This window comes from Leuresthes tenuis, unplaced genomic scaffold (genome assembly GCF_036924035.1).
Source record: "Leuresthes tenuis unplaced genomic scaffold, fLeuTen1.0.hap1 SCAF_19, whole genome shotgun sequence".
In the NCBI taxonomy this organism is placed as follows: domain Eukaryota; kingdom Metazoa; phylum Chordata; class Actinopteri; order Atheriniformes; family Atherinopsidae; genus Leuresthes; species Leuresthes tenuis.
The window spans coordinates 7,501-132,500 of record NW_027325373.1 but is presented as its reverse complement, the minus strand read 5'-3'; the positions used below and the strand labels follow the sequence as shown (position 1 = coordinate 132,500).

Sequence of the window (125,000 nt, the reverse complement as noted above, 5' to 3'; positions counted from 1 at the left end):
GGCAACAGCAGGTGTGCGCATGCCTGGCATATCACCATCAGTCTCTGAGCGTCCGGCAGCAATACACCACAGTGGGCCTTTAAGTTTGGTGCCATCTGGTGGCCCAAACTGTGGTCGGGACTCAGAGGAAGCTGGAGGGCGGGAGCCTAGCCCAGGTGAAAGCTTTGGAGTGCACGACGCCACAGAAATCCTATTTTCTGTCTGTCAAACTGTGTTTTCTTTGCTGTTTTTCATAGATGCAGCTAAAGAAATGGGAACAAATGATGTGTCTTTGTGACAGGCTGCTGGTAACAAAGAGCCTAAAGATCCAGTTTAAAATGGCTTCTTTGCTAAGTTGTCTGTTCTGTGTCGACACAACACTGGTTCATCCCTTGAGTTAGGAGCCTTTTTCCTGCCTGAATGGGTCAAAGGTCAGAGTTCAGTGGCTGAACAAAGAAAAAACACTGAAAATGCTCAGGAACAAGGACTGAAGATGAGGGAAAAAGCAGAAAATGTCCAAAGAAAAACTGTGAAAGAGCTTCAGAAAGCTGCAGAACTATTGATCAGGACACTTTAAAGGCTTCAGAAAGCTGCAGAACTGTTGATCAGGACACTTTAAAGGTTTCAGAAAGCTGCAGAACTATTGATCAGGACACTTTAAAGGTTACAGAAAGCTGCAGAACTGTTGATCAGGACACTTTAAAGGTTTCAGAAAGCTGCAGAACTATTGATCAGGACACTTTAAAGGTTTCAGAAAGCTGCAGAACTATTGATCAGGACACTTTAAAGGTTACAGAAAGCTGCAGAACTGTTGATAAGGACACTTTAAAGGTTTCAGAAAGCTGCAGAACTATTGATCAGGACACTTTAAAGGTTTCAGAAAGCTGCAGAACTATTGATCAGGACACTTTAAAGGTTTCAGAAAGCTGCAGAACTGTTGATCAGGACACTTTAAAGGTTTCAGAAAGCTGCAGAACTGTTGATCAGGATACTTTAAAGGTTTCAGAAAGCTGCAGAACTGTTGATCAGGACACTTTAAAGGTTACAGAAAGCTGCAGAACTATTGATCAGGACACTTTAAAGGTTACAGAAAGCTGCAGAACTGTTGATCAGGACACTTTAAAGGTTTCAGAAAGCTGCAGAACTATTGATCAGGACACTTTAAAGGTTTCAGAAAGCTGCAGAACTATTGATCAGGACACTTTAAAGGTTACAGAAAGCTGCAGAACTGTTGATCAGGACACTTTAAAGGTTTCAGAAAGCTGCAGAACTGTTGATCAGGACACTTTAAAGGTTTCAGAAAGCTGCAGAACTGTTGATCAGGACACTTTAAAGGTTACAGAAAGCTGCAGAACTGTTGATCAGGACACTTTAAAGGTGTCAGAAAGCTGCAGAACTATTGATCAGGACACTTTAAAGGTTACAGAAAGCTGCAGAACTGTTGATCAGGACACTTTAAAGGTTTCAGAAAGCTGCAGAACTGTTGATCAGGACACTTTAAAGGTCTCAGAAAGCTGCAGAACTGTTGATCAGGACACTTTAAAGGTTTCAGAAAGCTGCAGAACTGTTGATCAGGACACTTTAAAGGTTCCAGAAAGCTGCAGAACTGTTGATCAGGACACTTTAAAGGTTACAGAAAGCTGCAGAACTATTGATCAGGACACTTTAAAGGTTTCAGAAAGCTGCAGAACTGTTGATCAGGACACTTTAAAGGTTTCAGAAAGCTGCAGAACTATTGATCAGGACACTTTAAAGGTTTCAGAAAGCTGCAGAACTGTTGATCAGGACACTTTAAAGGTTACAGAAAGCTGCAGAACTATTGATCAGGACACTTTAAAGGTTTCAGAAAGCTGCAGAACTATTGATCAGGACACTTTAAAGGTTCCAGAAAGCTGCAGAACTGTTGATCAGGACACTTTAAAGGTTTCAGAAAGCTGCAGAACTGTTGATCAGGACACTTTAAAGGTTTCAGAAAGCTGCAGAACTATTGATCAGGACACTTTAAAGGTTTCAGAAAGCTGCAGAACTATTGATCAGGACACTTTAAAGGTTCCAGAAAGCTGCAGAACTGTTGATCAGGACACTTTAAAGGTTACAGAAAGCTGCAGAACTGTTGATCAGGACACTTTAAAGGTTACAGAAAGCTGCAGAACTGTTGATCAGGACACTTTAAAGGTTTCAGAAAGCTGCAGAACTGTTGATCAGGACACTTTAAAGGTCTCAGAAAGCTGCAGAACTGTTGATCAGGACACTTTAAAGGTTTCAGAAAGCTGCAGAACTGTTGATCAGGACACTTTAAAGGTTCCAGAAAGCTGCAGAACTGTTGATCAGGACACTTTAAAGGTTACAGAAAGCTGCAGAACTATTGATCAGGACACTTTAAAGGTTCCAGAAAGCTGCAGAACTGTTGATCAGGACACTTTAAAGGTTACAGAAAGCTGCAGAACTGTTGATCAGGACACTTTAAAGGTTACAGAAAGCTGCAGAACTGTTGATCAGGACACTTTAAAGGTTTCAGAAAGCTGCAGAACTGTTGATCAGGACACTTTAAAGGTTTCAGAAAGCTGCAGAACTGTTGATCAGGACACTTTAAAGGTTTCAGAAAGCTGCAGAACTGTTGATCAGGACACTTTAAAGGTTCCAGAAAGCTGCAGAACTGTTGATCAGGACACTTTAAAGGTTTCAGAAAGCTGCAGAACTATTGATCAGGACACTTTAAAGGTCTCAGAAAGCTGCAGAACTGTTGATCAGGACACTTTAAAGGTTTCAGAAAGCTGCAGAACTGTTGATCAGGACACTTTAAAGGTTCCAGAAAGCTGCAGAACTGTTGATCAGGACACTTTAAAGGTTACAGAAAGCTGCAGAACTATTGATCAGGACACTTTAAAGGTTTCAGAAAGCTGCAGAACTGTTGATCAGGACACTTTAAAGGTTTCAGAAAGCTGCAGAACTATTGATCAGGACACTTTAAAGGTTTCAGAAAGCTGCAGAACTGTTGATCAGGACACTTTAAAGGTTTCAGAAAGCTGCAGAACTGTTGATCAGGACACTTTAAAGGTTTCAGAAAGCTGCAGAACTGTTGATCAGGACACTTTAAAGGTTTCAGAAAGCTGCAGAACTGTTGATCAGGACACTTTAAAGGTTACAGAAAGCTGCAGAACTGTTGATCAGGACACTTTAAAGGTTTCAGAAAGCTGCAGAACTATTGATCAGGACACTTTAAAGGTTCCAGAAAGCTGCAGAACTGTTGATCAGGACACTTTAAAGGTTTCAGAAAGCTGCAGAACTGTTGATCAGGACACTTTAAAGGTTACAGAAAGCTGCAGAACTGTTGATCAGGACACTTTAAAGGTTATAGAAAGCTGCAGAACTATTGATCAGGACACTTTAAAGGTTTCAGAAAGCTGCAGAACTGTTGATCAGGACACTTTAAAGGTTCCAGAAAGCTGCAGAACTGTTGATCAGGACACTTTAAAGGTTTCAGAAAGCTGCAGAACTGTTGATCAGGACACTTTAAAGGTTACAGAAAGCTGCAGAACTGTTGATCAGGACACTTTAAAGGTTATAGAAAGCTGCAGAACTGTTGATCAGGATACTTTAAAGGTTTCAGAAAGCTGCAGAACTGTTGATCAGGACACTTTAAAGGTTACAGAAAGCTGCAGAACTATTGATCAGGACACTTTAAAGGTTACAGAAAGCTGCAGAACTGTTGATCAGGACACTTTAAAGGTTACAGAAAGCTGCAGAACTGTTGATCAGGACACTTTAAAGGTTACAGAAAGCTGCAGAACTATTGATCAGGACACTTTAAAGGTTTCAGAAAGCTGCAGAACTGTTGATCAGGACACTTTAAAGGTTTCAGAAAGCTGCAGAACTGTTGATCAGGACACTTTAAAGGTTTCAGAAAGCTGCAGAACTGTTGATCAGGACACTTTAAAGGTTTCAGAAAGCTGCAGAACTGTTGATCAGGACACTTTAAAGGTTACAGAAAGCTGCAGAACTGTTGATCAGGACACTTTAAAGGTTTCAGAAAGCTGCAGAACTATTGATCAGGACACTTTAAAGGTTCCAGAAAGCTGCAGAACTGTTGATCAGGACACTTTAAAGGTTTCAGAAAGCTGCAGAACTGTTGATCAGGACACTTTAAAGGTTACAGAAAGCTGCAGAACTGTTGATCAGGACACTTTAAAGGTTACAGAAAGCTGCAGAACTGTTGATCAGGACACTTTAAAGGTTTCAGAAAGCTGCAGAACTGTTGATCAGGACACTTTAAAGGTCTCAGAAAGCTGCAGAACTGTTGATCAGGACACTTTAAAGGTTTCAGAAAGCTGCAGAACTGTTGATCAGGACACTTTAAAGGTTTCAGAAAGCTGCAGAACTATTGATCAGGACACTTTAAAGGTTTCAGAAAGCTGCAGAACTGTTGATCAGGACACTTTAAAGGTGTCAGAAAGCTGCAGAACTATTGATCAGGACACTTTAAAGGTTACAGAAAGCTGCAGAACTGTTGATCAGGACACTTTAAAGGTTTCAGAAAGCTGCAGAACTGTTGATCAGGACACTTTAAAGGTTTCAGAAAGCTGCAGAACTGTTGATCAGGACACTTTAAAGGTTTCAGAAAGCTGCAGAACTGTTGATCAGGACACTTTAAAGGTCTCAGAAAGCTGCAGAACTGTTGATCAGGACACTTTAAAGGTTTCAGAAAGCTGCAGAACTGTTGATCAGGACACTTTAAAGGTTCCAGAAAGCTGCAGAACTGTTGATCAGGACACTTTAAAGGTTACAGAAAGCTGCAGAACTATTGATCAGGACACTTTAAAGGTTTCAGAAAGCTGCAGAACTGTTGATCAGGACACTTTAAAGGTTTCAGAAAGCTGCAGAACTGTTGATCAGGACACTTTAAAGGTTTCAGAAAGCTGCAGAACTATTGATCAGGACACTTTAAAGGTTTCAGAAAGCTGCAGAACTGTTGATCAGGACACTTTAAAGGTTTCAGAAAGCTGCAGAACTGTTGATCAGGACACTTTAAAGGTTTCAGAAAGCTGCAGAACTGTTGATCAGGACACTTTAAAGGTTACAGAAAGCTGCAGAACTGTTGATCAGGACACTTTAAAGGTTTCAGAAAGCTGCAGAACTATTGATCAGGACACTTTAAAGGTTCCAGAAAGCTGCAGAACTGTTGATCAGGACACTTTAAAGGTTTCAGAAAGCTGCAGAACTATTGATCAGGACACTTTAAAGGTTTCAGAAAGCTGCAGAACTATTGATCAGGACACTTTAAAGGTTACAGAAAGCTGCAGAACTGTTGATCAGGACACTTTAAAGGTTTCAGAAAGCTGCAGAACTATTGATCAGGACACTTTAAAGGTTACAGAAAGCTGCAGAACTGTTGATCAGGACACTTTAAAGGTTTCAGAAAGCTGCAGAACTGTTGATCAGGACACTTTAAAGGTCACAGGAAAGTCAGAAAGATGTCAGGACTCTGGAACTGAGCTTCCTGATTGATAGACCTGATCCAAAGTTCAACTTTGAAAACTTTCTAAATAATCGAGAAACTAAAAGATGAAAGAGGTTGAAATGGCAACAATTTACAGGATCATTTTAGAAATTACGCCTGTTTGGTAAAGAGCCACCAATGTGTCATCTGGTTTAATTTAAGCAGTGGGGGAAGTCTGAAAGCCACCTGCCTTTATTTGCATGTTTCCAGGGCAACGGTGTAATAATTCCATGATGTTTCCTTCTTTAGGTTGAAAAAGAAAGTGTTCAGTCTGGAGGAGATCTACACCAACAAGAATTATAAATACCCCACCACCAACAGGTGAGCCCGAAACCTTCAGGAACACCTGGGCCTCGTGTCTGTGACGGTGTTCTTTTTGCAGCTTCATTCTGGCCTGGAACACAGATGATTGTCTTCATGAACACTTTCTATTGAGGTGTTCAGAGACAGGACTTTGTCTCATGCTTTGCATTTGTTTTGCAGGAGTCTGGAGACTATCTTTGAGGAGCCACGGGAGAAGGACGGCGCACTGCTCCTGATTGGTCAGCAGAAGAGACGGAGGCTCCTCCTCTTTCCTGACTTCACTCAGCCCAGGAAGAGGAAGAAGCCACAAGGTATGCTGGGAGATGTAGTTCTTGTCTGTCTGTTTATTGTAAAAACATGTTTTGTTTTTGATTGTACGAACAAAACAAAAAAATCAGAGGCTGTTACGCTTTGTCTCTCGATCTGGGCAGGACTTCCTGTCACCATGGTGCCCAGGAAAAGAGCAGCCGCTCGCCGACATATCCACGGTAATGGCCTTGAGGACGATGGTGACCTGGACGTGATGCTGGTGGAGCGACTGAGTGCACTTGAAGACTTCTTGACACAACAGGGCCTGGATGTGTGACATCACTTCCTGTCAGCTGACTAAAGGCCAAACGAACAGAGCTGCTAGCCCGCCTGTTAAAGCGGTATTACCATGAAAACACTGTCAGGCAGGTGGAACTTTTTTACAGAGTCGGGTGTTGAAATGTGAATCTGAATATTTAATATTTTACTTCTATGAACTGAGTGAATGATGTCACCTGGCAGTAGACCACACCCTCTACAGGATGCCCCGCCCACAGCAGCACACCTCTTTTGTTTTGGTTCTGCTCACTTGTACTCTGTAGTACATTCAGTAGTGCTCATTAGTACCGTGTGGAGTACCTGATGGGTTTTTAAACTGTAATTTATATTTCTGATGGAAATGTGTCTATTTTTGGAACAAATAAAGTTTGTTTCTGCTCAAAGACTTTATTTCTGGTCCTTGTGAAGGTGTCGCCTCATGCACGCTCAGACGGGGTGTGAATCAAAGTGGAGTTTCTGTTGGTTTCCTTAGCTTGGAAATTGTTTTTGAATTGGCTCTGTATCAATGAATTGGACTCATTTTGAATTTAATTAATTGCATTTGATTGGATTATAATTACAATGAATTGGACTAATTGGCTTGAATTGTATTATTGAAGTGCCTTGAGATGACATTTGTTGTGATTTGGTGATTATATAAATAAACTGAATTGAATTTTTGCTTTATTCTCAAACTATAGCCAGAAGCAAGCAAGGAAAGTAAATGCACCTCATGGATAAAAAGAATAGCGCACAGATGTTGAACATAAATTTGGATCCTCTTGGTCTTTTAATGTGGCCGCGCGGAATCCACCTGTTTGATCTCCTCACCAGGAGGCTCTCTGGATGAAGGTCCCTCCTGCTGGGGGCAGTAAAGTGGCTCAATGGCTGCCATAAACTTCGAAGAAGAAGAAGAAGAAGCGGAACAAGAAGAAGAAGAAGAGAAATCGGTTACGTTTAAACAAACGTCATTTCCCCAAACACAAAATGGCGGCTTCCTTTCGGAGGTTGACCGGCGGATCGACGAGCACCAGCGTCAGGTATTTACTCACCTGTAGCTTTTCGTGTGTGAAATCGTACCACGTCAGTTTGTGGTCGTGTGACACTGACCTGGGCTGCGCCACAATACGCGCAACTTTCACGTCAAGCGTACGTTTTACTGCGTTTAACGTCTGAATCGTGCGTTCAGTGTGAGGTAAGATAGTTTGTGTCAGTGTGACTACAGATTCGGCTCAGGTTTACCTGCAGCAGGTGATTATTTAAATCAGCTTCTGTTGTTTTTTCTGATAATGCTGCATTCAGTGACCACAAGGAACTTTGAGCCTCTGACAAACAGCAGCGGTGATCAGAAGCTGATCGGGTCTAATATGGAGAACTGACGCTGCCATAATCAGAAATTAATACATAAATATATCAGTAGGTAAATAAACAAGTTTATGTGATGATGAATGTTGTTCATCAGGTTTCCCCTCTGTTGCTCCCCCTACAGGTGTGGGATGTAACAGCACTGTAATAATAACAAGTCTGCACGTGAACGCAGCACGTGGACAGCTACACACGCGACATAGGCCACAAAGATTAATGTTGTGGTGCGGGGTTGGAAACCAAAGTCAGAAACTGTGGTTTATAGCTTGGTTCTGTTAGTGTCTGAGTCCGTTTATAGCTTGGTTCTGTTAGTGTCTGAGCCCGTTTATAGCTTGGTTCTGTTAGTGTCTGAGCCCGTTTATAGCTCGGTTCCGTTAGTGTCTGAGCCCGTTTATAGCTCGGTTCTGTTAGTGTCTGAGCCCGTTTATAGCTTGGTTCCGTTAGTGTCTGAGCCCGTTTATAGCTTGGTTCCGTTAGTGTCTGAGCCCGTTTATAGCTTGGTTCTGTTAGTGTCTGAGCCCGTTTATAGCTTGGTTCCGTTAGTGTCTGAGTCCGTTTATAGCTTGGTTCTGTTAGTGTCTGAGCCCGTTTATAGCTTGGTTCCGTTAGTGTCTGAGCCCGTTTATAGCTTGGTTCCGTAAGTGTCTGAGCCCGTTTATAGCTTGGTTCCGTTAGTGTCTGAGCCCGTTTATAGCTTGGTTCTGTTAGAGCCCGTTTATAGCTTGGTTCTGTTAGTGTCTGAGCCCGTTTATAGCTTGGTTCTGTTAGAGCCCGTTTATAGCTTGGTTCCGTAAGTGTCTGAGCCCGTTTATAGCTTGGTTCTGTTAGTGTCTGAGCCCGTTTATAGCTCGGTTCCGTTAGTGTCTGAGACCGTTTATAGCTTGGTTCTGTTAGAGCCCGTTTATAGCTTGGTTCCGTTAGTGTCTGAGCCCGTTTATAGCTCGGTTCTGTTAGTGTCTGAGCCCGTTTATAGCTTGGTTCTGTTAGTGTCTGAGCCCGTTTATAGCTTGGTTCTGTTAGAGCCCGTTTATAGCTTGGTTCTGTTAGTGTCTGAGCCCGTTTATAGCTCGGTTCTGTTAGTGTCTGAGCCCGTTTATAGCTTGGTTCTGTTAGTGTCTGAGCCCGTTTATAGCTTGGTTCCGTTAGTGTCTGAGCCCGTTTATAGCTTGGTTCCGTTAGTGTCTGAGCCCGTTTATAGCTTGGTTCTGTTAGAGCCCGTTTATAGCTTGGTTCCGTTAGTGTCTGAGCCCGTTTATAGCTTGGTTCTGTTTGTGTCTGAGCCCGTTTATAGCTTGGTTCCGTTAGTGTCTGAGCCCGTTTATAGCTTGGTTCTGTTAGAGCCCGTTTATAGCTTGGTTCCGTTAGTGTCTGAGCCCGTTTATAGCTCGGTTCTGTTTGTGTCTGAGCCCGTTTATAGCTTGGTTCTGTTAGTGTCTGAGCCCGTTTATAGCTTGGTTCTGTAAGTGTCTGAGCCCGTTTATAGCTCGGTTCTGTTAGAGCCCGTTTATAGCTCGGTTCTGTTAGTGTCTGAGCCCGTTTATAGCTCGGTTCTGTTAGTGTCTGAGCCCGTTTATAGCTTGGTTCTGTTAGTGTCTGAGCCCGTTTATAGCTTGGTTCTGTTAGAGCCCGTTTATAGCTCGGTTCTGTTAGTGTCTGAGCCCGTTTATAGCTTGGTTCTGTTAGAGCCCGTTTATAGCTCGGTCCTGTTAGTGTCTGAGCCCGTTTATAGCTTGGTTCTGTTAGTGTCTGAGCCCGTTTATAGCTTGGTTCTGTTAGAGCCCGTTTATAGCTTGGTTCCGTTAGTGTCTGAGCCCGTTTATAGCTTGGTTCTGTTAGTGTCTGAGCCCGTTTATAGCTTGGTTCTGTTAGTGTCTGAGCCCGTTTATAGCTTGGTTCTGTTAGTGTCTGAGCCCGTTTATAGCTTGGTTCTGTTAGTGTCTGAGCCCGTTTATAGCTTGGTTCTGTTAGTGTCTGAGCCCGTTTATAGCTTGGTTCTGTTAGAGCCCGTTTATAGCTCGGTTCCGTTAGTGTCTGAGCCCGTTTATAGCTTGGTTCTGTTAGAGCCCGTTTATAGCTCGGTTCTGTTAGTGTCTGAGCCCGTTTATAGCTTGGTTCTGTTAGAGCCCGTTTATAGCTTGGTTCCGTTAGTGTCTGAGCCCGTTTATAGCTTGGTTCTGTTAGAGCCCGTTTATAGCTCGGTTCTGTTAGTGTCTGAGCCCGTTTATAGCTTGGTTCTGTTAGAGCCCGTTTATAGCTCGGTTCTGTTAGTGTCTGAGCCCGTTTATAGCTTGGTTCTGTTAGAGCCCGTTTATAGCTTGGTTCTGTTAGAGCCCGTTTATAGCTTGGTTCTGTTAGAGCCCGTTTATAGCTTGGTTCCGTTAGTGTCTGAGCCCGTTTATAGCTTGGTTCTGTTAGAGCCCGTTTATAGCTTGGTTCTGTTAGAGCCCGTTTATAGCTCGGTTCTGTTAGTGTCTGAGCCCGTTTATAGCTCGGTTCTGTTAGTGTCTGAGCCCGTTTATAGCTTGGTTCTGTTAGAGCCCGTTTATAGCTCGGTTCTGTTAGTGTCTGAGCCCGTTTATAGCTTGGTTCTGTTAGAGCCCGTTTATAGCTTGGTTCTGTTAGAGCCCGTTTATAGCTTGGTTCTGTTAGAGCCCGTTTATAGCTTGGTTCCGTTAGTGTCTGAGCCCGTTTATAGCTTGGTTCTGTTAGAGCCCGTTTATAGCTTGGTTCCGTAAGTGTCTGAGCCCGTTTATAGCTTGGTTCTGTTAGTGTCTGAGCCCGTTTATAGCTCGGTTCCGTTAGTGTCTGAGACCGTTTATAGCTTGGTTCTGTTAGAGCCCGTTTATAGCTTGGTTCCGTTAGTGTCTGAGCCCGTTTATAGCTCGGTTCTGTTAGTGTCTGAGCCCGTTTATAGCTTGGTTCTGTTAGTGTCTGAGCCCGTTTATAGCTTGGTTCTGTTAGAGCCCGTTTATAGCTTGGTTCTGTTAGTGTCTGAGCCCGTTTATAGCTCGGTTCTGTTAGTGTCTGAGCCCGTTTATAGCTTGGTTCCGTTAGTGTCTGAGCCCGTTTATAGCTTGGTTCCGTTAGTGTCTGAGCCCGTTTATAGCTTGGTTCTGTTAGAGCCCGTTTATAGCTTGGTTCTGTTAGTGTCTGAGCCCGTTTATAGCTTGGTTCCGTTAGTGTCTGAGCCCGTTTATAGCTTGGTTCCGTTAGTGTCTGAGCCCGTTTATAGCTTGGTTCTGTTAGAGCCCGTTTATAGCTTGGTTCCGTTAGTGTCTGAGCCCGTTTATAGCTTGGTTCTGTTTGTGTCTGAGCCCGTTTATAGCTTGGTTCCGTTAGTGTCTGAGCCCGTTTATAGCTTGGTTCTGTTAGAGCCCGTTTATAGCTTGGTTCCGTTAGTGTCTGAGCCCGTTTATAGCTCGGTTCTGTTTGTGTCTGAGCCCGTTTATAGCTTGGTTCTGTAAGTGTCTGAGCCCGTTTATAGCTCGGTTCTGTTAGAGCCCGTTTATAGCTCGGTTCTGTTAGTGTCTGAGCCCGTTTATAGCTCGGTTCTGTTAGTGTCTGAGCCCGTTTATAGCTTGGTTCTGTTAGTGTCTGAGCCCGTTTATAGCTTGGTTCTGTTAGAGCCCGTTTATAGCTCGGTTCTGTTAGTGTCTGAGCCCGTTTATAGCTTGGTTCTGTTAGAGCCCGTTTATAGCTCGGTCCTGTTAGTGTCTGAGCCCGTTTATAGCTTGGTTCTGTTAGTGTCTGAGCCCGTTTATAGCTTGGTTCTGTTAGAGCCCGTTTATAGCTTGGTTCCGTTAGTGTCTGAGCCCGTTTATAGCTTGGTTCTGTTAGTGTCTGAGCCCGTTTATAGCTTGGTTCTGTTAGTGTCTGAGCCCGTTTATAGCTTGGTTCTGTTAGTGTCTGAGCCCGTTTATAGCTTGGTTCTGTTAGTGTCTGAGCCCGTTTATAGCTTGGTTCTGTTAGTGTCTGAGCCCGTTTATAGCTTGGTTCTGTTAGAGCCCGTTTATAGCTCGGTTCCGTTAGTGTCTGAGCCCGTTTATAGCTTGGTTCTGTTAGAGCCCGTTTATAGCTCGGTTCTGTTAGTGTCTGAGCCCGTTTATAGCTTGGTTCTGTTAGAGCCCGTTTATAGCTTGGTTCCGTTAGTGTCTGAGCCCGTTTATAGCTTGGTTCTGTTAGAGCCCGTTTATAGCTCGGTTCTGTTAGTGTCTGAGCCCGTTTATAGCTTGGTTCTGTTAGAGCCCGTTTATAGCTCGGTTCTGTTAGTGTCTGAGCCCGTTTATAGCTTGGTTCTGTTAGAGCCCGTTTATAGCTTGGTTCTGTTAGTGTCTGAGCCCGTTTATAGCTTGGTTCTGTTAGAGCCCGTTTATAGCTTGGTTCTGTTAGAGCCCGTTTATAGCTTGGTTCTGTTAGAGCCCGTTTATAGCTTGGTTCCGTTAGTGTCTGAGCCCGTTTATAGCTTGGTTCTGTTAGAGCCCGTTTATAGCTTGGTTCTGTTAGAGCCCGTTTATAGCTCGGTTCTGTTAGTGTCTGAGCCCGTTTATAGCTCGGTTCTGTTAGTGTCTGAGCCCGTTTATAGCTTGGTTCTGTTAGAGCCCGTTTATAGCTCGGTTCTGTTAGTGTCTGAGCCCGTTTATAGCTTGGTTCTGTTAGAGCCCGTTTATAGCTTGGTTCTGTTAGAGCCCGTTTATAGCTTGGTTCTGTTAGAGCCCGTTTATAGCTTGGTTCCGTTAGTGTCTGAGCCCGTTTATAGCTCGGTTCTGTTAGAGCCCGTTTATAGCTTGGTTCTGTTAGAGCCCGTTTATAGCTCGGTTCTGTTAGTGTCTGAGCCCGTTTATAGCTCGGTTCTGTTAGTGTCTGAGCCCGTTTATAGCTTGGTTCTGTTAGAGCCCGTTTATAGCTCGGTTCTGTTAGTGTCTGAGCCCGTTTATAGCTTGGTTCTGTTAGAGCCCGTTTATAGCTTGGTTCTGTTAGAGCCCGTTTATAGCTTGGTTCTGTTAGAGCCCGTTTATAGCTTGGTTCCGTTAGTGTCTGAGCCCGTTTATAGCTTGGTTCTGTTAGAGCCCGTTTATAGCTTGGTTCTGTTAGAGCCCGTTTATAGCTTGGTTCTGTTAGAGCCCGTTTATAGCTCGGTTCTGTTAGAGCCCGTTTATAGCTTGGTTCTGTTAGAGCCCGTTTATAGCTTGGTTCTGTTAGAGCCCGTTTATAGCTTGGTTCTGTTAGAGCCCGTTTATAGCTTGGTTCTGTTAGAGCCCGTTTATAGCTCGGTTCTGTTAGAGCCCGTTTATAGCTCGGTTCTGTTTGTGTTTCAGAATCTTGACGTTCAGATGGACCCAGAACCGCAGCCTGACCACCGGTGAGTCCCTTCACTCCCTCCCCAGCATCTTGATGATGTAATCACAGCTCTGGACCAATCAGCTGCTTCTGTCTCCTCAGGCCGTGGCCTCTTGCCCCGCCCCCGGCCCCTCCCCCTCCTTATTGTGACGGGAGGTGGTTATGTTGGTTACCAGCACTACCAGAGGAAAAGCCTACAGGACAATGGCGCTCCGCCCCCTTTGGCCACGCCCACACAGGTAGGCGAGGAAACTGCTGCTTGGGGGTGGGGTCAGACATCGTGGTTTAGTTTCTTTTCTAATTGAAGAGCTGAGGGCGGAGCTTATTGCTGCGGGATTTGAGGAGACACCGCCCTAAAAGAGACGAGGACTCCCAAACGTTTACTCCATGGCGCCATGTGACCGTTCAGAACCTGACGCCGTTTCCTCAGCTCCTTCCCACAGATGTTGATCCAGCTGCTGCTTCTCACCTATGAATCAAGCTTTCATGTGAACGTTCCTGATTGGCTGATTTCATTGTACAGCCCGCCTTTGTGTCTTTGAGTGACAGCTCTCTGAGCCTACAGGAGCTTCCTGTTATCAAACTGAGATAAAACTCACCTGACAGAGGAAATATCATCAGACTCTGGCTACATTATTTTGGATCAGCTGGAGGTTTTTTAGAGGATGTTCCTCATCCTGAGCTTCACTCAGTGACGTCTCAGCCGGTTTGAACAGGTCAGGGGAGGTCGAGGTTCGTTTAGTTGTGCTACTTTTAATCTAACTGCCCCAAACTGCAGAAAACTCATCCAGGAACATGTTTCTGACGTTGTGAATCTTTGAATAAACAGTTTGATAGTAATTAAGCTGTTGTACATCATATCTTTTATAGTCCAGAATCTGGGATTATGTGTTCTATCAGTCATCATATCATAGAGCATCTGTTTCTGCCAACCATTTTTCATCTTAAACTGAGAGTCTGATAACCAAGCGCCATTATGTCAGTGAAGCCCTCAGCCAATCACAGCCCTGTGCTGTCATACAGGTCATCTCAGCAAGTGCAGAGGACCATCATGCATCGCTTTAGGTCAGTCATCTGAGGTCTTAAGTAGGTGAAAGCAGTGGAAACGGATCTGAGGTCAGTGATTGGCTCGCTTCATTGTGAGGTGATGTCACTCTGACTTCTCACTACCCGCCCCTCTCCTCACTTCTCTCCTCCCTACTGATTGGTCCATACAGATGACATGATTTGATTGGTTAATCAGTAACCAGTCGGGCTCTGATTGGACAGAACTTCTGACGGAAAATTTCACAAACTCCTTTGATCTTTATTTTTCCACTTTGTTTCCTTTTCTGACTGTTTTCTGATTTAGTTTCAATAAATGTATTGATATCGCTTGTTAGAAGGAGTGACGGCTGTAAGGAGGCAGTAATTAATTATCAGAGGTGATCTGTTGTGAACAGCAGACCGTTATCTGATCTATTTATAGACGCAGCGGTCACGCCCCCGTCTCTCTTCTTCTTCTCTGCTCGGCTGAGCCCACTCCGCAGTTCTTTCTCTGAGTCTCCGTCTCCTCTTCGTCCTCATGTGTCGTCGGCCGCCTCGAGCTGCCAGCTCTCGTTCATGGTGAGGTTCTTGTGTCAGCGCGAGCGTCGGGAGCGCGACCTGCTGCGGCAGGTGAGGCGGCGGCGGCGCACACCTGACGGAGAGAATGAGAGAGATGGAGGAGGAGGAAGAACGATAGGGTCCAGGACGAGAAGACGCGCGCGATTCAGGTGGGAGAGGAACGGTCCAGGAGTTCGGTTATAGCGCAGATTAAAACTCAGATGGACGGCAGATTGAACTTTTTAATTCTTAAAACTGTATTTAAACTTGATTTAAAGCGCCTTAGATCAGCATCTGCAGTAGTAAGTAACTGACAGATGTTTAGATATAGAAATGTTTTTAAATGTCGTTTTAAAGTTAAAACTCTTAAATTTATGTTTAAAGTTGAAACACAAAAACAATTTCAATTTGAAGCTGTCAGGCGACAGTCGACAGTTTATTATGGGGGGTGTCCAGGTTAAAGGAGATTAGTCTGTGTGTGTGAATGGTCACCATGGTGACAACTACCTTAGCAGGTCAGTTATTTTAGCTGTAGCCTAGCTCAGCCCTTGTTAGCCTCTTTCCAGCTGATCCCGTGCTAACCTGCTAACCCAGTTAGCTAGCTGCTAACTGAAAGCATCGAGCCCCTCTAGAAACGGACTCTGATTGGCTGATGTCAGCATACAGGTGAACTCTGTTTCTCCAGGTAAATCTGAGCTGAACATCAGCTGATCCTCCAGTTACCAGCCAGACCCAGCAGCTGATAGAGAGATGTTAACAAAGGTGGGACTGGGGGGGTACAGAAGGCAGGACTGTTGCCATACCAGCTTGTCAGATCTTTTCCACCAGGTGTTTTTTAAATGCAGGGAGGACTCTTAGCTTTATGATGTGACTCAGAAGGTCCCATCCTTCCTGTGCTCTGAGTTTTGTCCCTTTTACTGCACCATAGTTTTAAAACTATAAGCATCAAAGACAAACACCACGTCAGACCCTAAAACTGTTAGCATATTAGCTCTGCTGTAGTGGTTAGTATCTTAGTGACTCCTCCTCCTCCACCTCTTTCCAAGCCCCGCCCACTGCGCCCTGGTTTCAGTTCTTGATGTTTTCTGTCCTAATCTTTATCTTTTATTATGTCTTTTGGTCACTTCTCTGCCACACGTTCTTTTCGTTGAATTTATATTCAGGCTCCAGGGGCCTCGTTTGGCTCTCCGTCACCGTCTGAGCGCGCTCGGTAACGGCATCTGTCGCCCTGCCGCTTGGCGCCGCCGGCCAATCGCCTTCCTTGGTTTCCTCCTGTCCGTCAATGCTCTGAGGCCGCTGACCAGTCGGGTAAGAATGCTCAGGCGAAGGGCTTCGATTGGACGTTGGGAGGGCGCTGACCATATTTGTTCACCCGTCTCTGTCGGCTTCGACTTCTTTCCTGCTGTTTTCTGAAAGCTTCCGTATTATTCTCCACGATCAATCATTGTCTCAGATCAGTTGATCAGTCTTAGAGTTTGTAATAACAGTCAGACACTGAAACAGAAATATCCGCCCCTTATTGGTCTGAGGTATTGCTCTTTGCTCCTGAAGGTGGCATTATACCGCTCCTTCCCGACTCGTCTCCTCTCTCGGGCCTGGGGGCGTCTGAATGGGCTGGATCTCCCCACCTGGCTCAGAAAACCAATCTACTCTCTGTACATCTGGACGTTTGGGGTCAACATGCAGGTCTGTACTCGGAACCAGCCAGTCTTCAGTCTATTGTTTTACAATGAATTGGATTCTAATTGGCTTGGTCTGTTAATTATTTGTTATAATTGGGCGCAATATAAATACAATTTGATTGAACTGGTCTGTTCCTCTGTCTCTCAATCAGGAGGCAGCAGTGGAAGATTTACATCACTACAGAAACCTGGGAGAATTTTTCCGAAGACGCCTCAAACCTGCTGTCCGACCACTCTGTGCCTCGTCCTGCCTGGTAGCCTCTTACCCGCACATCTGAGCCTGAGAGGGACATAGAGCTGGGTCTGGAACTAAGGGACAGGTGTAGAACTGGGTCAGGAAGATAGGCCTGGACCGATAATCAATTAATCGCACGATAAATGAAAATGAACTCAATCATTTTGCCGGCCTCGATATGGTGCCATGTGCATGCGTTTGTTTTCCTCGCCGCTCGCCTCCAAGCAGGCTGGGTGATAAGAGGGTTCGCTGCTGGGTCTCAGCACCTCGGCGCGTTTGTTCCACAGTGGAAAGAACGGAGGGAACCCTCTTCCAGTCTCTGCCTCTGTGGGGGGGGCTGGGCGGCAGCTTTGGCTACACACAGAGTGCAGCAAGTGAGCCGCAAGAACATCCCGGTGTGGGAATATTTCAGCTTCAACCCGAGCCCATCAACAAGGACGAGCCAGTGTGCCGAATTTGTTCAAAAGTGGTGGCAATAAAAAAGGGAACAGCAAACTGCATCCCCCCCTAAAGAATAACCACCAGACCCAGTTTTCCCAGCTGGGGACAAAAACTGCACCTTAGATGCAGAGCCTTGGTCCCTCAGCCACTGAGGCGTTTGGTCCACAAAGTGAACATAAACGGCACAAAGCAGCAGTTTTATTCAAGAGCAGCTTTTGCTAACAGAGGCTGAGAGTCCATTTCATTTTTTGTTTAATTTATTTAGGATATTTAAGCGTTCTTAAAAATTACAATAGTGTAAAACACTGAAATAAAAGTTTATTTTACTTGAAAGGGTGTTTATGATGATATACAGTATATATTGATAATAATATGGTTTATCAGCAATGATTTGTGGGACAATATATCGTCCAGCAAAATTTGTTATCGTCCCAGTCCTACTGGAATACGGGTGTAGAACCGGGTCTGGACCTGGAATACGGGTGTAGAACTGGGTCTGGACCTGGAATACGGGTGTAGAACTGGGTCTGGACCTGGAATACGGGTGTAGAACTGGGTCTGGACCTGGAATACGGGTGTAGAACTGGGTCTGGACCTGGAATACGGGTGTAGAACCTGGTCTGGACCTGGAAGACGGGTGTGGAACTGGGTCTGGACCTGGAATACGGGTGTAGAACCGGGTCTGGGTCTGGAATACGGGTGTAGAACCGGGTCTGGGTCTGGAATACGGGTGTAGAACTGGGTCTGGACCTGGAATACGGGTGTAGAACTGGGTCTGGACCTGGAATACGGGTGTAGAACTGGGTCTGGACCTGGAATACGGGTGTAGAACCGGGTCTGGGTCTGGAATACGGGTGTAGAACCGGGTCTGGGTCTGGAATACGGGTGTAGAACTGGGTCTGGACCTGGAATACGGGTGTAGAACTGGGTCTGGACCTGGAATACGGGTGTAGAACTGGGTCTGGACCTGGAATACGGGTGTAGAACCGGGTCTGGACCTGGAATACGGGTGTAGAACCGGGTCTGGGTCTGGAATACGGGTGTAGAACCGGGTCTGGGTCTGGAATACGGGTGTAGAACTGGGTCTGGACCTGGAATACGGGTGTAGAACTGGGTCTGGACCTGGAATACGGGTGTAGAACCGGGTCTGGGTCTGGAATACGGGTGTAGAACCGGGTCTGGACCTGGAATACGGGTGTAGAACTGGGTCTGGACCTGGAATACGGGTGTAGAACCGGGTCTGGGTCTGGAATACGGGTGTAGAACCGGGTCTGGGTCTGGAATACGGGTGTAGAACCGGGTCTGGGTCTGGAATACGGGTGTAGAACTGGGTCTGGACCTGGAATACGGGTGTAGAACTGGGTCTGGACCTGGAATACGGGTGTAGAACCGGGTCTGGGTCTGGAATACGGGTGTAGAACCGGGTCTGGGTCTGGAATACGGGTGTAGAACCGGGTCTGGACCTGGAATACGGGTGTAGAACTGGGTCTGGGTCTGGAATACGGGTGTGGAACCGGGTCTGGACCTGGAATACGGGTGTAGAACCGGGTCTGGACCTGGAAGACGGGTGTGGAACCGGGTCTGGACCTGGAATACGGGTGTAGAACTGGTCTGGACCTGGAATACGGGTGTAGAACTGGGTCTGGACCTGGAATACGGGTGTAGAACTGGGTCTGGACCTGGAATACGGGTGTAGAACTGGGTCTGGACCTGGAATACGGGTGTAGAACTGGGTCTGGACCTGGAATACGGGTGTGGAACCGGGTCTGGGTCTGGACTACGGGTGTGGAACCGGGTCTGGGTCTGGACTACGGGTGTGGAACCGGGTCTGGGTCTGGAATACGGGTGTAGAACTGGGTCTGGACCTGGAATACGGGTGTGGAACCGGGTCTGGACCTGGAATACGGGTGTAGAACCGGGTCTGGACCTGGAAGACGGGTGTGGAACCGGGTCTGGACCTGGAATACGGGTGTAGAACTGGTCTGGACCTGGAATACGGGTGTAGAACTGGGTCTGGACCTGGAATACGGGTGTAGAACTGGGTCTGGACCTGGAATACGGGTGTGGAACTGGGTCTGGACCTGGAATACGGGTGTGGAACTGGGTCTGGACCTGGAATACGGGTGTGGAACTGGGTCTGGACCTGGAATACGGGTGTGGAACCGGGTCTGGGTCTGGACTACGGGTGTGGAACCGGGTCTGGGTCTGGAATACGGGTGTAGAACCGGGTCTGGGTCTGGAATACGGGTGTGGAACCGGGTCTGGGTCTGGAATACGGGTGTGGAACCGGGTCTGGGTCTGGAATACGGGTGTAGAACCGGGTCTGGACCTGGAATACGGGTGTGGAACCGGGTCTGGACCTGGAATACGGGTGTAGAACCGGGTCTGGGTCTGGAATACGGGTGTAGAACCGGGTCTGGGTCTGGGTCTGGAAGACGGGTGTGGAACCGGGTCTGGACCTGGAAGACGGGTCTGGAACCGGGTCTGGACCTGGAATACGGGTCTGGAACCGGGTCTGGACCTGGAATACGGGTGTAGAACCGGGTCTGGGTCTGGGTCTGGAACCGGGTCTGGACCTGGAATACGGGTGTAGAACCGGGTCTGGGTCTGGAAGACGGGTCTGGAACCGGGTCTGGACCTGGAAGACGGGTGTGGAACCGGGTCTGGACCTGGAATACGGGTGTGGAACCGGGTCTGGACCTGGAAGACGGGTGTGGAACCGGGTCTGGACCTGGAATACGGGTCTGGAACCGGGTCTGGACCTGGAAGACGGGTGTAGAACCGGGTCTGGACCTGGAATACGGGTGTAGAACCGGGTCTGGGTCTGGGTCTGGAAGACGGGTGTGGAACCGGGTCTGGACCTGGAAGACGGGTCTGGAACCGGGTCTGGACCTGGAATACGGGTGTGGAACCGGGTCTGGACCTGGAAGACGGGTCTGGAACCGGGTCTGGACCTGGAAGACGGGTCTGGAACTAGGAGATGTGTTTCTCATTGTGTTTTTTCGGTCCGCTTGACTTCGATGATCTGTGTTTTTTGCCAGACGTCTCCTGCTGATGGGAAAATCCTCCACTTTGGTCGTGTGAAGAACTCTGAGGTGGAGCAGGTGAAGGGGGTCACCTACAGTCTGGAGAGCTTTCTGGGTCCACAGATGAAGAAGGGAAATGGTAAGACCACGCCCCCTCTACTCCAGCCTATTTTGGGGCTGCAGACAGGACACCGGCACATTTAATTATTCCTGTAATACGAGGGGCGTTTTAAGCTCAGGAGGCGGAGCCGTCATCTCAGTTGAAAGGTTGCTGGTTCGATCCAAGGATCCAAAGTTTACATGAATCCCTCCAATGTATTTTTCTTTGGCTAAATAAAAGTCTGTTACAGTTTCCCATTCATGGCTCAGCTGTTTGTTTACCAGCTGTTTGTTTACCAGCTGTTTGTTTACCAGCTGTTTGTTTACCAGCTGTTTGTTTACCAGCTGTTTGTTTATCAGCTGTTTGTTTACCAGCTGTTTGTTTACCAGCTGTTTGTTTACCAGCTGTTTGTTTATCAGCTGTTTGTTTATCAGCTGTTTGTTTACCAGCTGTTTGTTTACCAGCTGTTTGTTTATCAGCTGTTTGATTCCCAGCTGTTTGTTTATCAGCTGTTTGTTTACCAGCTGTTTGTTTACCAGCTGTTTGTTTACCAGCTGTTTGTTTACCAGCTGTTTGTTTATCAGCTGTTTGTTTATCAGCTGTTTGATTCCCAGCTGTTTGTTTACCAGCTGTTTGTTTACCAGCTGTTTGATTACCAGCTGTTTGTTTACCAGCTGTTTGTTTACCAGCTGTTTGTTTACCAGCTGTTTGTTTACCAGCTGTTTGTTTACCATCTGTTTGTTTACCAGCTGTTTGTTTACCAGCTGTTTGTTTACCAGCTGTTTGTTTATCAGCTGTTTGTTTACCAGCTGTTTGTTTACCAGCTGTTTGTTTATCAGCTGTTTGTTTACCAGCTGTTTGTTTATCAGCTGTTTGTTTACCAGCTGTTTGTTTACCAGCTGTTTGTTTATCAGCTGTTTGTTTACCAGCTGTTTGTTTACCAGCTGTTTGTTTATCAGCTGTTTGTTTACCAGCTGTTTGTTTACCAGCTGTTTGTTTACCAGCTGTTTGATTACCAGCTGTTTGTTTACCAGCTGTTTGTTTACCAGCTGTTTGTTTACCAGCTGTTTGTTTACCAGCTGTTTGTTTACCATCTGTTTGTTTACCAGCTGTTTGTTTACCAGCTGTTTGTTTATCAGCTGTTTGTTTACCAGCTGTTTGTTTACCAGCTGTTTGTCCATCTGAACAGCACATTCGGTCCATCGCTCGCCATCGTCAGAGTTGTGTTGATGCAGTGGAGGTGGATAAAAATGGATTTGTATCCTAAAGTCAGACCTTCACCCAGTCTTTGATACGTTTATCTGATCCGTGTGCCGGTGTAGTGGCTTCTTTAGTTCTGAGTCATACTTTTTAATCGTGCTCGTGCACACGCCTTCTCAGAAGACGAGGGGGTCTAGGACTTCACCTTTTGCACACATGTGAGGAATCTCTGAGGAATCAGAGGCCTGCAGAGTTTTTAAGTTGACAAAAACACCCAAAACAGCTAAACTGTGTCTCTGTCCTCAGACCCGTCCTCCTCGTCCTTCCAGGAGCTCCTGCTGTCGTCTCCTGACAGCGAGCTGTTTCACGTCGTCATCTATCTGGCTCCTGGTGACTACCACTGCTTCCACTCGCCCACCGACTGGAAGGTGGTGCTGCGACGCCACTTCCCAGGTGAGTGTTTGTCCTGCTTCACCTGTCTGTGCTGTTCCTTCAGCCTGATGCTCACCTGTGTCCTTGTCAGGGTCGCTGATGTCGGTGAACCCGGGCGTGGCTCGTTGGGTCAAAGAGCTCTTCTGCCTCAACGAGCGTGTGGCGCTCACCGGCCAATGGCACCACGGCTTTTTCTCATTAACGGCGGTCGGAGCCACAAACGTGGGCTCCATCAGAGTTTACTTTGACCAGGTAGCCCCACTTTGTTCTCAGCTTTCAGAGGCTTTGATCATTCATTTGTGAATTTTCATGTATTTAGCTGATTAGTTTCAGAAGTACAAAAACTTAATTATATGAATTGTTGATTTAAACTATTAAATTTAGAAGTTTGAATCTAAATAACGTTTTCTGAATTTAACCAGAAGAAGCGTAAATAAAACCTGTGTGAGACCTTTGATGTTCATCAGTATAAAAACAAGTTCTTGGTTTGTTTGTGACTCTTTTTTTCTTTAATAGCCGAAAATAAGCGTAAACATCCAGATGATTCAGCAGCTCAGACTGAAACGCACGTAAACGGCAGATCAATAATGTTTCCGTTACATTACAACAAAAGAAAAACAACCAAACGGCATCGTGGCATTGGCCCGGGGCATTTCTGGCGCCAACAATGGCGTCAGATAGGTGGTCAGCAAGCCAGGCTATGTAAACACTTCCTGTTTGATCACATGACTTCCTGCCGTTTCTGTTCATCCTCAGGAGCTGCAGACCAACACGCCGCGCTACAGGAAAGGCACCTTCTATGACCGCAGCTATGTTGCCGCGGGTGACCAGGTGCTGAAGACAGCAGGTGAAGAGGGCGTGGCTTTACAGAAGGGGCAGGCTGTTGGGGAGTTTAACCTGGGGTCTACCATCGTTCTGCTGTTTGAGGCTCCCAGAGACTTCACCTTCAACCTGCAGCCTGGACAGCGAATCAGAATGGGAGAAGGCCTCGGTAGCATGTGATTGGCTGCAGACTTAGTGGTGTGGGAATGACTCGGTTCAGGGAAAGAGTTCAGGGCATTTTGGGTAATTTTCTCTGTGGAGGACATTATAAGGACATGTTGGTCTTTTATGACTTGGACTCAAGCTCCCAGAATGCTTTGTGCCTCATGAAGGAGGAAATGCCAAACCTCTCTCTCTTAGTGTCGCTCGCCCACAAGCCAAAACTTTAACTCACAGAAACCTTCACATTAAATTTAACAGCTGATGTCACATGACCCGCTCCACGCCCGTCACCTGCTCCAGCGTCTCCTAATGCTTCATAACTTTGAGTGATGCACTGACAGCGGGAGGCGTGGCCAAAGCAGTGGATTGGACGGCGAGCAGGAGGGCGTGGCTAACAAAAACTTGACCTTTAATTAATTTAGATTTAATTTTAGCTTCTTTCTGTCCTTTTGTTGTGGGAATGAAAACGTTCTGTAAAATCTTTCTGTAATCATGAATACATTTTTACTCCTAAAACATATCAATCACTAGTGATCAATAACGGGAAGAAGTCACTGAGTTTAGGCAGCGGCTGAATGCTGCTCTTTTCTGTTGGCTGTAAATTATTGTGAAGCACAAACATTGATTTTTCAGGTAAACCTGCTCAGGTGTGCACGGACAGGAGCGTGCGCCTCCCTTTGTGCCTCAGTGTGTTCAGTCACAGAAAGGTTGTCTGTTACATGGTGGATGGACAGAAGGTAGGTACACACCGATGGACGCATCCGAGGAAATGGCGCCTTCGGTCTCACCTGAAGACATTTGGACGTGGTCGGAGAAAGCTGACCTTCTGATTGGCAGACAACCTGAACTCAAGCTGTAAATATGGACGACCCCAACATTACGAGTGCTGAACAGAGGGGAGCTTCGCTAGGGTCAGACTAAATGGGCGAGGTCAGTGTGGGCGGGGCCAATGTAGCATATTCAGATAATTTGGCACTGTTCAAATGAAGTTGAAGCCCACAAATGTCTTGAAGAGTTTTGTCTCTGAGACCCAAAGTGAAGTGAAACACTGACAGAAAAACACCTTTTGAAGAAGAAAAGTTAAATTTTATATGCAAAAAAGTGCTCTGTTGGGGAAATATCCAGCTGTGAGATCTTTAAGATGTGATGGAGCTCGGTCATTAAGAGCTTTATATGTGAGGAGAAGAAGCTTAAATTCTATTCTGAATCTAACAGGGAGCCAATGAAGAGAAGCTAAAACTGGAGAAACATGATCTCTGCTGTTAGATCTCATCAGAACTCTGGCTGCAGGGTTTTGGATCAGCTGGAGGCTTTTCAGAGAATCTGTGGGACAGAACAATAATAAGGAATTACAGTAGTTCAGTCCTGAAGGAACAGATGCATGGAGCAGTTTCTCTGCTCTGAGACAGGATGGTCCTGATCCTGTAGGTTTCATCTGGTTTCATAGATGAGTACAGCTGAGTATCATCAGCATAACAATGGAAATTTATGCCATGCTGTCTGATAATGTTACCTAATGGAAGCATGTATAAAGTAAAAAGAATCGGTCCAAGCACAGAACCCTGAGGAACTCCATGACTTACTCTGGTGTGTGAGGAAGATTCTTCATTTACAAGAACAAACTGGAATCTATCAGATAAATATGACTTAAACCAGCCTAATGCAGTTCCTTTAATCCCAATAACATGTTCAAGTCTCTGTAACAGAATGCTGTGATCGATCGTATCAAAGAAAAAAACAAAAATTTAATCTGCAAGCAGCAACTGTTTTCAGTGCACTGCAGAGTTAAAGCAACTTCCTGTCCTGTCCAGGTGGGCGACGCTACAGGGATATGAGAATATGCCATTTAACATCTTTTCAAGGTGGGACTGTCATGAAAATTCACCATGGATACAAATGGTGAACAAACACAATTTTGGGAAAGTAGCATCTTGAAAGTTTTACATAGTTTCTCACAAAGTTGAAAGTATGAGGATGAAATCGTTCATAACTTGAATTAAAAACACAGAGACCCCCCTGTAATGGTATTCAGATGAGATGTGAGCGATAAATTGACTACACCGCCATGGACATGTTTTCTAAAGAGAGTTCTGTCCACTTGTTATCTGTCCTCTGACCACATTGAGGTAGATGGAACAGATGGGTAATTGATTGTGATCATAGGAGTGACGTTTAGTGCACTTTGGATGTAAAATGTGGCAGATATTTCAACTTCCTGTTTCATGACGAAACCTCGAAGTTTGAGGGGCTGCCACATCTCCACCCACTGATAAAACTTCTGGCTTTTTACAACTTATAATCCTATGTGTCTTTAGACCGTAGGGAGAAATCTTTAGAGCTGTACGATGAAATCTGGAGGAGGAGTTTGTTAAAATGTAAAATGCCAAGTTTGAAACAAAATGGCTGACTTCCTTTTGGGTTTGGGCCATACCCACAGGATGCTTTTTTGTTTGTTCCGGCATGTTCTACATATGGACCCATTTTCATGCCTGTAGCCGGGGGGGTTGCAGTTTAGTGGGCGCCGTGGAGCCGTTTTGCCCCGCTTCTGAATACATTGAAACATATTCACCACTCCTGAGGTTTGGCACATGTTCAAGCCCCAAATAAGCAATTAATGTGGCGTAAAAACTATAAACTCTTGCATTTCAGGAAATAGGCCTTCGGGTCTAACGAGCAGATGTGGCCTTGACTTAAATATTTTCGTCCGACTCAGATTCAAGTTTTGCTTCTCCAGGTTCAAAGGCTTGAGGGCCAAATGAGAAATTGGAGTTTGGGGGGTCTGGTTCAATGTTCTTTACTCTTAGGAAGTTCGATCTGGCAAAGGAGATCATTCCTTCCCATAATTCATTATGGTCACAGTTTTCAAAGTGACATTTGATTATTTTATCCAGTGGAACTGACTGATGTGCACAGACAGGAAGGTGAGCCACAGCATCGTTTTAATCAACCGGATGAAATCAAATTGTATATGTGATCATTCTAAAATAATAAAAATCATTTAGACTCAGTGTAACAACACAATCTGAAAAATCTAAAGGAATATTTTTGAACACCTGTAGTTTGAGAACGTGGCTTCTCCTGAGTTTTATTCATTTCTCCAACCATCCTTCCCAACTGCATGATGTCCTCCAAGAAGATCAAGGAAAGATATTCTGGATAACATGATAACCGGGATCCCCCCCCCCCTAAATTAAACATACAGCTCCCCTAATGTCTCCGACACAGTCCCATATTTCTCTGAAAGCCCTCCTCTGCTCCTCAGTGTAAAATTCTAAATAAAAAGATTCAGACATGAATTTCAGGGCCTCATTTCAGGGCTCTATAACGTTAGGGACAGGTGTGTGGTTACTCAGGTGTGTTTCATTGCTTCATCAGTGCAGGGATAAGGTACCTCAGCTTGTTTCTGTTCAACACAAGGAGAGAAGCTGTGCCAATGAAAGTCAAGAAAGCTGTTATGAGGCTGAAAAACAAGAATAAAACCATCAGAGACGTGGGTCAAACCTTAGGATTACCAACATCCGCTATTTGGAGGGTCCCAAATGTTATGGAGTGTCTTCATCGGTCTGTTATTCTGCTGGAAAAATGCTCTTTCATTTGCCTTAAAGACAAAGTCAAAGATCAATTTTCTTTTTATAGGTAAAGACATATAAGAGCAGTTTAATTCACCTTCAATGACACCATTTTACAAACTGAGCAATTTCAGAGATGTGCACAAAGACGGGTTGTATGTGCTGGACAGGGTCTGACTAACTGTGGAGTTGGACTGTTAACCAGTTTAACTGGTTAACTGTGTTAATCACCAGTTTAACTGGTTAACTGTGTTAATCACCAGTTTAACTGGTTAACTGTGTTAATCACCAGTTTAACTGGTTAACTGTTTAACTGGTTAACTGTGTTAAAACACTGTGGGATTGTTCATTTAAGGTGAATCAAAGTCCACCACTGACCTGGAACTATAAAAAACAGGTCTAATGTATTAGCCTCTGATTAGCATCTAGCTAATAGCTGTTTTTCTTCATGAAAATTAGTTTTCAGCAGAACAAGAAAAAATGTATGGGGGGAGCCAAATTGACCTGAAATTCAGGTTTATCAGATTAAGGCTCAGTGAAGGGACAAGTTGGCACTCTACAGATGGTGTTAAAGAAGTTAAAACTGTGTAATAATTGTTATTCACCTGGTAAAAACTGAGGCTGTGAACTGAGAGAGAAAACCTTCCAGAGATACTTCCTCTGTGGGATTTCACGTTTTTACAACTGAATTCGCTGCACAGATGATGTCTTTAAGGCTGAGGTTATAAAATCTGCCCTCAGACTTTACATCTGAGCATTGTACTTTATTAAAATAAGCTCTGTTTGCTGTGATGATTGTTTTAATCATCAACAACTAAGATCAATATTTGTCTGATGTCTTTAAATATTCATCTTGGTATTCTGTTTTTTATATTCTTCTTTTCTCTGTGTTGTTGTGAAAGTCAGGCTTCAGCATGACAACTTAAATATTTTCTTTTAATACATCGACAACATGAAAGACAAACGGATGCACTCCCAGTGGTCCAATCCTGTTAGTCCTGCCCAGGGCAGCAGAACCAGCAGCACAGCCAATAGGACGAAGGCGGGCAGCAGTTGCTGTAACGATGGAAGCGTGGCTCAGCCAAGCCTCCATGAGACCAGCTGTCATCTGCAGCCTCCTTCCCCAGCCACAGCTTGCCATCCTGGGCTGTGTCTGCAGCCAGCGTTCCCTCCCTGCGACAGGAGCTCCAGGAGGACGAGGAGCAGGAGGAGGTGCCGGTCTGTTGGGCCTTCACTCCCAGAAAGGAGGCCAAATCCAGGTCCAGACCTGCTGCTCCACCTCTGGGCCGGGGAGTATTCTGTCGACACTGAGGACATGGGATCCACACCTGGAGTAGGAGGAGTCAGTTTAACACCGTCACTCTTGTTATGCTAGCTGACACATTTGTGCTTCAACTTCCTGTTGCTCCTTACCCTAAATTCTGTGTCTCTGCTTCAACCACTAACCATATGAGCCACCACATTCACTCGATCACATAATCCAACCTGTGACCGGACCCTTCGACTGTTCCAGTCCCTGAAGCTTAAAGGTAACATATGATAATAAAAAAATCACTTTCTTCTGTTCATCATAGCATTTAAAGCATATTGATTTGTCCTTTCCTTTAGCAGTAGTTAAGGCTAACAGCTTGGTTAATGAAGATGATGTACACCAACTTCCAAGGCATTATTACCAAGCTGTAGCTCAGGAGGAAGAGCAGTCGCCCACCAATCGGAAGGTCGGTGGTTCAACTCTGGCTTCCCATGTCGAAGAGTCCTTGGGCAAGACACTGAACCCCACGTTGGCCCCCAGTGTATCATTGGGGAATGAATGAGTGTGAATGATTAGAAAAGTAGTTAAGTATCCTAAGACGTGCTGTATGAGTGGGTGAATGCGGCGTGAAGCGCTTTGAGTGGTCAGTTAGACTAGAAAAGCGCTATACAAGCACAGTCCATTTACCATTCATTGCTGTTACATTCTGAAAGATGAACATTAATGTTAACATGGTGTATTGCCAACTCCCCAGAACCTAAAACTCTGGGTAAATGGAGACCCGCTATGTTTGTTATGTTCAGGTGCTGCAACTCTAAGGCATATTTTGTCAGGCTTTAAGGTCAGTCTGTCACAAGGCCGGGATACATGGTGACATTACCCAGTGTTAAGAAGCTTAGCTGCAGGTATTGGAGATAAATGAAGGCATGTAAATTTAGGAGGGTCTAAGGTGAAGAGAATGGAAAATCAGTGTGTTCAAGAGGGGGAGGAAGTTGATAAGACAATAAGGAGGCAGGGCAGCTTAGAGGATGCTTGTGATTGGGATGCAGGTAGATTTAGGAGGAAAGCTTGTTGTTCCCCAGGAAATAGCCTCTACAACTCTAAGGCCTGATATGTTCTAAGAGTAGAATGAGAGTCTATTTCATAGAGCTGACTGTTCCTTGGGAGGAATTAGTGGCAGAAGCATATGAAAGGAAAAAGCTTAGGTATGTGGAGTTGGGGGCAGAAGCAGAGCAGGGAGGATGGAAAGTTAAGATCTATCCAATGGAAGCAGGATGGAGAGGATCTGTTGCAAACTGTTGTCTCGTTGTTGGGTGAAAGTGGACAGAATGAGGAGAAAATAGTGAAGGAAACGTCACATGAGGCAGTAAAGTCCAGTCAGTGGATTCGGGTTAGAAGAAGCAATAGTAGCTGGGGGCCCAGCAGGGGGGGCAAACAGACTCTTGGAAGAAGCAAAGAAGAAATCCAGGATGTATTTAAGGGGAGGGTGCTGCCCAGGTGAGCCTTTTGAAACCAGGCGGCCATTTTAGGTGAGTTGGTCTGTATGGCCTTGTATTTGCTGTCATTTTTAGTGACTGTAGGACTGTTTAAGGTGAGTTTATCTGCTGAATCTGTGAGTGCGTCTTGTCCTGCCTCCACCTCTGACCCCCTCTATACTTTCTTTACCCCCCCGAACCAGGGTTTGAATCCCCACCCGCCAGAGGCTGGGGCAGCCTGTGGTTGTGGAAGAAAAGATGGTTGTTGTGGTGTGAGGAGCAGCGATGGCTGGCATTAGAGACACCAGCGACCATAGTCAAATGCCTTCTTTCACCTTCGTAATATCATTAAAATCAGGACCATCCTGTCTCAGGGTGATGCAGAGAAACTGCTCCATGCATCTGTTCCTTCAGGACTGAACTACTGTAATTCCTTATTATTGTTCTGTCCCACAGATTCTCTGAAAAGCCTCCAGCTGATCCAAAACCCTGCAGCCAGAGTTCTGATGAGATCTAACAGCAGAGATCATGTTTCTCCAGTTTTAGCTTCTCTTCATTGGCTCCCTGTTAGATTCAGGATAGAATTTAAGCTTCTTCTCCTCACATATAAAGCTCTTAATGACCGAGCTCCATCACATCTTAAAGATCTCACAGTTGGATATTTCCCCAACAGAGCACTTTGCTCTCAGGCTGCAGGTTTCCTTGTGGTTCCCAGAGTTTCTAAAAGCAGAATGGGAGGCAGAGCCTTCAGTTATCAGGACCCTAAAAGCAGAATGGGAGGCAGAGCCTTCAGTTATCAGGCCCCTAAAAGCAGAATGGGAGGCAGAGCCTTCAGTTATCAGGCCCCTAAAAGCAGAATGGGAGGCAGAGCCTTCAGTTATCAGGCCCCTAAAAGCAGAATGGGAGGCAGAGCCTTCAGTTATCAGGCCCCTAAAAGCAGAATGGGAGGCAGAGCCTTCAGTTATCAGGCCCCTAAAAGCAGAATGGGAGGCAGAGCCTTCAGTTATCAGGCCCCTCTCTGTGGAACCAGGAAGCAGACACCCTCTCCAACTTTAAGATTAGACTTAACTTGACAAAGCTTATAGTTAGGGATGGCTCAGGCGACACTGAAACATCCCATAATTATGCTGCTATAGGGCCAGACTGCTGGGGGAGCTCCCATGAATTTAATTAATTGAATTTGATTGGATTATGAGTTTATTAAGATGAACTGGCTCGAAGTGGATTGTATCTCTGAACTGCCCTGAAAATTACATTTGGTTGGGATTTGCCGCTAAATGAATAAAACTGAATTTAATTTAAAATATTGGCTTGTTCCCGTGCGAAAGACATTAAATCCAAATGGCTTAAACAAATACAGACCCAAGCTTGTATCTATGAACCGGTTTAGGATCATGAAGTGGTTCAGAAGTGAAGCTGGTATGATGTCATCGATTACCTGCTCATTGATGACTGTGTCCAGCCTTTTCAGACACGCTTGGCAGAAGGCGTGGCCACAGTGTAGGCGCCGCGGCAACCGATTCACCAGATCATAGCTGCCAAAACACACGATGCACACCAAGTCTTGCCTCCTTAGGGACATCACTGTCTCCATGGCAACAGTGGAGGGGGGAGGAGGAAGTGGCTGATGGGTCACTTCATCCTTCTCTTCTTCCTCTTCTTCTTTTCTGTTTTCAGACATTTTTCCTCAGACTGGACAAAAAGAAAAGCTTGTGTTTAGAACCCTTTTTTGTCTTAACGTTACTGGTACCAGACTGGATTTGAACTGGACTGGATCCCAACTGGTACCACACTGGATCCCAACTGGTACCGGACTGGATCCCAACTGGTACCGGAGTGGATCCCAACTGTACCAGACTGGATCTGAACTGGTACCAGACTGGATCTGAACTGGTACCAGACTGGATCCCAACTGGTACCAGACTGGATCCCAACTGGTACCAGACTGGATTTGAACTGGTACCAGACTGGATTTGAACTGGACTGGATCCCAACTGGTACCACACTGGATCCCAACTGGTACCGGACTGGATCCCAACTGGTACCGGAGTGGATCTGAACTGGTACCAGACTGGATCTGAACTGGTACCAGACTGGATCCCAACTGGTACCAGACTGGATTTGAACTGGTACCACACTGGATCCCAACTGGTACCAGTCTGGATCTGAACTGGTACCAGACTGGATCTGAACTGGACTGGATCCCAACTGGTACCAGACTGGATCTGAACTGGACTGGATCCCAACTGGTACAAGACTGGATTTGAACTGGTACCAGACTGGATTTGAACTGGTACCAGACTGGATCCCAACTGGTACCAGACTGGATCTGAACTGGACTGGATTTGAACTGGTACCAGACTGGATTTGAACTGGTACCACACTGGATCTGAACTGGTACCACACTGGATCCCAACTGGTACCAGACTGGATCCCAACTGGTACCAGACTGGATTTGAACTGGTACCAGACTGGATCTGAACTGGTACCACACTGGATCCCAACTGGTACCAGACTGGATCTGAACTGGTACCAGACTGGATCTGAACTGGACTGGATCCCAACTGGTACCAGACTGGATCTGAACTGGACTGGATCCCAACTGGTACCAGACTGGATCCCAACTGGTACCAGACTGGATCTGAACTGGTACCAGACTGGATCTGAACCAGACTGGATCCCAACTGGTACCAGACTGGATCCCAACTGGTACCAGACTGGATCTGAACTGGTACCAGACTGGATCCCAACTGGTACCAGACTGGATTTGAACTGGTACCAGACTGGATCTGAACTGGTACCACACTGGATCCCAACTGGTACCAGACTGGATCTGAACTGCACTGGATCCCAACTGGTACCAGACTGGATCCCAACTGGTACCAGACTGGATTTGAACTGGTACCAGACTGGATCCCAACTGGTACCAGACTGGATCTGAACTGGACTGGATCCCAACTGGTCCCAGACTGGATCTGAACTGGTACCAGACTGGATCTGAACTGGTACCAGACTGGATTTGAACTGGTACCAGACTGGATTTGAACTGGTACCACACTGGATCTGAACTGGTACCACACTGGATCCCAACTGGTACCAGACTGGATCCCAACTGGTACCAGACTGGATTTGAACTGGTACCAGACTGGATCTGAACTGGTACCAGACTGGATCTGAACTGGTACCAGACTGGATCCCAACTGGTACCAGACTGGATCTGAACTGGACTGGATCCCAACTGGTACCAGACTGGATTTGAACTGGTACCAGACTGGATTTGAACTGGTACCAGACTGGATCTGAACTGGTACCAGACTGGATCTGAACTGGACTGGATCCCAACTGGTACCAGACTGGATCTGAACTGGTACCAGACTGGATTTGAACTGGTACCAGACTGGATTTGAACTGGTACCACACTGGATCTGAACTGGTACCACACTGGATCCCAACTGGTACCAGACTGGATCCCAACTGGTACCAGACTGGATTTGAACTGGTACCAGACTGGATCTGAACTGGTACCACACTGGATCCCAACTGGTACCAGACTGGATCTGAACTGGACTGGATCCCAACTGGTACCAGACTGGATCCCAACTGGTACCAGACTGGATCGGACATAAAAAACAGAAAGAAACTGAGAGATGAATAATTGTTAGTCTTTGTAAAAGCTGCTGTGCTCTGATTGGGTGGAAACTCACCTGGTATTTACACCTGTTGTGTGTTCTTCTTCTTTTCCTTACATATTCTCTCTTATTCTTCTCTTGTTTTTTTCCTCCTCTCTTCCTCTGTGGTTCATCAGTTTTTACCGACTCACTCTTTGATTTTCCCGTCGCATCTTTTCTTCTTCCTCCTCTTTTTGCCGTTGTCCTCTCCTCTTCCTCTGTTTTTTCTGTCTCCTCTGGTTCTTCTTCTTCTCCTCTCGATGTTCTCTCTGGCCCGGTTTGTATTCCTTCGCTTCTCACCGTCTCTCTTCTGTTGCCTGCCTCGGAGAGAGAGGCTCACTTTCATCAATAATTCAGCCTCGCTCTCTCAACACAGTTTACAACCTGAACAGAGCGTTAACCTGTTGATGCTTAACACCGAAGATGAAGAGGAGTCTACAGCTCTGAAAATAACATTGTGTTTAAAGTTAAAGCACTGATCAATAACTAATCAATAATCACACAGGAGGCTCCTGAACAGAAGTCAGATAATATTCGGAGCAAAATAAGATGAATCTGATCATTAGAAACTCCAGAATAAGCTTCCGGGAGAGAAAAAGTGAATGTTTCTGATCAATAATTGCACCTGTAACCTGATCAGCCGGGAGAAGGAGCTTCTGTTCTCAGGTCTCAACCTATCGGGTTACAGCTCCTTGTGCCACACTGAGGTTGCCTGGCAACATAGACGCATAGTGTATACAATACACACACAGTTACATGTAGATAAACGCTGGATGTGTTTTTTAATTTTAAATTTTTAATCAAGGAAATCAAATATAATTTGACTTTATATGAATTTATTTAACATTTATCTGTTTCCATTGTTTTCCTGCTGAGGAAAATGAGTTGATGAAGACGTCCAAATGTCCATGAAGCTTCTCCAAGCTTCATGTTTTGTCCATTAAACCTGAACAAGCTAACAGCAGGAACCCTGCTTTATACGATCCTCCAGGTATGAAACTAAAAGAGGAAAAAATGAAAATCTTATAAGTTTTTAATATTCTCTCCATTTAGACTGAATCCAATAAATATTTCTTCTTGCACTCTAAGGCAAAAAGATGCATCATCTTTAGTATAAATTTAATATATTAAGTTCTATCTTTAACCAATTAATTGGGATGGCTTTCTTGCTTGCTGTGAATAGTCCACCGTCATCATTTTTGTGTGTTGGTTTTCTATCTTCTGCTTCCTTAGTCTCTGGTCTGTGTTCCTGTTTGCTATTTTCTTTGAGCTTTATTCCTTTTATTCTGTTTTACTTTTAAGTTCTCAGTCAGTGGGGTTACATGCCTGCCATCGTATTAATGGCTAAATTACAGACTAATTCAGTTCATGTAGACACCTTAATCTGACAAAAAACAAAAAACGGATCAGATTAAGACCCTGAGATAATCCAAATGTAGCGAACGTGCCTGCAGTGGATCGGATCGAGCGTTGTGCGCCTGCTCCAGATTTTACATTCGTGCAAAGAAATTCTTTGCTGCGTGGTCAAATGTTCCAGCATGTTGGAGGCACCCCCCCCGACCCGACTATTGTCCTTTTTGGTGAAATATAACCTAACTTTGGAGCGCTTCTGCCTGGACGGCATGTTGGAAACCTCTTAGTTTTGGATACATCCCTCTACTGTGCTCTAAATTTACAAAGCACACTTTGTTCTAGTTTGTAAATTTTGTGAAGACTGTTAATTTATTTTTAAATAAATTAGTTGACTGTAAAGTATTGCAAAAATATTTAGTGACAGTAAAAATGTTACATTTACAGTAAAGTAATGGCAAATCAACTGCAGTCATTTACTGTTTTTATACAGGAAAGTAATTTAAAACAAAAAAAACAGTCCCTTACTGTGTTTTTCATCAAAAGTACAAAACTCTAAATTTTAATGACGGTAAACTTATGACAGTAACATGATGGCAAACCTGCTGCCAGTTCTTTACTGTTATTTTACAGGGAAATTTGTTGCAGAGCAGTAAATTCAGCCCAGAAGGACCGAAAGTGGACATCCCTGCTTTAACTGTTTGGGAGAGATGTGGTTTCTTTAGAATTAGCTTAACAACAACTTGTTTAAAGAGTCTGGAAGCTGAGACAATATGCAAAGAAATATTAATTATTTCCACAATACAAGGGCTAACAGAGTCAAAAACACCAATGAGAAAAGAAGCAGGAAGGGCATCAAGGGGGCTTGAAGTCGGTTCATAAGATTAGGCAGAGCAGGTGTCAGAGGTCAGCAAATTACAAGCACGATGTTCAGAGAATGATGCAGAAACACTGGACCTGATGTCAGAGACTTCTTCAGAAAGGTGTAAAAGCTCATTGCTCTCACACTGGTGGGTGAGGGGAAAACGATTCAGTGTTTTGGGTTTTTTCCACGTCATTCAGTGAAGAAATTTATTCTTTAAGATGTAACCTATGAACCTCGAGCTTGGAAGTCTTCCATAAACATTCAACAATATTCTAATTCATCCAGGGAAGAACAAACCGAATATTGTCTTGTTTCAGGATTGCAACTATGTCTAAAATAGATTTACATTGATTATTAAAGTATAAAACAAATCTATAAACCTCTTTATAAGCCATGTTAAAGAGAATGTTAACATAAACCAACCAACAGGTCTCAGCTGCCAAGAAGACTAATTATTGATCTGATCTGTGTTTTTATCTTATTTATAATAAGAGCATGTGGTTCAGATCCTGATATAAACAGTCTGAGAAAACAAACATGTAATAATCCATTTATTTAGTTCCTTTTTATGTTATAAACAATCTATTGTCACAATGATTTTATTTCACTCTCCTTACTCATTCTGTAAAAACTCCTTCAGACTAAAATAATTACAATATATTTAAATGTGAAAAACAGTTTTCTTCATCTACGTCGTTATGAGTCGTATTTACAGGTCTGAACAAACGACTTTCTGTCATTTCATAACATCATTAAAAGCTACTAAATTATTTCTGTTCACAACAAACGTGAAAGAGCCTGATTAGTTTATTGATATAGTAATCAATATTATGTTATAACAGATTTGTTCTAATTCAAACAACTTTGTAACAATCAATAAATTCTAATAAAAGAATAAGGAGTATTTAATCTTTTAAGGTGATCCAGAATCTGAAATCTATAAAAATCTGTTCAACACTTTACAGAAAACAGTAACAACATTAAAGTTGTCTCCTGGGTTTGAATTCGTTACCATGGCGACAGTCCGTGGTGACCATTTTGTGTGTGAAACATTTGAATTTCAGCAGGAAACCTAAATCGTGTTAAAAACAGAAACACAGACACTGAACAGTATAAAATGGCCCCAATTTCCAGGGTCCTCCCAATTCCAAACTCCCAGGAGCTTCAAAGTCATGGGTGAACAGAGGCGATAAAGTCACCTGCTTCAAAAGTTCAGATAAAAGAAGCGAGCTATTTTAAAGTGAAACCATTACGAATATACAATCAATAGGTTTGTCAATATATTTGATCAGTGATCGGTATCAAATAAATAAATCAGTTGTGGCCCTAAAACTGGATTATTTACTGTTTCACAATGAGAAAGCGCTGATTCGAACCCTGGAACCTGGTCTTAAACCTGAATTAAAGGTTCTTTTATTTGGATGTTCATAAAGCTCAGCTGAACATTATGGAGCTCCACAAACATCTCAGTAAGTGACCTTTGACCTTGATGTTCATCAGTTAAGATTTTAGAAATAAATGCTGAGGCATCTTCCTTTACTAAGACCTTTCCTTGGCTCCTTTCCTTCTCTCCTTCATGTCTTTGTTGTTTACTTTGTTTTTTCAGGAGTAACAAATAATTAAATCCGGGCCAAGCCTCCTGTGGTGGTGATGTCACTTCCTCCTGCAGCGGTAGCAGCAGGCGCGGCACCTCCCTCCTTCCTCCTCCCCCCCTCCGTCTTCCTTTACTGTGTATGGTGGCGGGGGGGCAGAGCTTGACACGGCGTATGGATTCCCATCATCGCTGCGCAGAGCCATTGGATTGGCTATCACTGTGCTGTCATCAGATGGGCGGAGCTTAGCTCGCGGAATGTTCACCTGACCGTATGGGTTTTCCAGCGAGACGTTGATGTTTGATGACATGATGGCCTCACAGGAGGAGGGGCCAAAGAACAGCAGACCAATCAGAGGAGCCCTGTCAAGGCAAGATGGAGAGAGCAGTAAGGAGGAGGAAGTTTTAAAAACAGCTGAACGCCTCAGAGGTCTGACACCAACCTGACAGTCAGCTGTCAGAACGTAACTGGGTCTGATGGTAATGGAGGTTCAGGAAGTGACAAAGCAATGCCTGTGATGAAAAGACTCACGTAACCTGTCTCCTCATCATCTTCATCACTTCTGAACAAGCTGAACTCCTGGAAATCAGCTGACATACCTCAGTATAACATCGCAAAATCAGCAATGCATGCACATCATCAAAGCTCTGAGGGTCAACAGTTGCGATGGATAATGACTGATACAACAGGCAAAAATAGGTAATACGGAGCAACAAGTAACAACAGATTATAAAAGACCCACCAGACTGTTCAAGGAGGTTTTCCCCTTAATCAATACTTCCATATTGGATCTGATCAGTCGGTCTTTGTTGACAGGATATGTTCCTCAGACTTTTAAGGTTGCTGTAATTAAACCTTTACTTAAAAAACCTACTCTTTATTCAGAAGTGTTGGCTAATTATCGACCTATATCCAATCTCCCTTTTTTGTCCAAAGTTCTTGAAAAAGTAGTTGCAGTTCAACTTTGTGATCATTTCCACAGAAATAATCTGTTTGAAGAGTTTCAGTCAGGATTCAGAGTGCATCATAGCACAGAAACAGCACTGGTGAAAGTTACCAATGATCTCCTCTTAGCCTCTGATAGCGGACTTGTTTCTTGTCCTGTTGGATCTCAGAGCTGCATTTGATACGATCGATCACAGCATTCTGTTACAGAGACTTGAACATGTTATTGGGATTAAAGGAACTGCATTAGGCTGGTTTAAGTCATATTTATCTGATAGATTACAGTTTGTTCTTGTAAATGAAGAATCTTCCTCACACACCAGAGTAAGTCATGGAGTTCCTCAGGGTTCTGTGCTTGGACCAATTCTTTTTACTTTGTACATGCTTCCATTAGGTAACATTATCAGACAGCATGGTATAAAGTTCCATTGTTATGCTGATGATACTCAGCTGTACTTATCTATGAAACCAGATGAAACCTACAGGTTGGTCAGGCTACAAGCCTGTCTTAAAGACATAAAGACCTGGATGACTCAGAACTTTCTGCTTCTAAATTCAGACAAACTGAAGTTGTTCTCTTTGGACCTGAGCGCTTCAGGGAGAAATTGTCTAGTTATATACAAATACAGCTGAAAAAATAATTAGAATACTGTGAAAAAGTTCCTTTACTCTTACTCATCTCAGAAAGTAAAACTTATATATTATGTAGATTCATTACATATAGAGTGAAATATTTAGCTATTAGCATGGAGGCGTTCAGCCTGTGGAAACTTCACACCGGACTTAAAGCAACGTGGATTAAGTGCCTCTCCACTTGATTTCCAAATAACATCCAAAATTTACTTTCATCTGAAAAGAGGACTGTGAATGGATTTTGCTTGACAATCCTCTCAGGCTGTGTTTATCGCTGTTGCACCTTTTCCTTCCACTCCACTTTCTAAGCTTGGATACGGCACTGTGTGAACAACCAGCTTCTTTAGAAATGACCTTTTGTGGCTTCCCCTGTCCGTGATTGTCTTCAGGACATGTGTCACATCAGCAGTCTTCCCTATGATTGTGTCGCCTACTGACCCAGACTGAGACCGTTTAAAGGCTCAGGAATTAATTAGTGACACCATGAGTTTCCAATACTGAACTTTTTCACAATATTCTAATTTTCTGAGACACTGAATTTTGGGTTTTCATGATCTGTAAGCCAAGAAATACAAGAAATAAAGGCTTGAAATATTTCACTCTGTGTAATAAATCTGTATAAATAAAAATATAGTTGAATAGAAGTTAGTTATATTTAGTTAGAGTTTGACTTTCTGAAATGAGTGACAGAAAATATTGAACTTTTTCATAATATTCAAATTCTTTTAATCTGTATTTGTACTTACTCTACATGGTACATACACTCCTGATGTTCTGTAGGACATCAGTTTCAGCTCACTCACCTATGCAGGCTCTGCAGGTGTGTTTTCTTCTTCTTGAATCTTTTGTTGCTTACAGGGAGTCCGACTTCTTCTTCTCCTGCTGCTGTTTCTTCTTCTCTTTGGTAAAACTAAAGTTTTTAACTCTGTGAAACACATCGACTCATCTGACACTCTCTGCCTTTCTCTCGGTCTCCCCGCCTCACCCAAACCTGTTCTACCTGCCGACACTCCTTCTCTCTGTTTATTCTCTGTGGAGCTCCACCACAGCGGCAGCAAACCCGACTCCTCCTTCTGACTCTGTCGCCATAAAAATATTTGTATTTTATTTGGCGACTCTGGTTCAACACTTTCATGTATTATTTTGATAAATCTGATCTAAGATGTCAATTAATAGATTAAATAATTATTTAACGTGTTGACTGAGGTCATGTGACTTTGGTAACTTTTCCCTTTTTATTTGCTGTGACTGTGTTTCCTCTCTCTGGGTGAGTCGTCGGGGTGAGGGTCACGTGTTGCACAGTGAATTCATCACATCTCTAACCAGTCGGACAGAAACTGTTTATTTCTTTCATTCCTGTCATTTCAAACTCTAAACCCCGCCCACATCCCAGCCAACATTTGCATGTGGGTAAAAGATGGGCTGAAATTGGGCCGATTGTTTCCATGTGATGTGTGGTTAACTAATAACGAGGACATGTGAAATCCACTCGAGTAAACATTAAAATATACTCATTCGCAGAGAAATTGTGGCTGGAGGTCAGCTGCAGACTGAATAGATGTGTAGTTATAGTTTCATGTCGCCTGGAGGCAGCAAACTCACAACATTCGCATCAGCTCCAGTTGTCTGGTCCAATAGTCAAAAGAACAAAACCTTGTTTCATCTTTTCCTCCTGAAAAACATCTCTGACACTCAGCTGTGATGTGGGTCTGAAGAGGTTTCCCTAAGATGTTTCCTGCATTTTTACACTACTGGACCTCTAACGTAGGAACCAGCTGCCTTCATCGGTCCAGGTGATTTAGGCCGAGGATGCTGTGAATAAATCATTGTGTGACAGAAGGAAACAGCCCGTTTCACCTTTTTTTCTTTTCTTTGCTTTAACCATTTCAGTTGTCCTGAACTCTGTCACATTTCCATGAGCTCTGCTGTCCTCTGAATGTGTTCAGACTGGCTTTAATATCAGCGGCTGAAGTGTTCAAAGAAACTGTAAATTATGATGCCAGCTCCATGAGAAACTGAATGAAAAGGAGAACCTCAGCTCTGTGAGAAACTGAATGAAAAGGAGAACCTCAGCTCTGTGAGAAACTGAATGAAAAGGAGAACCTCAGCTCCATGAGAAACTGAATGAAAAGGAGAACCTCGGCTTCATGAGAAACTGAATGAAAAGGAGAACCTCAGCTCCGTGAGAAACTGAATGAAAAGGAGAACCTCAGCTCTGTGAGAAACTGAATGAAAAGGAGAACCTCAGCTTCATGAGAAACTGAATGAAAAGGAGAACCTCGGCTTCACGAGAAACTGAATGAAAAGGAGAACCTCAGCTTCATGAGAAACTGAATGAAAAGGAGAACCTCAGCTCCACGAGAAACTGAATGAAAAGGAGAACCTCGGCTCCGTGAGAAACTGAATGAAAAGGAGAACCTCGGCTCCACGAGAAACTGAATGAAAAGGAGAACCTCGGCTCCACGAGAAACTGAATGAAAAGGAGAACCTCGGCTCCACGAGAAACTGAATGAAAAGGAGAACCTCGGCTCCACGAGAAACTGAATGAAAAGGAGAACCTCGGCTCCACGAGAAACTGAATGAAAAGGAGAACCTCGGCTCCACGAGAAACTGAATGAAAAGGAGAACCTCAGCTTCATGAGAAACTGAATGAAAAGGAGAACCTCAGCTTCATGAGAAACTGAATGAAAAGGAGAACCTCGGCTCCAGGAGAAACTGAATGAAAAGGAGAACCTCGGCTCCAGGAGAAACTGAATGAAAAGGAGAACCTCGGCTCCAGGAGAAACTGAATGAAAAGGAGAACCTCAGCTCAGTGAGAAACTGTATGAAAAGGAGAACCTCAGCCCCATGAGAAACTGTATGAAAAGGAGAACCTCAGCTTCATGAGAAACTGTATGAAAAGGAGAACCTCAGCTCAGTGAGAAACTGAATGAAAAGGAGAACCTCAGCTCTGTGAGAAACTGAATGAAAAGGAGAACCTCAGCTCTGTGAGAAACTGAATGAAAAGGAGAACCTCAGCTCCAGGAGAAACTGAATGAAAAGGAGAACCTCAGCTCCACGAGAAACTGAATGAAAAGGAGAACCTCAGCTCCATGAGAAACTGAATGAAAAGGAGAACCTCAGCTCCATGAGAAACTGAATGAAAAGGAGAACCTCAGCTCTGTGACAAACTGAATGAAAAGGAGAACCTCAGCCCCATGAGAAACTGAATGAAAAGGAGAACCTCAGCTTCATGAGAAACTGAATGAAAAGGAGAACCTCAGCTCCAGGAGAAACTGAATGAAAAGGAGAACCTCAGCTCTGTGAGAAACTGAATGAAAAGGAGAACCTCAGCTCTGTGACAAACTGAATGAAAAGGAGAACCTCAGCCCCATGAGAAACTGTATGAAAAGGAGAACCTCAGCTTCATGAGAAACTGAATGAAAAGGAGAACCTCGGCTCCAGGAGAAACTGGATGAAAAGGAGAACCTCAGCTCAGTGAGAAACTGTATGAAAAGGAGAACCTCAGCTCCATGAGAAACTGAATGAAAAGGAGAACCTCAGCTCTGTGAGAAACTGAATGAAAAGGAGAACCTCAGCTTCATGAGAAACTGAATGAAAAGGAGAACCTCGGCTCCAGGAGAAACTGAATGAAAAGGAGAACCTCAGCTCCATGAGAAACTGAATGAAAAGGAGAACCTCGGCTCCAGGAGAAACTGAATGAAAAGGAGAACCTCGGCTCCAGGAGAAACTGAATGAAAAGGAGAACCTCGGCTTCATGAGAAACTGAATGAAAAGGAGAACCTCAGCTCCATGAGAAACTGTTTGAAAAGGAGAACCTCAGCTCCATGAGAAACTGAATGAAAAGGAGAACCTCAGCTTCATGAGAAACTGAATGAAAAGGAGAACCTCGGCTCCAGGAGAAACTGAATGAAAAGGAGAACCTCGGCTCCAGGAGAAACTGAATGAAAAGGAGAACCTCAGCTCCATGAGAAACTGAATGAAAAGGAGAACCTCGGCTCCAGGAGAAACTGAATGAAAAGGAGAACCTCAGCTCCAGGAGAAACTGAATGAAAAGGAGAACCTCAGCTCCAGGAGAAACTGAATGAAAAGGAGAACCTCAGCTCCGTGAGAAACTGAATGAAAAGGAGAACCTCAGCTTCATGAGAAACTGAATGAAAAGGAGAACCTCAGCTCCATGAGAAACTGAATGAAAAGGAGAACCTCAGCTCTGTGAGAAACTGAATGAAAAGGAGAACCTCGGCTTCATGAGAAACTGAATGAAAAGGAGAACCTCAGCTCCATGAGAAACTGAATGAAAAGGAGAACCTCGGCTTCATGAGAAACTGAATGAAAAGGAGAACCTCAGCTCCGTGAGAAACTGAATGAAAAGGAGAACCTCAGCTCCGTGAGAAACTGAATGAAAAGGAGAACCTCAGCTCCAGGAGAAACTGAATGAAAAGGAGAACCTCAGCTCTGTGAGAAACTGTATGAAAAGGAGAACCTCAGCCCCATGAGAAACTGAATGAAAAGGAGAACCTCAGCTCCGTGAGAAACTGAATGAAAAGGAGAACCTCAGCTCCACGAGAAACTGAATGAAAAGGAGAACCTCAGCTCCACGAGAAACTGAATGAAAAGGAGAACCTCAGCTTCATGAGAAACTGAATGAAAAGGAGAACCTCAGCTTCATGAGAAACTGAATGAAAAGGAGAACCTCAGCTTCATGAGAAACTGAATGAAAAGGAGAACCTCAGCTTCATGAGAAACTGAATGAAAAGGAGAACCTCGGCTCCAGGAGAAACTGGATGAAAAGGAGAACCTCAGCTTCATGAGAAACTGAATGAAAAGGAGAACCTCAGCTTCATGAGAAACTGAATGAAAAGGAGAACCTCAGCTTCATGAGAAACTGAATGAAAAGGAGAACCTCAGCTCTGTGAGAAACTGAATGAAAAGGAGAACCTCAGCTCTGTGAGAAACTGAATGAAAAGGAGAACCTCAGCTCCAGGAGAAACTGAATGAAAAGGAGAACCTCAGCTCTGTGAGAAACTGGATGAAAAGGAGAACCTCAGCTCTGTGAGAAACTGTATGAAAAGGAGAACCTCAGCTCTGTGACAAACTGAATGAAAAGGAGAACCTCAGCTTCATGAGAAACTGAATGAAAAGGAGAACCTCAGCTTCATGAGAAACTGAATGAAAAGGAGAACCTCAGCTCCACGAGAAACTGAATGAAAAGGAGAACCTCAGCTTCATGAGAAACTGAATGAAAAGGAGAACCTCAGCTCCATGAGAAACTGAATGAAAAGGAGAACCTCAGCTCCATGAGAAACTGAATGAAAAGGAGAACCTCAGCTTCATGAGAAACTGAATGAAAAGGAGAACCTCAGCTCCATGAGAAACTGAATGAAAAGGAGAACCTCGGCTCCAGGAGAAACTGAATGAAAAGGAGAACCTCGGCTTCATGAGAAACTGAATGAAAAGGAGAACCTCAGCTCCAGGAGAAACTGGATGAAAAGGAGAACCTCAGCTCCACGAGAAACTGTATGAAAAGGAGAACCTCAGCTTCATGAGAAACTGAATGAAAAGGAGAACCTCAGCTCTGTGAGAAACTGAATGAAAAGGAGAACCTCAGCTCCATGAGAAACTGAATGAAAAGGAGAACCTCGGCTTCATGAGAAACTGAATGAAAAGGAGAACCTCGGCTCCATGAGAAACTGAATGAAAAGGAGAACCTCAGCTCTGTGAGAAACTGAATGAAAAGGAGAACCTCAGCTTCATGAGAAACTGAATGAAAAGGAGAACCTCGGCTTCACGAGAAACTGAATGAAAAGGAGAACCTCAGCTTCATGAGAAACTGAATGAAAAGGAGAACCTCAGCTCCACGAGAAACTGAATGAAAAGGAGAACCTCGGCTCCGTGAGAAACTGAATGAAAAGGAGAACCTCGGCTCCACGAGAAACTGAATGAAAAGGAGAACCTCGGCTCCACGAGAAACTGAATGAAAAGGAGAACCTCGGCTCCACGAGAAACTGAATGAAAAGGAGAACCTCGGCTCCACGAGAAACTGAATGAAAAGGAGAACCTCGGCTCCACGAGAAACTGAATGAAAAGGAGAACCTCGGCTCCACGAGAAACTGAATGAAAAGGAGAACCTCGGCTCCACGAGAAACTGAATGAAAAGGAGAACCTCAGCTTCATGAGAAACTGAATGAAAAGGAGAACCTCAGCTTCATGAGAAACTGAATGAAAAGGAGAACCTCGGCTCCAGGAGAAACTGAATGAAAAGGAGAACCTCGGCTCCAGGAGAAACTGAATGAAAAGGAGAACCTCGGCTCCAGGAGAAACTGAATGAAAAGGAGAACCTCAGCTCAGTGAGAAACTGTATGAAAAGGAGAACCTCAGCCCCATGAGAAACTGTATGAAAAGGAGAACCTCAGCTTCATGAGAAACTGTATGAAAAGGAGAACCTCAGCTCAGTGAGAAACTGAATGAAAAGGAGAACCTCAGCTCCGTGAGAAACTGAATGAAAAGGAGAACCTCAGCTCTGTGAGAAACTGAATGAAAAGGAGAACCTCAGCTCCAGGAGAAACTGAATGAAAAGGAGAACCTCAGCTCCACGAGAAACTGAATGAAAAGGAGAACCTCAGCTCCATGAGAAACTGAATGAAAAGGAGAACCTCAGCTCCATGAGAAACTGAATGAAAAGGAGAACCTCAGCTCTGTGACAAACTGAATGAAAAGGAGAACCTCAGCCCCATGAGAAACTGAATGAAAAGGAGAACCTCAGCTTCATGAGAAACTGAATGAAAAGGAGAACCTCAGCTCCAGGAGAAACTGAATGAAAAGGAGAACCTCAGCTCTGTGAGAAACTGAATGAAAAGGAGAACCTCAGCTCTGTGACAAACTGAATGAAAAGGAGAACCTCAGCCCCATGAGAAACTGTATGAAAAGGAGAACCTCAGCTTCATGAGAAACTGAATGAAAAGGAGAACCTCGGCTCCAGGAGAAACTGGATGAAAAGGAGAACCTCAGCTCAGTGAGAAACTGTATGAAAAGGAGAACCTCAGCTCCATGAGAAACTGAATGAAAAGGAGAACCTCAGCTCTGTGAGAAACTGAATGAAAAGGAGAACCTCAGCTTCATGAGAAACTGAATGAAAAGGAGAACCTCGGCTCCAGGAGAAACTGAATGAAAAGGAGAACCTCAGCTCCATGAGAAACTGAATGAAAAGGAGAACCTCGGCTCCAGGAGAAACTGAATGAAAAGGAGAACCTCGGCTTCATGAGAAACTGAATGAAAAGGAGAACCTCAGCTCCATGAGAAACTGTTTGAAAAGGAGAACCTCAGCTCCATGAGAAACTGAATGAAAAGGAGAACCTCAGCTTCATGAGAAACTGAATGAAAAGGAGAACCTCGGCTCCAGGAGAAACTGAATGAAAAGGAGAACCTCAGCTCCATGAGAAACTGAATGAAAAGGAGAACCTCGGCTCCAGGAGAAACTGAATGAAAAGGAGAACCTCAGCTCCATGAGAAACTGAATGAAAAGGAGAACCTCAGCTCCAGGAGAAACTGAATGAAAAGGAGAACCTCAGCTCCGTGAGAAACTGAATGAAAAGGAGAACCTCAGCTCTGTGAGAAACTGAATGAAAAGGAGAACCTCGGCTTCATGAGAAACTGAATGAAAAGGAGAACCTCAGCTCCATGAGAAACTGAATGAAAAGGAGAACCTCGGCTTCATGAGAAACTGAATGAAAAGGAGAACCTCAGCTCCGTGAGAAACTGAATGAAAAGGAGAACCTCAGCTCCAGGAGAAACTGAATGAAAAGGAGAACCTCAGCTCCGTGAGAAACTGAATGAAAAGGAGAACCTCAGCCCCATGAGAAACTGAATGAAAAGGAGAACCTCAGCTCCGTGAGAAACTGAATGAAAAGGAGAACCTCAGCTCCACGAGAAACTGAATGAAAAGGAGAACCTCAGCTCCACGAGAAACTGAATGAAAAGGAGAACCTCAGCTTCATGAGAAACTGAATGAAAAGGAGAACCTCAGCTTCATGAGAAACTGAATGAAAAGGAGAACCTCAGCTTCATGAGAAACTGAATGAAAAGGAGAACCTCAGCTTCATGAGAAACTGAATGAAAAGGAGAACCTCGGCTCCAGGAGAAACTGGATGAAAAGGAGAACCTCAGCTTCATGAGAAACTGAATGAAAAGGAGAACCTCAGCTTCATGAGAAACTGAATGAAAAGGAGAACCTCAGCTTCATGAGAAACTGAATGAAAAGGAGAACCTCAGCTCTGTGAGAAACTGAATGAAAAGGAGAACCTCAGCTCTGTGAGAAACTGAATGAAAAGGAGAACCTCAGCTCCAGGAGAAACTGAATGAAAAGGAGAACCTCAGCTCTGTGAGAAACTGGATGAAAAGGAGAACCTCAGCTCTGTGAGAAACTGTATGAAAAGGAGAACCTCAGCTCTGTGACAAACTGAATGAAAAGGAGAACCTCAGCTTCATGAGAAACTGAATGAAAAGGAGAACCTCAGCTTCATGAGAAACTGAATGAAAAGGAGAACCTCAGCTCCACGAGAAACTGAATGAAAAGGAGAACCTCGGCTTCATGAGAAACTGAATGAAAAGGAGAACCTCAGCTCCATGAGAAACTGAATGAAAAGGAGAACCTCAGCTCCATGAGAAACTGAATGAAAAGGAGAACCTCAGCTTCATGAGAAACTGAATGAAAAGGAGAACCTCAGCTCCATGAGAAACTGAATGAAAAGGAGAACCTCGGCTCCAGGAGAAACTGAATGAAAAGGAGAACCTCAGCTCTGTGAGAAACTGAATGAAAAGGAGAACCTCAGCTCCAGGAGAAACTGAATGAAAAGGAGAACCTCAGCTCTGTGAGAAACTGAATGAAAAGGAGAACCTCAGCTCCAGGAGAAACTGGATGAAAAGGAGAACCTCAGCTCTGTGAGAAACTGAATGAAAAGGAGAACCTCAGCTCCAGGAGAAACTGTATGAAAAGGAGAACCTCAGCTTCATGAGAAACTGAATGAAAAGGAGAACCTCAGCTTCATGAGAAACTGAATGAAAAGGAGAACCTCAGCTCCGTGAGAAACTGAATGAAAAGGAGAACCTCAGCTCTGTGAGAAACTGAATGAAAAGGAGAACCTCAGCTCCAGGATAAACTGGATGAAAAGGAGAACCTCAGCTCCAGGAGAAACTGAATGAAAAGGAGAACCTCAGCTCCAGGAGAAACTGGATGAAAAGGAGAACCTCAGCTCCAGGAGAAACTGAATGAAAAGGAGAACCTCAGCTCTGTGAGAAACTGAATGAAAAGGAGAACCTCAGCTCCAGGAGAAACTGGATGAAAAGGAGAACCTCAGCTCCAGGAGAAACTGAATGAAAAGGAGAACCTCAGCTCCAGGAGAAACTGGATGAAAAGGAGAACCTCAGCTCCAGGAGAAACTGAATGAAAAGGAGAACCTCAGCTCTGTGAGAAACTGAATGAAAAGGAGAACCTCAGCTCCAGGAGAAACTGGATGAAAAGGAGAACCTCAGCTCCAGGAGAAACTGGATGAAAAGAAGAACCTCAGCTCCAGGAGAAACTGAATGAAAAGGAGAACCTCAGCTCTGTGAGAAACTGAATGAAAAGGAGAACCTCAGCTCCAGGAGAAACTGGATGAAAAGGAGAACCTCAGCTTCATGAGAAACTGAATGAAAAGGAGAACCTCAGCTCCAGGAGAAACTGAATGAAAAGGAGAACCTCAGCTCTGTGAGAAACTGAATGAAAAGGAGAACCTCAGCTTCATGAGAAACTGAATGAAAAGGAGAACCTCAGCTTCATGAGAAACTGAATGAAAAGGAGAACCTCAGCTTCATGAGAAACTGAATGAAAAGGAGAACCTCAGCTCCATGAGAAACTGAATGAAAAGGAGAACCTCAGCTCCATGAGAAACTGAATGAAAAGGAGAACCTCAGCTCTGTGAGAAACTGAATGAAAAGGAGAACCTCAGCTCCAGGAGAAACTGGATGAAAAGGAAACTGTTTAAAACCATGTGAAAAAGTCTCTTCTTGATCTGAAAGGAAACAACATTCTGAAGTGATCATGGTTCTGGTCTCCGGCCTGGTTCGTGATCCCGGGAATCTGAACAGGTCTGTGGTCCGGTTCTGTGGTTCTGGTCGGGGTCCAGGTCTCAGAGTTCACAGAGAGGTGATGAAGGTCGCGTTTCACACAGTTCGCACTGACTGTCACGTGACTTCTTCCACCCTAATGAAGCTGGGACAGACCCCCTCCCATCCCTATTTTCCGTTTCCCGCGGAAGCCCCTCCCTGTTAGCTGTAAGCTGTTAGCCCCAACAGCCTGACGGCAGGAAGAGAAGCCGGGAACGGAGGAGAAAAACACGGTGAAGAGGAAGAAATGAGTCTGGCGGAGCAGCTCAGAGGACCGCGGTGACCGGACAGCGAGTCTCCCGCCGCATTTACCCGCTTCCAGGTACGTAAAAGCGGTTAAAACTGTCCAAGAAGTAAAAAAAAAACAGCGAGCCCCCTCCCGACCGTCCCACTCCTCCTCCTCTCGCTGACTTTATCCTGTCTTTATTTACCGGAGAACCGGGTCGGGAACGGAACACAGACAGTCCTTTGTGACACTTTGTGTGGTTGTCTCGTTTTAAAGCCGGTTTCAACAGATTTCAGTCGCCTCCTTGTTTTCCTGGAGCTCCATTACAAACTTCATAGCCGCACTCATCCTGTGAGCATGCTAGCTCCACTTTCCCTTGATTTCAACGAGGACTGCGGCTAACGTTAGCTTAGCTTCAGTGTCACACCTGCGAAAGGAATTTAAAGGTTCAGCGACACCGAGCGGCCTGAAAACAGCCACAAAATACATTTTATGAGTTTTCATGGTTCATGGAAAAACGACCGGATTGCGTTTGAAAAGTTTTGTATTATGGCTGGAAAGTTTATGAATGCGTCAGGAGAGTTTGAGTCTTTCCCGAAAGGTTTCTGTAATTTCAGAACAACAGGAGCTTCATCAGAAGGAGGGAGAGCTGTGTGGGTTACTTAGTGCTTCGTGTCTGGGTTAAATGTCAGAATCAAAGATTATCTGAGGAAGTTTCAGACAGAAATGAGTGGAGTTGGTGGTTCGATCAGATTAATTATTGATGGGACTCCCGGGGTTTGGAAACTGAAGCATGAAATTTAAAGCTTCAGATCAGCTTCCAGAAAGACCGGTCGGGGATGATGTCTCAGCTGACCTCAGCAGGTTGGGAAACACCTAAATGCATCTCCGGCTACGTTCACACTGCAGGTGCAAGTGACCTGAATCCGATTTTTGGCTTATATGTGACCCTGATCTGATTTGCTTTTGACAGTGTGAACTGCACAAGTTGCATTGAATCTGAATCTAATCAGAATCGGGCTAATTTTAAATGTGGTATTGAATCAGATATGTAACTGATTATTTATTTATTTATTTATATATATATTTTTTTAATGGACCACAATCTGAACAGCCAGGTGCATTTAATGCGACTTTGACGTCATTCTGACCCGCGCTGCACTGTTTTGTAAATTGATGACAAATAAAGTTTTTTGAAAAGAGAAAATAAAGTGTGCCACAGATAATAACGCAAACAGAGAACTTTGCAATGCCAAACAGGTTGTCCAAGGTACGGTAACCCGCCCCCGGTGCCCCCCCCCCCCCCCCCCCCGAACATCACGTCTCCTCTAGAAAGTCTCGGGAGAGGCGCTGACATGTGATGAAAGGTTTTCCTCCACATTCTAAAGTTCTGGAAGAATTCTTGCTCCGTGTAACCAGCGCCGCAGACCATAGTCCTGGTCCCACCTCTCCGGGCTCCGACGCCACATCCTGGTCCCACCTCTCCGCCACATCCTGGTCCCACCTCTCCGGGCTCCGACGCCACATCCTGGTCCCACCTCTCCGGGCTCCGACGCCACATCCTGGTCCCACCTCTCCTGGCTCCGACGCCACATCCTGGTCCCACCTCTCCGGGCTCCGACGCCACATCCTGGTCCCACCTCTCCTGGCTCGGACGCCACATCCTGGTCCCACCTCTCCGGGCTCCGACGCCACATCCTGGTCCCACCTCTCCGGGCTCCGACGCCACATCCTGGTCCCACCTCTCCGGGCTCGGACGCCACATCCTGGTCCCGCCTCTCTGGGCTCCGACGCCACATCCTGGTCCCACCTCTCCGGGCTCGGACGCCACATCCTGGTCCCACCTCTCCGGGCTCCGACGCCACATCCTGGTCCCACCTCTCCGGGCTCCGACGCCACATCCTGGTCCCACCTCTCTGGGCTCCGACGCCACATCCTGGTCCCACCTCTCCGGGCTCCGACGCCACATCCTGGTCCCACCTCTCCGGGCTCCGACGCCACATCCTGGTCCCACCTCTCCGGGCTCCGACGCCACATCCTGGTCCCACCTCTCCGGGCTCCGACGCCACATCCTGGTCCCACCTCTCCGGGCTCCGACGCCACATCCTGGTCCCACCTCTCCTGGCTCCGACGCCACATCCTGGTCCCACCTCTCCGGGCTCCGACGCCACATCCTGGTCCCACCTCTCCGGGCTCGGACGCCACATCCTGGTCCCACCTCTCCGGGCTCCGACGCCACATCCTGGTCCCACCTCTCCGGGCTCGGACGCCACATCCTGGTCCCACCTCTCCGGGCTCCGACGCCACATCCTGGTCCCACCTCTCCGGGCTCCGACGCCACATCCTGGTCCTTCGCTGTGCGGCTGTTGCGGTTATTGCTCCGTGTAGCCGTCAGTAACACCTGCAGGTTCTTCCTCCTTCGGGATGTCACTCGCTCACAGATTTGCCGGCTGCCGCCACACATTATTTTTAGCATTTAGCCGTACAGTCCAGCAGCATCGCTGCTGTTGCCATGGTTCCTTCAGTAAACACCAATGTGGCAGGTCTGTGGGCGTGATGTCATCAATGATCAACTGCTGCGGGTCACTTCAGGAGCGTGAGCTGTTCACACAGGAATCCGTAGACGGACCGCATTTAAAGATGTGAACAGCCAAACAAAAAATAGGATTTGAGCAGTAAATCTGAATTATGCATTAAGACCTGCAGAGTGAACTAAAACTTCTGATCACATGACTAATCATTTGGTGACAAATCTGATCAGGATTTAGTGCAACTTTAGAACCGAGCTTATGAACCAAAGCTGAGTGACGTGATCGAGTTAGATGGTCACGGTCCACTTAGATGTTCCGGTCTTGTTAGATGATGCAGTCCTGTTAGGTCCAACAAAACCAACTGAATGTTCCAGAAATCAGCTGCAAGGTCAGACAGCCGTCTCCAGACGCCGTTTTAACTCCACCTCTCTGTTCACAGAGGATCATGCAATCATCCCCAGCACACCCCTGCTGTTAGAGACACAGACTGAGATCCGGAATGGGGTTTGGTCGGGATCTGAGGAACTCCCACGAGGGGCTGCTGAAGCTGCAGGACTGGGAGTTAAAGGTAGGTCACAGAAGCTCCTCCCACTGTTGGTAACCACGATAGGGACCACAGTCGGCTGATATGTGCTGAGTCCCATGACACCCCTTTAAAACCAGGTGCTGGTTCTGGGCGAGTTTAGCTTCAAAACCAAGAAGAACTGGTTTGATATTCCACCACAGACCTGCATCGTTAGAGGCCGGAGGCGGCGAAGCAGAACTTCCTGTCAGTTTATAGCTGTGTGTCGCCCTCTAGCTGCTGGAGACGGTGAAGCAGAACTTCCTGTCAGTTTATAGCTGTGTGTCGCCCTCTAGCTGCTGGAGGCGGCGAAGCAGAACTTCCTGTCAGTTTATAGCTGAGTGTCGCCCTCTAGCTGCTGGAGACGGTGAAGCAGAACTTCCTGTCAGTTTATAGCTGTGTGTCGCCCTCTGGCTGCTGGAGGCGGTGAAGCAGAACTTCCTGTCAGTTTATAGCTGAGTGTCGCCCTCTAGCTGCTGGAGGCGGTGAAGCAGAACTTCCTGTCAGTTTATAGCTGTGTGTCGCCCTCTAGCTGCTGGAGGCGGCGAAGCAGAACTTCCTGTCAGTTTATAGCTGAGTGTCGCCCTCTAGCTGCTGGAGGCGGCGAAGCAGAACTTCCTGTCAGTTTATAGCTGTGTGTCGCCCTCTAGCTGCTGGAGGCGGCGAAGCAGAACTTCCTGTCAGTTTATAGCTGTGTGTCGCCCTCTAGCTGCTGGAGGCGGCGAAGCAGAACTTCCTGTCAGTTTATAGCTGTGTGTCGCCCTCTGGCTGCTGGAGGTGGCGAAGCAGAACTTCCTGTCAGTTTATAGCTGTGTGTCGCCCTCTGGCTGCTGGAGGTGGCGAAGCAGAACTTCCTGTCAGTTTATAGCTGTGTGTCGCCCTCTAGCTGCTGGAGACGGTGAAGCAGAACTTCCTGTCAGTTTATAGCTGCGTGTCGCCCTCTAGCTGCTGGAGACGGTGAAGCAGAACTTCCTGTCAGTTTATAGCTGCGTGTCGCCCTCTAGCTGCTGGAGACGGTGAAGCAGAACTTCCTGTCAGTTTATAGCTGAGTGTCGCCCTCTAGCTGCTGGAGACGGTGAAGCAGAACTTCCTGTCAGTTTATAGCTGTGTGTCGCCCTCTAGCTGCTGGAGACGGTGAAGCAGAACTTCCTGTCAGTTTATAGCTGAGTGTCGCCCTCTAGCTGCTGGAGGCGGCGAAGCAGAACTTCCTGTCAGTTTATAGCTGTGTGTCGCCCTCTAGCTGCTGGAGACGGTGAAGCAGAACTTCCTGTCAGTTTATAGCTGTGTGTCGCCCTCTAGCTGCTGGAGACGGTGAAGCAGAACTTCCTGTCAGTTTATAGCTGTGTGTCGCCCTCTAGCTGCTGGAGGCGGCGAAGCAGAACTTCCTGTCAGTTTATAGCTGTGTGTCGCCCTCTAGCTGCTGGAGGCGGCGAAGCAGAACTTCCTGTCAGTTTATAGCTGTGTGTCGCCCTCTAGCTGCTGGAGGCGGCGAAGCAGAACTTCCTGTCAGTTTATAGCTGTGTGTCGCCCTCTGGCTGCCGGAGGCGGCGAAGCAGAACTTCCTGTCAGTTTATAGCTGTGTGTCGCCCTCTAGCTGCTGGAGACGGTGAAGCAGAACTTCCTGTCAGTTTATAGCTGTGTGTCGCCCTCTAGCTGCTGGAGGCGGCGAAGCAGAACTTCCTGTCAGTTTATAGCTGTGTGTCGCCCTCTAGCTGCTGGAGGCGGCGAAGCAGAACTTCCTGTCAGTTTATAGCTGTGTGTCGCCCTCTAGCTGCTGGAGACGGTGAAGCAGAACTTCCTGTCAGTTTATAGCTGCGTGTCGCCGTCTAGCTGCTGGAGACGGTGAAGCAGAACTTCCTGTCAGTTTATAGCTGCGTGTCGCCCTCTAGCTGCTGGAGACGGTGAAGCAGAACTTCCTGTCAGTTTATAGCTGCGTGTCGCCCTCTAGCTGCTGGAGGCGGCGAAGCAGAACTTCCTGTCAGTTTATAGCTGTGTGTCGCCCTCTAGCTGCTGGAGGCGGCGAAGCAGAACTTCCTGTCAGTTTATAGCTGCGTGTCGCCCTCTAGCTGCTGGAGACGGTGAAGCAGAACTTCCTGTCAGTTTATAGCTGTGTGTCGCCCTCTAGCTGCTGGAGGCGGCGAAGCAGAACTTCCTGTCAGTTTATAGCTGTGTGTCGCCCTCTAGCTGCTGGAGACGGTGAAGCAGAACTTCCTGTCAGTTTATAGCTGTGTGTCGCCCTCTAGCTGCTGGAGACGGTGAAGCAGAACTTCCTGTCAGTTTATAGCTGTGTGTCGCCCTCTAGCTGCTGGAGACGGTGAAGCAGAACTTCCTGTCAGTTTATAGCTGCGTGTCGCCCTCTAGCTGCTGGAGACGGCGAAGCAGAACTTCCTGTCAGTTTATAGCTGTGTGTCGCCCTCTAGCTGCTGGAGACGGTGAAGCAGAACTTCCTGTCAGTTTATAGCTGTGTGTCGCCCTCTAGCTGCTGGAGACGGTGAAGCAGAACTTCCTGTCAGTTTATAGCTGTGTGTCGCCCTCTAGCTGCTGGAGGCGGCGAAGCAGAACTTCCTGTCAGTTTATAGCTGTGTGTCGCCCTCTGGCTGCTGGAGACGGTGAAGCAGAACTTCCTGTCAGTTTATAGCTGTGTGTCGCCCTCTAGCTGCTGGAGACGGTGAAGCGCTTCATGACGCTGCGGGTGAAAAGCGATAAGGAGTACGCTGCCCTGCTGCTCAGCATGACTCAGCAAACGGAGAAACAGGAAGCTGCAGACTACGTCAGTACTGTCAGCAAGGTGAGCTGCTCACCTGTTGGTTGGGTGGGGCCCAGCAGGTGACCCAGTCTGAGTGTGTATGTCTGTTCAGTCGTGGTCGCAGGTGATTCGCCAGACGGAGGCATTGGGTCGAATAATGAGGAGCCACGCCGATGACCTTAATTCGGGTCCTCTGCACCGCCTTGCCACGCTAATCAGAGACAAGCAGCAGGTGAAAAAGAGCTACCAGACTCTTCATCAGCAACTGGAGAGCCACAACCACAAGGTATGCTGGGAAAACTCTCCTCTGGTTTCATGCCTGTCACATGACCTGTTTACTATCACTGCTGCAGGTGTTGGTACAACTCCTTGTTGTTGCTAGGTAACCAGGAGTGACCTGGAGAAGCTGAAGGTGTCGTATCGTCAGCTGAGCCGTGACGCAAACAATGCCAAAGAAAAGTACCGAGATGCTCTGGCCAAAGGTTAGTGTTTCACAGTTTGTTACTGACCTGTGGCTTCATCTTCGCTGACCCCTCCCCCTCCGTTTGTTTTGTCCAATCACAGGCCGGGAAGCGGAGCGTGCCCGGGACCGTTATGACAAAGCAACAGCTAAGCTTCACAACCTTCATAACCAGTATGTGTTGGCAGTCTGTGGCGCTCGAACGCAGCAGGACGAACACCGATGCCATGCGGCGCCTGCGTTGCTTGACGCGCTGCAGAGGATGCAGGAGGACATGACGCTCGCCCTGTGAGTCAAATGACCGCCCTCTGAATATCTGAACCCTTGTAGTATTCTGGAGGAGTACCGTGAGATGCTTTTGTGTATTTTCACAGTAAAAGTATTCTGGAGGAGTACTGTGGGATGCTTTTGTGTATTTTCACAGTAAAAGTATTCTGGAGGAGTACTGTGGGATGCTTTTGTGTATTTTCACAGTAAAAGTATTCTGGAGGAGTACTGTGGGATGCTTTTGTGTATTTTCACAGTAAAAGTATTCTGGAGGAGTACTGTGAGATGCTTTTGTGTATTTTCACAGTAAAAGTATTCTGGAGGAGTACCGTGAGATGCTTTTGTGTATTTTCACAGTAAAAGTATTCTGGAGGAGTACTGTGAGATGCTTTTGTGTATTTTCACAGTAAAAGTATTCTGGAGGAGTACTGTGGGATGCTTTTGTGTATTTTCACAGTAAAAGTATTCTGGAGGAGTACCGTGAGATGCTTTTGTGTATTTTCACAGTAAAAGTATTCTGGAGGAGTACTGTGGGATGCTTTTGTGTATTTTCACAGTAAAAGTATTCTGGAGGAGTACTGTGGGATGCTTTTGTGTATTTTCACAGTAAAAGTATTCTGGAGGAGTACTGTGAGATCAGCAGTCTGCTGACGGAGGAGATTGTGAAGGTTCATCAGGAGATCTCTGCGGCTGTTCAGCAGATCGATCCGCTTGCTGAGTACCAGCACTTCATTGATGCCTACAGGTCAGTCTCTATCTCTATTCCCAGTTGCCGTGATAACAATCTCTCCATGTCCTTGTTGCCCATGATAATGGTTTCTGTCCTTCTTCAAGGTCTCCGGAAAGTCCGGAGGCCAGCGTAGAGTTCGATGGGTCCCTGTTGGAAGAAACGGACAGCATCCCGGCCAATGAGATCCTGTGGAACACACTGACGGCCGACAGCCTGCACGCAATGTGAGCCCCTTCAAAATAAAAGTCAGCAGACTGCTTTCTGCAGCCCCCACAGTAAAAGTAGCAGGAAGCAGTTTACTCCTGAAGTCTCCTGAAGCAGCGCTCCCGTTTGGTTCTGCTGATTGGTTGGTTTTATTCTTTAACGGTTTGCAGGTTGTCGTCAGCGACGGAGGAGCTGGCCCTGACTCAGCAGAATCTGCAGACAAAGGAGGCGTTAGCAGACGACCTCGATGCCAAAATTCAGACGAGTCAGCTGAGTGCTGAGAGGAAGAGCGAGTGAGTGCTCGGGGGCGGAGCCAGAAATGAGTCTCTCTTTTCTTGTCCTGACTGTCCGTGTATGTCTCTCGCCCTTCTCAGCTGCGTCTTGTTGCTCAGTCAGAAACTCTCCCTCCTCGAGCTCCGTCACGCCGTCCAATCGCTGCGTGGTTCTGAAGCCCGCCTCCTTTCTCAGAAAGCCCTACTGGATGCCAAGATGGCCGCTGCAGTTGCGTCGCCACCCCCGCCGCCGGCTCCCCCCGCCCTTCAGTATGAGGATGACGCCCGCTCCGTTGGCTCCACTGTGAATATTCATTTATTGATCAATTATCAGGTTCTATCATCTTTTGAGTTTGCGGGAGGGGACCTGTGTGTTTGTGTGCTTTCAGGACAAAGTGAAGGAGAGGAGCTCTCGCTTCGACACTCTGCGCCTGTCTCTGAGTGGGATGATCCGACATCCTAAAGCCATGCTGACCTCATCCACCTCGGTAAGATCGAGGTCGTGGGACCGTCACCAGACCTCATCATTAAACTCTGATCTCACCAGAATGAGCAGATTTCCATGCATCGTTCTGACTAGAGAAACCTTACGTTTGGTCAGAAGCTGCTTCAGAACAGACGTGGGCTCCATCGGCTTATTCTTGTCCGTATTCTGCATCATGTGTATGAACTTTGTTTTCAGTGTAATCTTCACACAACCTTCACTGCAACATCACTGCTCGTCCGACATAATCCAGAAGTAGAAGCAGACGTTTGCTGTAGTGATTGGCCAAGACAAAATGTATGAAGAGAAAATGAGGGACGAAGTTGACCATCAGACACTTACATGACATTCCTGTACCAGTCCAACTGAAGCTGGATGTTAGGATCCATGTAAACATGTTAGTCTGACTCAAAAGGGTTCTGTTCTCTGTTGGACCCAAGCCTAGCGAAGGCAACCAACCGATTGCACCGAGACTTCTCTTTGATCCTGAGCTGCACGAGGCAACTGTAGAAAGAAAAAATTCCATTTTAACAGGAAGAAACCTCCATCAGAACTAGGGATGCACCCAACTGAAAAATTGTGGCCAAAGCTGAATAAAAATCAAACGCTTGGCCGAATACCAAATGTGGTTAAGTTTGTCGTTATTTAAAAAAAAAAAAATTGCATAAATAAAATACATTTTTAGAGATGATTTTCAAGGAAAGTAAATGTTTATTTAATATTCTAACATTTAAATATTCCTGTAGTTTCACATTTATATTAGCCTTGTATAACTGAGTATAACTCTGTAGGCCTTCAAACAAAACCTGCATTAGAAGTCCATTCCCAAAAAACTGAAGTGCATAAAAGTGGATAAACCCACAACAAATGAATTATTGTCCTTTTGGCACTAGTCTACTTAGTCACAGTAGGCTAATAATGTAAACAGAAGGTAAATCGGGTAAATCCCAGTCAGGGTGTGCTTGTGGTAACCTCCTACACGGACAGAGTGGGGCTGCTGGGACACGGAGAGCTTTCCTCTTTGCTGCTGCAGCCGTCTCTCCCTCATACTGAGCATGCTGCTCGGGGTGTTTGGCTTTCAAATGATTAATTAAAGCTGTAGTGCTAAAGGTCTTTGCAGAGGAATCTTCTCTTGATACTTTGGTTAAACACTCGTTGCTAACAGCAATTCTTTTCTTGCTCTCCGACACTTTAAAATATGTCCACTGCCAACACCTTTGTTTAAGTTTATCGCCTCACTGCACGTTGTTTGCATTAAAAAACGCGCCGCTAGTAGTCTATTCGGCCTGGCTATAAAGTTAAATATATACATTTAATATATATATATATATATATATATATATTCGGCCTTGTTTTTCACTCATTCCACAGAATACTGAATGTGGCTTATCTTCAGCACCTGATCATCAGCTGTTCATAGAGCATATGACCCCAAGTCCGTCATGTTCAGCCTCTGGTACCGGTCACCTCCTGTGGTACTGGCCACAGCCTCTGGTACCGGTCACTTCCTCTGGTACTGGTCACCTCTTCTGGTACCGGTCACCTCCTCTGGTACCGGTCACCTCCTCTGGTACCAGTCACAGCCTCTGGTATTGGCCACAGCCTCTGGTACCAGTCACAGCCTCTGGTACTGGCCACAGCCTCTGGTACCGGTCACCTCCTGTGGTACTGGCCACAGCCTCTGGTACCAGTCACAGCCTCTGGTATTGGCCACAGCCTCTGGTATTGGCCACAGCCTCTGGTACCAGTCACAGCCTCTGGTATTGGCCACAGCCTCTGGTACCAGTCACAGCCTCTGGTATTGGCCACAGCCTCTGGTACCAGTCACAGCCTCTGGTATTGGCCACAGCCTCTGGTACCAGTCACAGCCTCTGGTATTGGCCACAGCCTCTGGTACCAGTCACAGCCTCTGGTATTGGCCACAGCCTCTGGTACCAGTCACAGCCTCTGGTATTGGCCACAGCCTCTGGTACCGGTCACCTCTTCTGGTACCGGTCACCTCCTCTGGTACCAGTCACAGCCTCTGGTATTGGCCACCGCCTCTGGTACCGGTCACCTCCTGTGGTACTGGCCACAGCCTCTGGTACCAGTCACAGCCTCTGGTATTGGCCACAGCCTCTGGTACCAGTCACAGCCTCTGGTATTGGCCACAGCCTCTGGTACCAGTCACAGCCTCTGGTACCGGTCACCTCCTGTGGTACTGGTCACAGCCTCTGGTACCGGTCACCTCCTGTGGTACTGGTCACAGCCTCTGGTACTGGTCACCTCCTGTGGTACTGGCCACAGCCTCTGGTATTGGCCACAGCCTCTGGTATTGGCCACAGCCTCTGGTACCGGTCACTTCCTCTGACTCTCTGGTAGCTGTCAACTTCTCTGATGCTGGTGGTTTCCCTTTCAGGCAGTTGTCGAAGGCTCTAAAATGTCAAATCTTCTGCCTCTTTCACACATGTCCTTGTTAAGCTGCCATTATTCCTTTTTGTAAATCGTTCATGCCAAAAGGAGGGGGATTAGCCAAACATTTGCTGTGTCTTCACACGTGAAGCTGGCGGCGGGAATCAGCTTAGGACAACAGGGTGGAGCAACAAGTTCTGTGATGCCGATTTAAAGTTTGTAAGGACACAGGAGACAGGATAATTTGCCTCTTTTTCTAACCTGTCTCGCTGGCTCAGAGGTGTATCGTCATCGGATCCACTCGGAGACTTTTAATTCAACTGTTGCTAACTTCAGTTCTTATTCTGTTTCTCCCAGCAGCAGTTCTTTGATGTGATTCCTACATCGGAGCGCCCCTTAGCAGAGCAGGAGTGGTATCACGGAGCCATCCCTCGCACTGAGGCTCAGGAATTACTACGGCAACAGGGAGACTTCCTGGTCAGGGAGAGTCATGGTAAACCTGGCGAGTACGTCCTTTCTGTATTTTCTGACGATCAGAGACGCCACTTCATCATCCAGTACGCTGACGTAAGTATCCACACCCAACTCATAAACACACCAGTCCACTATGACCCAACCTGTCCACTATGACCCAACCAGTCCACTATGACCCAACCAGTCCACTATGACCCAACCTGTCCACTATGACCCAACCTGTCCACTATGACCCAACCAGTCCACTATGACCCAACCAGTCCACTATGACCCAACCTGTCCACTATGACCCAACCTGTCCACTATGACCCAACCAGTCCACTATGACCCAACCAGTCCACTATGACCCAACCTGTCCACTATGACCCAACCAGTCCACTATGACCCAACCTGTCCACTATGACCCAACCTGTCCACTATGACCCAACCTGTCCACTATGACCCAACCTGTCCACTATGACCCAACCTGTCCACTATGACCCAACCAGTCCACTATGACCCAACCAGTCCACTATGACCCAACCTGTCCACTATGACCCAACCAGTCCACTATGACCCAACCTGTCCACTGTGACCCAACCTGTCCACTGTGACCCAACCAGTCCACTATGACCCAACCAGTCCACTATGACCCAACCTGTCCACTATGACCCAACCAGTCCACTATGACCCAACCAGTCCACTATGACCCAACCAGTCCACTATGACCCAACCAGTCCACCATACGTTTGTGGGCACAGTTTTCAAGTGTCTTCTCTCACCAACTAACTAACCCCACCCTGCATCTGTTTTAGTTCTACGGGAAGCTGTCCTGATTTCTGTGTTGTCTTTTATTCAGCGGCACCTTCGTTTTACCTGTGTGGTTGGTTTAAGACCCTGTATGTTCACACCAAGCTTCCTAAAACATATGCATTCAAACAGGGTCTGAATGTTTAAGGTGTCCAAGTTCTTGTGCTGCCAAGAACTGGTCTGAACCTAAGAGTTCTGCTAGAACTCAACAGACACTGAGGGACTGATTATTTTTTATTCTAATCACATGATTAAGATGATGAACTGAAGGCACATGCACAGGTGTGTGCAGGGTCCCCCCTGCCTAACCCGACCTCTGTCTCTCTTTGGTAGAGTCAGTATCGCTTTGAAGGGACGGGATTCACCACCATCCCTCAGCTGATTGAACATCACTTTTCCACCAAACAAGTCATAACCAAGAAGTCTGGTGTTGTGCTGCTCAACCCTGTTGTCAAGGTAACCACCTGTGCAGCCAAACCCATGCACATGTTGAACAGTCGTAGCTCGTTTGGCGCGTGTTCAGGATCTTTTAAAGTCGTAGCTCGTTTGGCGCGTGTTCAGGATCTTTAAAGTCGTAGCTCGTTTGGCGCGTGTTCAGGATCTTTAAAGTCGTAGCTCGTTTGGTGCGTGTTCAGGATCTTTACGGTTGTAGCTCGTTTGGCGCGTGTTCAGGATCTTTATAGTCGTAGCTCGTTTGGCGCGTGTTCAGGATCTTTAAAGTCGTAGCTCGTTTGGTGCGTGTTCAGGATCTTTACGGTTGTAGCTCGTTTGGCGCGTGTTCAGGATCTTTAAAGTCGTAGCTCGTTTGGTGCGTGTTCAGGATCTTTACGGTTGTAGCTCGTTTGGAGCGTGTTCAGGATCTTTACGGTTGTAGCTCGTTTGGCGCGTGTTCAGGATCTTTACGGTCGTAGCTCGTTTGGTGCGTGTTCAGGATCTTTACGGTTGTAGCTCGTTTGGCGCGTGTTCAGGATCTTTACGGTTGTAGCTCGTTTGGCGCGTGTTCAGGATCTTTAAAGTCGTAGCTCGTTTGGCGCGTGTTCAGGATCTTTAAAGTCGTAGCTCGTTTGGTGCGTGTTCAGGATCTTTACGGTTGTAGCTCGTTTGGCGCGTGTTCAGGATCTTTAAAGTCGTAGCTCGTTTGGTGCGTGTTCAGGATCTTTACGGTTGTAGCTCGTTTGGAGCGTGTTCAGGATCTTTACGGTTGTAGCTCGTTTGGCGCGTGTTCAGGATCTTTACGGTCGTAGCTCGTTTGGTGCGTGTTCAGGATCTTTACGGTTGTAGCTCGTTTGGCGCGTGTTCAGGATCTTTACGGTTGTAGCTCGTTTGGTGCGTGTTCAGGATCTTTACGGTTGTAGCTCGTTTGGTGCGTGTTCAGGATCTTTACGGTTGTAGCTCGTTTGGTGCGTGTTCAGGATCTTTAAAGTCGTAGCTCGTTTGGCGCGTGTTCAGGATCTTTAAAGTCGTAGCTCGTTTGGAGCGTGTTCAGGATCTTTAAAGTCGTAGCTCGTTTGGAGCGTGTTCAGGATCTTTAAAGTCGTAGCTCGTTTGGAGCGTGTTCAGGATCTTTAAAGTCGTAGCTCGTTTGGAGCGTGTTCAGGATCTTTACAGTCGTAGCTCGTTTGGCACGTGTTCAGGATCTTTAAAGTCGTAGCTCGTTTGGTGCGTGTTCAGGATCTTTACGGTCGTAGCTCGTTTGGCGCGTGTTCAGGATCTTTATAGTCGTAGCTCGTTTGGCGCGTGTTCAGGATCTTTACGGTCGTAGCTCGTTTGGCGCGTGTTCAGGATCTTTAAAGTCGTAGCTCGTTTGGCGCGTGTTCAGGATCTTTACGGTCGTAGCTCGTTTGGTGCGTGTTCAGGATCTTTACGGTTGTAGCTCGTTCGGCGCGTGTTCAGGATCTTTACGGTCGTAGCTCGTTTGGCGCGTGTTCAGGATCTTTAAAGTCGTAGCTCGTTTGGTGCGTGTTCAGGATCTTTACGGTTGTAGCTCGTTTGGCGCGTGTTCAGGATCTTTACGGTTGTAGCTCGTTCGGCGCGTGTTCAGGATCTTTACGGTCGTAGCTCGTTTGGCGCGTGTTCAGGATCTTTAAAGTCGTAGCTCGTTTGGTGCGTGTTCAGGATCTTTACGGTTGTAGCTCGTTTGGCGCGTGTTCAGGATCTTTACGGTTGTAGCTCGTTTGGTGCGTGTTCAGGATCTTTACGGTTGTAGCTCGTTCGGCGCGTGTTCAGGATCTTTACGGTCGTAGCTCGTTTGGCGCGTGTTCAGGATCTTTAAAGTCGTAGCTCGTTTGGCGCGTGTTCAGGATCTTTACGGTTGTAGCTCGTTTGGCGCGTGTTCAGGATCTTTACGGTCGTAGCTCGTTTGGCGCGTGTTCAGGATCTTTAAAGTCGTAGCTCGTTTGGTGCGTGTTCAGGATCTTTAGAGTCGTAGCTCGTTTGGAGCGTGTTCAGGATCTTTACGGTTGTAGCTCGTTTGGCGCGTGTTCAGGATCTTTAGAGTCGTAGCTCGTTTGGAGCGTGTTCAGGATCTTTAGAGTCGTAGCTCGTTTGGAGCGTGTTCAGGATCTTTAGAGTCGTAGCTCGTTTGGAGCGTGTTCAGGATCTTTACGGTTGTAGCTCGTTTGGTGCGTGTTCAGGATCTTTACGGTTGTAGCTCGTTTGGCGCGTGTTCAGGATCTTTAAAGTCGTAGCTCGTTTGGTGCGTGTTCAGGATCTTTACGGTTGTAGCTCGTTTGGCGCGTGTTCAGGATCTTTAGAGTCGTAGCTCGTTTGGAGCGTGTTCAGGATCTTTAGAGTCGTAGCTCGTTTGGCGCGTGTTCAGGATCTTTAAAGTCGTAGCTCGTTTGGTGCGTGTTCAGGATCTTTACGGTCGTAGCTCGTTTGGCGCGTGTTCAGGATCTTTAGAGTCGTAGCTCGTTTAGAGCGTGTTCAGGATCTTTAGAGTCGTAGCTCGTTTGGCGCGTGTTCAGGATCTTTAGAGTCGTAGCTCGTTTGGCGCGTGTTCAGGATCTTTACGGTTGTAGCTCGTTTGGCGCGTGTTCAGGATCTTTAGAGTCGTAGCTCGTTTGGAGCGTGTTCAGGATCTTTAAAGTCGTAGCTCGTTTGGAGCGTGTTCAGGATCTTTAGAGTCGTAGCTCGTTTGGCGCGTGTTCAGGATCTTTAAAGTCGTAGCTCGTTTGGCGCGTGTTCAGGATCTTTAAAGTCGTAGCTCGTTTGGTGCGTGTTCAGGATCTTTAAAGTCGTAGCTCGTTTGGCGCGTGTTCAGGATCTTTAAAGTCGTAGCTAGTTTGGCGCGTGTTCAGGATCTTTACGGTCGTAGCTCGTTTGGCGCGTGTTCAGGATCTTTAAAGTCGTAGCTCGTTTGGCGCGTGTTCAGGATCTTTAAAGTCGTAGCTAGTTTGGCGCGTGTTCAGGATCTTTAAAGTCGTAGCTCGTTTGGCGCGTGTTCAGGATCTTTACGGTCGTAGCTCGTTTGGCGCGTGTTCAGGATCTTTAAAGTCGTAGCTCGTTTGGCGCGTGTTCAGGATCTTTACGGTCGTAGCTCGTTTGGCGCGTGTTCAGGATCTTTAAAGTCGTAGCTCGTTTGGCGCGTGTTCAGGATCTTTATGGTCGTAGCTCGTTTGGTGCGTGTTCAGGATCTTTACAGTCGTAGCTCGTTTGGCGCGTGTTCAGGATCTTTACGGTTGTAGCTCGTTTGGCGCGTGTTCAGGATCTTTAAAGTCGTAGCTCGTTTGGTGCGTGTTCAGGATCTTTACGGTCGTAGCTCGTTTGGCGCGTGTTCAGGATCTTTAAAGTCGTAGCTCGTTTGGTGCGTGTTCAGGATCTTTACAGTCGTAGCTCGTTTGGCGCGTGTTCAGGATCTTTACGGTTGTAGCTCGTTTGGCGCGTGTTCAGGATCTTTAAAGTCGTAGCTCGTTTGGCGCGTGTTCAGGATCTTTAGAGTCGTTGTATCAGCAGTTTCTTCTGATCAGCGAACATTCTTCTCTGGATGAGTTCCTTCATCAGCTTTAACTCTACAATGCAGTAAATGCACTGTTTCAGTATTTTCATGAAGTTAGATTTACAGGTCTTTGTGCAGCATTTAAACTAATTTTGAGGAGTTTCTTCAGTATCGTGTCAAAGAGAAGAGAACATCTTACAGATGTGCAGACAATCTTTGTACTGCTGAAAGCTGAACCTGGCTCTCTGTGCAGGACAAGAAGTGGATCCTGAACCATGAGGATGTAGTACTGGGCGAGTTGCTGGGAAAGGTGACCACACTTTCTGTTTGCCTCTGTTACCAGTCAGCTGACCTCTTTGTTTTTCTGCCTCAATGTCCCATCATGCCCCTCTGTCTGCCTGTTGCCAGGGTAACTTTGGCGAGGTGTTCAAAGGAACGCTCCAGCGTGACAAAATGTCTGTTGCCGTCAAAACGTGTAAAGAGGATTTACCTCCAGAGCTGAAGATCCGCTTCCTTGCTGAGGCCAGGTGAACACAAAAAAACGCTTTTACATTTTCATTTGAAATAAATAGAAATATCAAAAATACAGTAAAGATGTTTTTCAAAAAGTCTTTCCACAAAGACACTAGAAGTCTTCTGAATCAGCTTCATACTGTTTACTCTGCCTCAGTGGGTGACAGGTGGGCACACCTGGAGAGGTAGCCAGTCTACTGCAGGTCAGATAGAATCATTTAAAACTTAAAAAGATAAACTAACCTGGATCTGTTTGGACTGTGGAGGAAACTGGTGCCAACACACCAGACAATTCAGTTTATTTATATAGTGCAAAATCACACCAAGGCACTTCAATGATAGTCCAATTCAAGCCAAGTAGAGTTCAATTCAAAATTAATTCAATTCAAAATTAGTCCAAATCATACATACAAAGCCAATTTTAAAAAAACAATTTCCTAACCAAGGACACCAACGAATTGCACAGAAACTTCTCTTCAGTCCAGTTTCCTGTCCTGAGCGTGCCTCCATGACGAGGTTCAAAAGTTTCAGGCTGCCTTTCTGTCATTGGGTGCAGGATCCTGAAGCAATATGACCATCCCAACATCGTGAAGCTGATAGGCGTTTGTACGCAAAGACAGCCCATCTACATTGTAATGGAGCTGGTTCCTGGTAGGTGGAGCTTCAATCACTTCCTGTGTTGATTGGTTCTTGTTGGTCAGCATTCTAACAGGAGCATTTGTGACTGTTTGCTTCATCTGCCAGGCGGAGACTTCTTGTCTTTTCTGAGGAAGAAGAAGGAAGAGCTGAAGACGAAGCAGCTGGTTCGCTTTGCGGTGGATGCTGCTGCAGGCATGGCGTACCTGGAGAGTAAAAACTGTATCCATAGGTAATGCAGGTTCCCACAAGTGAGCCCTACCCTATGGCAGGTGACTGACACCATGTGAGTTTGTCTTTCTGAACCTGTGTCTCAGGGATCTGGCGGCGAGGAACTGTCTGGTGGGAGAACACAGCGTGTTGAAGATCAGCGACTTTGGAATGAGTCGCCAGGAAGATGACGGCGTTTATTCTTCGTCTGGACTCAAGCAAATTCCCATCAAATGGACTGCACCCGAGGCCCTCAATTACGGTAACACCTGTCCCCGACCTGTCACAGCTGTTCCACAGCTGTCCGTGACCTCTCTCTGACTCTTTGATTGGCTGCTGCAGGTCGTTACAGCTCAGAGAGCGACGTGTGGAGTTATGGCATCCTGCTGTGGGAGACTTTCAGTCTGGGGGTGTGTCCTTATCCGGGCATGACCAATCAGCAGGCCCGGGAGCAAGTGGAGAAAGGTTAACGCACACGGTGGCAGAATCGTTGTGACTTGATTAGCTGCAGCAACCAAGGAAACTGATGTTGTGGTTTCAGGTTACAGGATGGCCTGTCCTCAGCGTTGCCCTGACGATGTGTACAAAGTGATGCAGCGCTGTTGGCAGTACAACGCCGAGGACCGACCCAAGTTCTCGGAGCTGCAGCGAGACCTCGCCACCATCAAGAAGAAGTGAGGAGCCCCTCAGCTGCAGCACTTCCTGTTTTTTCATCTTTGGAGTGGGTGTGGCCTGAGTCATTCAGACAGGAACTGTTTTTTTTTTGTTCAATCAGCTTCCTCTGAGGTTCCTCTAGAGCAGTGTTTCTCAATCCTGGTCCTCCAGGCACCCCGCCCTGCATGTTTTCCATGTTTCGCTGCTCCAGCACACCTGATTCAGATGAATGGGTCCTCAGCTTTCTGCAGGGCTTACAGACCCGACCCATTCATCTGAATCTGGTGTGCTGGAGCAGGAAAACATGGAGGGCGGGGTGCCTGGAGGACCAGGATTGAGAAACACTGCTCTACAGGTGTGCATGTGATCGCGCACGGCTCGCCAGTCACATGACTAAGCCCATGATTCTGGGTTTCCAGGAGATGTTTGAACGGTGAAGATTTATCGAAAACTGACACCTCCAAATCCAAATCGAGCTGTAAACAAACGTTAAAAAAGGTAAATGAACACTAAAAGGGTAAACATGCTAATGTGTTCTTTTTATTTCGTTTAACAGTTTTTTTGTTTACTCAACTTTTTATTTATTGTTTAAAAAATAATTTTGATGGCTCCTTAACCCCACCCCCACTCTGTAACCATGGCAACAGTGTTTCTACTGGGGACCAAACACTACAGTTTATTTTATCTTTGTTGCTGTTTATTTGTATTTATTATTTTAATTGATTTCAGCCAGCTGACAGTCAGACCACGCCCACTCCTTTTTTTGTGATCCTAGGAAGTTCTTTGATGAATCAGAGTCCCACAAAAACTGAAATCCAACTGGTTGCCATGGTAACTGATATCAGCTATATTTCTTACGGTGTTTACAAATCACATAAAATGTGACTCCTGATTGGTTGACATTATTTCCTAGTCTGCATGAGGGTGTAGCCAAAGTTTGATTTCAGAGCTCAGAGCACCGCCTACTGTCACTGTAAATAAATTTAAATGTTTTTGTCTCAACACTAATCGTCTGTCTTTTATATTTGTTCACACTTGTTATGAAAATATTAAATCATTATGAAAATAAATTGTATGAAAAAAGAAGTCGAAGTCCTTGTTTGTTTATCAAATATTCAATTTTTTTTGTTCTTCTGATTTTCATTTGAGGTATTTTGTAAAGATTTTAAGAATGAAAACTATTTGACTGAAATAATTTATTCTGCAGTTTTACAACTTTGGATATAGGTCGATAATTAGCTAACTCAAGTAAAGGTTTAATTACAGCAACCTTAAAAGTCTGAGGTACATATCCTGTCAACAAAGACCGATTGATCAAATCCAATATGGAAGTGTTGATTAAGGGGAAAACCTCCTTGAACAGTCTGGTTGGGATTGGGTCTAACATACAAGTTGATGGTTTAGAAGAGACTATTGCTGTTGTTAGCTCAGAGAGAGCAACTGGACAGAAGCCGTCTAAATAAGTTAAAGTTGTGTTGAATTTTAATTTTTCGTGTTTTTCAAGCTGTGGAGAGAAAACAGAATTAAACAGAGTTCACACCATGACCTTCTCCTTTATCAGAGTTCATACTTCCATCCCTCTCCAGCTTCATGTGTTCCACATCTAGTTTGATGCTCTCTGTACCCAACAGAAGTTTCTGTTTCTACAGAGTTCAGACATCCTGTGACAGAGGAAATGTGTCTGTGAGCAACAAAGCATGAAGGCAGTGATGTGAAGAGTTACTTCACCCTTTGCTGCTGGAGTTTGTGTTCCTGTTGCCACCTGCAGTAAAGAGTTTTGGTGATAATTAGGCCTGTTGGTGCAGAACAGACTGCAGACGCATCCAAACCGTTCCACAGGTTTAGTAATAAGCAGCCGACCTGTGGCTTTTCTGGGTCTACAGACACAGTTTCATCATTAAACGCCCGAGATGTGCAGCTGACCTTATCTGGGTGCTTACGTGCAGGGTAACCCTCCTTCCTGTTTGGGCCATCAAGCTGCAAACAGAGAAACACGCAGCTGCTGAAGCAGGAGATCACAGGGATGCATGAGATGCAGAGTGTCTCCATGGAAACAGAATTAAATGGAACAGAACCGCTCACACATGGGTTAGGGGCGTCCTCTGAGGTCTGAGGATCCAGCAGGCAGATGGTGTCTCCCACCTCTGACAGATACACCGTCATTCTAACTGAGGGAGAGTGATCAGTACCTTCTACACACTGATCCCACACACTTTGGGAACAGCTTCCCTCGACTGCTGTTTAGAGCAAGTTCCTCTGCTGGAGTGAGATCTTCGGGTGGAGGACCCCACCTGTGGCAGAGGCCTCCGCCTTTTTCTGGTAGCTGCAGTGCAACATATTCACAGCTCAACACACTTCTGTACAAACACATTTCTTCAAAAGGCTCCTCTGAAATATGTTCTTTACTTTCCTTTCAGCTGCTGCCAGGTTGGCTTCTGGCTGCTCAGACTGCTGCTGCTGAGCTGTAACAGTGAAGAGTTCATATGTGGGTCACACACTCACGATAATATAGTCAAAGCTTGATGATGCGTGTTGATTATTGGGTTATTGATCAACTGAGCAGGCCCAGTAAATCTGTGCAGAACATCTCATACAGACACAATTCAGCATGCTTTATGTAAAAAAAATTATACCAAAGAGGAGCATAAATACATGAGGACAGTGAAATAAACATGTAACAACTGACAGTTATATGAAACCTGTATAACTTACGCATTTAGTCTGTCAGCAATTGTTTGCGGCCATTTCCCTCGCTTTACTGATCGCAGCTGATTACCTTTTCTGCTGATCACACGTTTAAACTCATCATTCAGCTCCATCAGCAATCTTTGGCTTCTTACGTTCCTCGGGCACATAGCCCGGCTTTGTAAGCCTCGCTTGAATCAGGCTCGATTAGATGCAGCTGAAATGTCTGAGTGGAACGACTTGAGGCTTAATTGGGAAATGGTGTTAGAGCGAGGCTTTCCTGATACAGCCTGGCTTCTTTTAGCTATGTTCGTGGAACTCCCCTCAGGTGGATGATACACAAAAACAAGTAGAAGAGGTTTTTGTGATTTCCACATTGGAAAAAACGGAGAATCAAGAGATTAAAAAGACCAATCTTGGGTCTAGGACTGATTAGTAACCCTGATCTGACGTCAGCTGCCACTCCTCCTCTGCCTGTGGTTCGAGGAACGTGAACATTTAGATAGTCAGAGGGAGTTATCAAGATATATCAATATATCAATATGGTGATCACAAATCAAGTCATTCACTAACAGAGACTTGGAAAGCAGAGATTCAGCAAACTGCATTTATTTATTGAACAGCAACAACTGCTTCTGGACTTCGTCATTGACAGAACAAAACCAGCAGAAGAAGATCTGGTAGCAGTTCGAGTTACTGCTGCTGCTTCAGGTGAGTCTGGGACTTTAGGAGGTAATCAGCTGTTCTCTGGGTTCCACCTGGCTTCTGATTGGTTAGTTTGTTTGTAAACATCACAAAGAACTTCAAATTACTCCAAACAAACATCAGCTTTCTTTTCAAACTTTGTTTATTAAAACTGTAAACTTCCAAATAAAGTCGGCAGCGTGGCCGGTTTGGGGTGGGGTTTGTAGCCGATTCGCTCATTGATAAGCTCCGCCCTAGATGCTGTAGAGGATGATGCTGAGGCAGAGGCTCCACCCCCCATCATGTCAGCACCGATGACAGAAGCCCCTCCACCTCCTGACTCCGCCTCCTCTCGCTGACGCTTCCTGGCCTGAACAGAAAACAAACAAAATGTTTAGATCTTGGGTCCGTTTCACAAAGCAGGTTCAACAAACTCTGAGATAAAAAACTGAGTTTCCGGTTCCAGAACAGCGGATTTCAGTTAGTTTAGTTAACTCTGAGTAGTTTCACCTTGAGTTAAGCGCCACAGCTATAAAAAGCAAAGGCGCCCCGCTTCGATGAGTCACCATGGCAACGGGGAGAAAGGCTGCGTTTTGCACCAACCTCGAATCTTAATCTTAATGCGAATCTTAATCTTAATGCGAATCTTAATCTTAATGCGCTCATACGGCGAGTTTCAACACGTTTTCAGAAAGAAGTTGAACGCGCTGCAGCTGCGACAGAGAGGGAGACGTGGGGGGGGGCATCGCTGCTCGGGTCAGAGCGGGAGGTTAAATGTTGTCCTTTGCATCAATAATATTACAGAGAAACTGCTTGAATGGCGGCCTGTTAATTTATTTAATTTAGGAGAAATCCCACAGGGGAGAAGCGCACTGAGCAGCAGCTGAAGATGAAAACGTTGTTCAGGGCAGACCTCGGCATGGAGGAACCTCCTGTTTTACACTGAAAAGTTCATATTCATTCGGCTGTTTGACTGCAGCTGTTCTATCCAAACAGAATAAATGTCTTCATCTGTATCACGTTCTGTTCAGTAATTAAACCTATTTAAACCCAGACTCCTACCAGCAGAAAGAAGCCTGTAAACGGGTGGGGGCACCTTCACCTGACGGAGGCAGAGCAGCTGCACCTAAAGCAGGATACTGCAAGGCCAGAGGCTGGGGGGGTCCCTGGAGGGAGCTCATCCTCTGAGCCCCCCCCAACACACAAGTGCCTTTATAAAATGTAACCGGCCTATGGATGTCTCTCTTTAAGCCTATTCATATAAATATTTGCCTTTTATGTCTTTTTTTCTTTTGTCACAGATTCTGATGGTGCTGCTCAAAAAGATAATTGTCTGGAAATGCTAAAACATCTGTCTGATAACCATCTCCTGAAGACTATTTCCTTCTCTGCGCAGTAATGCTGCACCTTTAGTCGCCTCCTGCTGTGTCTGACGGACTTCCAGAACTAGAAGAACTGGGCTACACCAAAACCTGCTGACTGAACGAATGAGGGAATCAAACGGTGTGGCTGAAAGAGGGCGGAGACAGAGAGAAACTCGAGGTTCACTGAGGAAAACCTGGTTCTGACCTGGTTAGGTTCTGTTACTACGGTAACTGACCGAGAGTTTACGTTACCTTTCTCTCTGAAACAGGCCTCAGCTTCCCTGATCAATACTGACTGTTATTGTTTATCAATGCGAACAGTTCTAACTGATCAGGAGACATCTGATCAATGTGGACGTTATCAATAAGTTAAATATATAAATCATTGATCCCAACCTCCAGCTCCTTTTTGACGCTCTCGAACTCCTCTGTGTCGTCAATCTTCAGTTCCAAACGAGTCGGCTTCCTCCTCAGCATCTTCTCATAAATTACCTCTGATTGACCTGCACACAACGATTAATGAGATTACTGATCACCACCTTTGATTACTTTACTGAGAAAAGATGAATGGCTCGATAAAGGATTTAGAGTGATGACGTTTCAGCACGGAGAACAAAATGGTGTCATCTGCCGGCTGAATAAAGTTTGTCACATATTCTGAGATCATTCTGAACAGACCGGCCCTCTTCTACGCTGTGGTCTGCTGGGAGGCAGCAGCAAGAAGAGGAGGGCTGTCCATCTATATCTATACTATAGTAGGACTTCATTATTTCACATCTGTTCCAGATTTTAAAAAACAAATTAAACTGGTTAACTGTGTTTAACTTTAGTATTCACGTTTACATATTTCTAAACACTGTCTTTATTGTTTGGATTGTTGTATGCAATGTGTTTAGAGCCATTGCAATCTTGTTGTATCCTGTGTACAATGACAATAAAGGAAATTGATTTAATTGATTGATTGATACTTAAAAATGACACAGAACCAACCACAAATACTGAGAATCAATGGGTGTGTTACATTTACAGCGTCTGAAATGATCAAATATAACGAACGGTTCAGCATTGCACTGAACTCTGCTTCGGGCCCCATAAAGGAGCAGGCCGGCCCTGGCCCAGACTGAGGTTCCGACCAACGTCAGGTGTTCAGAGACAGTTACGTCAGCACTGTCAGCCGTTTATTGGCCCGCGCCACGAACTTAAAAAAACAAATAAACAGACAGTCAGAGAGTAGGCTAAGCCAACGTGCTAATACCTGTCCTCACGTGGTTTAACGGAGCCAATCGGACGCTCCTCACGCAGCTCCGCGGTGGATCCGAACCTTCGGAACCAGCAGGTGTTCGGTAACCGGATAGGTGACCTGCTGCAGGGTTTGCTGGCTTTTATCTCCGGAGTTTGTTCACTGCTGTGGATGTATTAGCCGGAAGAAGGACTTTTGACCCGGAAACTGAAACCCTACTACATCCGGGTCACAGCGCTCAGAGACGCTTTAGCTTCGTTCGTCCTCAGCGGTAAGTTTGTCCAAAAATCTCAAACTAACTTAGAATTTCCACCGAAAATACCGGAAAATGCACCGGAAACGTGACAAGAACAAGGCGCGTGCGTGAGGCGACGGACCTCACATGTTCAGACCGCCATGGCTGCTCAGAGACTCAGGTAGAGGTAGTGCTCAGAGAGGAGGAACAAAGTGGTTCCGTTAAAATCAGACCAGGCTGCAGTTTATTATTCGTAGAAGAAGACGTCACAGCGTTGGTCAGAAAACTCAACCACCGAGTGGGTCCGTTTTAATACCTGGGCCTACCCAGCAGAACCATGAGCAGATATTTTCCCCGGCTGGCATTGTCTCGAGAGCTTCGGGTTGGCCGACCTTTATGCGACTCATCTGATGTCATCAAGCTGTTAAAAAGGGACTTCTTCAGATGTTTTAATTTTAGAAAACAAAATCCTCAATGTTTGAAAACAGTTTGTTTACTCTTTTGTTTCACTTCCTGTTTTTTGTTTATCTTGTTTATTTTTTAGCAGCAGAAGAAATCAAAGAAACAAAAAGGATGTCGGACGAGGACGACGCCGCTCCAGCGGTGAAGAGAAGTCGTGTTTTTTATGGCAGCCTAGAAGAGAAGGAGCGCGAGCGCCTGAGCTCGCAGACGGCGACCGGAAGTGATGCAGTCAAGGCGGGGATCAAGGCTGGAAACATCAACATCTCCTCAGGTGGGACAACTATGTTCTCAGCTGTGAGTCATGTGAGCTCCTTTGGTCACTGTTAGAAAAAATGTTACCATGGCTGCCAGATTAAGGCTCAGGTGAGCAGAGAGCTGTTTCCATGGAAATGGCCATGGAGAAACTATGGACATAGTTCCACATGTGTAATAAATGGTTTGTAAAGATTCTGTGCGTGACTTTGGGTGCTTGTTAGGTATTAAATACAGAGGGAACTAATACTCGACTCGATTAAAGTCCCACATGCACTCATAGTCTGGTCCGTGCGCATCAGGCAATACGTGCGCACAGATGCAGCCAGAGTATCTGATGTCTGGTGTGTTAGCGAGCGCCGGGCTTTTCAGATGCGTCTCGCTGGTACCTGTCGTCGATTCAGCCCAATTGATTCTGGTTCTGTTCAATCCAATTAATTCTGGTTGTGTTCTGTGAACACTAACTCAGCCTAGCTAAGGAAGCTAACAGGTTGCACTGAAACTAAACTTCGTTCCAATCCCTCGTCCTGCGTGTGCACGAGGCGACTGTGGAGAGAAAAAAACGCCTTTTAACAGGAAGAAACCAGAACCAGAACCAGGCTCAGAACAAACACATAAATAAACACCTGCTTTGACCGAAAATTAACTTTCTGCTGATTCTAATTGTACTGAAATGTACCTCAATCCCCTTTTTACCTGTAATGGCTGCACAGGTGAGTCTGTGGTGAGTCACATGACAGGTGGGTGTGTCATCTCCACTGATAAGTTTGCAGGATAGTCGTGACTCAGTTTCCTTAAATTCCCTCCAGGGGAGACTCTGGAGATGGAGGAGCGGGTCAGCGAGCGGCAGCAGGAAGCCCTCGCTGAGTTTGAGCGGCGCCGGCGAGCGCGACAGATCACCGTGTCTACAGATGACGCTGAGGTAAAGGCCGGCCTACGAGCGCTGGGGGAGCCAATTACGTTGTTTGGAGAGGGACCAGCTGACCGCCGGGAGAGGTGGGATTGTTCATTATGCAGCATGTTTGAATGGTCTGGATCTGATTGGCGGACTGCGCCGATGCACAGAGAAACGGTTTCAACTGTGGTTTCTGTGTTCAGGCTGCGTGGCGTTCTATCCGTGGTCGGACCCGACGCTCTGAAGAAGTCCAGAAAAGACGAGGAGCGGGCCAAGAGATCCCAGGACGAGGTCAGTACTGTCACAGTCCCATATGAGGACCAGAACCAGCAGGCTGCTGTGGAGTCCAGTGATCATGTGGCTCAGGTGTAAATCTGAAGGTCACAGAAGCGGCTCTGATGAATATAAACAACAGCGAAGGACATCTAGAACTGGTTGGGATTGGTTGGAGGTTGATGATGTAAACTACATCATGTTCTTTCTGACCAATCACAGTGTCAGCAGACGTGGTACCATGAAGGCTCCGTCTCCCTGAAGGAAGCTCGGCTCTGGTTGGCCAGATACTCTCTTCCACGGTGAGTAGTTGGTAAACTGACCAATCAGAGGTATGCTCCTAATGTTCGTTACCTGACAGGAGGGGGGCGAGGAGGTTAGGGAAAGACAACGGGCTCCGGGCTGGGACACCTGCTGACCAACTGAGCTATGGCACCCCAGACTTTAACTGATGTCTTTGTTGGTTGCCGTGGCAACATGTTGATCCATAGATGCGTAATTGGTCCTTGGAATAAAAATCAGACCGCACCAACACATTTATTCTGATTTAAGAACAGTCCCCCACGAAGGATCTAAGGGAGACTGTTTTAATATCAGATACCCAGTTCATTCCTGACAGCTGGAAGGGTGATGTGGTGAACTTAGAGACATAAAAAGCAGCAGCAGAAGAAGCAGCTCTCACTGTTGTCTGATGACATCACTGATAAATAGTCATGATCAGATCTTGGGAGTAAAAAGCTAACTGGTTGTTTAAAGCTTAAAGTTGAGCTTCATGAGGAAACAGTGATGAAGTGTTTAAACCCAGAGGAACGAGTCCCTCCTTCAGATGAAGCAGCAGGTTGGTTCTGAGAGGCAGGGTCACTGTGTTCATGTTCACATGTTCTGGGTTTTAAAGAGTCAGAACCAGAAGTCCTGATGGACCTCAGAGGCAGCATACATAAAGCTCACTGAACTGCTTCTTTACCTCATCAACTGCAGGATCGGGTTTCTTATGGACAAAACCACAGTTCAGAGGTCCGAGTAGTCAGTGAGTTGGACCTGCCTCTGAACTGGTAAAACTTTTTCCACAACATAAACATACAGAAAATTACTTTAGTTTTTCTTCTCAGAGCTCTGAAATGTACAGAAACAGCTGTTGGGAAGCCACAGAAACTTTCTCCTTCATTAGTGAAACTGGTTTAAATTTCAAAGCTGTTTGTTCAAAGAAAGCTGGGCGAGAATCACCAGAAGCTGAACAGGAGTCAGTGACATGTCAGAGATGGTGTTTTAAACACAGACTGACAAAATGAAAACTAAAGGTCATAGCCTCAGCTGATTGTTGATATACGCAAATTTCATTGGTTGAGATTCAAGAAGTCCTGTTTTAATTGGTCCATTAGGGCAGTGAGGCGTCTGGACGCTGCACGCACTCAGAAAGAAGTTAACGAATCAACCCGGACGATCCGCCAACAAGAACTGCACAAGAGCCTAAGGGTGAGACCACAACACCACAAACACACGTCACGACCAAAAGAAAACAACACGTCACCACCAATGACACGATACACGTCACCACTAATGACACGATGCAGGTCACCACCAATGACACGATGCAGGTCACCACCAATGACACGATACACGTCACCACTAATGACACGATGCAGGTCACCACCAATGACACGATACACGTCACCACTAATGACACGATGCAGGTCACCACCAATGACACGATGCAGGTCACCACCAATGACACGATGCAGGTTACCACCAATGACACGATGCCCGTCACCACCAATGACACGATGCACGTCACCACCAATGACACGATGCACGTCACCACCAATGACACGATACACGTCACCACCAATGACACGATACACGTCACCACTAATGACACGATGCAGGTCACCACCAATGACACGATGCCCGTCACCACCAATGACACGATACACGTCACCACCAATGACACGATGCCCGTCACCACCAATGACACGATGCCCGTCACCACCAATGACACGATGCCCGTCACCACCAATGACACGATGCCCGTCACCACCAATGACACGATGCCCGTCACCACCAATGACACGATACACGTCACCACTAATGACACGATACACGTCACCACCAATGACACGATACACGTCACCACCAATGACACGATGCAGGTCACCACCAATGACACGATGCCCGTCACCACCAATGACACGATACACGTCACCACCAATGACACGATACACGTCACCACCAATGACACGATGCAGGTCACCACCAATGACTACGATGCAGGTCACCACCAATGACACGATACACGTCACCACTAATGACACGATGCAGGTCACCACCAATGACACGATACACGTCACCACCAATGACACGATACACGTCACCACTAATGACACGATGCAGGTCACCACCAATGACACGATGCCCGTCACCACCAATGACACGATGCCCGTCACCACTAATGACACGATACACGTCACCACCAATGACACGATGCCCGTCACCACCAATGACACGATGCCCGTCACCACCAATGACACGATGCCCGTCACCACCAATGACACGATGCCCGTCACCACCAATGACACGATACACGTCACCACCAATGACACGATACACGTCACCACTAATGACACGATACACGTCACCACTAATGACACGATGCACGTCACCACCAATGACACGATGCAGGTCACCACCAATGACACGATGCCCGTCACCACCAATGACACGATACACGTCACCACTAATGACACGATACACGTCACCACCAATGACACGATACACGTCACCACCAATGACACGATACACGTCACCACCAATGACACGATGCAGGTCATCACCAATGACACGATGCAGGTCATCACCAATGACACGATGCAGGTCATCACCAATGACACGATGCGGGTCACCACCAATGACACGATGCGGGTCACCACCAATGACACGATGCCCGTCACCACCAATGACACGATACACGTCATCACCAATGACACGATGCAGGTCATCACCAATGACACGATGCAGGTCATCACCAATGACACGATGCGGGTCACCACCAATGACACGATGCGGGTCACCACCAATGACACGATACACGTCACCACCAATGACACGATGCAGGTCATCACCAATGACACGATACACGTCACCACCAATGACACGATACACGTCACCACCAATGACACGATACACGTCACCACCAATGACACGATACACGTCACCACCAATGACACGATGCAGGTCATCACCAATGACACGATGCCCGTCACCACCAATGACACGATACACGTCACCACCAATGACACGATACACGTCACCACCAATGACACGATACACGTCACCACCAATGACACGATACACGTCACCACCAATGACACGATACACGTCACCACCAATGACACGATGCAGGTCATCACCAATGACACGATGCGGGTCATCACCAATGACACGATGCGGGTCACCACCAATGACACGATGCGGGTCACCACCAATGACACGATGCCCGTCACCACCAATGACACGATACACGTCACCACCAATGACACGATACACGTCACCACCAATGACACGATACACGTCACCACCAATGACACGATGCAGGTCACCACCAATGACACGATACACGTCACCACCAATGACACGATGCAGGTCATCACCAATGACACGATGCGGGTCATCACCAATGACACGATGCGGGTCACCACCAATGACACGATACACGTCACCACCAATGACACGATGCAGGTCACCACCAATGACACGATACACGTCACCACCAATGACACGATGCAGGTCACCACCAATGACACGATACACGTCACCACCAATGACACGATGCAGGTCACCACCAATGACACGATACACGTCACCACCAATGACACGATGCGGGTCACCACCAATGACAAAAAATGGTCATGACACAACCAACAGCACGCAACAACACACATCACAACAAATATCACAACGTGTCAAATCACGACACAACATATCACAATAAATGTCACGACAAACGTCATCAGAACCACTGTAATCAGCATCTCTAACACTGCAGTTTTCTGTTATCAGTTGTGCTGGACTGCAGTCCAATGATCAATATTTATTATATTTATTGTGTGAGCGCGCTCAGAGCTTTAACAAGTAGTTAACAGAAGAATCAGAACCTCATAGTAAACGTTCTGGTTCTGTGGATCATCTGACCGGAAGTCTGACTCTGATGAACTGATTCTAAATTACACCTCTCTGACAGGCAGTCTGACCCAGTTCTGCTCTGTAACCCGGTCCCATGTTCTGATCCACATCATGTTCCAAGGCTGAAAAAATGTTCTTCTTCTTCAGAATCTGAACAACTTCTGCAGTCAGATTGGTGATGATCGACCCATCAGCTTCTGCCATTTCAGCCCAGACTCCAAGATGTTGGCCACTGCTTCCTGGTAACAAGTTCTGACCACATGAATATTAGCATGAATTTTTTAGAATGTTAAAATGAAAATAATGCTAACATGCTAATCCCCAGGAGTGGACTGTGTAAGCTGTGGTCTGTCCCTGACTGCAACCTGATTCGCACACTCAGAGGTGGGCGGAGCGTCATACATGGTCAATCATGTTCATGTTGGTTTTCATTTAAGGGTTAGAAATGTTCACAAACAGTTTAATGACATACTTGGGTTTAATTTAACTAGTGTGGTTGTTAAGGCGAGACACCACAGGTGAAAAGGGTAACATTTTAAAATGATAGATATTACCATGAAACTTATGAAGAAAAATGTATTACAAGTTTTTGAAATTTGTGGGTTAGGGTAATTATGCAAATGATGCATTATCTCAATAAATATGGGCAAATTTGCATATATTTCTGGTAGATAGACCTGAACATATGATAAAGCCAGGTGCAAAATTCTTTTTTCATTTTGTTAACACACCAGACAAAAAGAAAATTACAGAAGGATTTCAGGATATCTGCTTTCATCACCTTGGAATTCAAAATATACTGTCAATAGCCTTAAAAACATACATTTTCGCCATCTTTTTTATTATAATGGCACATAAATCAGGCCAGGAATGATTTAGTAAGAAATCCAAAAGTTTGGTGTGAGTAGGCGCTACATATATTGATACTGGAAAAATACAAAACAATTATTTTGAGAAAACGACATTTAAAGCTTTAAATAGGGGAATTTAATACATTTGTATTGGAAACAATTTCTCAAAAACAGAATAAATGTCCAGACCCTCAGTAATAATAATATAGAATACAATACAATATTGCGTATCAATTCATTGAGATGTGCCTCATGTATGACCAGCCACTGATGTCGCACATTCAGTGGCGCTGTCATTAACTCCCCCTCGGTTTCCTAACGGCAGTTTATGGTCAGATGTGCTGGTTCATCAGCTAATCTAAAAGATTTTGTTGTTTTCGTTTCTTTGAAAGTTGCGGTGTTAGGCACACACGGAAGTGTCAGAGTATACCATGTGATGCTTCTGAGCGAATCACGTTAGCAGAAACGAGCAGTAGCCAATGTGAGTTTGTCATTAGCTATAAATCCGCCTTTAGACATTCACGATTGTTTACTGATTGAAAGGAAGTGCCATTATTTGCGTTACATATCATTGTGGAAGAGAGTCGGAGCTTTACAACGATACCAGTCATGACAGACTTCCGTAAATAGACTAAGCTAAGCGTGGCGCGTTGGAATGTTAACTTCTTGGTAAATTCGGGCGAAATGTACTGCCACGAGAAAACAAAATGTAACAAAATAAGCATTTCAATGTATGTTTTCAGCGTTTTCTTTATAGCAGGTTGAAAGAACACATTGACGGAGTAGACTAGCCCAAAATTTCAAAATTGACCACTGCATGAAAAACCACTGTTTTTGTATGCCGTGTCTCGCCTTAAACATTAAAATAGATTTTTTGGTGAATTTCACCAACATTTATAGAGCTGTGTTCTTTCTAACTGAGACCTCGCCCCCTGTCTCTCATTGGCTCAAGGACACAACACCAATGTGGGAGCCATTGTGTTCCGCCCGCAAGCTGGAGTCTCTCTGGACCAATCAGATGTCAGCTTGGCGTCATGTGCTGCTGATGGGACGGTGAAGCTGTGGAACCTTGAGAGGTAGGAGACAAAAAAGGAAGAAATAGAGAGGGATGAGACTACGATAAGGGGAGACAATGGAGGGAGGAAATGAATATATGAGCGGCTGTAAAACTGACCAGTGGTAATCTGTGTTGCCGTAGCGATGAGCCAGTGGCTGACATCGAAGGTCACAGTGACCGAGTGTCTCGGGTGTCCTGGCACCCCTCTGGAAGATTCCTGGGAACGACCTGGTAAGTTTGGCTCCAGAGTTAGACACACAGATAAACACACAGGTTAACACATGCAGGTAAACCTACAGGTAAACCTACAGGTTAACACACAGGTAAACCTACAGGTAAACCTACAGGTTAACCTACAGGTTAACCTACAGGTTAACCTACAGGTTAACCTACAGGTAAACCTACAGGTAAACCTACAGGTAAACCTACAGATAAACCTACAGGTAAACCTACAGGTAAACCTACAGGTTAACCTACAGGTTAACCTACAGGTTAACCTACAGGTTAACCTACAGGTTAACCTACAGGTAAACCTACAGGTTAACCTACAGGTTAACCTACAGGTAAACCTACAGGTAAACACATGCAGATAAACCTACAGGTAAACCTACAGGTTAACCTACAGGTAAACACATGCAGGTAAACACCCCTTCATACCAGAGTTTGTTGCGCTCCTTTCGGGACATTTGGGCGCTGCTGCAGTAACTCATCTGATGGTGTAAATGTGGCGGTTTGGTTTTCTGAGTCCTGATGCTCTGCTTATACAGTTATGACAACTCGTGGCGTCTGTGGGACCTGGAGGTTCAGGAGGAAATTCTCCATCAGGAGGGTCACAGTAAAGGAGTTCATGACCTGAGCTTTCATCCTGACGGCTCGCTGGCTGCCACTGGGTGAGTGTTCAATGACTAGTTGCTCATGCCTCTACACGCTCTGAAGTACACTGTGCACGTTTTAAATGGACTTGTAATGTGTTTTATTTAACTTATGAAATAGTTAAAGGAATACATGACTCAACAGAGCTCGGACTCTTTGTCAGCCTGGCTACAGTGCTGAAGAGGAACCTGGGATTATTCTTATTCTCTTCTATCAATAATGAATAATAAGCAGTTCTAGCTTTACGAAGTGCTTTCTTATACGTTATTAAACTATCTTTCCAGACTAATTGAGACTCTTCTGAATTAGAGGAACGCCACTGTCTCTCCAGCTTTCTTCAGTCTGCTTTAAAGCAGCTGTGAATTATACCAAGGAGCCAACCTCCTCTGACTGATTACCTTCCTTTTCAGAGGGGCAACATTGTCCAGTGTTGGACGCATTGAAGCTATAGTGCTGTCAACAGGAGAGTCAAGTTCTACTGGAGTAAAATTTAGGTAGTCGTCCTCTGTCATATCAGCACATGGCAGTGAAGAAAAGGATGATGAAATCAACTCTTTAAATCTGGTTACAGCATTCTCTGACAGACACCTTCTATGTGTAGAATTCTTCTCAGAAGCAAAAAGTCAAGTAACGTAAATTCAAAGGTTATCAGAAAATGTTCAGATAAGACGGGGTTATGAGGGAACACTGTTAAAGGGGAACTCAGATATTGTTAAACCTTATTTCTGGCATGAAATACGTTCATCTACTCACTAAGAACAGTTTGGCGAAAGTTGGCGTCCTTCGAAAGATATTTAGATCACTCGAGATCCGCGTTTATCCATTTAATGGGAAAGAGCAGGGCATAGTCAATACAGCCTCTAAATAAGGCATTGTCTTTATTTCACCAACACTTTAAGTCGAATGAATGAACGAACACAAGAGAAACTGACAGTCATCAGTCAGAGCTGGAGGACAGCTGCCACTGCTCCTCCTCTGGTTTGAGGAAAATGTAAAAAATTTGGACAATGAGCCACATTTCGTGATTTTAATTCTGTTCTTTTTGTGTCTCGTCCAATCAGAGGGCTGGATGCGTTTGGCAGGGTGTGGGACCTGCGGACAGGGCGCTGTGTTGTTTTCCTGGAGGGACATCTGAGGGAGATCTACAGCCTGCACTTCTCTCCCAACGGGTCAGCCAATCAGAAAACAGTCCATGAGAAATGAGTGCAGAGAAATACCAGGAAGACATATGTCCGATATTAAACCCCAAATAAGTTTTAACTGCTTAAATTCATATTTAATTGGAACAGTTTGAACAGAAAACTTTATTAATATTGATGTTGTTGCAGACATGTCCTTAAAGATTCAGTTTGATTGCTTTATGATGAGGTGACTGTCTGCTTCTGTTGTCAGCCATCACCTGGCCACAGGAAGTGGCGACAACACCTGTAAGGTCTGGGAGCTGCGTAACAGGAAGTGCCTGTACACAGTCCCCGCCCACCAGAACCTGCTGTCAGCTGTCCGCTTCCAACGTAAACATAAATAAGGTTTTCATTTATCATTTTACTGTTTTACAGCTTTGTTTGTTTCTGACATCACTTCCTGTTTTCAGCCACTGACGGTCACTTCTTGTTGACTGGCGCGTATGACAACACGGCGAAGGTTTGGAGCCACCCCGGCTGGATGCCGCTGAAGACACTTGCTGGACACGAGGGGAAGGTATGACCTCTGATTGGTCTGTATGAATGATGCACTCTGATTGGTGCAGTCGTCTCAGCATTAAAGTGTCCGTGCTGTTTGCAGGTGATGGGCATCGACGTGTCACCTGATGGGAAGCTGATCGCCACAAGCTCCTATGATAGAACTTTCAAACTGTGGCTGTCGGAGTCATGTCAACTGTGATGTCACCAGTGATGTCATCCACATAAATGACCTGTTTTTTTATGTTTTGTTGTTTTTTCCTAATAAAATACCAGCTGACATTCTGAATGTTTTCTCTTTAAAGTTTTTAATGACTGCTTTAAACCCGTTGACCACTCGGGGCCCGCCAGGGGCCAGTCTCTCACTTGGGGATAGATATTTTATCCTAAATCATAAATGTGGTTTTGCGTCCTCAGTGAGTTGTCGCTTCTCAATTTCTGGTGTTTTTAAAGGTTCTGATCTTGCTCAATCATTACTGATCACTTTCTACAGTTCCTTGCAAACGTGTCCAGCTTCACGAGGAAGACCCATAATATGATCTACTGCTTTCAGTTACCCTCGGAGTTCACATAATTGGTTCAATAAGGTCCAGCCGTGTTCAATCATAGTTTCACATGACCTCAGCATATGGAGTCCTGAGAGTCTGTAATACCACTAATCGGATAACACCATGAAGACAGAGGAGCTTTCCAAACAGGTAAGGGACAAAGCTGTGGACCGTCCACCAAAACTCACGGACCAAAGGACCCTGAAGGAGCTGTTAAAACACAGACTGTTATGGTCTCTGATCCGGAGTTTCTTAATTTATTTTATTTCTAGAACAGAGTAAGGTGACGTAATGTGTCCCCTCACAGATGACGTTTGAGCAGCTCCATGTTTCATGATGTTTTTGTTTCAGTGAACTCAACAGCAGAGTTCATATGAACGGTTTCGGACTCTACTGTTGAATTTAGTTGCAGGGTGTAACTGCTGCATGGGGGCCAGTTACTCTGCAGGCGGAGCCGAGTGACGCTTCCATCCTGACAGCATGAAAAGATTCAGAAAAGTTTAAATATGTCTGTGCTTGATTCTATCAGCTGTAACTGTTCAATTGGTACTTCTCATGATGATGAAATATCTTTATATATTGGGCTAAGAATAAGAAATCCTTTATTTGTCCCACAGTGGAGAAATTTTCAATGAAGCTGTGGAGCATGTGACCATCTGTCACTCCTCCTCCATGTGACACTGTTGGTGTCGGCCGTCTGAACGCTCACATCAGTTGACTGCAGAGGTGGTATCTTGGGTAGTGATACAATATTCAGTGACGGCTGAGTTAACGGCAGCTACTGACACACTCAAGAAAACAGAAGATAAGGTGGCTGAAGTAAAGGAGGAGAAGAGATCAGAGGAGGAGTGATGGAAATGGCAGCTCTGTGTAGCGACCTGGATCCTCTCTGGGTGAGGTTTTTTTTTTTTTTTCATTTACTTTAAGTTCTTCATGAACAAAGAAGACCTGAAGAGCAGATTTTAAAGATCATTTTCTGCTTTATTTATCGAGCTATGAAAGGAGTCTTTTCCATAAAGTGTCTGTTCCCAGCTGACCACGAGTCCTCGGATCATCGGTCCATTTTGAATGTAACGCTCTGTGGTTTCAGGACTGGAACCTGACCTGGTACACCTCTACACCAGATCTCACCCAGTGTTTCCAGGAGACCATACTGGTGTGGCTTCCCTGTCTTTACCTTTGGACATGTTCTCCCTTTTACCTGGTCTACCTGCACCTCCGCCCCCACAGAGGAGTCATCCCACTGTCCAAACTCTGCTGCATCAAGACGGTAAGAAAACAGACCTAAGCTGGGTCTGGGTTCTGGACTGGTCAGAGTCTGCTGGGTCTCATCTGCAATCCCTGGATTGAAAAATAATATAAAAATAAAACCTTTGAAAAATCCCCACTCTTCAATTTCATTCAACTGTTTTGTTTGAAAAAGAAACAAATCTGAATATCCACTTGTTGAACACATTTGTATGTATATAAGAAAGGGTTGTAATTTAAAAATGTTTGGTTTGATCAAGTAGTTCGGTGGGGTGGGTGGCATCAACCTGTGGTCTTCATTTCTAACTCTAATTAATTTATTTACATATGGCTGAATAAAAATCCTTAAATGGCCATTTCAGAGGTGAACAATTTGTCCTGCAGTGTCCTTAATATAGCTATGTAACTAATTATGCAGCCCCAAACTAAATCATATTTACTAGGTGCCCAGCTCAGACTGTATTTAATTTTCTCGAGGTCTAAGTACAGCAAGAGGTCCTTAAGCCACAGGGAAGCTTTGGAAGCAACTGATGACTTCATTACAACAAAATTCTTCTACGTGCTAATAAAGAAGCAAAGGCGATACTATGCGTAACCTTTTTCCTGCTGAGTTGAGAATTAATGCTGAGTCCCAGTCACTGTCATCGATAACCCTGCCAAGTTCCTGTTCCCAATCTTTCTTGATTTTTATCAAGAGCTGTGTCTTTGCGCTAAGAGCTTCTTAGCGAATCTGGGAATGTTTCTGTATTTATCAGACGGTTTTATCCAAAGCGACTTACAAATGAAGATATAACAGCTTTATAAAAGCTAACAATAAGCTCCATAGAAGGAACCCAGGAGTCCGACTCTGTCAGAGGGGACAGAGTAGAGATAGGGTGCAGGCATAGAAGGAAGTGCAGAAAGATAAAGTGCAGAGATAGAGGGGGTAGGGAAGTACAAGGTAAGTGCTGGGATAGGAGATGCTCTCTGAAGAGCTGGGTTTTCAGGAGCTTCTTGAAGATAGACAGGGACGCCCCTGTTCTGGTAGCGCTCGGTAGGTCATTCCACCATCGTGGGACGACACATGAACAGAGTTTGGATTGTCTTAGGCGTGGTGTAGGAGCTGCTAGACGACAATCCTGGGACCAACGGAGGGACCCAGTTGGGACAGAAGCCTTTGCAAGAGCATTCAAGTAGATGGAGCCGCTCCATTAAGCTCTTTGTAGCTAACATCAGGGACTTGAACCTGATGCAGGCGGCTAAGGGCAGCCAGAGGAGCTCAATGAACAGAGGGGGGACGGGTTCTTTTAGGCTGATCCAAGACCAGACGCACCGCTGCGTTCTGGACCATCTGCAGAGGTTTCACAGGCTGGGAAACCAGTTAGGAGAGCAGTTAGGAGAGCGTTGCAGTAGTCAAGGCAGGAGATGCCCATAGCCTGCACCAGGAGCTGGGGGGCATGTTGGGTTAGGTATGGTCTGATCTTTCTTATGTTTAGTAATGCAAAGCGGCACGAACGAGCAACCGAGGTAACGTGTTCTTTGAAGTAGAGAGATCACTTGGCCTGAACTCTGCCATAGAGAAAAGGCATTATCCATGCTGGGAGGAAGGAAGAGATAATTGCTATGTACGGGGCTAGACAATTGAGTTTGAGTCCAAAAAGTACATATAAATTGGAACCAAATTTTAAGGGTGGAGCCGACAATTGGGTTACATGTGTATCAGGATGATTGAAAGGACAATTTTGATGTAAGTAGAGCTAGGAGAGACATAGAGCAGGATATAGCTTCCAGTTTACACCAGTTTAATTCAGGTTCACAAATCCAGAGTAATTTTGCTTATGTTAGCTACCCAATAGTAGAGTCTCAGGTCAGGGAGTGACAAACCACCAACGGACTTATGCCTTTGTAAAAACGTTCTCCTTATCCTGCCGGTCTTACATATTGCACATTTGGGACTATATCTGGTTGATATATTATTATTATTGTTAAACTGTTTCAGTCTTGCGGAGAGTGTGGTCTACTGGGAACACTGCTGGTTGTGAAGTCTGACAGCTGCAGGAAGGAAGGACCTGCGATAGCGCTCCTTCACACACTTTGGGTGAAGCAGGCACAAATGCATTATAGGGATTATAAACCGACCCTAAAGTTTATCTCCTGGTTCTGATTCAGTCCAGTGTCCCTGAGGCTCTAGCTCTAATCCAGTTCTGTGTGTTGTAGCTCCTGGCTCTCAGTCTGGCTTCTTTTGGACTTCTGGAGATGTTTTATTTCCTGGTGAAGCTGAATGAGATCCATAACCACCTGCTGATCCTCCTGGCACCTCTGATCCGTATTCTGACTCTGGTACGTCATGATCCTTCATAGTGAAGTGGTAACTGGTCAGATTAATGGCCTGACAGGTTTATCTGATTTGTACCTCCTTCACTTCAGGGTTTGGCTGCAGCTGTGATCCAGGCTGAGAGGATGAGGGGCTGTCGTTCATCGGTCCTCCTCTTCGTCTTCTGGACTCTGTTGGTTCTGTGTTCCATTGTTCCTCTGAAGGTCAACATTGAGCAGATCATTGTTCAGGTATCGGTTTAATATTCTAATAAATACTTTATTTACTGTCCACAGCTGCTCCGGTGTTGGTTCCTCTTTAAAGTTACTTAGTTTGTTCTTCAGAGACTTGTCTCTTTGGGGCTCCTGTCATTATTTACTTTCACCCAGTGAAATTGGTGCTGCTCAGGTTTTCTGACAGAACACTCCTTTTTTTAGAGGAGATCACCTGATGGTCAGATGACTTCAAGAGGGCATTGGGATCCCCTGGATAAGTTTCATTCAGCTGTGATATTTTACAGCTGGGTGAAGATTTACCTTCAGGCTCTCTGATAGACGCAGACCTCAAGGTTTTCTCCTCTGAATGTGTGAAAGTTAGTCTTTCTTTATTAGGTCTTCACTTCACACTTGGCTGATAATTGCAGAGATGTTTCTCTGGAAACTGACCTGTTTTTTCCTCCTTAACCCTCCATCATGATGATAAATGAAACCTTAAATCAGCTGTGTTCTCTGACAGTTTTGGTTTTTATATGATGGAAGCAGCTTCTGTTTAAAGATGATTTTGGTTATTAGAGTTCTTCTGTCTTATTAAACTTCTCTTCTTATTTTACTGTCAGGTTTATTTTGTTGAATCTGTGGTTTGTCTTTAACATCATTTCCTGTTGAATGAATCCAGACTGAATCTTCCACCTCTCAGGGTTCTTCCTCAGACACTCTCCGTTCAGTGGCGTTCTTCATCTGTTTTTCACTCCAGCTCATTGAGCTTGTCCTCAGCTGTTTCTCAGACAGCCGATCGCTCTCTGACAAACACGCCCATGTTCAGGTAAAAATATGTTTGACATAGAGATGAGTTCCTGACACACTGAGATTTGATTCTTGAGACTTAAAGATGAAAATTAATCTCTGCAGCTTGTTGTTGATCTGTCTGGTAGAAATTTGATTTCTCACCTCAAACTTTGTTCCAAAAAGTTTTCGTTAAACTGACTTCTTAAACTAAAACTGTTTTTGTTTTTAGAATCTATGTCCTGAGGACGATGCCTCTTTCCTGTCAAAGTTCTTCTTCTTCTGGTTCTGCAGGTACACTTTTATTCAGAATAAACCTGCAGCACTGAACACAGTTCATCATTCAGTTCAGTATTTTATTAATTTAGTATTTTACAGTTGGTTTAATGCTTCTTCCAGATCTGCATCTGTAGAGCCTAACACTGTCAGGATTTTACTCTGAAGAACTCATTCAGTATTTTTGGATTCAATGTCTTCAAAAACTGAGCCAAATGTCTTTGGATTAGAAAGCATGAACTTTGAACTTAAATCAGACATCAGAGGAGTTGTGATATTTGACTGACTGTGTGAACTGCTGATAAAGCGTGCACTGAGATGTTATTAAACGTGGAACGTCACAACTTTCTCAGAGAAGAAGCTAAATATTTACAATAATATCTGACACTGATGGACAGTTTTGCGTTTTCCTTCCTGTCAGCTTGGCAGTTAGAGGTTATCGGCGCCCTCTGCAGGCTGTGGATCTGTGGTGTCTGCGCCACCAGGACTCATCGACCCAGATAATGATGGACCTTCAGAGGTTCTGGAAGCAGCAGGAATTCAAACGGTTGCAGTATGACACTTATCGTGTGTGTGTGTGTTTCAATGCTGGTGTTGACAGAATAAATCTTTATGATGATTAATGAGATAGTTCAACAGTAGAGACTTGGAAGAAAGCTATCTTAATAGTAAGTTTAAACATTCACACAGGTGACCTTTTCAACAAATGAAAATAGTAAATGAATGTCTGGTGATGACACCTGCTGTGATCGCTTCTTTATGATTGAGGGGGTGTCTCCAAATATGTCTGTTTAGTTCTTTTTAGGTTAAATGAGAGCAGGAACAAGAGGGTTCCAGGTTCGATCCCTGCCTGGGGCCTTTCTGTGTGGAGTCAGCATGTTCTCCCCGTGTATGCGTGGGTTCTCTCCGGGTTCTCCGGCTTCCTCCCACCATCCAAAAACATGCATGTCAGGTTAATTGGTGACTCCAAATTGTCCGTAGGAGTGAGTGTGAGTGTGCATGGTTGTTTGTCTCGTTTGTCTCTATGTGGCCCTGCGATGGACTGGCGACCTGTCCAGGGTGTACCCCGGCTTTCGCCCGATGACTGCTGGGATAGGCTCCAGCCCACCCACTACCCGATTAACGGACTGTCGGTATAGAAAATGGATGGATGGAGAGCAGGAACAGAAAGTGGGTGGTATAGGTGAGCAGAAGCCCCACCCCTCATAATGTTAGGGCCTCTGTTTGTTTTGATGCTTTGTAGGTCCTGGTCCCAGTCCTGGTGTGCTGATCCAGCCACACAAACAGAAGAAACACATCTGCTGAGAAAGAACAGGAAGGGGCGGGGCTATCAGTTCTCCCTGCTGTGTGCTTTGGGGCAGAGCTTTGGACCCTACTTCCTGTGTGGCACGCTGTGTCTCCTCCTCCATGATGCCTTCATGTTTGCTGTGCCTCAAGTGCTCAGGTGTGTTTGCTGATGTCCCCACTGGAAGTCATGTGACCTTTCCTGGAGGTCATGATGCTTCTAACTTCATGAATTTTGTGGACGGTTTGTGTCGAAAGTCAAAAATAAAACTTTATTTAAACAGCTAACAGACAAAATGAGGTAATTGTTTGGCCATGTCTCAGGAGCCAGTGAGATGGCTGGAAGCTGAGTCTGACTTTACCGGGATGACTGACAAAAATATTTTGCTCAGAAATTTTCATTTTAAACAAGTTTGTTTCATAGTTGGCAAACAATGATAAGTTTAATAGTAGGGACAAGAGGAGAGGAGAGGGGAAAAAACACAGTATCCAGGCTATGCTCCTTGGGGAGTACAATGTGGGGCAAGGAAAAAAAACCTCAGCAACATCAAGAACAGCAAACCTAGAACTCAAAACATAAGCAAACATTTGCTCGCTTCACACATAAAAACGCAAAAACAACTTGAAGGCGTGGGATGGGGGTAAGCCCAGAAAGTTGCTACGGCTGGCTCTCAACCAGTGTCTCAGTTCACAGGATTTCATTGTGACACCACAGCAGGTTGCCATGGAGAAGTCCTTGATTGGGTCCCAGACGGTGTCAAAAATCATCAGGTGTCCGTGAAGGAAGGGAGGGAGGAAAAGTAGTTCAGAGTGTCTCACAGCAGCAATCTCAGGGGGTTGTTTCAGCAGCCTTGCCTTTGCAAAGCCACAACTTTCTCCAAGATGTTTGCTTTATTGCGGTTAATGACCACAGTCTGAGCGCCCACAGCTCTGCCCACTGCTACAATCATGTCGGGCAGCATGTGGCCTCGGACCGGTGTCTCCGACTTCCGAATCTTCCGATACACCAGGGCAATGCCTAATCCAATCAGCAGATAGCCCGTTATCATGGTTCCGAATATGTAAAGACCCTTGATGTCCTCAACGGAACCAGGCACACAACCCTCCACTTCTCCCAGGAGTCCCTCATGTAACCAGCGGCGAACATCAGGGCAGACGGGTTCCCCCACACCTGAGCTTCTCGATGAGAAAATCCTAATTGTGAGCCTTAAAAGCAAAAGACCAAGAATCACGAGAAGTAACATCCATCTGAAAGACTGGGAACAAAACTGAGCCATAAGTTTGCAATGTTGCGAACAAAGTTTTCATTAAATTGAAAAGTTTGTCACAGTTTTTACTAGTGCCATTTAAAGGGGACACAAACCACCACTGATGGATCAGCTGGTGTGTTATTAGTCATTGGACTATATAACAAAGAGAAGCTACATTTCACAGGTCAGGTCTCTGCGATGCAACAGACTGCAGCCAACCAGGATTAGTAGCCTTTTTTTAGCTTCTTTAAATCAGAAACATTGTGTCGTAAAAGGATGTTTGTGTAACCTGCATTTAGAAAAAAAGAAAATGAGACCAACAAACCTGATCTGAACCACAGATACCTTCCTGTCACATTTAACATTGTGAGGCAGAATTATTTTTCTCCTGGATTGGGTGGCCGTGGTGAATGTGGTGAATGTGGGTTGTCCAATAACCTGAAGTTTGGTGATTCGATTCTCACTCTCACCACTCAAAGATTGGTGAACTGACAGCTGGAGGGGTGGCAGTTCACCTCCTTATCACAGCTGAGGTGCCCTTGAGCAAGGCACCATACCCCCATGCTCCCCGGGCACTGTGATTGGCTGCCCACCACTCCAGTGTATGGCATCTGTCTCCATGAGTGTGTGACCCTGTGCATGTGTGTGTTCAACAGGTGCCAACCTGGATAGGTTAAATACAGAGGGGTATTTCATGTATCTACATGATAATAAAATCTTAACTTGACTTACTTTATAAAAGAAAAGGAGCTGTCATCCCTATGAGCTGTCATAGGGATGCAAGTGGTTTGCATGCCCCAATGATTCTTGGAGCTATGTTGCCTGGGGGCTCTAAGCCCCTGGTAGGGTCTCCCAATGCAAACAGATCCTAGATTAGGGGCGCCCACAGCACTGCTGTGGGCAACTAGGCAACATGACCACCTCGGCAACTAGGGTTGGTGATGAGGTTGGTCCGGAATTCCTCAGGCTCTGGATGTTGTAGGGCGTGTGGACATTGGGGACAGTGCCTCTCGACTGGCAGATCAGGGTGGTGGTCCCCCTCCTCAGAAAGGGGAACCAGCGGGTGTGTTCGAACTACAGGGGGATCACACTCCTCAGTCTCCCTGCTAAGGTCTATTCGGGGGTACTGGAGAGTTGGATCCGTCGAATATAAGATTCAGGAGATGCAGTGTGGTTTTTGTGGCAGTGGACCAGCTCTACACCCTCAGCAGGGGCGTAAGGTCCTGGAGGGTGCATGGGAGTTCGCCCAACCGGTCTACATGTGATTTGTGGACTTGGAGAAGGCGTTCGACCGTGTTCCTCGAAGAGTCCTGTGGAGGTGCTCCGGGAGTATGTCCGCTCTAGGTGAGATCCCCAAGTGGAGGATTTCAAGTATCTCGGGGTCTTGTTCACGAGTGAGAGACGAATAGAGTGGGAGATTGACAGGCGAATCGGTGCAGCGTCGGCAGTGATGCGGGCTCTCTGCTCTGTTGTGGTGAAGAAGGAGCTGAGCCAGAAGGCGAAGCTCTTGATTTCCCGGTCAATCTACGTTCCTACCCTCACCTATGTTCACGAGCTGTGGGGAGAGACCGAAAGAATGAGATCGTGGATAAATGCTGCCGTAATGGGCTTCCTTCGCAGGGTGTCTGGACTCGGTCATCCGGGAGGGGCTCGGAATAGAACCGCTGCTCCTCTGCATCGAAAGGAGTTAGATGATGCCTCCTGGACGACTCCCTGGTGAGGTGTTCCGGGTATGTCCTACTGGGAGGATACCCCGGGGAAGACCCAGGATACGTTTGAGAGACTGTCTTTCGGCTGGCCTGGGAACACCTCGGGTCCCCCTCGGAAGAGCTGGAAGAAGTGGCCGGGGACGGGGACGTCTGGGTCTCTCTGCTCAAGTTGCTGCCCCTGTGACCCGATCCCCGGAGAAGCGGCAGATGCTGGATGGATGGATGGATGGATGGATGGAAGAAGCTGTACTCTAATCTTTCTGACAGCTTGCTGTTGACTGTTTAGCCTTACTTGTTGTTTACTTGTCAGTGCGCTGCTGGGCTTCATGCGGGACAAAGATGCCGCCATGTGGAAAGGTTTCCTGTTTGCTTCGCTGCTCTTCCTGCTGTCCTGTCTGCAGTCTGTACTTCACCATCAGTACATGTTTCACTGCTTCACCGTTGGAATGAGAGTGAAAACTGCCATCATGGGCCTCGTCTACAGGAAGGTTGAAGTGAAATGCATCCACCAACACACGGAGCTGAAACATATTCATCTTAATGAAGTCCATAAAGTTTTCTGTTTGAATCCTCAGAGCCTGGTGATGAGCAGTGCAGCGCGGCAGCAGTGTAATGTGGGAGAAATCATTAATCTGGTCTCAGCCGACACTCAGAAGCTGATGGACTTTGTGGTTTATTTCAACAGCGTTTGGATTGCACCCATTGAAATCGCTCTCTGCTTCTACTTCCTGTGTCAGGTAAACTACAACCCCAATCTATACTAAGAAACGGGTTAGATGTTTGCAACATTTTCCCAATCATACTTCAGCCTGAAGAACATCCATGTCTCTGGTTAATTGATGAGAATTATACAGCGTAATTTTTGCATCACAATAACTAAAGATGTGTAGTTTGAAGCTGATCAGAAAGTCAGGTTTAAACACTCGAGGAGCCGGTTAGATGTTACAGAACTAACAGGAGAAGAAAGATGCATCTCCTACTGACATCCAGGTTTAAAAATACCGGAGTTCCCCTTTAATACACTCATAATCCAATTAATTAAATTCCAAATTAGTCCAATTCATACAGAGCCAATTAAAAAAAGTAGCCATGCTAAGGAAACCAACAGATTGAGCCCTAAGCGTGCATGAGGCGACTGTGGGAAGGAAAAACTTTTAACTGGATTCCATTCTGCTTTTAGGGGCCTGATAACTGAAGGCTCTGCCTCCCATTCTGCTTTTAGGGGCCTGATAACTGAAGGCTCTGCCTCCCATTCTGCTTTTAGGGGCCTGATAACTGAAGGCTCTGCCTCCCATTCTGCTTTTAGGGGCCTGATAACTGAAGGCTCTGCCTCCCATTCTGCTTTTAGGGGCCTGATAACTGAAGGCTCTGCCTCCCATTCTGCTTTTAGGGGCCTGATAACTGAAGGCTCTGCCTCCCATTCTGCTTTTAGAAACTCTGGGAACAACAAGTAAACCTGCAGCCTGAGAGCAAAGTCCTCTTTTGGGAAAAGGTCCAACTGAGATCTTTAAGATATGATGGAGCTCGGTCATTCAGAACTTTATATGTGAGGAGAAGAATCTTAAATTATATTCTGAATTTAACAGGGAGCCAATGAAGAGAAGCTAAAACTGGAGAAACATGATCTCTGCTGTTAGATCTCATCAGAACTCTGGCTGCAGGGTTTTGGATCAGCTGGAGGCTTTTCAGAGAATCTGTGGGACAGAACAATAATAAAGAATTACAGCGTGTGCAGCTCTGTTTAATGAACGTATGGAGCTATATATTCTCCATAGATCACCAACTGAAGAGCACCACAGGCCAAATTTAAGAGCTTTCTGAAAAATTGTTTCTGTAGAAAAGTTATATCAACTGCAGGGGATTTGGGGAAATTGGGGGAAGGGGGACATGTTGTCATGTCATCTCCTTCGGACGACACGAAAAGTTGCAACAAAAGCATCTTCAGGTAAATATCAGCTGTAAGTATGCAGGTTAACCCCAGCATTAATATAAAAAAATGTTCAGATCTATAAGTAGACTACACAAACAATATATTTCAAAGATGCAACATGAATTAGCTGCGACATGATCTGATTGTTTAATTGAACTGATTGACAGCTCCTTGGCCCGCCTGCTCTTGCTGGTACTGCCACAGTTCTTCTGATATTTCCTTTGAATGGGTTCATTGCTAAAGTTAGAAGTAAACTTCAGGTGAGTAAACTTCTCTAACTTTTAATTGAAACATTTGTGCTGACTGATTAGACTTCATGTAGTTCTCTTGTTTCTCAACAGGAAGTTCAGATGACATTTACAGACAGTCGAATCAAACTGATGAACGAGATCTTGGGTGGGGTGAAAATTCTCAAGTTTTACTCATGGGAGGAAGCTTTCCTGAGACGAGTCAATGTCCTGAGAGATGGAGAACTCAAAGCCTTGAGGATGTCTCAGATACTTCACTCTGTTTCTCTGGCTTCTTTTAACTCCTCATCTTTCCTGGTGAGACAACTGCCTGATCAATAAACCTCAGCCATCATCACAGCAACCTGCTTTTGTCAAACGACCATGTAAATTTATGCAAAATATCAGCTGGAATGTCCACGATGACAAACTAAATGCAGTTTGGCAGATCAAGAAAACAAAATCTTTGATAAGAATTTCCAACTTTTATAAGAAGTCAGTAAAAGAAATCCTGTAAACATGCATCCAGGGTATAAAAGAGCAGATAAAACAGGAGCAAAACTGCTAAGATGAACAGGCAATGTAAATAAACAGACAAAGAAGGGATTCTCTCTCTAATGCTGTCTTTAAATGTTTATAAGAATACTCTACCCTCGCCTATTCATGTGAGAGGTACTCTTCCTTCAAGCTCTGGTCCTCTACCAGAGGATGGGAGCTTGAGGGTTCTCCTCAGCATCTTAACCGTTCCTAGAACTAGGCTGAAAAACTAAAACCAGGAAAAAGAGATCTGAACACATCACACTGTCACAGTTCAGTCATCCAGCCATCAGTAATCTTCCATTGATCCTGCCTCTGCCCCACCCACCTCGTCAGTTCACTCCACTCACCTGTGCACACAGCTGCCTCACATGCAATCAGCCCAGCATATAGTCACCAGCTCTACACTCACTACAGCGTTCTCCTGCCTATCTTCCCTGTAACGACCTCAGCTGTCCCTGATTCCCTGCTTTGTTTGCCTCCTGGTAATTCGACCTAGCCTTCCGTCCCTGCCTCTCCTCCTGATTCCTGTTTGCCGGTTTCTAAACCGCCTGGCTGTCTGCCAGAGTCTAAGTAAAACATTGAACTTTTTACCACTGTCTTCTGAGTCCTTTGTACTATTGGTTCCATACTCCACCCGTTACGCACACCAATTTTAGAATCTTTGCACTGGCTCCCGGTCAGTCACAGAATAGATTTTAAAAGTCTACTGATGGTTTCCAAATCCCAGAACTGTTTAGGCCCAAAATCCATCTGTGATATGTTCAGAGAATATAAACCCAGCAGAGCTCTTAGATCCAAGGACTCAGGTCAGCTGGTCCAGTCCAGAGTCCAGACTAAACCTGGAGAAGCAGCATTTAGCTGCTATGCTGCAAACAAGTGGAACAAACTGCAAGTGGCAAATGTAAACATTTTTAAATCTAGGTTAAAAACATTACTTTTCTCGTGTCTATGCATGAAATCTGCACGTATCTTTTAATTTATCTAGACTGTTGTTTGTTTTCATTTATTTTTATTATTTGTTTGTCTTTATATTCTCTTACGTATTTTTAATGCTTCTTCCGGTCCCCGCTGCAATGCTTTTATTTTATGTAAAGCACTTTGAATTGTTTTCTACATGAAATGTGCTATACAAATAAACTTTATCTGATAGAACGGCTTCTTCTGGACAGCGATCTCTGATGGTGCCCCTGGGATCTGCTGAAGCCATTCTCCCAGTTTTGGGGTCACACCCCCGAGTGCTCAGATTACCTCTGGTACCACTTCCTTCTCCTGACCTTAGTATTTTTTTTTTTTTAGCTTATTGTGTTCCCTCTTCTTGATGCTGCTGCCTCTTGGAATCACTACATCTATCACTGCTGCCTTCTTCTGTAGTCTGTCAACCACCACAATGTCCGGTTGGTTAGTTCTTCATTCTGGATCTGGAAGCCCCACAGGATCTTAGCTCTGTCATTCTCCACTGCCTTTGGAGGTGTCTTCCATTTTGACTTTTGGGACTTCCAACTCATACTGTGCACGGATGTTCTTGTGCACTATTCCTCCCACTTGGTTATGGTGTTCTATGTTTGCCATACCTGCCTGCGTCTTACACCCTGCTACTATGTAGTGGACTGTCTGAGAGGGCTTACTTCGTCAATCTGTAAACATTTTTTGTCGTTCAAATTCTCCACACAAGACGACAACAACAGCCAGCAGCTGCAGGCCAAGCAAACCTACCAATATTTTGTTCCCCCACTAAAACACGAAACAACCACCTGAAGTGAGCGTTGTTGTGACCAGAAGTCACTGGAGGAAATGTCTGCTGTCACACTGCAGCAGAAAGCCATCTTGGAGATGGAGGAAGTAAAGGCTCTCCACATCCAGAACGCTGAAGTGGTGGATTTGGAACATTACACTAGGATGAATGTTACACTTGTTATGTCCTGGGTCCAACACTTATTGTGGACCTTATTAATTCATGCGCCCTACGTCGCAGTCATTAATGCTGAGGATGCTGGAGGCGTGATGTGTGTCTGTTAAAACAGGAGAACACACAGGAACTACAGACAAAATGGGAACTTTAGATAAATCAATGGAGCACACGTGAACAGACTAAAAATGACGCAAGCAGGAGAACTAATAAAGCTAAAATTATCTTAACTTGAAAATACCGAAACACTGTTTTTCTCCTTTGTTTTGTTATTTCAGATTTCCCTGTCTGTGTTCGCAGTCTATGTTTTGATCGACAGTCAAAATGTTCTGGATGCCCAGAAAATCTTTGTTTCTGTCACTCTGATCAACATACTGAAAACTCCCCTGAGTCAGCTTCCGTTCGCCATGAGCACCACCATGCAGGCAAGTACCAGCCAATCAGATATTTCCATTGAAATATATTGCCCATGAACACTGATGGTAAGGCTGACAGACCTGAGGGTTTTTAGACTGCAGATAAAGTAAGCAGTTATTCTACTCATCCCTCTAGAAACATTACCATTCCCTGAGGCTGAAACCAGTGGAAATAGTTTCTCACATTTAATATCATGTAAAGAAAAAATATTGAATGAATTACTGTGTCAAAAGAGGAGAAACTCTGTGGTCTCCTGAGGTCTGTCCCTCAGTTGATTTTCTTTGACAGTTCATGTTGTCGATCAGGCTGCTGTCTCACTCAGACGTCTTGGAAACTTCTTGGGTCAGGAAGAACTCAATGCTGACAATGTGGAGAGGCTTCCTCATGATGCAGGTAACTGTTAGCCTAGCGTAGCATTGAGCTGCATCAAACTGTGTGGCTCAAGTAAACTATGTTTACGTGCGTGTGGGTGGATGTATTGGGCTTAGATGGAGATAGCCTCGTGGTCGAAAGTGGGTTCTTCTCTTGGTCCAGTAGCACACTGCCATGTCTACAGAGGATCAACCTGAATGTGAGGACAGGCTCTCTGGTTGCTGTGGTTGGGAATGTTGGCTCTGGCAAGTCATCTCTGCTATCTGCCATGTTGGGAGAGATGGACAGGAGAAGCGGCCATGTTTTAATCAAGGTAAGAATGGAAAATGTTTCCAATGTTCTTTTATTTTCTTGGTTTTTAACCCACAATGTTAGTTTTTACACTACTGAGCATGTGCAGTGGCCATTGCTGTTTCATTTTGACCTGGAGTTGGAAAATGGAACATTTAAATTATTCATCAATAATGACATGAGTGGAGATCAAACTTTAGCTTATTAAGTTACACTGTTGCACCCTGCTCTATGAATTCTGTTAATGTTATTTCAGTTTCAGTCAGATATGATTAACTCGACACGAATGAATTAGACTCAGTCACAGTCTGTCTGAAAGTCATTACATCATCATCAGATTCTTACACAAATGCTAAAAGTAGGAAGGAGAACACAAACAACAGGTAAGACCGGCATTATTGACTCTTTTACAGGATAATTAGTCAACAAGAAACAATCAGCTGCTGGATGAGAATTAGACTAAAACAAAGATGGCTCTCACTGTCTCAAAATGGATCCTAAAATAATATTAAATATTTGCGTGTTGTAAGCTATGACCACCGTAGACCTCCCAGATCCATGTGACCTTAATGACAGACAACAGGTGGTGTTTAATGATCAAAGTCCATGCAGCAGTTAGAATGAAGAGCTTAACACATCTGTTAAATATCATCTAAAAGGATATTTTTTCAATGTGCCATTAGACATTTATAGGTTTCAAAACGTTCTGATAATCTACAACAATATCTGTAAACTTTAAACTGTCTGTTCTCAGAAACCTGATTAAATGACAATACAAACATTTACTCTGTACCTTATCACTAAGTGGAGTTTCTGTCCATGTTGATATATACGTTTTCATACATGTATATTTTATGCTGACAGACTTTTTTTTGGCTGCAGGGTTCCGTGGCCTATGTCCCACAACTGGCCTGGATCCAGAACGCTTCTCTGAAGGAAAACATTTTGTTTGGTGGCGAGAGGAAGGAGAGCTGGTACCACCGTGTTCTGGAGGCCTGCGCTCTCCTCCCAGATCTGGACCTTCTTCCATCCAGAGACAGCTCCGAGATCGGGGAGAAGGTACAAGAACTGCCTCCATTTCATAGGTCCATCTGCGGAACGATGGAATGATTAAACTCTATGTTCTGACTGTTGCTTGGTCAATCAATCGATTCCTCTCAAAGTTTTGAGTATTTGTTTCCAGTAGGACTCAGAGTTTTGGGCCTTAGCTTATTGGTAATGCATTTTCTGATTGCAGGGTTTAAACCTCTCTGGAGGACAGAGGCAGAGGGTGAGTCTTGCTCGGGCAGTTTACCGGAGGTCAGATGTTTACTTGCTAGACGATCCGTTATCGGCTGTTGACGCTCAAGTAGGACAACATATCTTTGATCGAGTCATTGGACCCACCGGACTCCTGAAAGGCAAGGTGAGCTCCTCCGGGTACCTGTAGCCCTACATCCTTAGTAATCAATATGAACACTGCTCAGGGACTGCACCTTCTCTGATAGTAGTGATGATTTCATGAACTTCTTTGCCAATAAAATTGTTTCTGACAATTAAAGGAATACATGGCTCAACACGGACTCTTCGTCAGCCTGGCTACAGTGCTGAAAATAAACCTGGGATTGTTCTTATTCTCTTCTATCAGTGATGAATAATAAGCAGTTCTTGCTTACAAAGGACTTTCTTATGTTATTAGACTCTTTCCAGACTAATTGAGACCCTGCAAGAAAGTTATTAAGAAAATGGCATTCCTCTAATTTAGAAGTCTGCTTTAAAGCATGGAGCTTCTGAATTATACCAAGGAGCCAACCTTTTCTGACTGATTACCTTCCTTTTTAGAGAGACAACATTGTCCAGAGGTCCTGCTTCCTCCTGCTGCTTATTGCTTTATTCGCTTTTAAATAATTTTACTTCTTTCCACAAGTCTTGGAAATAATTTTTTTTCTTTTGAGTGAACCAAGACTTTTTAAAATGATTTTTATTCTTTTTACAACTTATCTGACGAGCCAGCGACTTCAATCCTTTCAACATGCCCCGTGAAAGCTGTCGTAAATATCAACAAGAAATTTGTGCGCTACAAGGATTTTTGCCTTAGAAACTGAAATGGGACTTCATGAAACACTCCCAATGGAATCCAGTGGGGAGAAGTCCACGTTTACTTCCACAGGAAAGGGTGAAAAAACTGCTACTTACAACTTAAAGCTAAATAATACCGTGTCTTTTCCAAGACTCTGTAATGGACTTGGTGCTAAGCCGGAGAAACGTCCAACTGTTGGTATCAACGGAGGATATGTAACATCACCCGGAATAAAGTTAACAAACACATTTTTTTACCACTGTCAGAGCCAAATTTGACCGAGTTTAACAAACAGAGAGACAGTACAAAGCAGCAGATGGACAGAATAACTGTGCCGAGTATCAAGGTCAAAGATACTCTTGTGCTTGGAGACAGAGCCATATCTAACATAAACATAAACAGAATGGTTACTTGCAGCTATCCAAGTGCCACTGTCTCACAAAACTACTACCTGAGGTACTGGCAAAACACCAAGGAGTGAAACAGCTGATTGGGTGCAGTGGACATCAGAGTGAATTAGTCTGAAATCTTAAAAAAATATTTTTTGAGTGTCTATTTGAGAAACTATTTGACAGTCTTGATAAAGTGGCGATGCCAGCGTTCATTACTGGACCTCTCCCAATCATCGACAGCCTACTCCATGGACCAAAGCCCCTCCAACTCGCCCCCACCACCGATGCCCACAGCTGTTATTTCCATCAGCGTCAGTGCTGTTATCTAGGACACTAAGGGCCTCTGTGTTATAAGCACCATCTCAACCAGAGGTCCAGGGATGGAGTGAAGAGAAGGACAGACAGATAAATCTTATCCATATCCCTTGCAAGAACACAGCATCCAGTACTCGATGTCAGATCAGTAAACAAATCTTAATTAATAGTTTTATTTCCTCTCACAATCTTGATTTTCAGTTTTTAACAGATAAGGCTCGACAAAAACGCAGCTAATGCAGTCCTGATTGAGTCTAGTGTGTAGACTTGTGTACAAGTGTCTTCATGGTCTAGCGTCAAAGTACATCTCTGACACGTTAGAGCCATATGAACAAACTCGGACTCTGAGAAACTCAGGGAGGGGTCTCCTGCTGGTGCTCAGAGTTAAGACTAAATAAGGTGAGGCTGCGTTTCAGTTTTATGCTCCTAAAATCTAGTCTTCCAGAAGATGTGAGACAGCCTCAGCTCTGACAATGTTCAAATCCAGGCTGAAAACAGTTTATTTAGCTGTGCACATGACAACTGAAAGTATCTTATCTGCACTCTTCACTTTTAATTTAATTAATTAATGATTATTTTTGTTTTAATGATTTTATTTGCCTTCTTGTGGTTTTATGTAGCTGTAAACCACTTTGAATTGCCTTGTGTGTGAATTGTGCTCTACAAATAAACTTGCCTTGCCAGTGTTGTAGAATTGAAACTGTAGTGCTGTCAATAAGAGTCAAGTTTTACTGGAGCAAAGTTTAGGTAGCTGTCCTCTGTAATATTTGCACATGGCACTGAAGTAAAGGATAATGGAATTAACTCTTTAAATCTGGTTACAGCATTCTCTGATAGACACCTTCTATATGTAAATTTCTTCTCAGAAGCTGTATAGTCAAGTAATGTAAACTCAAAGGTAATCAGAAGATGGTAGAGAAGTGTTTAAGACTACAAACCTGTATCCTGATCTCAACCCTGGGTCGTCATATTTTTGGATGTGATGTGGTATTCAAAGGTTTTTTGTCTTTTAAGAACTGTGTTGTGTTTCTGTAGACCCGGGTGCTGGTGACTCACGGCCTTAGCTTCCTGTCTAAAGCAGACCTGATCCTGGTAATGGAAGATGGTCATATCTCTGAGATGGGCTCCTACACAGAGCTGATGGACAGGAAGGGCCTCTTGGCTAAATTAATCCACACCTTCCGTGGAAACCAACACATAGACAGCTCTGTCCTCAAAGAAAAGAGTAAGAAATTAAATTCAGAAAACAAAAATAATAAAAAGTCTGAGCTGAATTTAGGAGAATAAAAAGAAGTGATAATAAACTTTTTCAGAAGATATACTGACATTAATTAATTCAGTGTACCTGAGTTACAGACTGGATATTCCATTCTTTCGACTGATTACATATTAATGATCCATGCTCAATTTATGCATTTCCAATATTTGCACCATCCAAACCCTAACCTGTCAAAAGTCTTTGTTTCATTTAAATCATTCAAGTCACTGGGTGCTATACTTCCTTTATGTGCACCAGCCTCGCTCACAGTCATATGGCGTCTTAGTAGCTTCAGGTTTATGCATTTTGCAACCAGGTTGTATCCAACAAAATGGAGTTTAAATTGAAGTAGAGAAGCTGAAACTGTGTGGTTACATTTCTTTGTGCATATTTGTGCACCTATATGACTTTTTATGAAGCTCATTCTGTGGTATTGGCGCCATAGTCTCAGCAGCGGTTCTTGAAGCCTGTTGGTTAATGGTAAGGGCACTATGTTGACATCAAAAGGTTCGTCATTGAAGTGAAAAAAACAAACCCAAAACAATTTGAGTTTTTAAAACACAAAGCTTAAAATGGGTTGTAATAAGCAGACTTGGCAACAGTTCAGCCAAACCATGAAAACTGTACCAGCTGTGAGTCCTGAAAACGCTGATTAGACAAAATATTCTGAGTGAGGCATAATCTCACCAATCTAATCAATCAGAGGATGATCAGCCCACTCCTTATAGTTTTCCTACGGCCCTATCCAGGTAACAATAAAACACTGTTTACATGACCGTTGATACAAAGTTTTAACCAGGTTGATATGCTTTGCATGTAAGTGTACCCTGCAATCAGTACACAGGAGCTGACATGAAGCCATGCAGCCATACTTTAGTTTAATTAAAAAATTAAATCAGCTGTGTGGGAGTAAAGATTTTGTTCATAAACTTTTTGTGTCTTTGCAGGCAGCAGAAAGTCCGTGTCTCGCCTCAGTGTGACTGATTTTTCTATTGATCTCTCTCAGGAGCAGCTGATCAGGTATAAACATTATCAAGAAAGCTTCACATTTTTTTTAACAGAATACCCAAAACATTATAATCCGGTCTCAGAATTAGAAAAGGAGAAGCCAGTTAAAATGAGTAGGAGAAATATAGTAAAGAAGTGATTGAGGGAAATAATTAATATTTACATGTGCGTAACATCTGCTTTCAGTATCAGTGGAGCTTGTACAAAACGCAAATAATTTCCAGTAGCTGTTGATCAGTGTTGAAGTATAAAGTTAAAGATAGTAATTTTATTTAAGACATGTGGACTGTTTGTTTGTGTGTGTGTTCCAGCTGTGATATGAGCAGCGTGAATGTGAAACTAATGGAGGTTGTCGATCAGGACTTGGACGCTGAGGATGTTGGGAAACTCACAGAAGCTGACAAGGCTCTCACTGGCAGAGTAGGTCATTCCCTTTAATTATTATAGCTATTTACATTAATGAGACTGATAATGACAAAGTTTTATAAGTTTAATATGATTAAAAATGTAGTTTTAGTCAGGAAGCAACATCTAGATGAATTTAAGCTTTGGAGGATGATGGTTAATCAGAGCTCCTGAAATTCATTATGTTTGTTTATTGTACTGTCAGATGAATACACCAGCTGTATGTGGGCGTAATGAAGCTGCTCTGTTATCAGGTGAAGCTGCAGACATACAGGGAGTACTTCAGGACTGTCGGCCTGACCTTCATCATGACCATCATCTTTCTCTGTGCCTTCCAGCAAGCTGCCTCTTTGACCTACAGCTATTGGCTGAGCCTGTGGGCTGACGACATTTCTGTAAACGGCACCCAGAGCGACCATGAGCTGAAACTGAGTGTTTTCGCAGCGCTTGGATTCACTCAGGGTTTGTTACAGCCGAACCAGTACTCAGTCCACAGGGATATCTGTGAGCTGCCCTGATGGGTCTTTTCCACAGAGTTATTGACAGATGTTTTTTAAGTTCAAAGAAGGGTCTCATATTTCAGCCATTTGTAAGTCTTTCATATCAACAAACGTATCTTTCAAGAATTGGCAGAGAATTCTGCAAAGATCTCCTTAGATAAAAGCTTTAGTTGAAATATGATGCTACGTCTAAGACTTATTACCTGCTCTGTGTCCGCCCAACCTCTGAGACCTACAGACAGGCCTTGCTGATTATTCCTAGCTCACTGTTTGTGATATTAGAGGCCCCCTGACCTTACGTAGCTTATCATTTTGCAGAAACCACTTTAGCGATCTCAGGGAGAGTTGTTTCAGCAGCAGCCTTGGCCAAGGCCGGTGCCACACTAGACCCGATATGCATTATGGATTATGATTGTTGGTTTAGGGCGAGTAGTCGTATTTCACGACTTTGTCCATTCTGGTCACATAAACGATCCATACGCCTTTGCAAAGTCACCAGCTTCTCCAAGATGTTTGCTTTATTGCGGTTAATGACCACAGTCTGAGCGCCAACAGCTCTGCCCACTGCTACAATCATGTCGGGCAGCATGGGGCCTCGGACCGCTGTCTCCAACTTCCGCATTTTCCGATACACCAGGGCAATTATCCAATCAGCAGATAGCCCGTTATCATGGTTCTGAATATGTAAAGATCCTTGATGTCCTCAACAGAGAGAATTGCACGACCCACCACTGCTCCCAGGAGTCCCTCATGTAACCAGCGGCGAACATCAGGGCAGACGGGTTCCCCCGAACCCAAGCTTCTTGTCGAGAACATTTTTTCCAATTGCAGTTGACCAATTCCATGATTTTAATTTTGAGAGCAATGCGGAGAGATGCACCAAAGTTTGAGACGAGACAGGACAAGACGTGAAGAAAAGCAGGGAAGATAAGGGAGAGGGAAGATAGGGGAGAGAAGAGAAATGCGACCGCCTTCATTGAGAGCCGGAAGAGATGAGGCAACTGAGGGGAGAAAAAACTCCCTTTTAACTGGAAGAAACCTCCATCAGAACCAGACTCAGGGTGGCCATCTGCCTCGACCAGCTGGGGGTTGAGAGGAGACAACAAACACCATAACACCATTCAAAGGATACCTGTTGAGAAGCACAAGTTAATGACAACAATAATGCCAAATGTACATAATGTCATATGAGAAATTAAAAAAGGGGGAGCAAAGTGAGGAAAGGTGTGACATATATGAGGCCCCCCAGCAGTCTAGGCCTATAGCAGCATAACTATGCTATGACTCAGGGTCACCTGAGTCATCCTTAACTATAAACTTAAGCCTAGTCTTAAAGGTAGAGAGGGTGTTTACTTCCTGAATCCAAACGGGCAGCTAGTTTCACAAGAGACAACATTGCGGGGACATCTCTGGACCATTCAAGAAGCATTTCAGGACTCTGGAGCACATTTGAAAATGGCTTTTTCTCACCCGCTTACCTCTGTTCCTCCACACTTGGGGCCTTATTTTGTAATTTGAAGTAATTTAACTGTTCAGTTCTTGAATAAGAGTTGAGATCTAATATGTGACATGTCAGATTAAACTGCTCAATTTGGATAAGCCGATATCAGTAAACTACATGTTTAATTTGAAATTAGGAGCCTGTGAAGAGCCTGTTTCATTAGATCAGGAGAGAAAGTAGAATTCTTAGAGCACATTTCAAAAGGCCTTCATGTTAGCTGTTAAAACTAATCAAAAGTCCCTTCAAACGGGACAGCACATTTACAATTAATTAAAATAGTAACTGAATGTAAAATGGTTTACAGTTGTGTTTTCTTACCTTGAAACAGCAGCTAAGCAGCAGTTATCTGTCTTGGCCAACATTAAGTTGACTTTTTTCATACAGATACAATAAGTTTAAACATAAAGGGGGGAAAATACAAACAGCTGACATGACAGTGAAGCCCAGATTTTGATACAGAGTTTGCTTCAGGACATTAATGACTGATTGAACTCTGGCTTCCATGTTCCAGGGATGGCGATGTTTGGTACAACCCTTGCCATCGCTCTGGCTGGGATTGTGGCTTCATGTCACCTTCATGCAGATCTTCTGCACAGCATCCTGCACTCACCCATGTCCTTCTTTGAAACGACACCCAGTGGAAACCTCCTAAACCGCTTTTCCAAAGAGATTGATGCTATTGACTGCATGATTCCTGAGGGGCTGAAGATGATGCTGGGCTACCTGTTCAAGCTGTTGGAGGTCTGCATCATTGTTTTGTTGGCCACACCCTACACAGGATTGGTGCTCCTTCCTCTCACATGTGTCTATGTCTTCATACAGGTAAAGGTGTTTTTTAGTGTTGTTGTTTCAGCGATTCTGTTGAAGTCTATAAATTTATCTTTTATTTTTCTTCTCTTAAGAGTTTCTACGTGGCTTCATCATGTCAGCTGCGCCGTCTGGAGGCGGTAAGCCGCTCCCCAATTTACAGTCACTTCAATGAGACGATTCAGGGCGCGGGCGTGATCCGAGCCTTCGGCGAGCAGCAGCGTTTCATCTCACATGTCAACCATCGTATTGACAGCAATCAGGAAGCTTATTTCCCTCGCTTTGTTGCCACCAGGTTAGTTCCCATTGACTTCAACTTTCACTGAAGCTGTTAAGATTTATTTTCTTGACATGTTTGTAGCATGTTATACTGTAGTTTTTGTATGAATGTGGTTTTTGCAATTGTAAAGAGTTTTGTTTTCAGGTAGTTTCCTCTGAAAAGCTCCACATATTGACACTCGGTTGTGAGTGCATTTGAATATTATTATTATTATTACATGAATATTATTACATATTATTAAACACTTTCTCTTCCCTTTTTTTAAATTATGCTGCCAGATGGTTGGCAGTGAATCTGGAATTTTTGGGGAATCTGTTGGTTTTGGCTGCAGCCATCTTTTCCGTACACAGACGGAACGAACTCAGCCCGGGAATTGTTGGATTGGCAGTGTCACACTCTCTTCAGGTTAGGCAAGGGTGATCGTTTTAGCTCTGGTAATGAATCCATTGCTGCAACTGAATCTCTCTCGCATGACATTACTGTTGCATTTGTGTTTTTGTAGGTTACAGGAATCCTGAGCTGGATTGTTCGATCCTGGACTGATGTGGAGAACAACATAGTGTCAGTAGAAAGAGTCAAAGAGTATGACAACATGCCCAAAGAGGTGAACTTTTTTATACTCTTTATTTAGTATTTTCAGTTTAAGGAAAAACTATTTCCTTGGGCAATGTATCAGAATGTGTCATGAACTGGTGGGGAGGTAGGACCCAGATGCAGTTCTTTCCAAAAATCAAAAGGTTTATTCTACTACAGGGAGCACGAACCAAAGGCGCGGCAGAGCCGGATCATCAAAAATACTTAAACATGAAAAAACACTAAACAAAACAAGGCTATGAAAAAACACTATGACTATGGCTATATTAAACAGGCTATGAGGCAGGTAACCAAACTTATCTTTTCGTGAAGGCATGAAGGGATAGTGAGGATTCTGCCGTGACTGAAAGGAAACCAGAAGACTAAATACTGTGGAGGGAGTGATCAGTGAATGAGGTGCAGCTGTGAACAATTAACCAGGTGACGTGAGTGAACCGAACGCGACAGGGTAGAAACATGACTTGAACATAACCTGAAAACATGATTAAACAAACTGTGACATGACAGAATGTAAGTGAAGGTATTACAAGTTTAATGTAGCTCGTATGCTTCTTTTTATGACGGCAAAAAAGTTCCCGTTTTATTATCTTAATTAGTTGAGACCCAAATCGATGTAATCTAAACAAAAATATAGAACCTCCCTGAATCCGTGTATCATTCGTGCATTTGTTTTTCCAAATAAAACCAAAAATAAGAAAATGAAAAAAATGTCTTTTTCTCAGTATTCGTTTCCAAAAATAACATGAAAAAAATGTATAACGACTTGTTTTTCAGTTTTCACTTTTATGCTCACATGAATAATGGAGAAAACGGATAACGAGCGTAATCAGGGTATAATCGGGGTATCTTTCGTTCTTTCCATTTTCAATTGCCGGTGAGCTGATTGATTGCGCTGTAGCTCGCGATCTGATTGGTTGTTGTTGGGTGCTTGTGCAGCCTCCCAGGCTGAGCAGCCTTACCAAACCTCTGGGTCACGTAAACCCGACCAGTTAAATATTAAATTCAAATTCTGTCCTGGTGGCCGTTTTTCCATTTCATATTTTTGATCTAAGCCTAAATGTAAAATATGAAAAAACAGGCATTTTTTAGTTTTTGGTGTTATAACAAAAAAACAAAATAACCAGTAAATTTTTCATTATTTGATTTTTGATTGGCAATTGAAGATGGTAAAAACGAATGATACCCTGATTGAGCGTTTCCGGTTTCATCCAATTTTGATGTGACCCTTCGCTAAGCCCCGCCCCCCTTAGTTACTGTTGCCACACCAGTGAAGCTTTGCGTCCTAGGGCCAGAAACATTTTTTTTTGTTTTGTTTTTGTTTTTTAAACTTTCTTTTTATTAGGTTTTCAGTTATTTTTCCAACATTAAAACCAAACACTGAACCAAAAAAACAAGAGGAAAAAAGCAAAAAAACAAAAACAGACAAACTGTTAATGAGCAGGCAGGCTGACATAGGCCAAACATTGGTGTAAAATGGAGTGATTATTCAAACAGACAATGAGTTACATTTTAAAGAATATGAAGTCCACCTTTCCCAGTACTTTATATAACATTCAACCCATAGTCTGTAAGTTCGGCTGCAGCCATTTCCTTGTAATAGCCTTCTTGCTTGCAGCCAAGAGTGTCACAGTTGGCTATAGAAGTTTATGTTATGTCACAGTTTGTTTAATCATGGTTTCAGTTATGTTCTAGTCCTGTTTTTCCCCTGCCACCTCAGTTCACTCAAGTCACCTGGTTAATTATTCACAGCTGCACCTCATTCACTGATCACTCCCTCCACAGTATTTAGTCTTCTGGTTTCCTTTCAGTCACGGGAGAATCCTTACCTCACTATCCCTTCATGCTTCCACGACAAAAGATAAGTTTGATTGCCTGCCTCATAGCCTGTTTAAGATAGCCTTAGTCATAGTGTTTTTTCATAGCCTTGTTTTGTTTAGTGTTTTTTCATGTTAAGTATTTTTGATAATCCGGCTCTGCCGCGCCTTTTGTTCCTGCTCCCCGTTTTGTAAATAAACCTTTTGATTTTTGAGAAGAACTGCATCTGGGTCCCTTCTTGCACCACGCACCGTGACAAAGAGCACTTTATAAAGATAGTTGTCCTGGGCCGAAAGTCCAACTGGGTTTTACCCAAGTACTGTGTAATAAAAGAAAAATTTACTTTTAAACACTCCCCCCTGAGCTGTCACCTTATCGTGGTGGGGGAGTTTGCGTGCCCCAATGAGTCTGGGAGCTATGTTGCCCGGGGCTCTCACTGGAGCGATTCACAGCTGAGTGTGAAGCGGCTCGGGGTCCCCCCGGAAGAGCTGGAGGAAGAGGCCGGGGACAGAGACGTCTGGGTTTCTCTGCTCAAGCTGCTGCCCCCGCGACCCGACCCCCGGATAAGCGGCAGATGATGGATGGATGGACTTTTAAACCAAAGATTGACTGAATTTCTCCTGCAAGATCCTGCCAATATGGCTGAATAAGGGGGCAGGCCCAGAATATGTGGAAGTGGTCAGCCATTGTCTGTCCACATTGTCTCCAGCATTTATCCTGTCCCTGGCAACCCCACTGTTTAGATTTCACTTTAAGAGTGACAAAAAATCTTATTAAGTTCTTCCAGCAGAATTCTCACCAGGTTTTGGAGTTGGTGTTTTTAGCCTGACCTGCCCGAATGATTCTCCAATCATCCTCAGTTATCTCCAGGCCCGGAGTCCCTTTCCCATTTCTGCTTAACCTGGAGAGAAGAACGGTTCTTGGAGTCTTGTAGTTTTTTATAAATCTGAGGTAATAAGTGTTTACTGTCTGCAGCCTTATAGGCATCGATAAATATACTGACCAAATTTTAATCATTATTTCTTTGCTTGATTTCCTTTTTAAAATAACATTCTTAAAGGACTCCTTTAACGGAGGCACAACAGGTTCACTGAAATATAAAACGCAAAATCACTCCAAAAAAACGGAGGAACAGAAACGGGCTATAGAACTTACCGTTGTTAAACTAGGGCTAAAGAATAAATGATCAAACAAAGGATATGCTCTGCAGGAGGATCTCTACACTGCAGACTCAAGGATTCTGTGGCTGTGGATTTCTGTGGATCAAAGGAGGCTAGAGTGAGGCTCATGACAGGAGGCACCACACTGGCGCAAGACAAGGGAGACGCCCTAACCCCAATTTGTGTGTCTAAATATTCTATCAATATCCGTCCTAATATTATAATTATGTTATTATGATTTATTTTTAATGTTGTAGTAAGATCTTTTGCCAATATCACGCCCAGATATTTAATTACCTTGGAATTCCATTTGATGTTATATTTTTTTCTAATTTCTCTGCCTGGGGTTCAGTGTGAGAATTTGTGTTTTTGTTATGTTTAATTTGTATCCTGAGTATTTACCGTAGTCTTTTAATATCGACATCAAGTTAGGAAAGGTCCTAACCTCCTGAAGAGGCACAATTACATCATCTGCAAAGATGTACACCGGAACTGTGCCGACAACAGGATGGATTTTATCATTGTACTGGTTTTTGTAAAAACTGGCTCTCAGACCACAAGCTTGCCACCAGATAATGTGCTATTACTTTGTGCTGTTTCTGTTTAATGTTGTTAACTTGACCATAAACTTGTAGTCGTTGCTCATTCAACTCTTCTGTCCTGACACATGTCCCCCAGGCACCATGGACCATTGAAGGCTCTTTTCTGCCAGCAAGCTGGCCAACCTCAGGAACCATCCAGTTTGAAGACTACTGCCTACAGTACCGGAAGGGTTTGGACTGGGCTTTGAAGGACATCGACATAAACATCCAGGATGGGGAAAAGGTCAGCAACACCGGGCAGAAAATATACATAATTATCAAGGTAGAGGGAGCTTTTTTTTTTTTTAGATCTTAAAAAGGCCTTCCATATTGTGAATAATTACATACGTTTACAGTACAGTTCAAAAGTCCAGATTCACTTCTCATATCTTTGTTTCCAGCTCGTTTGAGCTTGAAAGTGAATATCTGGTCTGATCTCCTTTATTCTCCAACACAGCCTGAACCCTCTGAGACAAGCTTTCTGTCATTTCTTTAAGGAGTCTTCAGGAATAGTTCTCCAGGCTTCTTGAAGGACATCCCAAAGCTCTTCTTTGGATGTGGGCTGCCTTTTGTTCCGTTCTCTGTCAGATGATCCCACACTGCTTCAATAATGTTGAGGTCCGGGCTCTGGGGAGGATTCATCCCTCCATAAGACCTGTTGCCACTGATTTTCAGTCCACTTCTTGTGTCATTTGGCACAGCTCAGCCTTTTCTCCCTGTTTCCCTTCCTTAAGAACGGCTTCTTGACAGCCACCCTTCCATGGAGACCATTTCTGATGAGGCTTGGGCCAACAGTAGATGGATCAGCTGAAGGTCCAGATGCATCTCTCAGGTCCTGTCAGGTCACAGCTGGATTTTTTTCCTCTTTCTTAAATACAGAATCTGTTGAATAAATCAATTGAAATTTCTCGAGCCTGCCTGCGTCTGCTTCCTCCTCTGCAAGCTTCCAAACATGACAACATGAACATGTCTCAACTCACTGTCCTGCTCATCGTGTCTATCCAAGACAAAGATGAATGCTAAAATAACTATTACATACTCAGAATAAGCTTTGTTAGGCAGATGAGCCATTTCTGGGAGCAGAGTAGAAGAATCACTATTCCTGCAACACCACTGCGACCATATCTGCCAAATGTTTTCCTTTCTCAGCTGTGTTGCATCACCTGTTTCCCTCATACATTTGCACAAAGTTATTGGGATTTGCTTTTTATGGTAACTGTTGCTCTTTGTTGGTTTCAAATAAATCCAGTTTTAAGATGAGATTAGTGCTATATCGGCACAAGTATTCATTCAATATTGGAGCGAAGTATTTACCACTAAATGCTCTGTATGTTTGTGTTGAGCCTTTCCATAGAACTTCCTTGTCATACAGTAATTTATCAGTAAATGTGTTTTATGGACACAAATCTGCAATAATGACATGAAAATTGTTTTGTATATGCGTTAAATGATAAATTCTGGTCAAAAATCCCTCCAAGGTTCTTCACTGTAGTGCTAGAAGCCAAAAAAATACCATCGAGAGTGATTAAATAGCTAAACAATTTCTCCCTGAATTGCTCTTGTCCAAAGATAACGATTTCAGTTTGTCTGAATTTAGAGGCAGAACATTCTGAGTCATCCAGGTCTTTATGTCTTTAAGACAGGCTTGTAGTCTGACCAACCTGTTGGTTTCATCTGGTTTCATAGATAAGTTCAGCTGAGTATCATCAGCATAACAATGGAAATTTATGCCATGCTGTCTGATAATGTTACCTAATGGAAGCATGTATAAAGTGAAAAGAATCGGTCCAAGCACAGAACCCTGAGGAACTCCATAACTTACTCTGGTGTAATCTTGTGTGAGGAAGATTCTTCATTTACAAGAACAAACTGGAATCTATCAGATAAATATGACTTAAACCAGCCTAATGCAGTTCCTTTAATCCCAATAACATGTTCAAGTCTCTGTAACAGAATGCTGTGATCGATCGTATCAAATGCAGCTCTGAGATCCAACAGGACAAGAAACAAGTCCGCTATCAGAGGCTAACAGGAGATCATTGGTAACTTTCACCAGTGCTGTTTCTGTGCTATGATGCACTCTGAATCCTGACTGAAACTCTTCAAACAGATTATTTCTATGTAAATGATCACAAAGTTGAGCTAAAACTATTTTTTCAAGAACTTTAGACAAAAAAGGGAGATTGGATATAGGTTGATAATGAGTTAACACTTAGTAGGTTTTTGAAGTCAAGGTTTATTTACAGAAACCATAAAAGTCTGAGGAACATATCCTGTCAAAAAAGACCGATTGATCAAATCCAATATGGAAGTATTGATTAAGGCGAAAACCTCCTTGAACAGTGTGTTTGGGGATTGGGTCTAAAATACAAGTTGATGGTTTAGAAGAGACTATTGTATGTAGCCATGGTCAGTCTCATATGAAAACAAACAGTAGCTTTTCTTCTATCTGTGAAATGACGGGAGTCGATTAGCATTACAGGGTATCGTCCCCACCTACTGTTTAGGAGTGTGAATAGCATGCATTCTGATCCCTTCAAAATTAAAGCATTTCTGGCTCGCGACCCACCAGTTGGGAACCACTGCTCTAAACCATTCACCTCGGACACTGTGTCAGAGGCAGGGAGATCTTATTTTGTGGGGGTTTTTTTGGAGATCTTTGCTCTTTCCCTTCCCCTTTCCCTCAGGTATACCATGTTAGTGGTGAGCGGGAAGTTTGAGAACAGACTCACTGGTACTCTTCTAATACATTCTTTTTTAACTGTAAATTGTTAGTAAAATTTCTCTTTTCTTTTGGTCTGAAGAGAAATACATTTATTTTCTGATGCATGTATGATGTCATGTGATTATTTGCTGATACATTTTATGAATGTCCAGGTGGGGATTGTTGGAAGGACGGGAGCCGGAAAGTCGTCTCTAGCTTTGGGAATTTTTAGGATTCTAGAGGCAGCCAAGGGACGAATTTTAATTGACGGGATCAATATTTCTCAGATTGGTCTCCATGACCTCAGATCCAGAATCACCATCATTCCTCAGGTGAGCTGATCAAACATTACAGTACATGTAAGTTCTGTCCTGCATGTGTAAATGTTTTATGACATGGATCTAAACCAACGAGTCTTTATGCTCTGAAAGTTTAAAAGAGTTTGCTGTCAGGTGACAGAATATTTCCACCTGTGACGAGACTGTACATTAAGTCCTAAAGCTTCCTACGGGTTCAGATTGTTTGGGCCTCAGACAGCAGCTTTGTGTCTCAGTATGTATCCTATTTCTCCTTTATAGGATCCAGTGCTATTTTCTGGCTCTCTCAGGATGAATTTGGACCCATTTGAAAACTACTCGGATGAAGATCTATGGAAAGCTTTGGAACTGGCTCACCTTAGCAGCTTTGTGTCAGCACTGCCACGAAACCTGAATCATCAGTGCAGTGAGGGAGGAGAGAATCTCAGGTACATCTATACACCTGGGAAAGGACCAATTATGATAGATTATCCAAAAAGTGCAGAGACCTCTGTATTGGGGGAGGAGCTCCTCAGGCAAAGACTCAGCAGTTCTCCTAATTTTAGAGGATTCTTTTTTATTAAAGTTGTCAGGTTTTTCTTTAGCATCAATGACAGAAAAAATACATAAAGAATAGAAAAGAACAGACAGGTTACAAGGGTTAACATCAATCTAATATTAATTCACACAAATAATGAGTTACAGCTCGTAGAATATGAACTCCACCTTTTCCAGTATTTTGTATATTGCGCAGTCTGTAATCTTAAAGAGATTAAGTTTTTCCATACGCTGACTTTCATCAACAATTGTGAACCAGTCATTTCTTGATGGTAGGTTTGTCTTTAGCCATTTGTGTAATGACCTTCTAGCTTGCTGTACTGTATAAAGGTAGTTGTACTGAGCCCTAAGCCCAACCAGGATTTTATCCACGTACAGTGCAACGACTGTTCCAAAGATTGTTCGTATTTCTCCAGCACATTCTTCCCAGTATGGTTGTATAAGGAGGGTGCAGGCCCAGAATATTTGAAAATGATACGCAATTGACTGTCCATACTGTCTCCAGCATTTATCCTATCTCTGGAAACCTTGCTGTTTAAGTTTCACAAATAATCTTATGTTCCTCCTGCAGAATTCTCACTAGGCTCTGGAGTTAGTGGTTCTAGCCTGAACCTCCCAGATATCTCTCCTGTCATCTTCATATATCCTTAGGGCAGACTCCCTCTCCCATTTCAGCTTAACCTGCGAAGTAGAATGGTTCCTGGGATTTTGTAGTCTTTTATAGATTTTTAATATAAAATATTTACTGTCTTTGGCCTTGTAAGCAAACCCTGGAAGAATCTTAAATTCTAGTCTGAATTTAACAGAGAGCCAATAAAGAGAAGCTGAAATTGGATAAATATAATATCTCCTGTTGGTTCTCATCAGAACTCTGGCTGCAGCTTGTAATAATAAAGAATTACATTAGTCCAATCTTGAAGTAACAATGTGTTCTTGGCTTTAGTGACACATACAGACACTGCCTTAAGTTCACATTGTGTAACCTCTATAGCCAAGATGGCCACAGGCCAAGAGCTGTATTTTCTGTTTGTTTCTTCCTCACATTCAGGGATTCCATAAATACAGATAGTGTTTCGCTGTGACTGAGTCTGGAAGTGTGTTACTGTTGTTTGCAGGGATTCCTGTGTCCGATTCGTTTGTCAGAGCAATTCTTCCAGGTGGAGGTTCTGCTCATCCAGATCGGCTTCCTCTACTCGTGTTATGTTTTTCAAGTCCCCCCTGTTGTCAGGGGGACTTTGTTAATCTCATTTCTGAGTTCAGTCAGCTCCTTCTTCGCATCATCACTCAATGTAGACTGGAATAAGTTCAGCTTGTTCACATGCTGAACATGTGTGTGCTTTGCAAACAGCAGCTGCACACTGTTTCTAAAGCAACAGATGATAATAATAATAATACATTTTATTTATAGGCATCTTTCTGTACACTCAAGGTCACCGTAAATAGGTTAAAAACAATGCAACACAGACAATGATAACAAAATCAGATTAAAATTTACACAGTGCAGATAACATTTTCCAAGAGCTGTTTTAAGAGAGAAGGCAGAGATGGGACATAATGTTTCTGTAATGTCATCGTCTCTAGTCTGGGTCAGCGCCAGTTGCTGTGTTTGGCTCGAGCTCTGCTGAGGAAGACCAGGATTCTGGTTCTGGATGAAGCCACAGCAGCTGTAGATCTGAGAACAGACCAGCTGATTCAGTCCACCATTCGTACTCAGTTTGACGACTGCACAGTCCTGACAATTGCTCACCGTCTCAACACCATCATGGACTACACCAGGTAACCTCTCACTGCTTTTTAGTATTGGCAGCACCATAGCTTAATTTTTTTTAAAAAGTATCTATTTTTTTATGCTATCCTCCTTGAAACAGTGTTTAGACTACTGGTTGGATTATACTGGTTGGATATTTCATAATTAAATGTGACAATGTCACATATAAAGATAACTTTAGACTTATAGAGTTATAGACTATATAGATATAACCCTGTATATACTTTTACTTATAGTTATAGCATATGCACAACAAATTTTACTGTACATTTGTAAAATATATATTTATATTTTTGCTAAAGCCCTTCTGAATGGATGCAAACTGCATTTTGTTGCTTTGTACTTGTGACATGTGCAATGACAATAAAGTTGAATTATATTCTATTCTATACTTAGAAATATAAATAAGGAGGTAGGGAAATTGTATTTTCCAGTGTTGTACAATAGCTACCAACACAGTACTGTTTATTTATAATGGGCATTTAAATCTGCTTATTTTACAAATTGAAAAAGTGAATAGCCAAATATATATTGGGTCAAGTAGTTTATATTACACAAGTTAGAGAGTAGCTAGCCCTAACCCTAACCCACATTTTCATGTCAACATCCCTCTCTGGATGCATGTTGATAAAAATTTGCTGCTTCTCTGTCCTGAATTGTATTAAAACAAACCAACTTTACTGATTGAAATGACAAAAGTGCCCTACGTGCAGCATGCTTCTACACTCGGTATAATATTTACAGACCAAACCTTCTCTCACCCAATAGCACATCCATATTAACTTTATCCACTGTTATCTATAAACCGATGACTACCCCCACTCCCCCACCCCACATATCATAAATGGAAATGTAGTGGTTATTGAAAAATCTTATGAAATACAGGAAGATACTGTTGAAAACCACCCACAATGTACAGTCATTCCTTACGGTGTAAATAAATTCTGTGGCGTCTTGCGCCTGTCATGCTCCTGTTGTGCAGAAAAGAGTAGTTGGACTCACCTTTGTGGCCTCTTATGGGGACTTTATTAACAGGAACAACATAGAAACATATTACATACACAGACTTCAAAACAACAACAGTGTGTGAAATCCTCTCACGCTTCCTGATACCATTCTGTGCATATGTGGCAAAAACCCAATCTCTGTCTGGCACCACTGTGTCTGAGATTGCCACAACATTTCAAACATTTCACCTTGATAGAAACCATTCTGACCCTAAATGATATGCGAAGTGAGCAGTGGCAAAGCCCTGTTCCCTCCCACACTCCATGTTTGTGTTTTAGTTTTCTGACTTCTTATTTCTGCTGTGGTTTAGTTATTTCTTAGCTCCTTGGTTAAGTTTCTGTTCTGTGTTCCTGTTTTCTATTTTCTTTGAGCTTTCCTTGTATTCTGTTTTTAGTTTTCATTTCTCAGTGTTAGATTCTGTTGGATTCTTGTTTCCTGTCTTTACCCCTAGATGTCCTCAGTTCTTTCACCTGTTCATTGTCCTTCAGTCTCAGCTGGGGTCCTCCGTAATATTCTCCCACTAACATTGTAACAGAGCATGTCAGATTCAAATTAAACATGAGATACATTACTACGAAATTCAAATATTTAATTTTTCAAGAATGATTCTAGGCTGACATTACAAAATGATTTATTAGTAAGGAAGTAATTATATTACTTAATTACTCAATTACAGTCAACTTCGGGGATGTAAAAGTATTTCATTACTTTTAATAAAAATGTCTTGTTTATTATCCTCCCACATCAAACCATATATATCCATTTTATAATGCTATGACTGAATGTAACTTTGTGCTTGTAAAATGTGTAAAGTGTCAGTCATATGTTTAATATGTGAATTCTGAGTGTTTTGGTAGGTCTGATTCACACTAGTAATTTTGACTCTGTTGACTTGTTTTTTTAATTTTTCCAGGTGTGGGTGATGTACTCAGGATTTGTGATTCATCCTCTTGTGTATGAGTCACTCACTTCTTGTTGTTTATATCCTCAGGGTCATTGTGATGGACGAAGGCTCAATTATAGAAATGGACTCCCCCTCTGAGCTCAGAAGACAACAGGGTCAATTCTATCATATGTGTGTTGAGGCTGGTTTGGCCTGACATGTCTTTGAAAGCAAACTATTGAAGCTGGACAGGCATATGTGCATTTAATAGCATTTTTATAGTTTTTGGTGTATTTTAGTTATTTCTACTGAATGACAATATTTGTAATTCTAACTTGAAGCAATGGTGAGAATATGTAGCGACTGGGTAGTGGTAAGATGGCCTCCCTTGCATGAAAGTTACAACACTCCAGGGGGTCCTTAGGCAAGACCCCCTTACACTACCTGAGATAGGAGTACAAGTCTCTTTGGATAAAAGCGTCTGCCAAAATGCATAAACATAAACATGTGTCATGAGGATATTGATGGCTGCTTTAGTGGTATTGGAAGACTTTGTAAATGTTAATAAAGGAAAACAGTAATTATTGATCATCCAGTATATCTTTTTGTTATTATGCAAGAAGTCCTTAAGTCATGCTGAATATTCAGATGTTGTGAATTGTTGCTGAAAATAAAGTGAATGGTTAACCCTAATATTGTGTTCTGTTTAAATTGGATCAATTTAAAAGTAGGGTTAGAACATAACAGGGTTAGGGTTAGGGTAGGGTTAGGGTTAGGTGAGAGACTCTATCACGATGACCCCCCCTGACTCATCCAACGACAAGCCAGTTGAAATGGGGAGCCAAAGGTAAGGCACTGGCCGTCGCACGTCATCCGCAGCCCTCGTCGCTTTATAATGACCAGTACCCTGACATCTCCAATAAGGTGAAAGAACATATGCATTAATGCCCATGTACACAGTCATACATGCACATCAATCCACATGTGAAACAGGAACCGGAGGAGACAGAGTCAGGGAGAGGGTGTCGGACCGGACTGTATCCCACTCCCCCGCCTTACCAGGCTGTACACTCTGCCACCTCCACTCCCTCCAAGACAGGAGGGAAGTGAAAAGGAGGAGAGGAGATAGAGTGAATGTGTAAAATATAAACGTGACATTATGTGGACCTGTAACAGAGGTGAGTGAAATGAGAACTGTGATTTTGGGGGTACACATCGTCAGTAGTGGACCTTGGGATCACAGGGCGTTTCGGCCATTATCACTAGACACCCTCACCCAAGGAAGGCCCCGCCGAGATTGATCAGGTCCCGGGGTGTGTCCCATAGCCAATCGGTGTATGTGAGAGAGAGAAAAAAAAGAGAGCAAAAGAGCCATTAGGGTTCCAAATCGTCCAGGGTTAGGGTTAGGGGTTTTAGGGTTAGGCATTAGTCCAGAGTCCTTTAGGGTTAGGGCTGAATGCAGGGCAGGGGTTAGGGTGTGGAATAGGAGCCTGTCTCCGGCCGGAGACAGGATAGGCACCGTCCATCCTCCCATAGGACCGCGGTCCCCGCCCCCTAAATGAAGTGCGGGAGGAGCCCCTCCCGTAGCGGACTGTGGTCCAGCCGGAGCCACTCATATTCCGCCGATGAAATGTATGTATGTGAACTGTTATTTGGATGTTGTGTTATAATAAGTTATTAATGTGAATTTTATTTATATTATTTTTTATTTGTAATTGTTCAATTTTAAATAAAATTAGGAATTTATGGTTAAATTTAGGGATAGACACAGGGCTTAGGGTTAACATTAGAGCCAATTAGGGTTAGATGGTTAGGTTTAGGAATAAGTACAGGGTTAGGGTTAACATTAAGGATTAGAGCCAATTAGGGTTAGAGGGTTAGGGTAGGGTTAGGGTTAGGGTTAGGGTAAGGGTAGGGTTAGGGGTTAGGGTTAGGGTAGGGTTAGGGTAAGGGGAAAGTAAAATAGAAACTCTGCCACCATAGGTGGCAGGGTTGAATGCACTGGCCATCACTGTTCCTGTTTTTGGGCCCCTCCCTCCCCACAAAAAAAGGGGGGGGGGGCCTAGGGGGCCCGTATTGTGAAAATTGGACTTATATAGGGTTCCAAATGATTAGGGTTAGAGATTGGGTTAGGGTTAGGGCATAAAAGGCTCGTTTCATTTAGGAGGACTCTTTTATAGGGTTCCAAATTGTTAGGGTTAGAAATTGGGTTAGGGTTAGGGCATAAAAGGCTCGTTTCATTTAGGAGGACTCTTTTATAGGGTTCCAAATTGTTAGGGTTAGAAATTGGGTTAGGGTTAGGGCATAAAAGGCTCGTTTCATTTAGGAGGACTCTTTTATAGGGTTCCAAATTGTTAGGGTTAGAAATTGGGTTAGGGTTAGGGCATAAAAGGCTCGTTAAATTTAGGAGGACTCTTCTATAGGGTTCCGAATGGTTAGGGTTAGGAAATTGATCTGGGTGAGGGCATAAGAGAGCTTGTGCAATGAAGAGGGAGGCTCTATTAAAGGGCTGAGAGTGGTTAGGGTTAGGGAAATATGCCTGGTAAGGGCCTCAGAGAATGAGAGAGGGAGAGAGAGTAAGGGGGGAGAGAGAGAGAGAGAGAGGGGGAATGTGTGGAAAACAGGATGGGGAGGGAGGAATAAAGAGAGAATGTGTGTGTGGAGGGTGGGGGGGAGGGTAAGGAGAGAAAGAGAGAGTGTGTGTGGAGGACGGGGGGAGAAAAGAGAGAGAGAGGGTGGAGAACAGGGTGGAGAACAGGGTGGGGGGAGGAGAGAGAGAGAGAGGGGGAATGTGTGGAAAACAGGATGGGGAGGGAGGAATAAAGAGAGAATGTGTGTGTGGAGGGTGGGGGGGAGGGTAAGGAGAGAAAGAGAGAGTGTGTGTGGAGGACGGGGGGAGAAAAGAGAGAGAGAGGGTGGAGAACAGGGTGGAGAACAGGGTGGGGGGAGGAGAGAGAGATAGAGGGGGAATGTGTGGAAAACAGGATGGGGAGGGAGGAATAAAGAGAGAATGTGTGTGTGGAGGGTGGGGGGGAGGGTAAGGAGAGAAAGAGAGAGAGTGTGTGTGGAGGACGGGGGGAGAAAAGAGAGAGAGAGGGTGGAGAACAGGGTGGGGGGAGGAGAGAGAGAGAGTGCGGAGAACAGGGTAGGGGGGGGGGAGAGCGAGAGAGAGTGTGGAGAACAGGGTGGGGGGGGGAAGAGAGTGTGTGGAGGACGGGGGGGAGAGAGAGAGAGAGAGGGGGAGTGTGTGAGTGTGTGGAGTAGGGGAGAGAGAGAGAGAATGAATGGGAGAAGGAAAGAGGGGGAGAAAAAGTGAGTGAGAGAAGGAGAAGGAGTGAGCTAGAGGGATCAGAAAGAGAGAAAAAAAAAAAAAAAAAAAAAAAGAGAAAGAAAAAAGAAATAAGGGGGAGAAAAGAAGAAAGTTGAAAGGTAAGGAAGAGAACAAACCTAGTAGAGATTATTCAACCACTGGATGAAAATTGGGCTTATCTGAAGCTTTTTTCATTGAGTCCTCTCGGATGAGTGGTGTCTAATTTGGCTATCCAAACCTTCTCCACCCTCCTCCTTTGAGGAGTGGTCCACCTGGGGTTGGCCTCAATAACCGTAGCAGTGACTGAATCCCAACTGTGGGCTAAAAAATGTGATACCAAGTGAGTGTTTGTTCTCTTCTTCTGGAGGATGTTATACCTGTGCTGGGTAAATCTGACCAATAGGGTATTCCCAGTTTCACCAACATATTGCATTCCACATTTTTTACAAGTTATTAAATATACACAATTCTTCGAGCGTGGATTGCCCTTACATTGTGAGAGAAACACATGATTATTGGAAGAGCTGCGCAACCACTTAAGGTGCTGAAAAAATTGCCCCTGACCTTTAGATCTAGGTTTGACGAGCGGTGTGAGTTTTGCCTTTACCAGATAGTCCCGAAGATTCTTATTCCTTCTAAAAGCTGCAATAACCGTGTGATCTGTGAGCATCTGAGTATTCTGAGTCAGACTCTGAAAATTGTTCTTAATTACTCTCACCATTTTGAGAATGGATGGAGAAAACGTGGTTACAAAAGGTAAGATAGGGGACACATTTATGGGTTTAGTCTGCAAAAATGATTTAAAACACTGTCTTAAAAAGGAGCGACAGTACCCCCTTGTGGCCAATGCTGAGAATAGCGTTTTTGTGGCTGCCTTGAAGTCAGATTGCTGACTACAAATCCTGTGAAATCTAAGTAGTTGTGATTTAATTAACCCGGCAAAAGTGTGTTTGGGGTGGAAACTAGTTTTAAACAAGAGGGCATGTGTATCTGTCGGTTTAAAGAAAACTTTAATGTCCAGTGTCCGTCTGCTCTGAAAGTCCGGTCCCTTAAAGGTGGTTGTGTCCAGGAAATCGATGGAGTTCTGATCAATACACGATTTAAGTTTAATGGAAGAATTATGGTTGTTCAGAGTTGTTAAAAACACTTCAAAGTCCTGTTCAGAATGTGTCCATATGCCCCAAATGTCATCCAGAAAACGATAATAATATAGAGGTTTTTTATGGCATTTGGCCAAGGCTGAGGTTTCCCACTCAGCCATAAAAATATTAGCGTATGCAGGGGCGAATTTTTTCCCCATCGCCGTACCTTTGATCTGTAGATAGAAATCTCCATTAAACACAAAATCATTCCTCGTCAGGTTCACCTCTAACAGTTGTAACAGTTCTTTCTCAGGTCTTTTTTTATCTGGAAATTTCCGAAAAATGTTCTTAATTGCAAGCATTCCTTCTTTGATGTCTATGTTCGTATACAGGCTATCAATGTCCATGGTAAATAGAAAACCTTCGGCGGGAATCTGTATTCGTTTCACCTTCTGCATCTTAATGTAGCTTTGATGTCTGATGGATAAGGGATTTAAAAAATAGTCCAAATATTCTGCTGTACGGTAAGTTTCGCTGTCACAATCTGAAACAATTGGGCGCCCTGGGGGGACCTGGAACGGCACACTCCATCCAGCAGGGTCTTTGTGGATTTTGGGCAACATATAAAATAGTCTCGCTCTCGGTTCAGAGGAGCCCAGTAAATAGTTTTTTTGTTTAATATTAATAAACTTTTTCTGGTGGAGGTTGTTGATTATTTTGTGAACTATGGGAATGGTTTCTTGGTAAATTGGTTTCTTCAATTTAGAATAATAATTTTGGTCGTTAAGTTGTCTGTAACCCTCCCTCAAATATTGTTCCCTGTCCAAAATAACCACAGCACTCCCCTTGTCCGCTGGTTTAATTATGATGCTTCTGTTCGTCCCAAGCTCTGTGAGAGCTTTGGTTTCCTCCGTACTAAGATTGGGTTTGATCTTGTTGATATTAAAATCCTTATGGAAATAGTCCAAATCCTGATTGATCATGGTTAGTACCTCAGGTGGGAGTTGGCCAACAGGGGGCGCCCACTCAGATTTTGAGGTGAAAGGCTGGGGTTCTGATTGTCTTTTATCCTTATAGTGTATTGCCAATTTCACCCTTCTGTGGTACTGTTGAATGTCATATTCAATCTGAAACCTGGATATCTTACCATTATACCCTTTAGTGGGGATGAAGTTTAAGCCCCTCTCTAACAATGTAGCCTGTGCTTCGGACAATAAAAAACCTTTTGACAGATTGATAACACCCTTACCCCCTTCCCGTTGCAACGGGCTTGTGGGGATGTTCAGTTTACATAATCATTCCAATGCTGCAACATAGCCATAGCTGTTTTTTTGGACCAGTGGACATTATCACCTTCCGTCTCAAAATTAGCAGTTAACAAGGGAATGTGTTCTTCCAAACCTGTAATCACATCGTTCATGTGTTGCAGAGTGGTCTGCTCCCTCTGAGGGAGAGCCTGGGAGAAGTTGATGGCCGGGATGTAGATCTCGGCCTCCGGAAATCGTTCTTGAGCCACCGTTAATGCTCTTTTCATTTCGAGCACAGGCATTTTCTTGTCGTGCTGCGACCTATTGTTCAAACCAAAGGACAGAATGAGTTTCTCAGGTGTGGTGTCACAGGTGGCTTTACCCAGCAAGGCCTCTGCGTGGAACCATTTGGCCCCCGGGAAGCTGTCTATCTGGACGTCACGTGCTGCGAAGAACGGCATCCTGGCCACGTTGGAGTCCCCCATGATGACCCATTTCTCTCTGATGTGGAGGTTCCAGTCCTGCAGTTTTCTGGGTGTGTTGGGGTGCCTCGTGGGTGCACATACCTGTGGTTCTGGTGCAGGAGGTGAAGATGGAGGGTTCTCTGGCCTTTTGACCTGCAGGCGGGTCTGGACGCTGGACTTCAATCTGTGCAGGTTGGAGGGAATCAGGCTGTAACGGATTGCAGAGCCTGCCTTAATGGTTGTCTTTGTTCCCTCCCCAGTCTCAGAGGGTTGTGGTTCGTCGTCAGTCAGCTCCATTGCTGAAGAACCGACAGGATCCTCCTCGGCAGGAGGGGGTTGAAGCTCGCCGATGGGTGGTCGCCTCTCTCTTTGACCTCTTGGAGCTGCTGGAGCTGGCGGTGCCTCCCGTAGCTGGGCGGGAGGGGCGGCCCCACGAGGGCTGTCACTCCCCTCACTTCCATCCAGGAAGGGCGACCAGTCCCCAGCGATGGGATCCGTCATCGTGGCGGCTGTGGTCCTGGGCGTGGTATCCGTTGCAGGTGGGGCATGGATCTGGGCCGCCACCATTCTCTGGAGATTAAGTTCCGGTGACCCGGAGAGAGGGGGCGGTGGTGGTGTCGGTGGAGCTGGAGTGATGAAAGCGTCCTCCTCACTGGAGTATGTCCTTCGCCTAGATCTCT

The 125,000-nt window shown here is 44.8% G+C and overlaps 7 protein-coding genes across 15 annotated transcripts in view; 5 read left to right on the top strand and 2 right to left on the bottom strand.

The window, feature by feature from the left end:
• Window positions 1-6,750, top strand: part of LOC140276707 (uncharacterized) — a 19,837-nt gene extending 13,087 nt beyond the window's left edge. Inside the window, exons 9-11 of one of the 2 annotated variants that reach the window (XM_072371509.1) lie at window positions 5,726-5,797; window positions 5,960-6,090; window positions 6,211-6,750. In XM_072371509.1, coding sequence (XP_072227610.1) covers window positions 5,726-5,797; window positions 5,960-6,090; window positions 6,211-6,365 — 358 coding nt within the window. In that variant the 3' untranslated portion in view covers window positions 6,366-6,750. Of the gene's footprint in view, window positions 1-5,725; window positions 5,798-5,959; window positions 6,092-6,205 lie in introns of both variants that reach the window. The other variant, XM_072371510.1, reaches the window with a different exon arrangement.
• A 576-nt stretch (window positions 6,751-7,326) lies between these two features.
• On the top strand, window positions 7,327-23,374 carry pisd (phosphatidylserine decarboxylase). 3 transcript variants are annotated; one of them, XM_072371606.1, is made up of 9 exons: window positions 7,327-7,386; window positions 13,027-13,070; window positions 13,151-13,287; window positions 16,184-16,318; window positions 16,467-16,568; window positions 20,032-20,155; window positions 21,623-21,769; window positions 21,840-22,000; window positions 22,505-23,374. In XM_072371606.1, the coding sequence occupies exons 1-9, from the start codon at window positions 7,334-7,336 to the stop codon at window positions 22,748-22,750; spliced, it is 1,149 nt and encodes a 382-aa protein (XP_072227707.1). In that variant the 5' UTR covers window positions 7,327-7,333; the 3' UTR covers window positions 22,751-23,374. The 3 variants fall into 3 exon arrangements, with proteins under 3 accessions (XP_072227707.1, XP_072227709.1, XP_072227708.1); XM_072371608.1 differs by lacking the exons at window positions 7,327-7,386; window positions 13,027-13,070; window positions 13,151-13,287 and adding exons at window positions 14,492-14,802; window positions 15,796-15,940; XM_072371607.1 differs by lacking the exons at window positions 7,327-7,386; window positions 13,027-13,070; window positions 13,151-13,287 and adding exons at window positions 14,542-14,653; window positions 15,796-15,940.
• Window positions 23,375-27,293: 3,919 nt separating this feature from the next.
• On the bottom strand, window positions 27,294-30,708 carry rnf224 (ring finger protein 224). Its single transcript, XM_072371860.1, has 2 exons — window positions 30,467-30,708; window positions 27,294-27,629 (listed from the first exon to the last, which is right to left on the bottom strand). Exons 1-2 carry the CDS (start codon window positions 30,620-30,622, stop codon window positions 27,294-27,296), a joined length of 492 nt encoding a protein of 163 aa, XP_072227961.1. The 5' UTR covers window positions 30,623-30,708.
• A 17,660-nt stretch (window positions 30,709-48,368) lies between these two features.
• On the top strand, window positions 48,369-67,311 carry fer (fer (fps/fes related) tyrosine kinase). Of its 6 annotated transcripts, none has more exons than XM_072371458.1 (20): window positions 48,370-48,543; window positions 51,418-51,546; window positions 54,197-54,310; window positions 54,399-54,572; window positions 54,669-54,768; window positions 54,851-55,034; window positions 55,621-55,758; window positions 55,848-55,967; window positions 56,118-56,240; window positions 56,322-56,523; window positions 56,609-56,707; window positions 59,452-59,661; window positions 60,691-60,813; window positions 64,548-64,604; window positions 64,703-64,821; window positions 65,364-65,458; window positions 65,552-65,675; window positions 65,761-65,915; window positions 65,996-66,118; window positions 66,195-67,311. In XM_072371458.1, exons 2-20 carry the CDS (start codon window positions 51,478-51,480, stop codon window positions 66,329-66,331), a joined length of 2,466 nt encoding a protein of 821 aa, XP_072227559.1. In that variant the 5' UTR covers window positions 48,370-48,543; window positions 51,418-51,477; the 3' UTR covers window positions 66,332-67,311. The 6 variants fall into 6 exon arrangements, 5 of the variants coding, with proteins under 5 accessions (XP_072227559.1, XP_072227558.1, XP_072227557.1 ...); XM_072371457.1 differs by having other exon boundaries at window positions 54,197-54,328; window positions 59,458-59,661; XM_072371456.1 differs by having other exon boundaries at window positions 54,197-54,328; window positions 59,455-59,661.
• Window positions 67,312-69,821: 2,510 nt separating this feature from the next.
• On the bottom strand, window positions 69,822-72,477 carry cdc26 (cell division cycle 26 homolog). The gene is made up of 3 exons (XM_072371541.1): window positions 72,296-72,477; window positions 71,437-71,543; window positions 69,822-70,046 (listed from the first exon to the last, which is right to left on the bottom strand). Exons 2-3 carry the CDS (start codon window positions 71,515-71,517, stop codon window positions 69,843-69,845), a joined length of 285 nt encoding a protein of 94 aa, XP_072227642.1. The 5' UTR covers window positions 71,518-71,543; window positions 72,296-72,477; the 3' UTR covers window positions 69,822-69,842.
• A 7-nt stretch (window positions 72,478-72,484) lies between these two features.
• On the top strand, window positions 72,485-83,322 carry prpf4 (pre-mRNA splicing tri-snRNP complex factor PRPF4). The gene is made up of 15 exons (XM_072371540.1): window positions 72,485-72,551; window positions 73,060-73,248; window positions 74,039-74,225; window positions 74,328-74,415; window positions 74,620-74,699; window positions 75,777-75,870; window positions 78,721-78,815; window positions 78,899-78,957; window positions 80,377-80,500; window positions 80,623-80,712; window positions 81,249-81,371; window positions 82,416-82,523; window positions 82,747-82,865; window positions 82,946-83,052; window positions 83,137-83,322. Exons 2-15 carry the CDS (start codon window positions 73,089-73,091, stop codon window positions 83,233-83,235), a joined length of 1,533 nt encoding a protein of 510 aa, XP_072227641.1. The 5' UTR covers window positions 72,485-72,551; window positions 73,060-73,088; the 3' UTR covers window positions 83,236-83,322.
• Window positions 83,323-84,438: 1,116 nt separating this feature from the next.
• On the top strand, window positions 84,439-118,434 carry LOC140276737 (multidrug resistance-associated protein 1-like). Its single transcript, XM_072371539.1, has 30 exons — window positions 84,439-84,474; window positions 84,672-84,851; window positions 87,026-87,148; window positions 87,236-87,373; window positions 88,038-88,163; window positions 88,356-88,417; window positions 88,821-88,952; window positions 89,643-89,843; window positions 92,953-93,130; window positions 93,218-93,379; window positions 94,740-94,832; window positions 94,914-95,117; window positions 97,524-97,670; window positions 97,968-98,055; window positions 98,151-98,347; window positions 99,208-99,384; window positions 99,563-99,730; window positions 102,127-102,316; window positions 103,297-103,369; window positions 103,669-103,777; window positions 104,017-104,224; window positions 106,275-106,585; window positions 106,666-106,865; window positions 107,129-107,255; window positions 107,353-107,454; window positions 111,098-111,244; window positions 113,878-114,036; window positions 114,283-114,449; window positions 116,140-116,334; window positions 118,326-118,434. The coding sequence occupies exons 1-30, from the start codon at window positions 84,439-84,441 to the stop codon at window positions 118,432-118,434; spliced, it is 4,509 nt and encodes a 1,502-aa protein (XP_072227640.1).
• Window positions 118,435-125,000: the final 6,566 nt, after the last annotated feature.

Excerpts from the sequence above, each read along its gene's own strand:
- pisd (XM_072371608.1), top strand. The coding sequence starts at position 14,651 with ATGGTGAGGTTCTTGTGTCAGCGCGAGCGTCGGGAGCGCGACCTGCTG. Across the intron at positions 14,803-15,795 it reads AGAAGACGCGCGCGATTCAG|GCTCCAGGGGCCTCGTTTGG; the intron begins GTGGGAGAGGAA and ends ATTTATATTCAG. Across the intron at positions 15,941-16,183 it reads TGAGGCCGCTGACCAGTCGG|GTGGCATTATACCGCTCCTT; the intron begins GTAAGAATGCTC and ends TTGCTCCTGAAG.
- rnf224 (XM_072371860.1), bottom strand. The coding sequence starts at position 30,622 with ATGGAGACAGTGATGTCCCTAAGGAGGCAAGACTTGGTGTGCATCGTG. Across the intron at positions 27,630-30,466 it reads ACACAGTCATCAATGAGCAG|GTGTGGATCCCATGTCCTCA; the intron begins GTAATCGATGAC and ends CTCCTACTCCAG.
- fer (XM_072371454.1), top strand. The coding sequence starts at position 51,478 with ATGGGGTTTGGTCGGGATCTGAGGAACTCCCACGAGGGGCTGCTGAAG. Across the intron at positions 54,329-54,398 it reads ACGTCAGTACTGTCAGCAAG|TCGTGGTCGCAGGTGATTCG; the intron begins GTGAGCTGCTCA and ends ATGTCTGTTCAG. Across the intron at positions 56,241-56,321 it reads AGTGCTGAGAGGAAGAGCGA|CTGCGTCTTGTTGCTCAGTC; the intron begins GTGAGTGCTCGG and ends CGCCCTTCTCAG.
- cdc26 (XM_072371541.1), bottom strand. The coding sequence starts at position 71,517 with ATGCTGAGGAGGAAGCCGACTCGTTTGGAACTGAAGATTGACGACACA. Across the intron at positions 70,047-71,436 it reads GCGTCAAAAAGGAGCTGGAG|GCCAGGAAGCGTCAGCGAGA; the intron begins GTTGGGATCAAT and ends TTTTCTGTTCAG.
- prpf4 (XM_072371540.1), top strand. The coding sequence starts at position 73,089 with ATGTCGGACGAGGACGACGCCGCTCCAGCGGTGAAGAGAAGTCGTGTT. Across the intron at positions 74,416-74,619 it reads CCAAGAGATCCCAGGACGAG|TGTCAGCAGACGTGGTACCA; the intron begins GTCAGTACTGTC and ends GACCAATCACAG. Across the intron at positions 80,713-81,248 it reads AGATTCCTGGGAACGACCTG|TTATGACAACTCGTGGCGTC; the intron begins GTAAGTTTGGCT and ends CTGCTTATACAG.
- LOC140276737 (XM_072371539.1), top strand. The coding sequence starts at position 84,439 with ATGGCAGCTCTGTGTAGCGACCTGGATCCTCTCTGG. Across the intron at positions 93,131-93,217 it reads TGGGCCTCGTCTACAGGAAG|AGCCTGGTGATGAGCAGTGC; the intron begins GTTGAAGTGAAA and ends TTGAATCCTCAG. Across the intron at positions 99,385-99,562 it reads GCTCCGAGATCGGGGAGAAG|GGTTTAAACCTCTCTGGAGG; the intron begins GTACAAGAACTG and ends TTCTGATTGCAG.